Below are 104838 nucleotides of genomic sequence, written 5' to 3'. Positions count from 1 at the left end.
GAAGTCCCCATGAGGAGACAGCGGGGTGCCCCCATCACCCCTTCGCAGGAGACAGCCAGACAATGCCCATGCAGCAGATACCTTTTCAGGTTGGCCAGAAGCCTTTCCGACTAGAACTGTGAAAGCTCGAGAAGTAACAAAAGTACTGTTACAAGAAATAATACCACACCTCGAGGTTCCAGCCACCAAAGGTGATACAACAAATTAGTAAACACTTAGGTATAGATTGGCAACTTCATACTCCCTACCACTCTCAGTCAAGTAGTCAAGTGAAGAAAATAAACCATCTAATCAAACAACAAATCATGAAATTAGGCCAGGAAGCCAGTCTACCCTGACCCCAGGCACTCCCATTTGCCCTATTGTGGATTCGAACTAAATCTAGAAAGTAAGGATTAAGTCCTTTCGAAATTTTATATGGAAGACAATACAGGGTTCAAAAGGGAACATTTCAAGTAGGAGGAGAAATTATGAACACCTATATAATAGAGTTAGGAAAGCAACTCAGAAAAATTGAAAAACATGTGGCTGGGACTCAGAGCAGAGGATTAAATAGTCCAGTGCATAACATACAACCTGGAGATTATGTCTATGTTAAGTCTCTTACAGAAAAAGGGAGCAGTGGCCAGTGCCTGCCCGTGACCCATTCTGTTCCTTGGGTCTTAGGACCTCCAAGGCTAGTGTGAGGGCATCACAGCAGGAAGAGAGGCTGGTGTTAGGAAGAGGGTGGATGGCAACTCCAGTTGGAGCATCCAGTTGCCCAGAGAATTTGTGGATGCCCCATTCCTGGAAGCATTTAAGGCCAGGTTGGATGGGGTTTTGAGCAACCTCCCCTAGAGGAAGGTTGTCCCTGCATGCAGCAAGGGGGTTGAATCTAGATGATCTTTAAGGTCTCTTCCAACCTAAACCATTCTACGATTTTATGATGCTATGATTTTATTTTTATCCAGGTACCAGTGAATTCACTTCAGGGTTGCAGCCAGCTGGTGTGCCAAGACATGCCTCAGCCCGACAAAGGCTCCTGGGGTAATGGCTTTTCTGCTGACTACAAATTCTTCTGCTGGCAGAAGGCCATTATTGCCCCAGTGATCATGTTCCTGCAGGGCGGCCCCAGCCACCTCTCTGCAAGGGACAGCCAGACAATGCCCATGCAGCAGAGACATCTGGGAAACTCAGCAAAACTCTTGCTAGGAGCAGCCTACTTTCTCAGGCTTCTAGCACTTTTCATATCAGTAAATTTTATTGTTCCTGTAGCTCGTGTCACTGCTCTGCCGAGGGGGTTCAGGGAAGCAGCAACATGAAGGGCAGTGGTGCAAGCCAGGCTGCTGCACGCAAGCTTGCGGAATGTGCACTGCGGGACTAGTGGGTGAGCTGGCGTGGGAGAGAACAGGCATCCATGGCTGTGAGATGACACAAAGGCCCTCATAATCCAGGAGGAGAGCCCCGCATCCAGCAGGGTGCCCATGTCCTGCTGAGCTTCCCAGGGGGTGTCCATGTCCCAGTGAGATGCCTGGTGCGTGCCTTTGTCCCAGTGAGGTGGCAGTGGCCACTGCATGCCCAGGATCCTTTGGGTCACTTCCCTCTGGGAATAATGGCACTAATTGAACTCCTCGTTCTCAGTGGTCCAGAGCACCTGAGTGTAGCGGTACTTGCTGGGAAACAGCAAAACTCCTGCTAAGAGCACACTACCCTCTTCATCTTCTAGCACACTCCAGATCAACAAAATGCAGGCATGTGTCATATGAAAAGTGAGACATTTTCCTCTTGACTCACGTACTGCCCATCTCTGGGGAAGGAAAGTGCTGGGCTTTCTTGTATGATTCCTGCCTGGTGGGGCACATGGCCATTTCTGTCTCAGTACCCAGCAGTAATGCAAGGGAGAAAGCAGCAGGACTTTACAGGGTGAAATTTAAGTTGGGTCAGTCATGAAAGAGACATAGTGAAATGCCTGTTGTAAAGCAAGGCTTTTGACGCATCCAGTTCCCACTCTGGAGCAGAAGTGACTGTGGCTGTAGATCTATATGAATCTCTAATGTGGTAGCTGGATGGCAGCCAGTGGAGAAAGCCAGCCTACTAAGGACCCCTGTGGATGCTGGCCTCGGCTTTAATCCCCTGCAGTGGTCAGATCTGAGGAGCATGTCATTATTCCTCCCCAGAGATGAACAACAGAATACCTGTCCCAGGTATAACAGCTATCTCTTTTCTCAAAGAGAGGCAGCAGTAGCTCACAAGGATGCAATAAGACTCTGAGGCTCAGTTGTGGTGGGGTGCTGGTCCTAGCCGCGCTCACAGAGGCCGCAGGCAAGTTCTTCACCAGAGCAGAACTGCAGCACAATCAGGAGAAGAGGGACCCACCAAGGCCTGATATGCCTCTCTTTTGTAGCCATGATGGAAAATGCAGATTTTAAGGAAAGGAACTGCATTCAGCCACGGACACCCATTACTCCAGTTAGCTTGAGCGAAGGCCACAGCAGTCTCTCCTGAAAGCATGCCTGACTGCTGCGGTCTATAATGGTGTAGCAGCTCCCCAGACGCAGGATCCCTAATGTGCCCATTCATCTCCACCATCTCGTGCACAGATACCTCTGCTTGGCACAACAGACCCATATGCTCACATGGTTCTCTCCCTGACCACGGCACTCTGCATTCTGGTTCTGTTCACTGCCAGCCTTGGCCTTTTCTACCACTACCACTGCATCGTAGCCGGGAGAGAAGACTTTGCTAAGAACCTGAAGCAGCTGCTTCTTGTCCCTGAGACCAGGGCTGCTGAATGGAGCAGCAGCATTGGTCTTCGCAGCCCGCACAGCAGGGTCCGCGTTAGAACAGGCGTCATTCCGGAGGGCCTGGATATGACGGCCCCTCACCTGCCCCACTCTCTGGGCCAGCAGGAGAAGATGACCTGGCTGCTTTCTTGCCTCTGGATGACCGTGTGGCTGCTCTCTATAGCTGGGACTGTACTTGGCCTCTGGAGAAATGTGAGGAGACACAAGGGACAGGTAAGTAGTTGAGATCAGTCATACCAAAGGGGACCAAAAAAACGCAACAGCCTTGGCCAGGAAGGCTTGCAATGAACAAACAAAATCCGTATTGGACAAGGAAGCTTCAGTAGGCCCCGAGAGGTCCTCTGCCTCTTCACAAAGGACATGCCAAAGCGCAGGGCCAAAACCCTCCAAGAGACCCCAGCACAACACAGGTCCCACGGAGGTTTCCTCAGCTCAGCGTACTACCCTGGGCAGTCCTGCAAGGCTGGACTTCTTCCAGAGGAAGCCAAGCCCAGCAGGGTACGTTTTAGCTCCACCGGGCCTCACTTGCTTCTTTGTGCCCCAGCCCTGTTGTTTCCAGGGAAGGAGACAGACGGCCTCATCTCTCAGGTGGACAAGCTTCTGGGAAAAGAGAAGCCAGAGAAACTACAGGTTCCTGTGCCGGCTGAAGATCGCCAATGCAGTGATGCTCATGTACCTGCGGCGTATCTCCCACCTATCCCAGAAAGGGATTGAGTACAACTAATATCTGGGAATAAAGGGTTAACATTGTGCCTGCTTAACATTTATCACATTGCTTGCTTAAGCAGTCATTGTGCTTGGCAGTGCTGCAGCAGTTCACCACCTCCATGGAGGAGCAGCAGCTCCCTCAGACAAACCCCTGTCTGTCCACAGACCAGTGGCAGTGGAGACCTGAGCCCACAGTATGCCTGAAGGCAGCCACGCAACCCTGTGTCACCACTGCGCTGCTCCCTCAGCCGCCCAGGCCCCCCGCGGCCGGCCAGCGGGCCCTCACTGGCTGCCCGGCTGCGGACGGACAGTTCCCTCATGTGCCTGCCGGTGGCAGCGGCCGTTAAAGCCGGTTCCAGACCGTTTGGCCGCTCCCTCTGGTGCACGCTCCCTCCCCAGCCCGTGCCCGCTGCCCTTTTGCCACCACGTTGTACAGTTCAAGCCTCGCCTAACGTGAAACTTCGCGGGCAGCTGTGCGGGAAGTCCCCGTGAGGAGGGACAAGGGCACATCTCACAGCCAAGCTCTGGGACACTGGAGAAGGAAGCAAACTGGCACCAACTCGTCTCCCAGCTGAAGCTGGAGCACAGCAGCCCCCCAGTGCCATTTGCTGGGGTCTTCCAGGAGCCTCATCTGGGCACAGGAGGGTCGTGTTTGTGAATAAGGAGGCCGAGAGCAGGGAAAGCCTTTGCACTTCTTTATGCTAAAACCACTTTAAAATTCACAGAATGGCTGAGCTTAGAAGGCTGCTCGGGATGCCAGGTTGTCCAGCGCTCTGTTCAGGCAGAGCTCAGGCTACGGTCAAAGCGTGTGGATTTTTGGCTTTCCTCTTAAACTTGGGCTACTGCTTGGTCCCCATGCGGATTTCGAGCTGAACTGTGTCATGACTGCACCACTGCTGCACGCAGCCTGCATGGAGTGCGAGCACAGCTCCTTCTCACAGCCCTGGGACACGTGGGACAGAGCCCTGCTCTGCTGCTGGGTGCAGTGTCTGCTGACAGGCACAGCAGTGAGAGCAGCAAGCCTCCAACTCCCCCCGCACACGTCCTCCCCAGCTCTGCCTCAGCCGTCATCACCTGCTGGGTGCCCAGGAAAGGGTTTTGTGACATCACAAAGCCTTGGGTGACATCACGGAGCCTCGTCACATCAGCAGCCTTTACAAGTGCAGACTCGTAGGGAGGCCACTCAGTCTTCCTGGTCACTGGCTGACAGGCAGGAGCCAACTCTCTCTTCCCTTGGGAGAAACCAAGATGAAGCTCCACATGGTTCTCTCCCTGACCACGGCACTCTGCATTCTGGTTCTGTTTGCTGCCAGCCTTGGCCTTTTCTACCACTACCACTGCATCGTAGCCGGGAGAGAAGACTTTGCTAAGAACCTGAAGCAGCTGCTTCTTGTCCCTGAGACCAGGGCTGCTGAATGGAGCAGCAGCATTGGTCTTCGCAGCCCGCACAGCAGGGTCCGCGTTAGAACAGGCGTCATTCCGGAGGGCCTGGATATGACGGCCCCTCACCTGCCCCACTCTCTGGGCCAGCAGGAGAAGATGACCTGGCTGCTTTCTTGCCTCTGGATGACCGTGTGGCTGCTCTCTATAGCTGGGACTGTACTTGGCCTCTGGAGAAATGTGAGGAGACACAAGGGACAGGTAAGTAGTTGAGATCAGTCATACCAAAGGGGACCAAAAAAACGCAACAGCCTTGGCCAGGAAGGCTTGCAATGAACAAACAAAATCCGTATCGGACAAGGAAGCTTCAGTAGGCCCCGAGAGGTCCTCTGCCTCTTCACAAAGGACATGCCAAAGCGCAGGGCCAAAACCCTCCAAGAGACCCCAGCACAACATAGGTCCCACGGAGGTTTCCTCAGCTCAGCGTACTACCCTGGGCAGTCCTGCAAGGCTGGACTTCTTCCAGAGGAAGCCAAGCCCAGCAGGGTACGTTTTAGCTCCACCGGGCCTCACTTGCTTCTTTGTGCCCCAGCCCTGTTGTTTCCAGGGAAGGAGACAGACGGCCTCATCTCTCAGGTGGACAAGCTTCTGGGAAAAGAGAAGCCAGAGAAACTACAGGTTCCTGTGCCGGCTGAAGATCGCCAATGCAGTGATGCTCATGTACCTGCGGCGTATCTCCCACCTATCCCAGAAAGGGATTGAGTACAACTAATATCTGGGAATAAAGGGTTAACATTGTGCCTGCTTAACATTTATCACATTGCTTGCTTAAACAGTCATTGTGCTTGGCAGTGCTGCAGCAGTTCACCACCTCCATGGAGGAGCAGCAGCTCCCTCAGACAAACCCCTGTCTGTCCACAGACCAGTGGCAGTGGAGACCTGAGCCCACAGTATGCCTGAAGGCAGCCACGCACCCCTGTGTCACCACTGCGCTGCTCCCTCAGCCGCCCAGGCCCCCCGCGGCCGGCCAGCGGGCCCTCACTGGCTGCCCGGCTGCGGACGGACAGTTCCCTCATGTGCCTGCCGGTGGCAGCGGCCGTTAAAGCCGGTTCCAGACCGTTTGGCCGCTCCCTCTGGTGCACGCTCCCTCCCCAGCCCGTGCCCGCTGCCCTTTTGCCACCACGTTGTACAGTTCAAGCCTCGCCTAACGTGAAACTTCGCGGGCAGCTGTGCGGGAAGTCCCCGTGAGGAGGGACAAGGGCACATCTCACAGCCAAGCTCTGGGACACTGGAGAAGGAAGCAAACTGGCACCAACTCGTCTCCCAGCTGAAGCTGGAGCACAGCAGCCCCCCAGTGCCATTTGCTGGGGTCTTCCAGGAGCCTCATCTGGGCACAGGAGGGTCGTGTTTGTGAATAAGGAGGCCGAGAGCAGGGAAAGCCTTTGCACTTCTTTATGCTAAAACCACTTTAAAATTCACAGAATGGCTGAGCTTAGAAGGCTGCTCGGGATGCCAGGTTGTCCAGCGCTCTGTTCAGGCAGAGCTCAGGCTACGGTCAAAGCGTGTGGATTTTTGGCTTTCCTCTTAAACTTGGGCTACTGCTTGGTCCCCATGCGGATTTCGAGCTGAACTGTGTCATGACTGCACCACTGCTGCACGCAGCCTGCATGGAGTGCGAGCACAGCTCCTTCTCGCAGCCCTGGGACACGTGGGACAGAGCCCTGCTCTGCTGCTGGGTGCAGTGTCTGCTGACAGGCACAGCAGTGAGAGCAGCAAGCCTCCAACTCCCCCCGCACACGTCCTCCCCAGCTCTGCCTCAGCCGTCATCACCTGCTGGGTGCCCAGGAAAGGGTTTTGTGACATCACAAAGCCTTGGGTGACATCACGGAGCCTCATCACATCAGCAGCCTTTACAAGTGCAGACTCGTAGGGAGGCCACTCAGTCTTCCTGGTCACTGGCTGACAGGCAGGAGCCAACTCTCTCTTCCCTTGGGAGAAACCAAGATGAAGCTCCACATGGTTCTCTCCCTGACCACGGCACTCTGCATTCTGGTTCTGTTTGCTGCCAGCCTTGGCCTTTTCTACCACTACCACTGCATCGTAGCCGGGAGAGAAGACTTTGCTAAGAACCTGAAGCAGCTGCTTCTTGTCCCTGAGACCAGGGCTGCTGAATGGAGCAGCAGCATTGGTCTTCGCAGCCCGCACAGCAGGGTCCGCGTTAGAACAGGCGTCATTCCGGAGGGCCTGGATATGACGGCCCCTCACCTGCCCCACTCTCTGGGCCAGCAGGAGAAGATGACCTGGCTGCTTTCTTGCCTCTGGATGACCGTGTGGCTGCTCTCTATAGCTGGGACTGTACTTGGCCTCTGGAGAAATGTGAGGAGACACAAGGGACAGGTAAGTAGTTGAGATCAGTCATACCAAAGGGGACCAAAAAAACGCAACAGCCTTGGCCAGGAAGGCTTGCAATGAACAAACAAAATCCGTATTGGACAAGGAAGCTTCAGTAGGCCCCGAGAGGTCCTCTGCCTCTTCACAAAGGACATGCCAAAGCGCAGGGCCAAAACCCTCCAAGAGACCCCAGCACAACACAGGTCCCACGGAGGTTTCCTCAGCTCAGCGTACTACCCTGGGCAGTCCTGCAAGGCTGGACTTCTTCCAGAGGAAGCCAAGCCCAGCAGGGTACGTTTTAGCTCCACCGGGCCTCACTTGCTTCTTTGTGCCCCAGCCCTGTTGTTTCCAGGGAAGGAGACAGACGGCCTCATCTCTCAGGTGGACAAGCTTCTGGGAAAAGAGAAGCCAGAGAAACTACAGGTTCCTGTGCCGGCTGAAGATCGCCAATGCAGTGATGCTCATGTACCTGCGGCGTATCTCCCACCTATCCCAGAAAGGGATTGAGTACAACTAATATCTGGGAATAAAGGGTTAACATTGTGCCTGCTTAACATTTATCACATTGCTTGCTTAAGCAGTCATTGTGCTTGGCAGTGCTGCAGCAGTTCACCACCTCCATGGAGGAGCAGCAGCTCCCTCAGACAAACCCCTGTCTGTCCACAGACCAGTGGCAGTGGAGACCTGAGCCCACAGTATGCCTGAAGGCAGCCACGCACCCCTGTGTCACCACTGCGCTGCTCCCTCAGCCGCCCAGGCCCCCCGCGGCCGGCCAGCGGGCCCTCACTGGCTGCCCGGCTGCGGACGGACAGTTCCCTCATGTGCCTGCCGGTGGCAGCGGCCGTTAAAGCCGGTTCCAGACCGTTTGGCCGCTCCCTCTGGTGCACGCTCCCTCCCCAGCCCGTGCCCGCTGCCCTTTTGCCACCACGTTGTACAGTTCAAGCCTCGCCTAACGTGAAACTTCGCGGGCAGCTGTGCGGGAAGTCGTTGCACCCCCACAGTTGTGTCCTAGTCAGGATGGCCATCATTTCTGAGGGCCTGAACACCATGGCCTCTTACTTACCCTACCCCTTGGCGAGCAGGGGAAGAAGAGCTGGCTGCTTTTCCATCCCTGGATAACTGTGTGACTGTTCTGTGTGGCTAGGATTCCATTTGACCTCTGGAGAAATTTAGAGAGTCCCAAGAGACAAGTGAGCAGAATAATGGGCTTAGTTGTGGGGAGCAGAAAACTGCCACAACCTTGGCCAGGAAGGCTTGCTATTAACAAACAAAATCCATATTGGACAAGGAAGCTTCAGCAGGCCCCAAGAGGTCCTCTGCCTCTTCACAAAGGACATGCCAAAGCTCAGGGCCAAAACCTTCCAAGAGACCCCAGCACAACATGGGGAATGAAGGTGCTGGGCTTCCTTTTAGGATTCCTGCGTGGTGGCGCACGTCTGTTTGTGTCTCGGTACCCAGCAGTAATGCAAGGGAGAAAGCAGCAGGCCTCTACAGGGTGAAACTTAATTTGGGTCAATCACAGAGAGCATTTTTCCCAGAGGGTGCCCTTGTCCCTTGTGGGTGCACTGACTCCTGGCTACACCGCTAGTTTCTGGTCCTCACTGATCAACACACTCTTTGTGTCAGCCATTCAGCTAGTTCTCATTTTATCTCACTGTCTGCTCAGCCAGCCCATACATCAAGAGCTTCACTTGAGGATCTCATGGGAGTCTTTGTCAATAGCCTGAGAGAAATCAACAGACAATATGCTCTGATCTTCCCTCATCTGCCAAGCCAGTCATTTCTTTATAGAGGGTTATCACTTTATTTAAGCATGCATTTCCCTTTGTGATCCATGCTGACATAAAGTGATTTGCTACACAGTGATCTACCCTTGTGCTAAAAGCAGTCTCACCCTTGCCCAGTGCCCACCCCACTACTGCTAATGCCAACCTGCCTGTAAGCTCTTTTGATGAAATTCATTTGGCTGTCACCTCTTCAAGAGATTTAATGGGAAAGGCTCAACTTCTCTGTCTCTCTGCTATCCTGAGAGCACAGAGTGGTTTCAGAAAAACACCCAAAGCCATATGTGCACAGGTCTTGCTGAGAGCTAGCCTGGCCAGCCAAAAGCCAGAGCCACGGCCTTCAGCACCTCCCTCTTCACCCAAGCAGTCTGTGCCAGGAACTTTGCTCCAGGTCTGGCTTTGACTTGCAGAACTAAGACAACATTGCCAAAGTCTGCTTCCACACTGGGAACACAGCCAGCAACATGCAGTACCAAACAGGAAACAAGAAACACCAGCAACCATTTGTTCTGTCTTTATTTAGAGGGAAGAAGGAGGCCAGCATTTTACCTTGAGAGCTGTCTTGGCTACTTAAGCCCCACGATGCCTCACCAGTTCTGCAGGGCTTTGGTCCCTCTAACCTATATGTGGCAGGTATACCCGCCCTGACAAAAGCCCTGGCAAAGAACTGACAAAAGCCTAGGAAAGCTTCCCACCACAGACAAGAGCCCGATAGAGCTTCCTGCATGCACAGCTCTTGTCCCACCCACATGGTGGTGGTCCGTGAGTGCAGGGGTGAGGAAGTTGGGTCCTGAGCCCATGGGGGCCTATATGACCATGTCTAACCACAGCTCAGACTCGACCAGGGTATAAAAGGAGCCGCACCAGAGGGCACGTAGTTTTGGTCCTCCTCAGAGCAGCAGGTCGGCAGTCAGGGACTCTCCCCTTGGGTCAGGACGCCATTCGGGGGAACTCCTCAAGGATGAGAGCCCTCCCATTTCATGTGAGTGAGTGCGCATTTTGGATCATTGGCCATCAAGTTTAAGATTCAGCAGCATAGTGATGAATTCATGTAACATTCCAAATCTTTAGTTCATGTTGGTGGAGTTTTAATTGAGTTTGAATAAATTTTGTTCAGCTTCAATGTATCGGTTCTGTGACATTATGGCTGTACGTAGAATTACCCCGTGCAGCCCCTGACTATGGCAAAGCTAGCATGCCTTGGGAAGTGTCTGGGATAAGGGGATAAAGGGGATAAAGACAGGAAAGGGGATAAAAGGCTGCCACGTGCCCACATCACAGATCAAGAGGGAATGAGGTTGTCCCAGCAGAGGTCATGGCAGGGAGTGTGTGGGGTGTGTGTTTCCTTTCTTGTTCTCTCGTTAAAAATCAAATTCTATCTCACATGGGGTGGAGAGCAATGGAGCATTTTGCATCTAAGGTCTTAAGCTTTTAACCATGCAGAACAAAAATAATGCTCTGGAAAAGTTGGGAATCACTGGAGAGAGCAAGGCTAATGGCCCCTGCTCCAGGCTTCACGGGATGCCTATGAAAGTTTGTTTTCAATGGGGCACGTCAGACCCAGCAGCATGGGCCAAAGGCTGCCATCCTATGTCCCCTTCCCTGGCTGTCACCAAGCCTCTGGCCCAGCCCTGCTGCCCCTTGGTCTCCAGGCATCCCCTGACGTGCAGTCCAATCCCACCAGACTCTACTGAGACACGGGTGCTGCAGCAGTACCAGGTTAAGGGAGATTCGTTGTCACCCTGTGTGCAAGGGAGGGCACTTCTTGGAAGACCCTGGGGATGACTGCTGGGACACTGTCCTCCACCAGGATGCAATGAAAGGGACACAGACTAGGTTACAACATGCTTTGAAAAAGGGGAACAGAAAATTTCTGGGCATCCAGGTTCATGCTACCCAGCTGGGACCTGCGGGTGTCCCATATGGGGATATAGGGCAGCCCAGGGACACGCTGCTGCCCTGATGAGACAGCCTGCTCAGCAGCCGCTTTTCATCATCTATTGCTCCTTTCATTCAGTATAGGCTGGTTCTCCCTTAACCGTATCTTACAGACCCCAAATCCCCCACCTAGAGCAAAACCGTTCCCAGTGAGGAATGACAGACACACTTCTGACGTTCTGCAAGCCATTCTCCAGGCTTAGGGCTGACCCTAGGGCTGTGCTAGGAGTCCCACCACACACCTGGCCACCAAGTATCAGAGCATGCCGTCTCCACCCAAGCCAAGCACTGAGACTGCTAAAGACACGAGCTGCCATGTTCATATGATCACACACCCAGCATCCTCTACCAGGTCCTTGCTGAAAGTGTGACAGCTGACCCACACTGTGGTGGGAAGGGGTGTCAGACACAGAAAGGGATGCTGTTGAGAGACTGAGACCTGGTAGTGCAGAGACAGTCAGGGGAGGTATTACACAGCATTCTCCCAGCGGTATTGTGCAGTGCTTGCCAGCCAAACCCAGGCTGCTCAGGCCTGAACAGCAACAGCAGGAGGAGGCAACGTCAGCCCAGTTGCAAAATCCATGCCACACCCAAGCCACCACAGGTCTGTCCCTTCCCTGGGATGGAGACCACTGCGATACTAAAGCACCTGTTGCTCTTCCTTCATGCCTTTGAGGTGAAGATCCTGACAGCAACATCTCCTATGACCCTTTTCCCCTGTGCTCTCCCAGCAACACTCAGCCTGGCGAATACCTTATGGCAAGTAATTTTACATTATTCTGCATTTACACAAAAATAGAGCAATTCTATATTTATAGATACTTATAGCCGGTTCCGTGCTAGAGGAGTTGTTGAGCAAGGCCAGGAGCTGTGGACAGTCCAGGCTCCCAAGTAGCTGGCTGATTCTCAGTCAGCATTTCAAACATAAAAAATTAAAGGCATTCATCTCCATCTGGTTTCTTAAATAGATAAGGGGGGAATGAATAAACAGTATGTACAGAGGGGCAGTGTCAGGGCCTAAGCGCCCTCTGCCCCAGCCTCACGCTGCCACTCGGGTCAGTGAGGCCGGCTGCTGGACTCTGAGGGCTGCCGCTGGCGGGGAGGAGTGTAGCCATTCAGGTAGCCGTTGCTCTGGCGTTTGCTGAGTCCTCCATTAAGAATGTCCTGGATGTGCTGCACAATGAGGTTTATGGCCACTGTGAACAAAAAGGAGGAAAAGACACGAGGGAGAGATTGCATTAAGATCACTGCAAATAAACTAGAACCAGCCCAGAGATTATGACCCTGATGTCTCCCTTGCTCCCATCCCCTCCTATTCCACGGTAAGGAGCTGCAAACCTGCCAGGAGGAGCTACCCGCTGGGACTTCATCCCTCTGCTCCAGCTAAGCCCAGCACTCAAGCCAGCAACTGGCTGTCCCAGTTGTACATCTTGCCTTGGGAGAAGCACATTTATTTCCCTTCATGTGGGATAAACCAGGAGTTTGCATAGAGGCACTGCATGTAGATGGGCACCCATGCTTGATCAGAGGAGCACAAACTTCCAGCCAAGAAGGAGCAAAGGGAGAGGCTCATCTCTGGGAGTGCATGTGTGGGAACAGCACTCTCTTGGGTGACAGTAATTTAAGTCACCTTTGTGGAAGGCTTCACTGCAACAGCACAGCCCAAAGCTGGCAGCTAGGACATAACAGCAGGCTCTGGGTCCACTCACCTTCATTATCTGCTCCTCTGGGAATGATCACGTCAGCATACTTCTTGGTCTGGGAGGAAAGAGAGCACTGTGTTATGGCAAAAGTGGAGACCCGCCAGGCTGCAGCATTGTCCCTGCTTCCTGGGGCAGGTCCTTCCCCATCCCTTGCCAAACCCAAACCCCTTGGGAGGTATGTCATTGCTGATAACACATTTTGGATGCTTTTTTTTTTTTGTTTGCTTTTCACTCTGTGTTTCAAGGGCCATGCTTTGTGCCTTGACTCCATTTTCAGGAGCTCATACAGGCTGCAGTAAGAGGCAGTAGGAGTCACCTTAACAAACCTGAAATAAAAAAGCCTCACAATCACAAGACTCCAGCAGTTGATGCTTTTGGGAACAACCTCTCTGCTGAATCCAGCCAGACTTAGTGCAAGAGTTGGCATGCCTGAGCACAGCCATGTGGTCTGCTTGGGATGGGGGAAGAATGTTCTACCAGCATCACTTGCAAAAAAGGTCTGATTCAGGACGCCAGTTCTGACCTATCTTCACCTGTAGGTGCCAGTCTCAGTTTCCTCCCCTATTTGTGTCAGCTTTTACAGCTGACCAGTTCCTGACAACCAAGCTCTACCACCAGTAAAGAAGCCAATTCCATGGATGAAGGGTTCCATCTGATACCTTCATATCAAAAATCATCAGCAGATGCTGGACCATTTCAGTGCTGGACCACCTGGCCCAGGGCTGGGTTAGGAGCCATAAGAGAGCAACAGTGGGGGTTGAGCCTGCTTAACATCCGCATGCAATTGCTCAGCCCCTGAGTGCACCACCAGGTTAGAAGCAGGAAGAGGCCACTGCAAAGCTGGTGCGTAGGGACAAAGCAGTTGTTTTCTACCCTGCTTGTTTCACATCCCATCCTCCTACAGACTCTTCAACAGAAGAGACTGATGCAGCATCCACTGCTTTGCAAAGCTGCAGATTTACCTGGCTGGGGACTTGCAAGGAAGGGAGCCACCTAACTGGACCTGCCTTTCAGGAAAAGCTTTTCTGGGATTACCAGGATTTGGAAGTTGGTCCCCAGAGCCACAATTGAGCAAGACAGAGAAAAGAGTGCTGCTGAGGGGCAAGGAAAAGATCTTGTAACAAGCACAGAGCAAATCAGCCCCTCTTACAGGAAAGGGCGGAGCTGGCCACCTAGACAGGCACAGAGATGCTCCTGAGGCTGACGACCTAGGTTCCATTCTTGCCTGTAGTGCTGGCCAGCAGTTCTCAGGCTGCAGGACCCTGTTCCTTCTTATTCTGCCTCCAGAATAAGACGAAAATCCTCATATAACTACCACATCTGCTTCAAAAGCCTTGAGAACCAAGGCACAGGCTCCTCTGCATGAGAGCCAAGAGAGGTGTGCAATGGCTAGTCCTGCAAATGTGCTGTTTCACCTGCAAGTTCTGCACGAGTGCAGTGGTGTCCCACATGCAAAGTCCCTGTCTGCCAGGGAGCCTTGCCTCAGTTTTCATTTGCCAAGTAGCTTCCTTTCTCCAGGCAGACCTTGCAACGCTAACCCAGAGCAAGGTCTGTGCGTTCTATACCTTGGCCTCTCAACAGCCAGGAAATGCAACCTGCAAGGCCACATCCTGCAGCACAGAGCACAGGAAGAAGTTCCCTTGCTCTCCCAAGCATCCAGCCAGCAAGAAGCCAGAAAGACTCCAGGGTGAAAAGGGCAGGCAGGACAGTCCAAAACAGGAGGCAGACACAGCAGACACTGCCTGTGGCAGGAATCTCCTCTGGCTAGATGCAGCCAAGGATCTTCCCTCCTGACTAGCATCTGCTGGGCTGCCTGGTGTTTGTTTATTGGATCCTGTGCAGGGAGGGGTTTATTTTGCCATACAGGCATCCCCACAGGGAAGTGTGAGCTTACTGGGAAGGCAGCGTCTGTATAAATAGTCCCCATCTTGCTTTGTCTCAGCCAGCACTAGCACCCCTATTTTTGCCAGTGCCTGCAGGGAGGGATGAAAGTGAGACAGGCTGACCTGAGCTCTGGGACACAAAATGCTCCTGTCTGAAGAGCTGGCCGCAGTATAAGGCATTTCTGGCAGACTCCTGTGGGTGTCACTCCCCTTACTTACTGGCAAACAGAACTCTTCAAAGGCAGGCTTGACGAAGGTGATGTACTGAGATAAGATCTGCTCCAGGTCCCTGCCTCTCTCACTGATATCTCGTAGCACTGCAGGGAAGATGTAAGGCATAGTCAGGAGCTGAGACATGAATTACTCCATCCCCCTTTCCTTTGACCAGCCACCCACGTATTCTGCAAGAGGTCTTTGTTCCTGGAAGCCACTGCCCACATGTTCAAGCACACCTCACTCCTGCTATACACTTTCAGGCTTTCCTGGGAGCCAAGAGCTGGCTGACCTAAGGGCTTTTCTTGCCCTCCCTCTCTTCTTAGCTCTGCAAGCACACTTCAGCTGTAACCAGTGCTACCCCAGTCTTGATTATTCCCAGCCTCACAGTCCCTGCAACCCTCCTATCACTCCTTTGACCAAAAGGCATTTAGGGCCATTTCACCAAGGTCAATCTGGTACAGAGGCACCCAAAGAATAAAAAAGCAGTGGAGTTCACCTGTACACATATTAAGGCACAGTTTAACTCAGGTGTGCATAGTAAAACTCACCCACCTACCCAGCTCTGCCAGGCTCCTTGTGCTGCTCCCAGCTGAGTAGGATGGGAAGCCAAAGCAGGCTCCCACAGCAAGAGGCTAGGGGTGATGCTTGGAGGAAGCCAGGAGAGTAAGCCGGCCTCCTGCTTGTTCTGCCATTTGGGACTTACACCCTGCTTGCATAAGGTATTTGGGCCATTTCCATCCCCAGTCTGAAGCCACTTCAATATGAACAAGCAACCCAGTTCAGCAGGAATTCAGTCCATGGGTAAGAGCCAAAACTGCTGTGCTGTGGCAAAGCAGATGGCTCTTGGCTCCCCCCAGGGGGCTGGCTTCTCCCCAGCACGCCTGGCACTGGGTTTGGAGTGAACCTTTTCCACATGCCAAGGCAGAGCCAAGCCACAGCACTACTAGCCTGTGTGGCTTGCTCAGCAGCCATTGCCCATGTGCTTGCAGAGCCAGGACAGTGCTGGTTTGGCACCATTCCTGTGGGTCTGTTTGTCCCCAGCCAGCAGCTTTGCAGTGTGCTCTTTTGCAGCCCCTAGCGGGGGAGGTGACGGAGGAAAGAAAAGACTGGGAGCAGGATGTATGCCAGCTCCAGGAATGGCTCAGCTCAGCCCAGGCTGCTCTAGACAGCTCCTTGCCTTCTCCAGAGAGTGGGAACAAGCCCCAGCTCAAACAATACAGAAAAACAGGCAAATAAACCAGAAAGACTTTTGTTTCCCAGGTCCCACACCCTGTTTGCTGGCTGCTCTGAGGCAGGGAAGGAGCACAGTGAGGGCATATTTACAGCACACCCAGTCTGGCATGGCATGCTTGAGGTCTGTGAAATGCATAAGGGTGAGTGTCCACCTTGCAGGGACTGGTCTTGACAGGCAAAGCTCTCCTGCCTGCTCCCAGGCAGACCACAGCAGGGCAAATCACCCTCACAACACAAACACAAGTCAAGCACCTATTGTCTTGTACCTGACCCAAAGCAACAGGTCCCAGCGACCCAGGCTAAGACCACCCATCCTGTCTGGAAGTATCACCCTCTACTTGCAGGGCAAGCAAATGTCCCAAGGACAGATTGGCACCATGTAGAACCAGCAGGCAGACATCTCTCAAATCAGGTCCAAAACATGTACAATGATTTGTCTTTGTTTTACAGAAGCTGATTGAGGACAGAGCAGTGAAGGGACCTCCGCCAGAATCAGCTTTGAATGGCTCAGCCTGTTTGAGGCACTCGACAGACCTAGCCCCTTATCCTTTGGTAGCAGTGTTTTGCCTGGGAGAGGTGCAGAGATGGGGACAGTGCAAGTTACAGGTACAGAATCACAGCACTACTGATTAACCAAGCTGTCAGCTACATTTGCAGGAACCTCATCTGCTGCTGCCTACTTGAAAAGCCCATTGCTGCAACTCTTCAGGACTTCCAAGACATCAAGATGACTCAGGGCCATGTCACAACACAAGATCCTGACTTTTGCTACAAACTGCCTCCAGTTTGTGAGGGACACAATTATAGCTTCAGCACCTCACAGGCAGGTTCTCCTTTCTCTAAAATGTTAGGGAGATAAATAGATTTACCGCTGCAATGGTCCTACCAACTGCTAACAGCAAGCCAGGTCAATTCCCTACCAGAAGGCCAATGAGTTGCCCTAACTGGGAGATAGCAGCAAGTCAACGAGGCTAGCTGCCGATTTGCAAGGCTTTAGCAATTGGTGGTGGGTGAGAGAAATACCTAATAGCCTGGGCCCAGGCAGACCCTCTCCAACAGCTGCAGCACAACTGGGTTTACCTCTGTATTGTGGTCAACAGCTGGATAGTCTCAGTTCTCAGATCTTAGATGGGATCTCAACCAGTTTTCACGCCCTGAGCTCATCCTTCTGTACCAAGTCCAAAGTGACTGAACCATGCACTCCAGACTGTAGCTGTGATGCACATGGTCATGTTCCACTGCAAATGCACATGCAACACCTTTCCTTTAGACAGCTGATCCAGGTCACTGCCAAAATTGTTGTAACTTGAGATTTGAGTTGTATGTTACAGGAATTGCTATAGCAGGGTGGTCTTGTTGCTAGCCAGGCTGGGAGCAAGGGAAAGAGTTCATTGCAATATTAAACCCTATAACCTGGCCAAAAGGGAGGAGAGGTGAAGATTGTAATGAACAGACCTTTAAATCATTGTAACACATAATTTAAGTTGCATGTTATAGGAATTACTATAGCAGGAGGCACCTGAATCAATGGAGGACAAGCCTTACAAGAAGCAGTGCAAGTGCAGCAGTGACCTGACCTGAGCTGACTTTGGTGCCCAGTAACTCCATGCAACACACCACCTCTCTTGTCCCAAGTGATCACTGTAACAGATGGAGCCCAAAGTCATGGACTAAATGAACTCAATGGACATTTGCAGCTATTTTATAAGGGCGGTCCATAAACAAAGGGAATTATATCTGTGCATTATATTAAAGGATGGGAAGAGGTTGGTGGGCAATCAGAATGCATTGGATAATGTAGGACCTGAGCATGACATAAATGGTATGAAATAAGGGGTGGAGAATGTGCTGGCTTTGGCTGGGATAGAGTTAAGTTTCTTCAGAGTAGCTAGTATGAGGCTATATTTTGGATTTGTGCTGAAAGCAGACTTGATAACACAAGGATATTTTTGTTATTGCTGAGCAGTGCTTACACAGAGTCAAGGCCTTTTCTGCTTCTCACACCACCCCATCAGTGAGTAGGCTGGGGGTGCACAAGAAGCTGGGAGGAGGCACAGCCAAGACATCTGATCCCAACTTACCCAAGGGATACTCCATACCATATGACATCACGTTCACTCAGCATACAAAGCTAGGGAAAAAGGAAGAAGCCAGGGAGGGCGGGGGGGAAAGGATGACAGATGACAGGACGTGGCATTCAGAATTATGGCATTCGTCTTCCCAAGTAACCCAAGTGTGAAGGAGCACTCCTTTCCTGAGGATGGCTGAACACCTGCCTGCCGATGGGAAGTAGTGAGTGAATTCCCTGGTTTGCTTTGCTCGCACACGCAGCTGTTTACTTATCAAATTGTCTTTATCTCAGCCCATGAGTTTTCTCACTGTTACTCTTCCAGTTTTCTTCCCTGTCCTGCTGGGAAGGCAGAGATAGCAAGTGGCTGCATGATGCTTAGTTGCCGGCTGGAGTTAAACCAGAGCATTGTGCTACCCTGTGGCTGCATGTGAACCCAAGTTCTTGTTCTTCTACAGCACAGTCTGCTTAAGGGATAAGGCTCACACTGCAGGATCTTGCAAATGTCTGTCTCCTAACACATCTCCCTGCAATGACTATGCTGTCAGCTCCCTGGACGAGTCATGCAAGAACACTGGGCAGGGTCAAGAAGGATGTGTAAAAAGGACCTTCTAATCAGCACTGATTACATTCAGCAGCAGGCTGTGTATCTGTCTTGCAGACAAGGGCAGGCAGGAGGAGGCAGAGGGAGCAAGAAGGTGGCTGGTCTCTTCTCTCAAGTAGCAAGTGACAGGACAAGAAGAAGCAGCCTCAAGCTGTGCCAGGGGAGGTTTAGACTGGATATTAGGAAAAAAGTCTTCACTGAAAGGGTAGTCAGCCATAGGAACAGGCTGTCCAGGGGGCAATGGTGGAATCACCATCCCTGGAAGTGTTCAAAACGTGTACCTGAGGCCATTAGTGACATGGTTTAGTGGTGGTCTTGCCAGTCCTGGGGTAAAAGTTAGACTTTATGATCTTAAAAGTCTTTTCCAACCTAGTTGATTCTATAATTCTAAGACTAGTTCTGTGGCAGAGTGGAACAGTCCCAAGCACACAAGCAGTTCCAGGCTAACACACTGAGACATGCTCCTCTCATCACAGCATAGAGGTCTGGACCGGACCTCTCCTAAGTCATCTGCATCCCCAGACACCCTATGGAGGCTGTCAGAGCCAGGCAGGGGCAGGGATAGTTCAGAGAAAACCAAATTCTGCCCCAAGAATCCCCAAATGCTTTCTTTGTCATCTAGGGAGACTCAGATGGCTACATCAGTGAGCCCACTCATAACAGCTGCTTTGAAATGAACAGCATCTCAAGGCACACAGATCCTGCAGACCTGGAGTCCCTCCTATGTCGGCTGCAATCCATAGCCAAGCCAAGCTGGACATGGAGTGTCCTAGAGAGGGATATTCTGGTTTCTAGAGCTCTTTGCTCACAAAGCCATCATCCCAGTGCCTCCCACAGAGAGGCTCCATGCTGCACTGGTTGTGCTTGCACAGAGTAAAAAAATGAACAACCAGACTCCCTATTTGCATCATCATCTACAATGGATAACCTCACACCCAAATGCATCTTTGGAGCACATCCATATCCCAGGTCCTGAGCAGATCTATCAGGCACTGCCTTCTGACTGAACTGCTGAGATGCTCTGCCTTGCCCATTGCACTCCTCCCTGCTGGTACGTGCTGACTGTAGCTGCTATTCAGCCAGTGACACAGAGCTGGTGCCACAGGGCCATACAAGGACACAGCATGCTCAGTAGTCACACTGCTACACGCATCAAAGGAGGAATCCCTGGCAAGGCAGCAAAAACCCCACTGAATCCCAAGAGACATGGAGCAAGGTGTTCTCCACTGCCATAAGCTGCCCTATGTGATATTCTGCACTGGGGAGGAAAAGCTCCCTGGCTCCTTGCTAGGAGCAGCACAGCTTTGTGCCAATTCCAGATCTGCTCTGGTCACTGTAAACTGCCTGTACAACCAGCTGCCCAGATCAATTAAGTGACATTTCTGACCCTGCTCCACAAGGCATGTTTGGGCCTCACCTCTGCGGGAGAGCCGGGTGTCTGCATCCGTGTCCACAAAAAGCTTCATGCGGAACAGATCCCGCACCTCCTGGCTGTAGAAGGCGAGGATGCCTTCGAAGAGCACCACATCGGCAGGGTAGACAGTCACCGTCTCCTCTTTCCTAACAGGAGGAGGGAGAGTCAAAATATGCTGGTAGGGGGAAACAAGCCAAGAGAAGTGGGAGAAACAGCAGCGCTCCTAGGCACTGCTCCAACCCTGGGACATCACTGCTGTACCAGGGGGGTGACCAAGGAGAGGGCAGACCTACCCCACTGCAGTGAAGGGAGTCCAAGGCATACATACACTTCCCAGAAGGACAAACAGCAGAGCAGGAAGCAGACCAGCCCTTCTCCCCCTACCTTGGCCAGCTGCTGCTTGCAAGCGCTATGTGCCAAACCATAAAGCCCAGAAAGCCTACACATGGGGCTTGACCCATGGGAACCTGGAAGAGCCAGCTCTGCTCCTCTGGCAGCCAGGCAGCACTCCCCTGACACCACAGCACTTCTGTGTGAAATGGAACAGTCACACTGTCCACAGCCAATACAGGCATGCAAAACCAAGCTGAACACATGCAAGGGAAAAATTACAGGAGCAAATACTGTTGCTCTCCTCCTTTCCTGGCAGTGCCAGGCTGTTTGAGCATGGAATACTTGTTAAAGCTGCAAACACAGTTTGTGGGGAGAGAAACTGTTGGTGGAAGAAGAGGGACTACACCCCCAACTGTGTTGACACCTATATGTTGCTGGATGCCACTGCTTGGCTGCACAGCTTTCCAGACCCTCAGACTGCACCTGTATCTGCCCTGGATCCTCTAACCAAGAGGTCTAGAGAAGTTAGGTTTGAAACTTTGAGTTGGCACATTAGGTGCCTAACAGTGGGTGCAAGCAGAGGGGCAGGTGGTTTGGGCTTGCAGGACTGCGTGCTGTGCCACAGGGTGTTAGCAGCAGCACAGCAAGGCAGGAGCAGCTGTTGGACCTGGAGTGGGAGACAAAGTCATAGACAGGAATCTGGACCGTCTTCCCTTCCGTGATCTCTTTGAGTGTTTTCACAATCAGCTCGTTGTCAAAGGCATCTGAGGAGAGAGGAAACGTTACCTGAGGCAGCTTTGCAACCCCTCCCACCCACCAGACACTGAGCTTAGCCTAGCTAGAGCCATCAGGGCAGACAAACACGCAGACAAGGAAGAAAAGCCCTGCACATCCCCGTGGACATAGCAAGGCTGAGGTCTCCCAGAGACCCTTGGTATCCACTGTCTCTGCTTTGCACTAGCTTGGGATCTGGCCTGCAGAGATCAATACCGCCCTTGTGTGGTGGTGCGGCTGCCCAGGCTCAGGAAGGCATCTCCTCCAGGGCTCCAGCCCTCAGAGAGACTGGAGCAGTGTTTCAGCCTTGAGTCACTGGACAGACAGAGCTCTGTTTGCTCAGCGCTTGCTGTCTCTGGCCATTGTCCTATGGCGATGCAGGGACAGCAGCTCTGGAATTCCCCCACCAAGCCCAGAGATGGTTCAAAGAGCCCCTGTTGTAGTAACAGCGCACAGCCCCCTCAGTGGAGGGGTTTGCAGAGCAGCTGCACAAGACTGTTCCCTCCCTGAAGGAGGGACACAGAGCTCCTGGCTCCAGGGGGCTGTGCCAGACCCGATCTCCCTGGTCCCAACCCAGCTGCATCAGAAAGGTTTTCAAACTGACGGATGTTTTTGCAGGGAGAAGATGAGCATCTCAAGGAGTTTTGAGGGTTCACAACCTGCTCTTTCTCATCCCAAACCCTCCATCCCACAGGCAGTTTCCTTCCTAGGAGAGACAGAGGTTGTACCGTAGGGAACACATGTGGTCCCCAGCCACCTTGCCAGGGGTGAACTCTCCACAACAGCTCAACTAAGTCTCCCACTCATGCCCCATGTGGAGACAGGGTTCCAGTGTCCATGCAAGACTCTTTGCTGGTGAACCAAGGGGTCCCGCTCCAGCCCTCGCCCCCCACTGCATGTCAGAGCCACAGTGCTGTTCTCCATTCATTCACCTGGGTGGTCAAAATTGAACTGGCCTTTGAGTGCTTTGGATTTCTGCTCTGAGGTGAGGACTCGGTAGAAGCTGTCTTGGCTCACGATCACCACCTGCTTCTGGCGGTAGTCCACTTCGTTCTGGCCCAGCAGCTGGACAATCTTGGAGCATACTGAGGACTGGAAAAAGAACAGCAAAGGAGGCAAGTCAGTGGCAAGTGGTGTCTGAGCCATGCAGGGAGGATGTCCCCAGGTAACAGCCATTTCTGGGTGCATGAGACACTGCTTGCTGGACCTCCAGCTGAGTCTGTGTTCCCCTCAAAAGCACAGCCCAAAGCCACTCAGGGAAAGTGCTCCAGAGGCATCAACATGGGGTCCTTCGGTGTCAAAGCAGCACTCGGTTTGCTCCCTGCCTCCCTCTCCTTCATCCCTATGGCCTGCCCACAGTTCTTACTCTGGGCACAGGGGTGTTAACTGCACCACTAACTAGCAGAAGCAAACCAGTCAGCTACTGCTTGGGTTCTGCCACACCCCCAGGGGCCCCATGGCCAGCTTCAGCCTGGCCAGCAGCTCCCCAGGGAGCGGAGCTGCATGTGGTACCAGGGCTGAGCCTCCTCCCCGGGAGGCAGCCTCAGTGTCTTGATTCCTCCAGTGCTGGTCCAGGCCAGAAATCCCACCACAGCATGGGCAAGGAGGGAAAGAGTCCTCAGAGAGGGAAAGCAAGATTGTTTCCAGATGCTGAACAAAGCTCAGGGTGAAAAGACACCAGAAAGACAGCCATGGAACTATATCAGGGATCTCTGCCACAGCTGCCAGGGCTGGGAGGAGCAGTCTCACGCATATCCTGGTGCCTCTTGGCACAAGACGACTAAGGGCACTGCAGAGCCACGTGGCTCTGGCTGCCGGTGCAACGTCCCCAGGAGCACTGCTGGCACAGGGACTGGCACCTCTCGTATCACATGGAGCAGGCTGGGTGCCGGTGAGGTGGCATCAACACTCTGCTGGCACTTGCAGCAGGCACAAGCTGAAGGTCACGCTGGACCCCACCACTGCAAGAGGAATAAGAGCAGAGCTTGTGGGACAAATCCAAAAGCCTGCTTCGTCCCTTCTCCTTAGTCATACAAGTCCTTGGCCACTGTGCAACACGGGGGTGTTGACTGCATCACTAACTGGCAGCCAGCACGCCTGTCCTGGCCAGCGAGGCTTGCCTGCGTGAGCCCTGTGTGTCAGCCCCACTCCTGCCCCACAGTATCCACTGTTTGGGGAGAAGCGGGTGCTCCTGGTGCCAAACTGAACTGCTTCACCTCATGGAATTTTACTTGCTGCAGATGCCCAGTTGAGAAGCTCCTGGTCTCGATCACCACAAACGCTCTCTGCTGAGCCCTCTGATACGCAAAGAGAAGTTTGCTTGCCCCAGCCTGTTAGTGTCTCCTTCCGTGCTCCCACTTCCCTGCTGGCTTAGCACTCTGCTTTGTACCTGGCTGACAACCTCCAGATTGACAACCTTCAGCAGAGCTGAAGACAGCGGTGGTGAGAGGGAACAGGGAGAAGAATGCACGCCTGGCATAGGAGGTCACCCCAGCAAGCAGAGGGCAAGGCTGTTTGCCTGAGAAGCTGGAATATTTAACAGCATTCCTCTCCCTAGAGACTGTCTCTTCCCCTCCAGGCCAAGCTGGCCTGACTTGGCTGTGACCACTGTGCTGTGAGTCAGCCCCAGCCTGGCTGGAGAGCCTCCACACACAGCACTGCTGCAGAGTGAACTGGCTCAGGCTGCCCAGCAGCAGTCCTTGTGGCGCTGGCCACAAATTTAGTCAGGGACGGGGTCTCCTGAGCATCCCACCTTCTTTTCCTGCCTCTCCGGCAACTTGCGGCTGGCAAGTTATGCTTCCTGAGCCACGTCAGGAAGCCCTGCCCTACAGCAAGCTGCTACCACCCAGAACAAAGCACTGCAAGTCAGTGCCAATCACTCGCCCTTCAGCATGCACAGACACAAAGCCAGAGCCCATTCTCCATTTCCTCTGTTTTCTCACTCTCCACATCCTTCTCCAGCCTGCGTTAGCCCTATTGCTTATCCAGCTGTATCCCATAGGTTTTGCAAAAACAGGGAACAGGGAGTGCACAGTGCATCCCCTCCACTTTTCCTTCCTGCTCTGTCCTACATGCACTGCTGCCTTCGGATGCTGCCTGTGCAGCAGGGTGATGCAGTGCAGCAGGGTTCAGCCTTGGCCACAGTCACTGACGCCAAATTTCCCATAGCCATTGTAATAAACCACCTCCCAGCACAAGCACCCAGACAGATCCCCAGCCTGTGTATCAGCAGGCTCCATACGTATCTGTAGCAGAAATCACCTTCCCCAGCCCAGAAGAAGCAAGGCCCCTTTACTTTGGATCAGTGAAAAGCAATACACCAGTTGCACACTCACTCTCCCCTTGGACTTTAGCATAAAGATGGAAAATAAAATCATTGGAGGGCATCAGACAGTTCCTGACAGTCTTTCTTCTGCCTTATGCACACTCATCTCTGGTCTACTGATCTTGGAAAGAGGTGGCAGAGGGAGGGGAAGGAGTTAAGTCCCCATCAGCTCTGAAAAATCACCCTCCTCTTTCTTACCCCACAACTTAACACACCTAGTGATGAGAAAAATGCAAGGAGAAAGTAGCCCCCAGCTGCTGGAGACAGGAGTACATCCTCCCACTGGGGGCCAGGACAAGGACTGGAGCATGTCCTGGCTGCATTTACCATTCAGTGTTCTGTGGTGGCAAGTGACTCCTGCAAAAGCATCCAGGCAGATGCTATGGACCCTTCCCTTTTCTCTGGTGGTCTTTGGCGACCTATCAGAAGCAGTGGAGAAAGATGATCATAAGGACATCCTGCTCTCAGGACTGAGCTCAGGTTCATTGTGCTGTGTTTTCCAGCCAGGCAAGGATGTCACCTCTGGGCTCTGGGAAGAAGCATATGTCACCCTGCTCCCACAGCAGGTGTGGCCCAGGGCACTAAGTGCAGCAGGGCATAGGAACAGCAGGAGACATGGCATGTTCCTCCAACCCAAGGGCTGTGTTCAGCTTGCCTTAGTGGGGCAGCAAACTTCAGCAAGATCTATATGAAGAAGGTAATTTTTCCTTTCCTCACAATCATTTGTGATGGAAACAAGAATGGCTCATGGGGGGCATTCCTTGATGCAAGTCTGGATACCTACCACACCTGGACAGGCATTTTTTCCCCTTGGCTGATAAACGCCCCATGTTAAGGGGGAAATAAAAGCAGAAACATGGAGATTACAAATTCTCCTACACAATGGGAACAAAACTTTCCAGTCTTAGGAAGTGTCCTTCCAAATGAATAATGTGTGTCCCCTGCTTAATCCTTCTCCCAAACCAGTAATGCATACATACATATGCTCAATGTTTATCAGAAGTGTGAAAAATCCACTAATAACTGGAAATGAGCAGTTATGCTCTGGGGAGGCCTTACGATGTCCTGAAAGACCAAGACATGACTGTGAAGTAACGTGCCAGGGTACAACCAGCCTCGCTCAGCTCCTTCCCCAGATCTACACTGTGCACACCTCGCCATGACCCAAAGTGAACACCAGTGGTGATGCAGCTGCAGCGCACTCCCAGCAACAGGATGCTTTCTTAAGCAAAAGCCTTCCCCTCCTCCAGGGCTTGTTTAAATCTAAATATAGACAGAACACAAGAACCCCAAAGCCTCCATGTTTGCCAAGTGGACCTTCCCCATGTTAGCCACATAAAACCAGTGCAGGACTTCCCAAGCATGCAGGCAGGCAGCCCTGGCCACTCTGCCATCATTCATTACTTTCCACACGCTGCACTGAGGAGAAACTCAGCTCCAGGTTTAAGCCAACTGGCTGCAACCCACTGAGCTGCACTTCCCCAGGCTGCACTTGAGCTGCTCCCTGGGAAAACTGCAAACCAACCCACACCACACACAGACGGTTGATAGGGAGGTATCTACACAGCGCAAGAAGCAAGTTCAGAGATGTTATTCCTGAGCAGAAGCAGCTCCAGCTCCTCTTGTAAGACTCTCTGAACCCAGCACACAAATAACTAGTGTTGAAGGAAGAAGTACAGCTTTATTCTGCTTGGAAGACACAGAGGGCGCCTGGGGAAGAACTCCAGCATACTTTCCCAGAAGGAGAGAAGTGGTGCACAGGGGAAGAAACTCTACAGATGGTTATTTGGAGCCCTACCCCTGACATTTACTTCAAATATATTAATTACATTACATATTTAATTCACATTTACTCAGAGCCTATAGCTGGCTGCTCAGATATTCTTCAGGAGTTGACTAATTTCCCATGCAGACTATCCCACAGTCCCTCTTGGGTAGCTGTTATCAACCACAGAGTTAGGACTTCAGATGGGTATTAGAGAGAAAGCTGATGGACAATGCTATAGGCAACCACCACAGGAAGGTTCCAGGCAGGACACAGCTGATGCTTGCAGCCCCATGTTTGCTGCAGCAGATAGGGCAGTATTGGTATTTCTGCCCCTGCTGGTAAGGCCTGTCCTGGGCTAGGAGGCATCTGTATGCCTCATGCATGTGAATACACTAAAACCTACTTGTTCAAAGCAGTCCATCTATCCCCAGGGAGCCTGGCACTGCAGAGGGATGTCTGCACCTAGTTGCTTGCTAGGGTCCCAGTACAGCAGCAGGGAGGACCCCCTATCCTCCCTATGCCATATAAAGTGATTCCAGCCCTAAAGGAATACTGAAGCTACCAGTGCCCCCAGAAGCAGGTAAAGGGAGAAGAGCTGTGCCAGAAGAAAGACCTACCAGGAGAGGCATGTGCTGTGCTCCAGTGTGGAAGGAAGAGAGGCATTGCTGCAAGCTGCTCACCTTGAGCCAAGATGCTGCTCACCACAAGGACAGTCCTCTCCAACAGGGCAATGCCCTTGGCCCACAGTAAATGCTACAGCCAAGAGCAAGGATAGACTGCAGCAGTTACATCCCACCTGTCATCAGGGAGAGAAGCTCCGAGGTTGTCTCAAGGGACGCTACTGCTGTAACCCGCTTTCCTTTAGGATGTGCATGTCAGCAGGCTTGGCAGGGGCTATCATCGTCTTTGTACTCACGTAGAATCACAGAATAGTTAGGGTTGGAAAGGACTTCAAGATCATCTAGTTCCAACCCCCCTGCCATGGGCAGGGACACCTCACACTAAACCATCCCACCCAAGGCTCTGTCCAACCTGGCCTTGAACACTGCCAGGGATGGAGCATTCACAACTTCCCTGGGCAACCCATTCCAGTGCCTCACCACCCTTACAGTAAAGAATTTCTTCCTTATACCCAATCTAAACTTCCCCTGTTTAAGTTTGAACCCATTACCCCTTGTCCTATTATTACAGTCCCTAATGAAGAGTCCCTCCACAGCATACTTATAGCCCTCCTTCAGGTACTGGAAGGTTGCTATGAGGTCTCCATACAGCCTTCTCTTCTCCCAGTTGAGATGCCCTCATCACATGCTTGTGGCTAAGAGTCTCCAGTTTGGGGATCTGACAGGATTTTCCCTAAGATCACAAGAGGGGCCACTGGGATTACTTGTTACATTTCTCTGAGGTCCCCTATAGTACAGTTCCCTTTCCAGGCATCCCAGGGGACTTTCACTCAATTGGGTCCCTGAAATCAGGAGCCATGGTAGTGCTGCCCTTCTCTCCAGTTCATCTCTTGCAGCACAGTAGTTATGGATTTTGGTCTCTTCTTGTAAGGTTATGTTAATTATAGACTATTAGGAGGTGCTTGGTGGACTGGGGTGATACAAAAAGTAGATACCAAATTGGGAAGGGTCACAGAGCATCTATTAAATGTCTCCTTGCAACTGTAGAGAGCTGGTTCATGACCCACACAATCCTTTCGAGTCCTAATGGAGCACATCCGCATGGCAGCAGTGGGACTGGAAACTTGCTATTCTTGTACCAAAAGCCTGGGCCTCCACCCAGAGCTTTCCCAGGCAGGTTCACCAATCTTGCCTTTCCCTTTGTGAGCCACAGGCCAGCCAGTCTAGGACTGGGATAGCCAGGTTTCTGTTCACTCACCCTGGGATACTGGGCATGTGATCAGCACTCCTGGGCTGGGGCATAAACAGGCATAACAGGCATACAAACACTGAGGATCTGAACACAGATTATGCACAGGGAAATAAAACAAAACACCCTAATACAACCCCTCCCAATCCACTGGGTTTAGGTACAGGTATTTTTCTAGAGCCTCCACTGCAAACTCCAAAGCCTTGAGCAGGCCAAGTCCACGGGACTATGGTAAGCAGTTGCTCCATAACAAACTTACACATACTCATTCGGTAACAGGAAAGGGCTGACCCATCAAATGTCCCGTGTATAAATCTGATCAAGGGCTGGCACAAAATAATGTTCTACTAGAAAGTTTGACGAGTCTCTAGCACACATTGACACCAGTGTTTAACAAGTCAGACCTTGTGATGCGGGGCTCCTGCCAGCCACAAAACAAACGTCACCAGGAAATGGTGCTGAACTGACACAGGACTGCTGCAATCCCAGCTAGTCCCCCTCCCATGGGTCCCCCTGGGTCACTGCAGGGTCTCCCTTAGGCTTCTTTGCCTGGCATCCAGGTGGTGACAATGCGGCACGGGACCCCAGGCTTCTGTGGGGGACTTCAGCCCTTGCTAGTAAAAGGGAGCGAGCTCTGTCATGCAAGAAGCCCCATGTGGAGAGGGAACTGCCTCATGCTGTATGTAGCACAGCTGGAGCTACTGCTTCCCTTGGGACCAACACTCTGGCTGTTCCACCCTGGCTGGGTGATATCAGCCTTCTAACTCACTCATCTAGGCAGCCAGCTCAGACTCAGACAGCATTTTAGGTGTTTCAAGCAAAATCACCTAACAGCTTAACAGTGAAGAATACACCTGGCTGAACACATGCTGCAATTCTGATGTTCTGCAGTCTGAAAACTTTCAGGCTGCATGTTCCAACAGGCATTTCCAACTTCATGCTCTAACGCAAGATCCAAATGATGCAGCCACTGGGCCACAGTGGCACCAATATTCAGCCCTCACTAGTTTGAGGGCTGGGTAGCCAACAAAAGCATTTGCAAATCTGTCTTTTTTTACAGACTCCTGTTGGAAAGTAGCAATTGGCACCCTGCTTTGCAGCACGTGGGGACAAGCCATTAATGCGTTAGCCCAAGTTTGAAGAGCTCTCCCCACCTCTGCAACCACTCCATCACTATATGTTTCCACTGCCACTCCAGCACTGCCAGCACAGCTGCAAGGTCCCAGGAGCCAAGCTGAAGTGAGGACACGTGAAGAACCTAAGAAGGTATCCCAACTCTTTGCAGCACATCTCAGTTTGCTGTCTTCTCCTCCAGCCCACAGCGTGGCTGCCTGCCTTGCATGCTGCAGTCTTTGGTAGTCAGGAATCTCTTGTGGGAGGAAGGGAAGAAGGTGTTAGCACAAAGACCACGGGTATAAAAAGGAAACAAGAACTTTAGCAGAGCACTTGAAAGCATGCAGGATGAAAGAAAATGCTACAATCAACCTTGGGAATCCCTCTAAGGAAATGAGGCAGTTGCAGTTCTCTCCAACTTTGGCACAGGAGGGGGTCTTAATGCTATGTCATCTCCTCCACATCAGGAGACTGCAGCAAGCTTTGCCTGAGCTGCACAGTGCTTGTATTTCAGGGGACAGTGGGAGAAATGCTGCCTCCCAGAAGGTCTTGTGAAGAGCCTGTTCCAGCTGAGCAGACACAAAACAGCCACCATGCAGCTGAGACTCCCCTCACAGAGGCTGCAGCACCACAGCCTTCCCAGGACCTCCGTGGCTCCCCAGTTTTGCTCCCAATACAGTCCAGCTTCCTTCTAAGGGCCAAAAAAACCAGGACAGCACTTAGGCTTCTACCTCCTATTTGAGTACCAAAAGTTGCTCAAGCCTCTTTTGCTCACCCGGGAACAGCAGTCAGCCTTTGGATTTGAGTTCTCACCAATTTGCCTTTAAGAAATACCAGCCAAACACTTCCCCCAGCTTTTCAGTGAATGCTGGCCACTTTGGATGCCAGCTTCCCCAGAGCACCACACGACACAAGTTGTGGCAAGATACAAACAGGATCCCTTCCTTCCACAGCCTGACTGTGCTGGTACATTGAGAGGGATGGGGGAGGACTATGGAGCCTCTTCCCCACCTTAGATTCAAAAGCAGCAGTGGGAGGTGCTGGGGGGACCATGGAAGGCAAATGCCCTCTGTTATGCTCTGTCTGGTGTGCTGCCAAAGGGGTGTGTTATGATAACAACCCTCAGTTGGTGTGAAGGTGAGTCGGATGGCGTTGCCACTTTTCTAGTGGAAAGGTGCCTGCTTTCCTTCCCTCTAGGAGCATTTTGTTCGCACGCAGAGCCAGCATACTGGCATGGCAGCCCTGGGCTAGATTTTAGCTGCAGAGAAGCCCTTAGCTGAGCAAATCACACCAGCCCCACCATTGCTTTCCCAGAGTGTGCTGTGCACCCGGCATCACTCAGCACATGGCACTGTCACTAGCCAGTGGTGGAACAACCCCAGTGCACCCTTGCCTTGCAGCTGCATCAAGTGTGAATTTGAGGGTCTCTGTGCACAAGCCCCATGTTCTTTTTTCCTTTTCAATTTTTTTCTTCCCAGCTATTTCTTTCTGTCTTTTTTCCCCACAAATTTTGTACTGATCTGCTGGATCCCCTTCAACTGGCAGCACTGCACAGAGATTTTAGCAGGCATCAGTCCCTGGAGGGGGGGACGCAACTCTAGGCTGAGAGACAGGAAAAGCCAGTTACTACATCACCCTTACTAGAAAGAACCATTTGCCTATTTATTTTTTTTTTTAACTAAGGCAGCCTGCTGCTACTAAGTATTTGCACTTTGAAGTTGAAAATAACTGTGACACATTGTACTGTAATCACTGCTTTTACCTTGTGGGCCAGAGACACAGCGCTCAGAGACATAACAGTTCAGCAGCGCCAGACACGATGTTATTGGGACAGCTACAGAGAGGCAGACCCACGCATCAGAGAACAGACAAACCCAGCATGTTTGAAATCACCAGGAGCTGTAGCGCAGAAACAATCCAGCTTTGGTTCCCGGTGGAGGAGATTGCATCCTCTCACCATCCCTCCCCTGTTATATCTGGATTTTTCTCCCTTGCAGTAGAGCAACAGCAGTCCAAGAATCAACTGGGTACTGAGAGATGGATCCCTAAAACACTGTTATTATGGACTGAGGTACAGTTGTTGGGTTATGCCATCCTTCAAGAGAAAAAGGGCCCCCCCTCCAAATACAACTCAACCCACAGATATAAAGGCTGTCTTCCTCCTGTGACAGCTCACATTCAGTTTCCTTAGCAAGAAACATTGCAAAGGTATTGCTGCTTCCAAATTTATTCATGCTCTCTGAAATACCTCTTAAAAACGCAGGTAGAATGTCTGTGCTGCCCTGCACAGGGGCTCATTAGCTGTGGGTCTGGTTTTACTGCTCTCTAAATAAGGCGGGGGAAATCCTATCAGGACAGAAAGCAACCTACCTCAAGTTAAACAAATAAAGAAAATGCGCTGTGTGAAATAACAGAAAAAAGAAATTAAAAAAAATAACAACCAAAAAGGAAATAAAAGCCGTGACGCTGCCGGAGGTGCCCAGCGCTGCAGTTTGGGTGCAGCAACCCTCCAGAGAAAGTCCGCATCAGCTCGGCCGAAGCGGCTCGCCCCGGCCCCACCGCCCCGCTCCCACCTGCCACGGCCAAGGACCATCCCCTCCCGGGCGCAGCCCGGAGGTCGTTCTGCCGCTGTGAGTCAGCATTTACTGCGGATTTCCCACTCCTGCTACCCCGAAATTAGCTAGAAAACGGCACCCCCATGCTCCACCGACACCACTGAAAAATAGATTGACTGCATGGCATCCAACGGGCCCTGCGGGTCAGCCGCGGGGCGAGTGGCCCTCGGGCACGCTTCGAGTGAAGGGGTGACAGAGGGGCGCTGGTTAAAGCCACAGACGGGGGGATTCTGCTGGCGAGGGGGGCACCTCCATCCCGGCCGGGCCGGGGCCGCGCACTTCCCGTGCAGCCCCCAGCCCTGCCCGCCGAACTCCGGCAGCCCCCGGGAGCAGGGTCCCCGGCCGGGAGGGGTGGGGGGGGGGGGGGGCGGTCAAGGTTTGTATCAACACCACCACCCCCAACCTCCCCTCCACGTGTAGCCGGGACTACCGCACTGCCACCCGGCCAGAGGCCTCGGCGGCCCTGTTCTCTCCGCCGGCTCGTCCTTCCCCAGGCCGCACCGTGCACCGCCGGAGCGGCGAGCCCTCCCGGTCCTGCCGCATCCCCCGGCACGGCACGGCCCGGCCCGGCCCGGCAGGTCCCGAGACAGCGCACGTGGCGGAGCGGCCGCTCGGACCCGCCGCGCTGCCATGTGGCCGCCGCGCCCGGCGGAGGGAGGCTGCCCGGCGGGGATCCCTCTCCTTCCCCCCGGGGCTCCCCGGAGCCCGCCGCGAAGCCCCGCACCTTGCCGCTGGCTGTGCCACCGCTGACCCCAATGAGAAAGGGCTCGCCGCCGCTGGGCTGCCCGTGCTCCTCCAGCCTCTGCTCGCTGTCCCCCGCCATCCTCCCCTGCTAGTAGCAGCAGCGCCACCACCTCCTCCACCTTCGCTCCCCGTGCGGGGCTGGATTTATCTGATGAGTCAAGGGCCTTCCTCCCCGCCTGGTTCACATCCCTGCGCTGCGGCGCCCTGCCAGGTGCCTGCCGCAGCTGCACATGCTCCGGCCCAGCCTGCTGGCGGTCGGTACGACACGACACAATACAGCACAGTTCGGTGGCCACATGGCCCCACACCTCGCCGCCGCCCTCCTCCGCTCGGGGACAAAGGCGGTGCGGTCGCCTGATGCGCTGGCTCTCGTTCCCTCTCCCTGCTGGCTTGGTTTGCCCCTCCACCCGATGAGTCTTGCTGCCCACTCACCATCAGCCTCCAGTGAGCACTGGGACCACACCAAAGTGGTCCGTAGCAGCATGCCCATTGTATGTCCCCCCTCTGGCTTCTCCCACCCCCCGTGGGCCCTGGTCCTGTGAACTCTTAGGAATGCTTATTAACGACTCAAACCAAGAATAAAAATTATGCTTATGTTCTGGCAAATGGGATCCATCTGGGAGGAGCTGCCAGTGCTCTGGAGGGCAGGATTCAAAGTCAAATGCTCTCGGTGAAATGGAAAAAGGCTCAGCAAAACAAAGGGTGCAAGTCCATATGGGCAAGTGTGATGTACTGTACTTAGGTAGGAGTAATCATCTTGAGAATACAAGATGGAAACCTGCTGGCTGGCCAGCCCTTTTACAGATAAAGATCTGGGAGTACAGCAGATCAAAGAGCCAATGCTGTGCTGTTGTGAAAATGGCAAACATCCCACGGGAACATATAAATGTAGGCAGGGAACATGTTTTGAGAAAGGTGAGGCCTTATGGACAGACTCCAGCAGGGTCTTGGGAACAGCTTGGGGTCTGGCTTTGCAGAAGGACCACAGGAACTCTGCATGTGCAGTCTGCAGAAGAGATGGCTGTAGTTACAGGGCATCTGTTTCCAAATACATGAAAAGCTGCCACATACAGGAAGGGAACACATTTGTTACCCATGGAGATTTGAACAAAATGTTGCCAGCTCAAACTGCAACAAGGGCAATTCTGGATAGACATGCAGGGACATTTTATAAGTGTGAGAATGGTTGAGTCCTAGAATATGTTTTTGAGGAAGAGTGAGGACTCCACTGAGAGGCACCAGGAACCTTTCTGATTAGAAAGTTTTTAGTAGAGTTGATCCTGCGTTGGGGCAGGAGGTGGTCTAAGCAATACCCTAAGGTTCCACCCTTCATAGGATCATCAGTTTCAGTGAGGTTTTTAACTTCCCACTTCAATACAGTGAACCAGGTGTGGAAATGTTTGTCAGAGAGTACCACATCCTAGCCCTCATCACGCAGGATGTGAGAGAGCATCTCTAGGGAAGACGTGACCCCTCTCTGACCACTACTCCCAATTCCCCTCCAGCTGCACCCCTAAGAACTGCAGCTTGTGGCATAGGAGCATGACACTGCATGTGGCTGGTGCCAGCGGAGGAAGTGCCTTATGTGGACAAGAACTTCCTCTAGAGATGAATTCCAGTGGATTCCCACAACTCCATGACAGTTTCCAAGTACTGACCGTGGCCACAGCTCCCGTGCACACCACTGCATACAGAAGCTATTCACAGCTCTTCTTTCTTACTGCCACAGCAACAAACCCATGTTTGAATGGCAAAAACCCCTCAGCGCATGGTGACCTCCAGGTTACTTGGTTTTCCTCATGCCTGTGCTCGCTGCTGCCAACCTCTCTGTTGCCCTGCTTGGAGACAAGATCAAAACCTCTGCTGTGCTGAGCTGTTTCAGACTGTGCTGTCCATCCAGTCTCAGAGTTGAGCATCTTTGTAGGATGGACACTGTGGCATTTTATTTCCAGTTCCCCTTCTAAACCAGACACTTGACACCTGGCAGGAGCGGACACACTTGTATAGGGAAGGATAAGTAATGCCTCTTGACGGGCCCTGAAGGGGTATAGTCAAGGCTTATTTATACAGAACACAAGGAGAACTTGCAAAGATCACATCAGCGGCTCTTTCAAAACCAGGCCAGGGCTGTAAACTGGAAGGGAATCAAATCCAAGTCCCAGATAGTTTTAGATGGCCTCTTTCCTCAAAACTTATCTGAGAATTTTACACTCTTCTTCCTAGCTGCTGGTCACTAGTATACTGTGAAAAGCAACCCAATCTTTTGTTAGTTATAGGCTGGAGACTTCAGTACATGAAATCTGTTTGGATATGACTCTTTCTAGTATGGTTTTGAGGTTACCTCAATACATTCTACCTCTTCTGTATCTAGAATGTCTGTAGACTGCCCTGGCCCCTAACTCATACCTCAAGAGCTATGTGTTGTGCACATGCTTTCCTTTTTCTCAATCCCAGGCTTGTTAAATTGAATCAAACCGCACCCAACTCTTCATCTGTCTTTCACACATTGATCAAAGCACAGAACGCTGTTTTAAAAGGAAATGCCATTGAGAGCACTATGCCTTCTGTTGTCAAAAAAAAAAAAAAAAAAGAAAAAAAAGCTGAAAAGGAACCTGGTGTGATTCAAAATGACAGGATGAAGTCACAAAGAGCCCATGTCACCTCTACCTCCAGTTCAAAGCACACACACTAGAGAGGAAAGAGGTACATGCCACTGACCGTCTCCTCCTAGCCTGGTTTCTGCCACGCAAGTGTTCTGTGAAAGACCATGTTCAGTGTCGATAACTATTGTGTGAATCATTTGCCATAGCGATATAAGAGAAAACATTTCCAAAGTCTTCTTGGGGGACATAGTCTAGTATTCTATGAAATATTGCCTTCCTTTATATGGATAGATCTCACAGACAGGAAAGCCAGCAAGCTCTAAAGAAAGGGAGAGGGGGCAGAAAATGACATATAGCACAGCCAAGTGCATGAGGTGGTACACCGCAACATACAAAATATTATCATGGGTGCTGCCACATCATCAGTTGTTAATATCTTCCTGCTGCCTGCACTAAACTGAAATAGAAACTGAAAAGGGGGAATGTCTTTAAGCTGAAAGGGTAGATTTAGACTAGATACTAGGAAAAAATTCTTCACTATGAGGGTGGTGAGACACTGGCACAGGTTTCCCAGAGAAGCTGTGGATGCCGCATTCCTGGAAGTGCTCAAGGACAGGTTGGACAGAGCCTAGAGCAACCTGGTCTTGTGGAAGGTGTCCCTGCCCATGGCAGGGGGGTTTTAACTAGATGATCTTAAGGTCCCTTCCAACCCAAACCATTCTATGATGATTCTATGATAAATATCCTTAATTTTGTCCCTGTCTCCCTGATGTCTCCCACACTCGCTGGACTCCTGTTGTGTATGACCAGGTTTGGCTCTCAGTTCTCCTCCAATGCTGCAGGAAACCCCCAGGGCCTGGAGGCAGTGCCAGGATTTTCTTGTGGAACAGAGGGTGGCTAGCCACCACTTTCAGTGGTGGCCTGACTCATTGCACAACCACCTGCACACATGGCTTTTGTGTTTCCTTGTATGCAAATCTCACCAGGGTTTGTTTGCTGTCTCATCTCACGTTCTCACTTATTACTTGCTGCTGCCTTCTCTGAACTATGTTTTGTCACCCTCTTTCTGAATGGAGTGTTTAATTTAAAGGCAATGGCAGGGCTTTTTACCTTCCTTATTTTCCACCCAGCTTTGCATATCTGCATCACTCTTCATTGACAGCAAACTTCTCTGTTATACAAGGACAGGCACAGACCCACTCTTCCCTGTCTGCACTGTTTCCTTTTCTGTATTCTTGCTTTCTAGGTCTCCTTGCTCCATTACAACTTGTGGATTTGGTCTAGTTCTGTTGCTCCAGGTGCAACCGCCAGAACCATGACAAAAGTCAATTAGTCTCTTTGCTAAATCCGTGCCATTCTTTCATTGTCCTTGTTACTGTTCTTCTTAGTCTCATCCCACCTGTGAATATTTTACACATGCACAGCAACGTAAGATTTACTTCCCTGATTCCAGCCCTTTGAATCACTAACACAGTACTCTGCTGCTGACTGTTGGAGCGCAGGAGCCAGCACCAAATCCTGGAAAAGGGTGGCAACCCTATTTGTAAATACCTGATCCCGGAAAACACCTCCTGCTGCTGTGTGCTAACGGGATATTCATGCCATTGCCAAATGAACCCAGGGTGCAACTTCGGAAACTAGGAAAGGCTGCTCTAAGCCAACCCCTTTGTGACTGTGAGGAGTATGTTCATGAAAAATAGGTGCCTCGCACATCTTACCCTGGAAACAGCCTTGGAGCAGCTCAGGAGGACCTGTATGGGGCACCGCTGCCCGGCAAGACACGGGGAGGGCTGTGCTGGCAGCAGGAACCCCACTGCAGGCCCAGCGCACCTAGACCGAGAGGGTGCTGGGACAGGAGACCGGCTACCCCGGCTGCGATGACAGCGCCTGCTCCCGGCGCCGCTCTCCACGAAGCGCGGGGACACCCCCCGAACCCCTGACACCACGAGGCCGCCCCCATGGAGGCGAGCGGGGGCACGGGCCCCGCCGCCCCCGTTAAAAGCCGCCTGTCCCGGTCAGAGCAGCGCCCGCTGGTGCTTCCCCCGCCCTCGCTCTTCCTGCGCCGCCCGCCCAGAGCAGCGCCCATCACCCGGCGGCGGCTCCCGGAAGCGCCAACACCAGCTTCCGGCCGTTGCTGGGCGACACGTCCCAGTAGCTTCCGGGTGGCGGGGTCTGTTTCCGGGAGCGCGGCGGCGTTACTGGGGTAGGGGGTGGTGGTCCCATCATGAGCACCATGTTTGCCGACACCCTCCTCATCGTGTTCATCTCCGTGTGCACCGCCCTGCTGGCCGAGGGTGAGTGCTGGGCCGCCTCGCTTCCTCAGCACGCCGATGGGGCCTGTCCGGGCGGGGGACCCTGTCGGCGGGAGGCCCGAGCGCCTTGGGGCGGCCGGGAGGGGGCGGGGAGGAGGCTGCTGCTCCTCGCCTGAGTCGCTCCGTTTCTGAGCGCTGGGAGTGAGTGGCTTAGAGGCCGGAACGGAACAGAAGGGAAGGGAGAGAGTGTGTCGGGAAAGGAGCAGGGCCGTGAGAGCGTGCAGGAGGTTCGGTTAGTCAGGAGCACCAGACGCTTGGTGGTTGGAGGGCGGCACAGGCACTCCAGGAGATGGCAGCGAATAACTTCAACAAGGCCGACCTGTGATGCAGAGCAGGGAGAATTGGGTTTGTTCCCTCTAGGAGGAGGAAGGCGAGGAGAGGATGAATTAACAGTACTTAGTGTGCCTGAAAGAGGACAGTGGTGATTTTCTGTAGCTGTCGTGGGAAGGTTGTGAAGAAATTGCCTGAACTTGCAATGATGGTGATTTAGTCTGCTTGAAAAGGCTTTTTAAATGGTAGGATATTGAAATAGGTACAGCTTTTTAAGGATGTGTTGCATAGGTACTTTTTTGGAGTAATCAAAGTCAGAGGCTGCTCTCTCTTTCAGGCACTGAGCTATATCACCATATCTCCTTCATCCCAGAGCTGCAAGACACTATCTTTAGGCACTCAAGGGCAGGGAGAGTCCCAGGTGAAATATGATACTTGCTTTTCTAGGAACTCTGCTGCACTGCATTTAGGTTAGATGGTGTACACATCCTTTGCTTTTCACAGCATAAAGATGTGTCCACCTCAAGTGTCCCAGAAGCTTCTCTGCAGCTGGTGATCCCTGGGACTCAGCAGCACAGCCCTGTTGGCTTTTTTTTTTTTTACCACTGCTTCTGCACCTGTGGTACAATTTCTTTTGGTCATGTTTGAGTGCAAGGATTTTGACTGGAGAATCTCTTAAGGTCTGTTTAGCCTAATATCCATTTGCCTTTTCGAAAGGTAATACTGCTAACAAGCAGGTCCTGGTAGGAGTGGGAATTAATCCTTAGGCCTTAAATAGGTGCTATGAAAGTGCAGAACAGAAAGATGTTTATTGCCTTAATCAACTCCTGATTTTAAGGTGAGTAACAGCTGGTAAATATGAGCATAAAGAAACTGAATGAGTCCCAAGGAGCAACAGTGCTCAGCAAGATAGCTGTTAACATCTAAGGACATTTATTTTACGGGCACCATTGCTACATGGAACTTGAGAAGGGGATTTGAAAGAAGGTGATGATACAGCTTGCTGGTGCTTTGTGCTACCTTTGCTGTATTATAATGTAGTTTTGTAGATGTCATGTAGACATGACATTTTTTGCATATATATTTGCCAACTTGTATTCTTATTATTGCAAGAGGTCTTCATTTAGTAACTTGTGGACTATTTGTTTCAGGTATAACTTGGGTGCTGGTGTACCGCACAGACAAATACAAGAGATTAAAGGCTGAAGTGGAAAAACAGAGCAAGAAATGTAAGTACTCTTCAGACACTAGAGAATGTCTTGTTGCTCCTGTTACATTTTGCTTTAGAAGATATAAAGTTGAATAGAGTATGTGCTCTGAGAAATACCTGTTGCTTTTTCTGCTGAGTGACATAACTTTCTTCAGCTTGGTTTTCATAGCAGCCTGTTTCTACAAGTTACACAAACTGTACTGAGGGGACTTATTTCTGTACTTTCTGTCTTTTGCTGGAGGGAAGGTTAGTATAAAGACCTGTGGTATTGTCTGAATTGCCCCTCTTAATGGAGGACAGGAAGGGAGTCAGAGAGCAATACTGGCATCTTCTTTTCTGAGCAAGTAGCCAGTATTTGTGTATGTAGCTTCCTTTAGAAGCTTGAAATCAGTTCAAAGATGCCGTTTCTGCTGTTCAAGGGCAGTCGAGAATTTGAGATCTGAGGTAAGAAAGAACCAGGGTTGAATAATGAATACCATGAGAGGAAAGCATTGTATGTAAAGATTGAAAGTGATGATTAATGGTGGAGAATGAGTAAAGACAAAGCCACGATAGACAGGTTTGGGCTGATAGAAAAATAAATTATTCTAGTGTAAACTGGAAACAGAATTGAATAGGAAGAAAGTCTCAGGCTGCTTCCATGGAGATGAGAGCTGAGAGGCCTGGGAGGGGTTGAACAAAGAAGGCAGGAAGGGGCAGAGGGAATTGAGGATGAGCAATCAGAAGATATGCCTCGGATATTGAGAGTAATGGTAAACAGGAGGGTCTGAGTGTGGAGTGTTTAAATCGACCTGCTTGTATCAGAAGCCAAGGAACAGAGAAGAAATTCAGCTGACCTTTCAAACTCAACTGCACACACCCTACACAAGTTGCAGCACACAACTGGGGCCAAACGTGGGCTGGGGTTACCTTAAAAATATTTCACCATGGTGTTGGTGTGCTTAGTGCAGGAGAGAACCATATCATCAAAGCATGCTTTTCCCAGTCTAGCTTATCCAGCCTTCCCCTGAGCAAAATAAACCAAAGAATTGAAGTATAGTTATGCTTGTATCACAGCTGCTAAATTAGGCCCTTTTGTCATCACAGCAGTCTCAATGGGGATTGCATCTCTGTCTCACTTTATTCCCAGTTGGCTGACAAAAATGTGTAGGTTAGAATTGGACCCAGAAGAGCAAGTTAGAGAAGTAACTGAAACCCAGCTGAAAACTTTGAGTTAATGTCCTTGTGTGTTTGTGCTGTGGAACTCTGAAAGCTGTTAGCAGGGCTTGCTCTCTAGGGCTTAATGGTTGCTGTAAGAGTTTAATGCTTTGTTTTTATAGCTCTCCTGGTATCTTAAGCTATGAAGGGAAAGATGTGAGATTCATGCATCTCAGTTAGTTTCTAACATCCTTCTTTGATTTTTCCCACCCCCAATAAAAAAAAAAAAGGCAAAGCTGTATAAGGAGTCACTAAAAATGCATTGTTTTGGATTTTTTTTTCCTTCCCCTCCTATGCTAAGGACAGCTGGCTGACCTGATAGCTTACAAAGTGCAAAGTATACTACTTGAGCCACACCTTTCAACTGTTATCTAACACATCTGAAACAGGAAAAAACACATTTGAGATCTTTAAGCTCTCCCATGAGAGTCCCAGCAGTCCCTAGGATTGCAAAAACAAATGGGCCAAGTAGTGTGCTTGAGCAGAGGTTATTAATCATGGTTCTTAGTTTCATGTCGTCTTGTCCCCTCACTTCTGTTGGGAGTCACAGCATTGTCTGAAACTGCTGCAGAGATCATAGTAAGCATTCTGGGGTAAATTTGCAAGGCTGAAGGCTACCTCTAGAATTGCTGCTGTGTTGTGTATGTTCCCAGGGACAGGTTTGTGAGACTGCCTGACAGTTACTTGTTCTGCTCAAACCATAAGGGAATTAGGGCTGTAGAATTCCTTGGGGTTGTCCGAAGCGAAGCTGTGGTCTAGAGGAGCCCTTTCATTAGGTCTGAGAGTAGATAGGCATGAAAAGAGTCAGTGTTCTCCAGCTGTGTTTAGAGTTGGAGGCCATGGGTTTATGTGGACTAGGGGTGGGACAGACTGATCACGATTCCCCAGTAGGATCTGAAAAAAACAAGGTTATGGAGAGAACACTGTGAGCACTGGCTGTGTTGTGTCATCTGGCACCTCTCTCTGGCATTCTCTCTGAGCAGACTTGCCTGGTTTTTCCACTTGTGCTAGTCTGTCCATCAGAGATATGCTTGTTCTTTGGAAAGACCAATTGTGTCTTACTACATTACTGCAGAAGAGGTGATTTTAGGTATCTTGTCTGGGCTACTGTGGTTTTCTTAGCAGTTGTGACTGACTCAGACATTTCTGAAGGCAGTGCTACAAATCCTTGTGTGACTTGGAAGGCTGTCTTATTTTACCTGTGCTTAGAAATAAAGTCTAGCAGATCTGTGCTGAGCTAGTATTCCATATGGGAGAAGAGTCCTAATGCTGAGGTTTCTAAGCTGATTCTGTGAGCTAACAAGGAGCCAGGTCTATTTGGTAGAGTAGATATGGTACATATACACAGAATAAAAAAGGGCTGTTATCTATTGCTAGACCATAGTAATGCTTTATCATCGTCACATCTTGTAGTACTCTTGCAATAGCTCTTAAATGACAATGTCTCTTATTTCCTGGAAAAGCTCTTGCTGTCAGCAGAGCATTTGCAGGTGAGGAGCCCATTTACTGTATTACACATCCACTATGCTGGCTTTATGTTAGGCTTTTTTGCTGTATTGGTAGTCATTCACTGATGCTTTGTGTCTGATTCAGGGTGTTAGTAACTTTGAGCTTAAGCTTCTGCTTTAAAATATCGGAAATGCTTCAGTACTAATTAATTGAAGAATGGCGAGACTGAGTCTGACTACTTGGACAGCATTTCCGCTGAGAATGCCTGCTTGTGAAGAAGGGATGTATGAGAACACAGTCTTTCCTGTATTCTGCTTCCCACTGCAGATAACTGGGAGCAGAGCTTGCCACAAAGCTCTTTTCATTAGACTTGCTGAATCAAAAGTACTGTCTAGTATTAATGACAAATCAGCAAGGGTCATTTGAGCCAAAATTGTCTCCAGACTGCTCAGTTAACAATGTAGTGGGCTCTTGACAGAGTTTATAATTATCCCTTTAAATATTCTGGTATCTCATCCAGCACTTTGAAATGTTGTTATGAAGTGTTTGGTGGGCTCAGCCTTGAAGGTTTATAAATTGCTGATAATGAATATGTTCTTAGTCTTGCCCACCTTTGTTTTGTGCCCCTGTTCTCTAAAGGAATAAAATACTTTGGTGTGTGGAAAAAGAGGGGTGATATCCTTACACAGAAATGACAGTGTATCTTTCTTTTCCCATGGCAGTGGAAAAGAAGAAGGAAACAATAACTGAATCAGCAGGCCGACAACAGAAGAAGAAAATAGGTAAGTCTGGGAGAGGAGTGCGGTGCCCAAAGAGTAGGGGAAAGTTGAGAAACTTCATGGAAGCGATTATCCCTTCCTTCCGTTCAAAACTGTTTATTTAAAGTGATACTAAAGCTAGTTTGTGGCCTGATGACTGGAATATGAACACTTTTGCCTTACCCTTTCAAGACAGGAGACATCTAGCCTCCTGATGGTGTTAATCAAATGCAGAGAAGGGCAACATCACTGAGAGGAGCAGCATTTCTTGCTCAACTGGTTGCCTTTCTCTCCAATTTGAGTCCTTATATCCATGATTATTACTGGCTTCTGTTGTCAGAGCTCTGCTGCAGTGCACTGTCAGCTTGCAACAGCTACATGACTGTGTGAGTGTGACTTTTGAATCTTTAATTTTTTTTTCTCATTTGAGCACTTAACATCTGAAGGTGTTTGCATAATGCCTGCAACTGCACTAGATTTATTGCAAGTTTAATAATTTCGCTCAATTTTAGATAGTGATGTATTTTTCTTTTTTGTTGTTGTTTGTTGTTTTGTGGGGTTTTTTTTCCATTGTAAATAAATCTAAGTCTTTTTGGGTTAAGGTAACTCTTAAGTACTGAACTACACAAGAATAACATGGTAGATGTTTAATGGGTGTGAGTGTCAGAAAGTTCTATTATCTACAGGTCTCTAAAGTAGAACGTGCAGCAAAGCTCGATTAAGTTATTACAGAGGTTGTGGTAGGAACACTTCTGAGAGCTCCTGCGAGTTGGTTTCCTCATTCTTCTGTAGCACCAGGTAGCTGGATTAGCCATTTGATCTGTACAAAGCTTGGGAATAATTATAAACATATCTTCAAACAGTTCTTCCTAGGTATAAAACCTGTTATCATTAGACTCCTTAAGGGACAGGAGCCAAAATTCTTCCTCTTGTGCATTTTCAGTTCTTAATCTTGAATAATCCCTGCATGAGATGAGTACCACTTGGTGGATACGCACCTTTATAATGTTATGAGCTGTTCTTAGGTATGGTCACTTTTGAATGTGTGGCAATGACTTTTTTTGCAGGGCACCATCCAAGCTCTGTTCCTAGCAGAGAATATTTTACTTGTGCTTGGACTAAACTAATAAACAGAATCTGAGGAATTCAGATACTCCACCATTATTTTTTTTCTACACTGAAATAATCTTGTTTTGCAAATGAAAAACAAAGCACAAAGGGACTAACAACAGAACTTAGGAAATGACCACTGATTCTGCTTGCTGTGATGCTGCTGGCCAAGCCTGAGATACTGAGGCTGATTTTTTTTGCAAGTGCTATATAACTTCAGTGTCTCATTTGTTTTCAGGCAAAGCTGAATTTGTAGTGTTTCTGAAAAATAAGGCACTAAATGTCAAGCTGGACATTCAGGAAATGACTCTTACAGGAGTTAAATGGTTTGGAAATACCTGATCCCAGTAATTTACTGGATGTCAAATCATCCTGTAAGATGTAGCATTGTTGTAACAGCAGATTTACTTGTGCTGGAGTTCCTTTAAATTCTACCATTCTAGGTAAAAAATGTAAAAAAGAGCTGAGGCTTTACAGCTAAGTCACAGCCATGTACAGACCTGCCTCACTTGCCATCTGTTCTGTGCACAGAATATGGCAGGAGGTGTGTGTATGACCTTACTTGGTTACGTAAGGGATGAATCATGCATATGGACAAGGAGGTAGAATGAAAGTTGCATGGGAAGGCTTAATTTGGTGTTCCCTACTTATCAAACTTCTTATTTTTAAGTGTGAAATGAACCAACTTTCAGTCATGTTGTGTCTAAATCACCTTTCACACTGCTGGAACAAGACACCTTTAACATCATGGTGCAGCCTTCTGTCATTTCAGCTGAAGGAGTGTGTTTATTTGCTTAAACTTTGCTACTCTTTTCTGCATCCATGTGCCCCTAGAAGAAAGGAGAGTGTTATTCCCAGGAGTCCAGGAGTGCTGGGTAGACAGCAAAACAAAAACTAAGTAACAAAATCCACCACCACCACCACCCCACCCACCCCCAAAAAAAACCCAACGAAAGCCCCAAGCTGGCAAATAAGGTTATTGCTGAATCCCTTTTTCCTGGTTGGTTGTGTTCCAATGAGCAGAATAAGGCGGCTTTGGACTCCAGGGTGCTGCTTGTTGACCCACTCTTCTTTCTCTGTGCCTCTACCGAGCTCTATAGCAAAGTACTTAAAGGCTGCTTATGTGTGACTTGGGGAGGAAGGTGGTAGGACACCCAGAGCCTGTTTGTTTAGAACTTGTAGAAATGGGTGAGAAACGTATCAAGTATATTGGGAGACTGTGGCTGTTTTCTTTATCCATGTGTAACCTTTAACCCATGTAAACAGATGGTTAGTTATGTAGTGGGGCATGGGGAGAACAAGTATTGTTGCCAAATGTGATGCCTAAAGAGCTGGCCTGCAATTGCTGAAATGTCCCAGAACAAAACTCTCCACCTGGATCAGGAAGCAGGTGTCTGGAAAGTTCCTGCCAGAGTGGGTGGTATGTAGTTAGGAGCAATTGAAAATAGCAGTGAGGATTCTAAGAAATTGAGTAGGGGTGTTGCTGTTTTTTTTTTTTTTTGGTAATGCTTACTAGGCATCCATGTATTTATTTAGCAGGGGCTTGAAAGATAACTGAAATGGGCTGTGGGCCTCTTGTCCTGTGGATCCCTACTGAAGTTGCAGTACAACTTGCATGCTGGATAGCCCTTGACAGTCCTGCATTCCCACTCTCTTTGCTCACACTGTTCTTCATTGTCCACATGCCTACTTCAGCTAGGTATTGCTTCCAAGCTCTGGCTGTCCCTCTGGATCCTCAGTTTGAGAGGAGCACAGGGAATAAGGGGTCATAGAATCATAGAATAGTTAGGGTTGGAAAGAACCTGGAGATCATTTAGTTCCAGCCCCCCTGCCATAGGCAGGGACGCTTCACACTAAACCATGTTACCCAAGGCTCTGTCCAACCTGGCCTTGAACACTGCTAGGGATGGAGCACTCACAACCTCCCTAGGCAACCCATTCCAGTGCCTCACCACCCTTACAGTAAAGAATTTCTTCCTTATATCCAATCTAAACTTCTGTTTAAGTTTTAACCCATTACCCCTTGTCCTATCACTACAGTCCCTAATGAAGAGTCCCTCCCCAGCATCCCTATAGCCCCCCCCTTCAGATACTGGAAGGCTGCTATGAGGTCTCCACGCAGCCTTCTCTTCTCCAGGCTGAACAGCCCCATCTTCCTCAGCCTGTCTTCATACGGGAGGTGCTCCAGTCCCCTGATCATCCTCGTGGCCCTCCTCTGGACTTGTTCCAACAGTTCCATGTCCTTTTTATGTTGAGGACACCAGAACTGCACACAATGCTCCAGGTGAGGTCTCACAAGAGCAGAGTAGAGGGGCAGGATCACCCCCTTTGACCTGCTGGTCACGCTCCTTTTGATGCAGCCCTTGGTTGGCTTTCTGGGCTGCAAGCGCACACTGCAGCCGGCTCATGTTCATTTTCTCATTGACAGCACCCCCAAGTCCTTCTCCACAGGGCTGCTCTGAACCTCTTCTCTGCCCAACCTGTAGCTGTGCCTGGAATTGCTCCAACCCAGGTGTAGGACCTTGCACTTGGATGATGGGAACATGGGACAAGAAGGGTGATAGATGGTAGATAATGTGCAAAGCCAGAGCAGTCCTCCACCGAGGCACATGGAGAATAACCTCTCAGAAAACTGGGCATCTGGTAACTTAAGGACAGACTAAACTTCCAAAGTAGTGTTTCAGAGTATTCTCTGCAAAACACAGTTATACACACATTACTGAAATTCACGTAGAAAATATCTCTTTTGATAATCTTCTAGGTGACCAGGGTTTGAAAAGTCATTACTAAGTCCAGGAGGATGTTAGTGTTGCTGAGGTGTGGCTTCCAGCTCTGTGTATGTTTTCCAAGATGAAGTACTTTATATAATGTATTTATAATGGTGAGTCTACTGTGCAGCGAATTGAGACTGATCTTTTTCAGAAATGTTATATAGAAGCACTGTCTGTGTTTTCTGGCAACACTGTTCATGTTGCTGTGTTGGTTGAGTTAGCAAATTTGACCTGCGGTGCATTTCTTTCAGAAGTGCTGAATGTATGATTCTAGCCACCGCCTTCTGTTTTGTGGCTGCTTTGCTTGCATGTGTCTGTGGTGGAGAAGCAGTTGGCCGTGTACAGTTCTTCAGTTCTACTGTCTGACATAGAAAGCTGGAGTTGGTTTTGGAAGTGTTGTTTGTTTGGAGAGCCAGAAAGGTTAAGTCTTCCTGGAAATGAAAACACTCTGTTTTCTAAGTTGGTAAAATTGATTATAAGTGTTTGTTGGTTTTCTTTTTCCAGAGAGACAAGAAGAAAAACTGAAGAATAACAACAGGGACTTGTCAATGGTAAGACAATTAAAGCAAGTTCTCAACTGCTGAAGATTTCAGTGAGCTTTCCAACAGAAAGACTTTATTCAGTTGGCAGACACAGCAGCTTGTCCTCCTGAAAAGTTCTGGATTGCTTTCTAATAGCTGCAGGTTTTTGTATGAGCCACTGAGTTCTCCACCAGTTACTCCTTCATCTCATGCCCAACCTTAGCTATGTTCACCTTTAAAAGTCTCCATGATGCTTTCGGAGTAGAATTAATTTCCTCTTTGAAGTTTTGTCTTCATAATAATCCCCTGCTGATTGGCTGTATAGAGTTAAGTTAAAAAAAAACCTGTGGAAGATTATAGGACAATTCTTGAGCACTTTTTTTCTCCTGAAGCAGCTCTTCACATCACTGGTCCACTGTGTCTGCCTTTGTACCCAGCTGTTGACCAGACTTCTCTTGGAAGTTCTCCAGTCACTTCTACAATCACTCTAGCCTTCTGGGTCATATGTTTTCTTTCTATATTCCAGTGGGGCTGTACAAAGCCTATTCTTAAGGGTATGAGCTCATAATCCCTCAATGTAGGCCTGTTTTGATTATTTCTGACCTTTCTGCTTGCAGGTTCGGATGAAATCCATGTTTGCCATTGGCTTCTGCTTCACTGCCTTGATGGGAATGTTTAATTCCATGTAAGTATCAGCTGTCTGGATTTTTCTTCAGTTTTCATACTGAATATGTTCTCTACCTTCCCTCAGTCACCTGAAGTGTTACACTGATGGAGTCCATCCAAGAACCATAACTAAACTGTATAAAATGGATCAGTATTTCATAAGAAGATGCAGTTCTTTTGTCGCCCACACAGACATTCTGCTCAACAGGGAACACTGCATGCTGGATGCAGTCAAATTGAACAAATTGCATTAGATCTAGACAAAACTCTAATGTCCTTTCTGTGTGGGAACGTCTTGTTTAGGGCAACTTTGGTAAGTGTGAGGTAAGCAGCTACAGGCGTCAGCTTTTTTGGCTTTGCTGTAATAGTGTAAGTGAAGAATGCTCTTGCAAGCAAAACTAGGTCAGCTCCCTTGCACTCAGAAATGAGCTGTAATTGTAGAATTCATTGTTGTCGTACTTAAGATAGTAACATGTTCAGGCATGGGCTCTAATCTTCCTTTGCTTTAAAAATGATCTGGGGTGGGTCTAGTATAAAAACAAAAACCAAAAAACACACAACAACAACAAAAAAAACCACCGACCCCCCCAAAAAAAGAAAACGCCCAAAAAAACAGCCCCCCCCCCCAAAAAAACCAAAACAACTAAACAAAGACAAAAATGCCCAAACTGCTGTGCATAGGTATAGACAGCTTTGTTTCAGATATGCAAAACTGAGAGACTGCTTGACTTTCAAAACTTGATTTGGTCTTAAAATGCAGGCTTCCCATTGTCTGATGAATCTGAAGGTGACATGAATATAATAATTATAATCTTTGGAAAGCTGTTCTGTATCTGGGCAGTATACTTATCCTGCCAAAAGGAATTTAAGTTCTTGGGCACCAAAATCTTTGGCCTCTGTGCTGGCAGTCCACAGGATACAGTCAATTGTTATTTTACTGCAGATCAGCAGGTGGTAAATTGCAAACAGGGGGTAACATAATAACAAAAGTGGACTCTATTCAGTTGTGTGGGCTCTATTTGGCTTAGTCAGACTTCAGCATCTAGCATTCTCTGGAATGTTGTGAAACTGAGCAGAGAACACAGCACTAAAGGACTTCAACATTTGGGTACAGTCTTGAGTCATTGATGTCTAATTCCACTGCACCCATAAGCAGGGATGGAGGTGCATTGTGAGTCATATGCCCAGCAACATAGCATGTGGGGGGGGGCAGGGATTTATAATGCGGCACCTGAGATCTGCAAGTGCTTCCCTAGCTATTTGAGTGCAATACAAACACCAGCATTGCTTCTGCCCCTGAAACAAACTTTAAAAAACCCCTAGAAAAACCTTCACCCTACTCTGCACACTTCCCTGGAGCAGAAAGAGGCAGTTCAGAGTATGCTATGACTGACAAGTGTGACAGGGTTGTAAGTTCATTAAGAGGAGTAGTTAATTTACAAAGTAATTGAATTTGGTTAAATCCTATGTGGCACCTCCTTCTGTAGATACTAACCTAAAAATCAGTTTATTGGTTTCTTTTCCTTTAGGTCCACAAAGTTTACTTGTCTTGTTCTTCTTTTTGTCGATTCCTACCTACAGAGACCATGAGTGTAGACACAGAATTGATGAAGCTTGTGGATGTATTTTTCCTTTAACTGTTTAGGGGGAACCCAAACATGAACAGCAGGAGTATTCAGAGAGAGCAGTGATTGTTCAGGTTGAAATAGCTTTCTTGCTAACAGCTGAGGCTATTGAATTAAAATCTAAATATGTTGTTTTCTGGCGTTTGAGGCTAGATAGTTAGACTTCTGCTCGTGGTCTCAGTACAAGGTAGTGTATTTGTATCTGAATGGCAGCTCTGGTGGGTTGTGCCTGCACTGTCCGAAGCTGATAGAATGGTTTCATGGAGCTGGTTCTCGCATACTATCATTCTCTTAACATAGCATAAAGAGCAGCTGCTTGTCCCAGGAGGAGAGTCATTATGAATTCAGTAGGCTCTTAGCTTCCCTCTAGGAAGCTGCTACTGCCAGGTCATCCATGGAGGTGCTGTGGGTGTGGTATGAAAAAGAGGAAAAGGGTGGCTGACACCTGCAGTGGCTGTACCCTCATTTGCTTGCCTCTCCTGTTCTTGAATGAGTTCATTTCTCTGGGGGACAAAAGGGGTTGGAATCGCATGGAAGTACCATGGTGTGCTGCCCTTTGGACACGTACTATGCAGACGCTGCTACTCTGTGGCTAGGCACCTCACCTTTGCCAAGTGCCAGCTTAGCCAAAATGGAAATTACTGTGATGACTGCCTCTCTTTCTTAGAGTGCCAATAGTAATAGGGCAGCAGAGTGGACTGTGCTGGAAGGATATGTAAATGTCAAGAAGGCTGATCTGAACCTGAAGTGCAGCATGCTGAAAATGAGCAGCTGAATAATTGTTGTGGCTTAAAAGGTGTATTAGGGCAGTGAGAGCTGTAGTGGTGGAGGCCTCCAAACAAGTGCGTTTTCTTCTGGGAAATAAACTAGCTTCTGTGTGTTTCAGTTTTTTCTTGTCAGAAACTTCTTAATGCAATCAATTCTCTGTCTTACTCTAGGAGTTGTGCATTTCATAACCGTGGAAACCTGCTGGAATTGAAAGCAGGTACCTCGGGTGCTGCTGCTGAAATACTTGTCATTCTCACAGCAGGAATAACGCAGAATTTTAAGCCACTGGGGGGATGTTACAGGGAGATAAACATCCGTTCCTGGCTCTTCTGCCAAACTGCCTGTGAGATGTAAACAAAGTTGGTGTGTGTTTGAGCTGTAGCTGTGTGACTGCATCTCCACAGGAAAGAAGGCTCATTTAGGATATCTTGAAACAAGAAACACCTGTTAGAAAGTCAGCACATGCAGAGGAAATAACATCCAAATATGCACATGCTGATGGGTCATCATACACATTTACTTCAAAAGATTGGGTCTGGATTGGGAGAAATCTTTGGAACTGGCCAGAATTCATACTCTGTCTGATGTCCTGGAATGTGGACCTGGAGGAGTTCCAGGAACAGGACAGGCCACTTGGAATATGCGGTATCATCCTGCCTCTGCACTGTCTTTATCTTCAGAGCTAATGCAGAGAAAACTATTGGTGTTAAAAATCATTCTGTTGATGGCTCTCTTAAGCATCTTTCTTGTGCTAAGAAGCATAGTTGCTCTAGGAAAGGAAAAGGTGTCTTTCTTGCAGTCTGCTTATAAAAAGTGCTCTTGCTTAAAGCAAAGAATCTGTTGCCTTGCAGTGAGTGCAATACAGCAGGGTGATAGTCATCCGTCTTTTATTCAAGTTCTGGGAAGTGATCTGGACTGGTAATAAAATGTACCAGTAAACTGCAGAACACCCAGTAAGAGTTTACAAACCATCTTGTCCAGCTGATCACTTAAATCACTTTGAAACACTGGCTCTGGCAAAACTGTTACTGAGTGAAGCCTGCTTAGCCTGTGGATGAATGGATGTGGGGGGGCTTTGTGAGAGAGGGTTTTTTAACTTATTTATACACTTATATATGGTGTATATAAAGGAGGCCTGCAGAAGGCAGCATGGCTTTTTAGCGTTCCGTGTGGAACCACCTGCTCTGGTGGCCTGTTGAAGAAGCTCACTCACTCTTTCTATAGCCAAAGGCTCTTCTACTGTCCCCAGTTTTGATCCAGTGCTCTTTTTTTTTTCCAGATTTGATGGCCGAGTGGTGGCCAAGCTTCCATTTATTCCCCTCTCGTACATCCAAGGTCTCTCCCACCGCAACCTTCTGGGCGAAGATTACACTGACTGTTCCTTCATCTTCCTGTACATTCTTTGTACAATGTCAATCAGACAGGTGAGTACATTGCTGTGTCTATTGCATGCAGGGAAAGCACATCTCAGACCATAAAGAGGAGTCTATTACTACTGTTCAGTTTTGCATGTATAACTTTTGATCTGTTTTGGATTTCTGTGTTTGTTTATTCTTATGCTTCATATCCAAAGCAATTTTGGGTTGGAATCAAAACCAGCCACTATCCTGGACTGTTGTGGAAGACTTACACCAGGGCGCTAGGACAGAGTTGGCAGAAATGGGTTCCTTCCTTGCGTGTATTTGTAAGATAACTTTGCAGATTGCCATACCAAGAGATTGTCTCCATGAGCAGACAATCTAAGAACTGCTTCTTAGTAATGATGACTTTTACAGTAATATGGGAAAAGAGAAGTGTAGCATCTTTAGGGGAAACTTCCTTTGTGGCTTGAGGCTTTGTAAAGGTTAAATCAATCCACGAAGTTGCTGGGAAAGTGAGTAGAGTTAAACCTGTTGTTTTGGGTTTGTCCTTCCTGTTTCTGCTGATTGCCTGATTATTATTTTTTTTTTCTTCCCCCAGAGTCTTAAGAACTTTACCTTTGGTGTCAAATCTTTCCCAGTGCTAGGGATGTGATACAAAAGGGGAGTCTGTTATGTTAAGCCAAGAGTAGGCTATACATAGGACTAACTAGCTTTGCTGGAGAGCTATCTTTTCAAAAGAGCAGCATCAGTGAGATAAGGGAGGTGCCTGCTCAGGAAGGTTCCTGAGCAGCTTAAGTGGCATAATGGCCAGTGAGGACAAGTGGATCTTCTCACTGCAACCGGATGTTTACTTTGTTTTCCAAACTTCCCCAGAGTGCTGGGGATAAGCTACTAGGCTCTGGGGACTGGAGAATGCTGGTGAAACCAGCTGAAAATGATCTGGTTTTCTGTATTTATATTTCCTTTTTCTTTGATTTACTTCCTGAATTCTTGCTGCTTTTCTCCTTGACCGACTTGTTGCTTTTCCTCAGAGGGTGCCAAGGGACTTCAAAAAGCCTGAAGGAGATACGTAGGGGGAAGTGGCATGCCAGCTGCTAAGAGAAGTTTGGATGAGCATGATGGAGTAGCTCGATAGTAGAAAGTTCCTTTAGTCACAAAGTGTGTACTCGTGAACGCTGGTATGGGGTGGTTGTTTTGAAATTAATCTCTGCCTGGTCCTATGCAAATCAGATAACAAATTATAGAATAGTTGATATTGGAAGGGTTACCTAGAGGTCATCTGGCTCACCCCCTCACTCCAAGCAAGGACCAGCTTCAGAGTACTAAAGGCCAGGAGGTTCCTCATCTGATTGCTGCAAGACAAATATTGTTTCACTTCTCAGTGGGAGTGAAGGGAGCAGTGTTTGCTGCTTTGAAAGTAATCACACCTTTTTAGCTCATGGGATCGTCTTCCCGAATTCCTGGGATGCTGTGGCCTGATGCTGTTCCTTCAGGCAATCTAGTCTGATGCTGCTCTGTGTTACCTGTTAATGGGAAGACCCTTCTTTGCAATGTTGCAGATTACTATATGAAACTAGCTCTGTCAGCAAGACTTTTCTGCACCCACTGGGTTGGTCGGGGAACTCCCTTGCTGAAATCCCCCATGGATTTTTTTTTTTTGTCCAAAAATATAATTTCTGAGGTTAGTTCTAGTCCTGGGTATTTCCTGATATTTCCTATTGTGAAATCTGTAGGTGGCATGAACTGAGTGGTGATCCAGTCTGGCTCTGGGCAGAAATGCCAAGCTGTTTGCAGTGGGTTGGGCTTTCAAGAGAAATTCCAGGAAAAAATTGGTCTTGTGCTTTAGAGTTCACGTGCCTGGTCCTGCAGAGGATAGAAGTTACTTTATTGCTTTGGAGAAGGGTGGTTTTGCTCTGAAGCGTTGGATTGCAGGCTTAGTAGTGCTGCCTTATCTATGTGATCATGGCTAACAAACCTACCGTTCTCCAGCTGCTAGGGCAACTGGGTTTCTTCCTGCTATATGGAGGAAGGGCAGAGACCAGCCACAGTTTGCGCAAAAGGGAAGAACTAAAGCTGTGATAGCTGGCATCTGCTCTTGTCTTAATTACTATTTGAAAGAACTTTGAAATAACAGCATTGGGAAGAGGGCTTTAAAGGGGTGTGAGAGGCCAGGGGAGAGGGGAAGAAAATAATCAAGGGCTTAAAATGGTTCCAAAGACTTGCTTTTGATGTTTTTGATGACCTTAAGGCTGAAAGCTTTGTGACCCTTTGTGTTTCACTGTGTGGAAAAGGAGAAATCACAAGTGCTGAGCTTTGAAACGGCTGTTAGCCCAATGGAAGAGAACTGATGTGGGAGCTAGTGTCTGGCTTGATGCTGCTGACACAAGAGGAGGAATGGACATGTACCGGAAGTCAGCGAACAGGTTGTGAACAAGCTAAGGAGACCATATATTCTTCGGGCTTTTTTTAATTCTTGGAGCTGCCTGTGAAAGGATTAAGGGCAGAGAAGGGAGATGTACCTTTGGAGCTCAGAAGTAGAGGAACTCTTGTGTGGGGAAAAAATGTGACCTGGAGGAAAATTCAGGGGAGTACATGAGGGTAGGGAGGTTAACTGGATGGTGATTAAAATTACATTAGTGGGATGGGCAGTAACAGCATCAGGCAGTCTCTTCATGCAGTCCTCAGGCATGTGGGGGTGATAAACTCTTCAAACACTGACTGGGAAGCTTGCTGCCTGTGACCTGGCCAGCATCTCCTGAAATAGTCAACTTGCAGTGAGTAACTTCCTTTGCGCTGTTCCCAGCTCTCCTTGGCACGTAAATCCTGTCCCCTAGTTCCTCCTGCCTTCCTGTTTGGAGAGAGGAGGGTTGCTGGGAGAGGTCCTCCAAGGGTCCTTGAGCTATTCGTTTTCAGCTGGGAAAGGCTGTGGCTTGGCTGGGTGAGAGGCATAATGTCAGGGTTATATCCTCTGTCCCTCCTCCTGTTTCTGAGCTCCCAGCTTTCACCTGTGGTGTTTGTGAAGAGGGATATGTTGCTGTTCCTTAGGCATTTGCTGTTCTTCATTTCCTCTTCACACATGCCTGAACTGTAGATTCGGCTGCTTTTCTCTGAATGTGTTTCCAGTGGGAAGGGGAGCCAGCAATTATTCCTACTGCCAGGAGTGCACTTGCCCACATGGTCCAATCTTGGGGCAGGGAGACAGTTGCTACCTTGCTTTTGAGGCCCTTCTGGGTTTCGAGACAAAATCAGAAGCAGCTCCTGTCCTTGCAGTCATTTGAGGAAAGATCAGAAGAACTTATATGAGGAATTTGGATCCTTATGTCTTGCAGTCTTCCCTCGCTACTCCTGAAGATGATGGCCTTGTTTGTGTTGAGAGCAGAATCTACAGACTGCCTTGTGCAACATGGCCTGCAGATTTCTGCTGGACCTTGCCTCAGCCCTGGTGTTTCCAGCTGTGTAGACTTCAGGACTGCTGACTTGTAAAACTTCCTTTGCAACTGGTGCAGGAGCCTAGCTGTCTTCCACAGCAAGGAGGAAGACAACTATGGAAGAGTAATGCTGCAGACTGTGGTCTTGAATCTTGTGGACAGACAAGCTGTCATTTCTCTTCCTCATGGAACTGTTCAAGTAGATGTATTAAATTTTTTAGCACTACAGTTCTCCTCTCTCTTGATACTTAAAGGAACAGGGAGAAGGCAGTGCACACTTCCTTTCTTCCATGGATGCTTCTAGGATCTCTAGTGTTCGCCCCAAGTGAGGCAATACAAACCTGGTAGGATCCTGGTCCTGCCTGCTGCTGACTCTGCAGCACCCTCTGGTGTTGCTGACTCTGTCCATCAGCTGCTTTTGGTTTCTCCTTTCTGTCCGTCTCTTAAGTTAGCTCCGAGTAGAGGAATCACACGAAGGAGTCTCCCGCAGCTAAATGCTGTAATATGTATTCAGTTGCTGAATATCAACCAGTGGCTGATTGATGTATGCCACGGACTAGACCTGATGTAATTCTTTTGTAAGTGTTCCCCTCCCCTCCTTTACTTTCATGCTTGTGTGTGGACTGAAACCTTCCTTTCCGTAGTCTCTACCTGGAACAATTCCTGGTTTTGATTAGTTAGTTGGTTTATTTAGTTTGTTCTCCTTCCATGACCGAAAAGTTCAAGATTCTATGACCCTGCTATCTGACTTATCCTGACAGGTATTTTTGAGATGACACTAGCCAGGACTTAGCTAGACATGAGGAGGGCATGGTTGTTTTCTTCTTTCTCTTGCATGAGATGTCGCCATCTTGCCAGCAGTGCATGAGCAGCATCATGAGCTGTAGTTATTTACATGAAGGATGATACTGAAAAAACTTCTAGCTCTTTATATTTTGCAACAGTGGAACTACAAAAGGAATTTCACAAAAAGGGAGAAAAACATCAAATTTAAATCTCTTGTGAATTTTTAGTTGATGCCTACTGCTTAGTTCTTTCCTTGTTGTTTTCCACTGAAACACCCTGTTCAGATGCAGATGAGGTCATCTTAATAGTCAGGTTTTGGGTTTTGCTACATATGCCCTGTTATGCTGCATGTCTCCACTGAACTATTGTTCAGTTTGCATCACTAGCATTCATGTTAATTCTGTGCCTAAGCTCCTGACTTAAACTTGGCACATGCTCTGGTTGCCATGTTGCTGACCCACATTCTGGCTGCATTAGGAGAGAGCCTTCCTCACCAGCTTGCAGACCCTCAGGCTCTGATGGCTGCTATCAACAGTGTTTTCTGGAACTTGTGAAAACTGAGGGCTGGTTTGGTTCTGTCTGTGAGCAGATGTTGGGAGCCTGTTCCTGTGTGTACACTGCAGTTAAGTTGCAAAGATAACTGTTGTAGATTCATTTTAAACCAACCCATATGCAAAGACATTAACAAGGTATCTGCCAACTGACTATGGTGCGTAGCTGGAGGTAGAAAAGAACAGTCATCCAAAATACGGATTTAATGATCAGAAGGCACTTCTTGAGGTGGGGGAGAGTGGCCCAGCTCTAACTGTAGCTGTTGTGGATGGTGGCTCTCTGACTCTGTGCTCAGCTTTTTTTGCATACATAGGAATAGAGGTCCAACATATATTAGCCACATTGGTAAGGCTGCGTGGGTGAGAACCTGAATCTCTTGAAACTAGCGGCAAGCTGTATTGTGAGAGTTGGGATTTCTGCTTTGTCTCCTTTGTCACGGTCTGACACCATCCTGTTCTTCTGCTCTTGTTTTTGCAGAACATCCAGAAGATGCTCGGTCTTGCTCCTTCCCGGGCTGCCACCAAGCAAGCAGGGGGCTTCCTTGGCCCACCGCCTCAGGCAGGAAAGTTCTCCTAAAGCACAGTTAACAGCCTTCATAGAAGGTCTGACCAGTGCACAAGACTGCCTTTGGGAGGTAACAAGATGGGATCATGCGCCAGGCTTCACAGGTCCAAAACCAGCCTGTACAGTATTGGCCACAGTCTTGGAAACATCTTCCATTTGGAGTATTCTACCAGCAGTTGTTTGCTTATCAAACCAAGAAAGTTCTCAGAAGATGACTTGACCTTTTGTTTCTGGTGTTTCTGAGAAATAAATGGCATGGGCATGTTTATTTAGGTGTCTCTTAATTGTGTGGTAGGACAAGTAGAAATACATTGATTTAGTGCAGTTGATCTAGTTTACAGCATGGAAGTCAGCTTGGTTGGCAAGAGTGACTTGGTTGCAAAGTAGACAGTTTGGAAAATTTGGAATGATCATGCCATGAAGTGACTCTCTTGTCTTAGCCATACTGGCTATAGTCCTGTGTAGCAGGGGGATGGATAAGTAGGTGTGCCCTTCACAAAGCTTCCATCGTGGAGGGTAAGAGTTTTTTGTTGGCTCAGGTGACTGCAGGCAGCATGACCTGCCCTGGTGCCAGCTGCTCTTGGAGGTTGCAGGTGTTTCTGGATGTACTGTCAGCATGTGTCTTCCTGGCAGAGTACAGCCCCACAGCATTTCTTGTAGTGTTTGGTGGCTTCTGTAAAAGTTGCTTACTTAGGTAGAATCTGCTCAATTACAGAAACAAACCTGACCTGCAGACTTGAGCAAACTGTTAAATAATGTCAGTACCATCCACTGCTACTCAACTCTTTATTGCCTAAGTGGTTATCACAGCAGTGTTTTTGCTCATGCTCCTTAACTTTGCTGCTAAACAGACTGATGATCAGTGCATCTCTTAAAAAGCTTCACTCTTGGGCCAGGAAGCTCTCCACACTGTCTCCTGCTTCACCAAATAACTGTCTGGATCAATCTTGTTGGCTGGAACCTGCTCACCTTGTTTAAAAAGGCTGAATAAATCAGTGCGACTCAAGTTAGATTGTAACCTGAGGGGCTATTGATTTTCTTGCTTCGATGACCAGAGGTTTATCATAGGGTGCTTCTTACTGGGAAGTTTTTTACTAGACGCATAACAAGGGGATAAATCTGAAACACCTTACACAGCGTGCAGCAGGTGCAATACCATGTTAAATAGTGAACATTGAGTTAATCCTCGCTGTTTTATAGAGTACGCACACGTCGCATCACACCACACGCGGCCTCTTGGGGAGGGGAACTAGTTGCACACTGTACTCCGTAATACCTCCGCGCCGCCAGAGGGAGCCTGAGCGCTGGCCAAGGTCTCGGGCTCCGCCACACCTCGGGGCGCAAGCAGGCGTGCGGGCAGGGGTGTTGTGAAACCCGCGGCCCAGGAGGAAAGCGTGGCGGCGGCGGCAGTGGAAGGGGTGTCCTGGGGGCCGTCGGTTCTTCTCCCGTGGGCTTCCCCAACCCACCGCATTCACCCCACGGCCCAGCCGATGCTGGCGCGGACCCGGTTGTCGGCCTTCATTCCTTCTCTCTCCGTGGTCCGATCCAGACTCGCTATGAGCAGCGCTACCGGCACCGTCACCGTCCACCAGCCCCTCAACTACCGGGCTGGCGCCCGCGTTCATCCGGCCGACGGCGGGCAGGCTGAGGAGGTGTATGAGCCTGCCACAGGTACAGCCCCGCTCTGGCTGCTCGGGTGGGGGGGTTGGCCCTGCGCTCAGACGCGGGGTCGGAGCCCGCAGTTGCCTCTTTGTATTTGCCTGCAAGGGTCGGACGCTTCCGACTTCTCTCGCCGTCAGATGCAGCCTGTGGAAGCGTCCTTAACGCCGTGGTGGTCTGATGGCTGCGGTTTGCCTCCTGCAGTGCAGGTCCATTGTCAGACTTGTCAGCATAAATCAGCTCTGACTTGCTGTCAAGCAATCGAGTGGTGCCTGATCTTGTCAGATATCACGATTTAAACGTTTCTAAAATTTATTATTTTTTTTTAACTGGACGTATATAGGCTTCAGCAGAATCATTTCAAGAAAGATAGCGTTTAACTGTGCAGAACAATATGTAACAGAGCCCTGAGGCTGGTGGTACAAGTACAACAAGCTCCAGTGGGGAACAGAGGAATTTTGTAATGAATTGAGCTAATCAGTAACCAGAACAAGACTGTGGAGAATTACAGATCTTTAAATCAGAGCAGCTGAATTGCAGTGCCTCTTCTATAGCCAGTTAAAAATCAGTGGAATCACAGCATGAAGTTGTGTAGCCTGGTAGAAATGACTGGACTGAAGTCTTTGTGTTCTGATGCAAGATAAACAACATTCTTCAGTGCCCTTTTTCTGAGACTTCTGTCTTATTTATTTCATGTTTAAAATGTTCCCAGGTCGTGTGATATGCAAGGTGCTCTGCTCTGGGGAGAAGGAAGTTGATCTGGCTGTGCAGAGTGCAAAGGCTGCCTTTAAAATATGGAGTCAGATGTCTGGCATGGAGAGAAGCAGGGTGCTGCTGGAGGCTGCCAGAATTATTCGGGTATGTTGTGGGAGCTCACCTCCTCTTTTGGAGAGGTTCTGTCTCTGAGCTTTCTTGTGGGTTAATGTGGCTGCTGGGGGCTTTCAGCAGGACTTCCTGAGCTCCAGAAGGAACACGAGAGTTAAAACCCACCTGTGACCAGAAGACAGTAGGCTGTCTTTGGCAGGGCTTTAGTGTGTCACTGTATTCAAGACCAGTGTGTACCTTCTCTGCTTTATTCTGTTAAAAGACACAAAACTAAATCCATCTGGTTGACGTCTTTCAGGGCTCTTACTTTGTTTCATAGCTTCAAAGATAAAGCTTCACTGCATGCAGTTTCAGAGTTGAAATTGCATAACAGTTACATTCTTGAACTTTTCAGCTTGTCAAGACGCTGCTGTCACGTGGCTGGAGTAGGCCTTGTTTTAGTACTAAAAGATGTTGGAATGCTGACTTTTAGATAGCAGATAACACACATGGGAGAGAATACAAGTAAGCTAGCTTCATCACAAACTCCTTTGTGAGGTAACGTGTTCTTAGATGTTAACATTAAAGCACAGATTTGTAAGAAACCAGACTTTCTTTCCCTGGTATGTGTGTGTGATGAGAGAACTTTTTTTTTTGTTGCCAAACTTCTGTTTTTGCCAGACTTCCACAGCAGGATGCTGTTTCTGCTGGGATATGGTCTGTCAAAGGAGAAGTCACAGCTATGTTGCTTCATTTGTCCTTCACTAAATCTTCTGGTTCCATTTTGATCTTGCTGTTTGCTCCTCTTCCCAGTCCATTGTTTGCCAGCTGGCCTCTAAGTTCAGGTTTGCTCATCTTTTAGATAAACAGGGGTGTTAAGCAAGACTGGACAAGCAGGGAACCTCAGTGTTTGTGTGACATTCCGCTGTGGTAAATTGGCCCAGGGAAATTAATAAATAGCAGTTGGGAATGTACATTTTAGAGATGACAGTTTCTCACAGCAGAGCCTGGCTTACCTGATTGCAGTCTTGTTTGGGACTTACGTGCTTGGGAAGCAGCTATCTCATTGTGGAGCTCTGCTATAGCCCTCTCTAACATGTCACTGCTCTGTGCCTCTCACAGGAGCAGAGAGAAGAAATTGCCACCATGGAAACCATCAACAATGGGAAATCCATCTTTGAAGCCAGAGTGGACATCGACATATCCTGGCAGTGCCTGGAGTATTATGCAGGACTCGCAGGGTCTCTAGCTGGTGAGAACGTTAGCAGAGTTTGCTCTTTACTCTCTGTCCTGCCACTCACATTCCCTGGTAACTTCATGGCACAAGACCATCTTTGCTGCTGATTTCTCTAAGAGATGGACTATTGCTTTTTTTCTGAAGATCTTGGAGGGATTTTCAGAGATCTCTACCTAATGCTGCTGTGTTCTCTTGCAACTTACACACCTTCTGTGAACTTGCTGGGGTAAAAGCCGCGTGTCTGTTCCAAATTAAAGTGAGTTCTGGCCCCTGAAGCTCTGATGAGACAGGTAGGGGCTTTATTTTTCTTCTGGCTGTTTCTTTTCTTTGCAGGTGAACACATCCAACTTCCAGGGGGATCCTTTGGGTACACTCGGAGAGAGCCCCTCGGGGTGTGTGTTGGGATTGGAGCCTGGAATTACCCTTTCCAGATTGCCTGCTGGAAGTCTGCCCCGGCCTTGGCTTGTGGTAATGGAGACTCTACCTACACAAGCTTCTCCTTGAAACCAAATCATCCTGTGGGAGAGAGTGATCTGGGGGATGAAGTCTAGGATTACCTTGAAGGAGGTGTTAAAGGATTAGCAGAACCTTCAAGCTGCTACTCTGGCAGGAAGAGAAAAGAAATGGAAGTGAAAACATGGCAGATGCCAAGAGGGTGGGAGTGCATAAGGAGAAAGGCTGATTGCGTGGCTTTGTATCATATAAGGAAGGTCTCTGAAAGTGTCTGCAGTGCAGAATCAGCAGCCACATCTTCCCCGGACTTTCCCATCAGGAAAGTGCAGTTACTCTCTTTTGCTGGTTGCAGTGTTCATCTGAAACTGTTTCCCATTCTCTTGGGGGGGATCTTTTGGGATATGTTGAGACAAACTCATTGTGTGGGGTGAGGTTTTTTGTTCGTTTGAGTGTTTTTTTCCTCCTTTTAAAGCAGTTCAGGTGTTAACCCCACCGTGCCTCTGTCTGCATTCCCCTAGGCAATGCGATGGTCTTCAAGCCTTCTCCCTTCACCCCCGTTTCAGTGGTGAAGTTGGCAGAGATCTTCACAGAGGCTGGTGTGCCCAAGGGGCTCTTCAACGTGGTGCAGGGTGGGGCAGCCACAGGCCAGTTCCTCTGTCATCACCCAGATGTGGCCAAAATCTCTTTTACTGGCAGTGTGCCAACTGGCATGAAGGTAAGGGCACTTTTGCAGTCAGGGATGCAAGAGGTCTGTAGTGCTGGTCTTTGTAGTGTGTTGTGGATGCCAGTGCCTTCTTGAGCTTTTGTGCATGAGGCTTATAAAATTGGGCTGAGAGTCAGTGTATTTCAGTCTGAGCAAGGAGCTTGCACATACAAATGACGCAAAGTTATTCTGGGGCTCCCATTAGCCCACTGGGCACTGACTTGGGCGCTCAGTCTTTTGAGAGGAACCCCATGGTCATCTTCCCTTGTGTAGACACCAATTGCAGTGAAGTCTCTGAGCTGCTACAGTGGCTATCTATGTGGGGAAGAGGGTATGTAAAACAGCAGTGCTAGGAAATTATATGAATGTTTCTGGCAGTAATAGTTCACTTTAGCTGCTTAGAGTCTACTGGTTTTAAGCAAGAGGTTAGTTTCTGTGAATTTCTTAAGCTCAATTTATTCTTCAAAAATTAAAAATCTCTAAAAAGACTTGTAGAAATAAATTCTGAATTGAATGAGGGGAACCTCATGAAGATTAACTAGGTCAAGTGCAAGGTCCTGCTTATGGGTTGGGGCAATCCTAAACACAGCTACAGGATGGGCAGAGACTGGATTGAGAGCAGCCCTGAGAAGGACTTGGGGGTGCTGGTCGATAAGAAGCTCAACATGAGCCAGCAGTGTGCGCTTGCAGCCCAGAAAGCCAGCCGTATCCTGAGCCGCATCAAAAGGAGCGTGACCAGCAGGTTGAGAGAGGGGATTCTCCCCCTCTACTCTCATGAGACCCCATCTGGAGTACTGCTCTGGGCTCCCTAACATAAGAATGATGTGGACCTGTTGGAATGAGCCCAAAGGAGGACCACAGTGATGGTCAGAGAGCTGGAGCACCTCTGCTGTGGAGAGATGCTGAGAGAGTTGAGTTTGTTCAGCCTGAAGAAGGCTCCAAGGAGACCTTAGACCAGCTTCTACTGCCTAAAGGGGGCTTACAAAAAAATCTCGAGAGGGGTTTTTTACAAGAGCATATAGTGACAGGACTATAATGTGCACAAGTCCATTTAATGTGCACAAGTCCATGGGACCTGATGAAATCCATCCGCGAGTTCTGAAGGAGCTGGCGAATGAAGTTGCTAAGCCACTGGCCATCATATTTGAAAAATCATGGCAGTCAGGTGAAGTTCCCGATGACTGGAAAAAGGGAAATATAACCCCCATTTTCAAGAAGGGGAAAATGGAAGACCCAGGGAATTACAGACCAGTCAGTCTCACCCCTGTGCCTGGCAAGACCTTGGAGCAGATTCTCCTGGAAGGCATGCTAAGGCACATGAAAAACAACAAGGTGCTTGGTGACAGCCAGCATGGCTTCACTAAGGGGAAATCCTGCCTGACCAATTTGGTGGCCTTCTATGATGGGGCTACAGAACTGATGGATAAGGGTAAAGCAGTTGACGTCATCTACCCAGACTTGTGCAAAGCGTTTGACACTGTCCCACACAACATCCTTCTCTCTAAATTGGAGACATATCAATTTGATGGATGCACCACTCAGTGGATAAAGAACTGGCTGGATGGCTGCACACAAAGAGTTGTGGTCAATGGCTCAATGTCCGGCTGGAGACCAGTAACGAGAGGTGTCCCTCAGGGATCGGTGTTAGGACTGGTCTTGTTTAACGTCTTCATCGCTGACATGGACAGTGGGATTGAGTGCGCCCTCAGCAAGTTTGCCGATGACACCAAGCTGTGTGGTCCAGTTGATACGCTGGAGGGAAGGGATGCCATCCAGAGGGACCTTGAGACGCTTGTGACATGGGCTGATGCCAACCTTATGAAGTTCAACCATGACAAGTGCAAGGTCCTACACCTGGGTCGGAGCAATCCTGGGCACAGCTACAGGCTGGGCAAAGAAGAGCTTCAGAGCGGCCCTGCGGAGAAGACTTGGGGGTGCTGGTCGATGAGAAAATGAACATGAGCCGGCTGCAGTGTGCGCTCGCAGCCCAGAAAGCCAACCGTATCCTGGGCTGCATCAAAAGGAGCGTGACCTGCAGGTCGAAGAAGGTGATCCTGCCCCTCTACTCTGCTCTTGTGAGACCTCACCTGGAGTATTGTGTGCAGTTCTGGTGTCCTCAACATAAAAAGGACATGGAACTGCTGGAACAAGTCCAGAGGAGGGCCACGAGGATGATCAGGGGACTGGAGCACCTCCTGTATGAAGCCAGGCTGAGGAAGTTGGGGCTGTTCAGCCTGGAGAAGAGAAGGCTGCATGGAGACCTCATAGCAGCCTTCTAGTACCTGAAGGGGGCCTATAAGGATACTGGGGGGGGACTCTTCATCAGAGACTGTAGTGACAGGACAAGGGGTAACGGGTTAAAACTTAAACAGGGGAAGTTTAGATTGGATATAAGGAAGAAATTCTTTACTGTAAGGGTGGTGAGGCACTGGAATGGGTTGCCCAGGGAGGTTGTGAGTGCTCCATCCCTGGCAGTGTTCAAGGCCAGGCTGGATGAAGCCTTGTGTTGGATGGTTTAGTGTGAGGTGTCCCTGCCCATGGCAGGGGGGTTGGAACTAGATGATCTTGAGGTCCTTTCCAACCCTAACTATTCTATGATTCTATGACAAGGGGAAATGGCGTTAAGCTGAAAGAGGGTAGAATTAGATGAGATACTAGAAAGAAATTCTTTACTGTGAGGCCGGTGAGGCAGTGACACAGGTTGTCCAGAGAAGCTGTGGCTGCCCCATCCCTGGCAGTGTTCAAGGCCAGGTTGGACAGTGCTTGGAGCAACCTGGTCTAGTGGAAGGTATCCCTGCCCATGGCAGGGGGTTGGAACTGAATGACCTTTAAGGTCCTTTCCAACCCAAATGATTCTGTGAAGTGTTGCCCTTGAACACACTACACGTGTGTATCTGTGGGGTGCAGTGACACAGATGCAGTTACAGCTGTCCTCAGCTTAGACTGAGCATGAGACTTCCTGTAAATGACTCCTCGTGTTTTGTTGGTTTTATCTTCAGAAAATAACAAGAATCAAAGCCTCTGAAACCATCCCCAGTTTGAACTACACACATCTAGGAAACCCAGCTTGCCCTTTGTGCTGCTTCTGTTGTTGGTGAAGGGCCCTGCAGGAGCTCACCTTTTGGGTCTCTCTTCCCTCCCTCCACCAGCCTTCCCTTTGCCTGTGGGTCACTTGTCTCTTCCGTCCTTGTTTCCCTCAGATTATGGAGATGGCAGCTAAAGGCATCAAGCCAGTCACCTTGGAGCTGGGGGGCAAATCCCCCCTTATCATCTTTTCAGACTGTGCCCTGGAGAATGCTGTGAATGGAGCCCTCATGGCCAACTTCCTTACACAGGGTGAGGTGTGTGTCCATGCGGCAGGAACGATCCTTCCCAGTGAGGTGGAGGGTTTGAGAATGAGGCAGCAGAGCCAGGCTGTGGCCTTTTGTAGTGAGGGATGCCCTGAAGACCCTATCTTGCCATGCATTTCCCTGTGCAGTGTCACAAAGGATCGGAAGGGATGTCCTTGCAGAAGGTAGTATATATTGTCCCAGCAGAGTGTGTCTTACCTGATGCCCTCTCCTTCCCTGAAGTGGAACTTCTCTAACAGCCAGTACCCAGTTTAGAGCAGCTGTTCCTGTGCTGGTGTCCTCTGGAGGGGCAGCAGTTTCTAGTCTCGTGTGCTAAGCCATGGCCCTACAGGACTCTATCTGTCCCAAATTTGGGATCTCCACATGTGCTGCAGGCTTTTTTGAAATCCTGCAGGCAAATGGGTTTACCAGGTTCATCTCTGGGAACTGACAAGTCAGCTGAAGTTCTCTGCTGCTTGTGACTTGATGCAGTTTTGCCACCTGGTGGCGTCAGTACTGTTACGTCCGTCGTGGACTGTTCAGTGCAGTCATGAGCAGCAGGGTAATGCAGTCTTCTTTGTTGCCAGGGACAAGTTACCTCGTTTAGTAGCTGTGGAGGTGATTTCCTGAGAACCTTTGTAGCAGGAGCCAAACAGGGAAGGATTGTGGAGTGCTTGTTGTGTGTCATGTGCTGAACCACCTGTCCTGTATCTCAGGTGTGCTGCAATGGCACGCGGGTGTTTGTGGAGAGGAAGATACTGGATGCCTTTACAAAGGAGGTGGTGAAACGCACACAGAAAATCAAAATTGGAGACCCGCTTCTGGAAGACACACGGATGGGAGCCCTCATCAACCGACCCCACCTGGATCGTGTCCAGGGCTTTATCAAGCAGGCGAAGGAACAGGTGAGATTGTGATGCTGCCTTGTGACTGCCCTGAAATATCACTTTCTTGTTAGACAAACAGTCCAGACCTGCTTTCCTGCCCCATGCCTTCCAGTTCAGCTGGTTTTATTTCTCTGTTGTGGTTGAATTACTCGGTAAGTGTCTTGGGCCACTAGATACGTAAGACTGTGGGACCTGACGAGATGCATCGCAGCATCCTCAGGTAACTGGGCTGATGTAGTTGCCAAACCACTCTCCATGATACCTGAAAAGTCATGGCAGTCAAGTGACTGGAAAAAGGGAAACATTGCACCCATTTTTAAGAAGGTTATAAAGGAGAGGACCCTGGGGAATACTGATCTGTCAGCCTCACCTCTGTGCCTGGGAAGATCATGCAACAGATCCTCCTAGAAGCTATGTGAAGGCATATGGAGGGTAGAGCAATGATTCAAGACAGCTGGTATGGCTTCACCAAGGTCAGGCAAGTCCTGCCTGACCAACCTCGTGACCTTCAATGATGGAGTGACTACATTAATAGACAAAGGAAGAGGTATGGATTTTGCCTATCTGGACTTCTCTAAGGCCTTTGACACAGTCCCCCACAACATCCTTCTTCCTAAATTGGAGAGAGATGGATTTGATGGGTGGACTGTTTTGTGGATGGGGAATTGGACAGTTGCATCAGAGGGTAGTAGTTAATGGCTCAGTGACCAAATGCAGATTGGTAATAGGAGTGTCCCTCAGGGGTCTGTAATGGGACCAGTACTGTTTATTATCTTCATCAGTGATACAGGCAGTGGGATTGAGTGCACCCTTGGCAAGTTTGCTGATGACACCAAGCTGAGTAGTGTAGTTTACATACCTGAGAGATGGGATGTTATCCAGAGGGACTTGGACAAGCTTGAGAAGTGGGCCCATGTGAACTTCAGGAGGCTCAACAAGGCCAAGTGCAAGGTGCTGCATATGGGTTGGGGCACACCCTGGTATCAATACAGTCTGGGAGATGAAGGGGTTGAGAGCAGCCTTGAAGAGAAGGACTTGGGGGTACTGGTGGATGAAGAGTTGGATGTGAACCCACAGTGTGCACTCGCAGCCCAGAAAGCTGACCGTATCCTGGGCTGCATCGAAGTGTGACCAGCAGGCTGAGGGAAGGGGATTCTGGCCTCTATTCCACTCTCTTGAGACCCTGCCTGCAGTATTGTGTTCAGTTCTGGGCTCCCCAACCTAAGAAGGATGTGGACCTTTGGAGCGAGCTTGGAGGAAGGCCACAAAGATGGTCAGAGGGCTGGAGTACCTCTGCTGTGGAGACAGGCTGAGAGAGTTGGGCTTCATCAGCCTGGAGAAGAAAAGACTCCAGAGAGACCTTATTACAGTCTTCCAGTACCTAAAGGGGGCTATAAGAAAAATGGGGGCAAACTTTTTAGCAGGGCCTGTTGCAACAGAACAAGGGATAATGGTTTTAAAGCAAAAGAGGGCAGATTCAGACTACATAGATGGAAGGAATTACTCACTGTGAGGGTGGTGAATGGGTTGCCCAGAGAGGTGGTAGATAACCCTGTCCTTGGAAACATTCAAGATCAGCTTGGTTGGAGCTCTGAGCTATGCCAGCTGTGCAGGATGCTCCTCTGCTTGGCTTTCTTTCAGGGGGCAGAGGTTCTGTGTGGTGGGGACCTATATGTGCCAGATGACCCGAAGCTGAAGAATGGCTACTACATGCGACCCTGTGTGTTAGGTATGATCCTTCCTATTCATGGTAGTGCAGTCTTCTACATGGATGTTGTTGCTGAGTTTCCTCTAGAGAAAGCTGTGTTCATGGTAACCCGTCTCTGTGTATGTCCACAGTGTGGGCAGACACTCATATGGGTATTCAGAGAAATCTCTGCTGTTGAAGGATCTGGCAGGAATCGTGCGGTTTGTGCCCTTGCTGCCTTGAGATGCAGGATGGGGCTTGCTCCTTTGCTAGCCAAGCCGAGGGGGAGGTGGGGCTGTGCAGCGTTGAGTGCTAGCTTGAAGGCTGTGTGGGTTGCTGAATGCACAGGCTGTGCAACCTAGATATTCCTCTTAAAGCACATGCGCTCTGCCATGCTTCCAGGGAATTGTACAGATGACATGACATGTGTGAAGGAAGAGATCTTTGGGCCTGTCATGTCCATTCTGCCATTTGACACGGAGGAGGAGGCTGTGGAAAGAGCTAATGCCACCAAATTTGGCCTGGCAGGTGGAGTCTTCACCAGGTATGACTGGAAAGTGTGGCTGGTGTGGAAGCAGTCTGGGGAGGGGAGAAGAAGGGAAGTACTGTGACAACTTGATGTTTGTCTTGCAGTGCCTGGCATACACATGGATATCCTCTTCCAGAAAAGCTGGAGCAAGGGATTGCCAAGAGGGAACTTTATAAATGACTATGCATCTCCCATTTTTTTCTGAAGGGCTAAGTTGGCCCAGCTGTCCTTTAGACTCCTTCCAGCCTGTGCTTGGCCTGCTGCCTGCCTTCCTGCATCTCCAGGTGACATGCAGCAGGAGCCTGCTATGTTGCTGAAAGCATGCAAAGACAGCTGTTGGCTGTTTGCCATAGTCTGCTTTGCTGGTGCCCTTGTCCTGCCTTTTCAAATCAGTTTTTTGAATTACTTGGGAATAGGTGATGTGTCCTTTGAGCTGGCAAAGACAGAGTGGGGCAGGTCAGACTCTGAAAACCACTGTGACCTGCTGACCTTTCTCTAGTGGTGTGTTAGCTGGCAGGGAAGGAGGGGAGGAATGGGAAGGGGTACAGCTAAACTGCCCTTTTCCTGCAGGGATATCCAGAAGGCTCACAGGGTAGTGGCTGCTCTCAAGGCTGGGATGTGCTTCATTAATAACTACAACCTCAGCCCCGTGGAACTGCCTTTTGGAGGATACAAGGCATCAGGTGAGCTCTGACCTTCCCTGGTATGACTACATGTCAGTTAGACGGGGGTATGAGTGGTACCTGGTACTGCATGGAGCTGTGTTCTCACTTCTGGCTTGTCCCTGCAGGATTTGGCAGAGAGAACGGGCGGGCAGCCATTGAGTACTACTCGCAGCTGAAGACTGTCTGTGTGGAGATGGGTGATGTGGAATCAGTGTTTTAGTGCCTTTGGGGTTGGCTCAAGGGAGCATCAACCAGTTCTTGCTTGGTAGAGAGAGATACGGATCATGTACACAGCAATAAAGTGCTCTAAAATTGTAAGTAAGTGAAGTGCCTGGGAGGGAAGACAGTGCTGGAGCAGCATTTATCCACCCTTCCCCTGCAGTATAAGGGCCTGCGTGGTGCAGGATGGGAACCTCTGAGTAGGAGGTAGCAGTGTGGCTTTCAGCGGCAGCTCATGCAGCTAAGTAAATGTTACCAGAGGTTTATCAGTAGCAGAGGTCTTGCACTGGTTCTTTCTAGTGCAGCATGCACCTCCCACTATCGGTCGACTTTTTAAAAGGTATGTCCCTACTCAATGCACATATAAGCTGTTGGACATTGATACCCTGTAGCTACAGGCTCCATCTAATCCCTGACTACATAAAAGTCTTAAAGGTAGGATTGTTCATTTCCTCTAGCTCCCATAACACAAGTTTTGCTTTTTCTGTCTGTGCCTCACTTCCAAGGTGGAACAAGCTATTGTGGGGATGTTTAGCTAATGCCACCTGGGACAGGCATGGCCTTGAGAATCATCTCCACAGAGCAGGGAGCACAACCAGGGTCCTGCTGCTCTTAAACAAATGCTATTTGACTTCCTTCCTATAGGCCTACTCTTCTTTATAAAGATGATCAAGCAACAACTTTAAATGCTTGCCAACAGCCTTTTTTTTTTTAATTTCCGTTTTGTAGCAATCAAATAAACACTAACTCTGTTTGGAACATGTTCTTGTACTGTGACATGAATTGAGAGGTCCAGAAACAGGGTTGTTGCTGTATGGGTTAAACAAGTTGCAAGATGGCTTTTCAGTCACTGAAATCATAAAAGCTAGAACATCTCTGTGTGACGGGCAGATTTCTGTGCGTCTACAAAACCAGAGTTGTTCTGGCATTCTGCAGACTTCTTAAGAAAACCCTCTGTATCTTTAGAATGAAAATACAGAATTGACAACTTCATTTTATTGAATGAGGAAAGGCAAAAAGAACCCCAACAAAAACTAGGAAATGTTCTACAAGAAAACAAACTGAAAATCCCTTTAATTTCCCAGGTAGCCATTATGATGTCAGCTAGTTCTTGCTGATCCAGCCGAGGTGCTGGAAGGCTGAATACACGCCTGTGCCCACCATCCCAATGAGTGCAAGTGAACCAATGGCCCCTCTGCTTCTGTTTTTCGGTTCTGAAAATAGAAGACGACATGTTTGGTCAGTTCAGCAGCCCGTCACTGGAGGAACAGCCCATACTGAAAATTAAAGAGGAAGCAGGAACTCAAGACAGCAGGCACCAGCTCAAGCCATGTACCTACCATCAGTCTGCACTATTATTAGACTAGTACTCTTCCCATCAGTAGGAAGAGCATACTTCAGCATTAGCAGCCTGTGGACCTGCACCTTGTTCTCCATACCCTGACAGGAAGCTTTATGCTGCCTCTTTGATGTGAGCTGGAGTAAAAAGCTCTGAGGCCACTGCAGGAGCCTTGAGTTTCGAAGCACCTGCTGTGTGCTGCAGACTAAAGACCTACCTCCTGTGTAGTAACCATAGGCATAAAGGAGTCTTCCAACGATCCAGGTGAGGCCAAGCCCTGTGGCAATCCGCTAGAGAGAAAGGAGAAGCATTAAGGTTTTGGAGACACGCTGCTTGCTTGTGCTTAGGTGTTCTAGCAGCCCTGCTTCAAAGAAGTAACCAGCAATTGCAGCAAAGATCCTGACCTTGCTAGGACAGCTGGGAGTCAGCAAGGGGGAGGTGGGTGACTGATGCAGTGCGATAGATTGAGTTTTGTATAGGAGGAGGCACTTTCATGACTCCTTTGGGGAGAGAGCATGCAATGTGCTGCTGAGCCTTGCTCTTGCAGCACAGCTCCTCCCAAGCAAGACATGGCTAAGTTGTACAGGCAGCAGCACTGTCCAGTTAATGAGCAAGTGCCAGGATCTTGGAGGCAGCTGTTGTCCCAAGCCCCACTTCAGTGCCTACAGGAGATGCACACATTTTTCTGTTTTGGGTGTTACAAGTTTCCACTTGGAGCTTGCTGCAATGTGACTCTGGTTTGTCAGATTTGCCTATGCTACTTCTTTCCCTCTCTGAAAAGAAATATTCAAGAAGGACCTGATTTGTCTCTTGGTGGCAAAGAAAGAGCTACTGATTTTGGTCTCTCCCACATGCCTGCCTCTTCCTGAGTTGTCTACATCTTTCAGTGAAAAATAATCCAGGCTTTTTTTGATCCTTCACACACCTCTTTTGGTGGTGGCAGTGAGTGGGAAGATCAGTGTTCCCCATCTATTCTTATCAGATAAAACTCATGAAAGTGTGTTTAGATGGGGGAAAAGGCATTCTTGTCACCCACACAACCAGGTGCTGAGTAGCACTAATGTAAGCCCAGCAGGACCCTGCAGGCCTTGGTAAAAACAATCCCTGGCCTTGAACACTGCCAGGGATGGAGCACTCACAACCTCCCTGGGCAGCCCATTCCAGTGCCTCACCACCCTTACAGTGAAGAACTTCTTATATCCAATCTAAACTTCCCCTGTTTAAGTTTTAACATCACCTGCAACAGTCGAGTTGCCAACATCAAATTTGTACAACAAGGCAGCCTTAGGTGTAGGAAAGAGTAGCAGGAACAAGTTTATTAAATACTTGTGATTTCTCTGCACAAGACCTCTACAACTACATTTTCAAAAGGGGCACAGCTGTGAAGAATGATGTGGCCAGCGAAGCTGCCTGCTGCCTCACACCCTTCCCAAGTCACAGAACAAGAGCAAAGTTCAGTCATGCAGACCTGCACTGCAGTGTCACTTACTGGGTGAAAGACTCCATCGGTGGCTAAAAAGAACAGGAAGACAGGGTAAACTTCCAACCTGAAAATAAAAGCAAGGAGGTTATGTTTGTGCTCAAGTTGCTTACAAAGAGCAAACTCCAGAAATGCACAAGCTGTGAGCATCACCTGCCAAGGTCTCTGTTGGGCCTGACTGTTACAAGACTCCATGCTTGATGCTGCGGCCACAGATGGAGGAAAGAAGAAATCTGGGCATGCACAGATTTTCTGTGCCCTAAGCCCCTGCTAAATACTACTTACCATCAGCTAACCTAGGAGTTGTTACTTCCTGGTCTAGCATAGCTGGGTGGACAACTTAGGCCTATCCCCAGGGAGACCTGGACAGCACAACAGATCAGCAGCCCCCAGACAGACTCTCCAGAAACAAGATTTTTAGTGTCTAGATCCCCCCATGGCAAAAAGCCAGACACTGGGAAGAGGAGGCTGCTTCACAGCCCCGTCTCATGGTTTAAGACATGGTAAAGAGCCAGCATGGCCTTACTGCTAAGTGTTACACAGCAGTGTGTCTTCCTCAAGCACTGAGGATGAACCTAAGCATTTGGCAGCAGCGAGTCTCTAGCTGTAGGGCCTGCTCCACAATATGGGCTATTTCCAAGGCCTGCATGCATACATGTTACTTACGTGTTCTGGTGCGCTCGCTGGATGCAGTTGAACATACGCCCATGTTCAGGGTCTGTGCTGTACATGATTGGATACTGCCAAAAAGAATAAAGTAGCAGCAAAATATGAGCAAGTGCAGTCTGGGCTCAGGAGCCTGTTCTCTAGCAATGGAGCAAGCCCTGCCGCACCTCTCCCTGGAAAGCCCAGTGCTCCCTGACTGCTTGCAGGACTGACCTGCACTGGCAGGTTAGAGCCTGTCTCCTGCCCTGCATCCCGCAAATGCTTTGTTGAAATTGCTTGCCCCAGGCTGCTTCTTGAGCTCCCTGAGCAACATAACTGTCCCCTGCTTTGCACAGAAGATAGCCAGGCATTGTGTGACCTCCCTGTTTAAATCCCATCTCTGGAGAGGAGAACAAAGCACCCTTACCAAAGACGTGCCCCCGCATCTCCCCTGAGGAGCTGGCAACAGCCCATCACTGAGGCACAGCCCTGGGAGGACACATTTGCTGTAACCCTGACTTCATGCAGTAGGAGAGGTGTCACCCCAACAGGCACCATGGCCTGCAGCACATGCCCAGGGCTGACCTTGTGCCCACCCCTGCTTGTGACTCCCCATAAAGGAGCATTTGTGCTGGAGCCAAGTGGCACAGAAGCCTCCGCATGCCATCATCCTGACTCATGGACAGGACTGCCTGCCCCCACCTATCCCACAGCCCTGCCAAGCTCAAAGGCTCCTCAATGGATGCTGAGGGAAGGTCACTTTGGAAGACTTCTTATGATAGGGCTCACATGACCCCGAGTTTGAGAAACCTTCCAGTCACTTTTTTTCCACTATTATCCCTTTGCCCAAATGCTGCATCAGCCTTCTTTGCAGAGGAAAAGGGGATGTGCAGTTTCTTGTTCATCAGTGATTCCAAGCTCAAAGCCTTGTGCTTCCAGCTATATTGGCTTGGTGGCAATCACCTCATGTCCCAAACCCCAAGCTCTGTCGTGCCATCTGCTCTAGTCTGGAAAGACAGAATGGTGGCTCCCCTTCTATATCCATGTGGTGGGGCAGGAGATGCTGGCAAATCACCCAAAACAAGCAAGGTGTCACCTAGCTTGTCTGCAACATCCCCTGCAGACTGGCTCCAACCTTCCTGTTCCCTCAGCCTGAGCACTCACCTCCACATTGTACTTCTTGCGAGCCTTGGCCACTTTCACCGCAAGGTGCATGACCAAGAAGAAGCTGGCAGCCCCTGTCAGGATGACGTAGCCATACTCCTTGGAGAGAACAGCCATGCTGGTGCTGTCAGAGAAGAGAGCTTGTTACTATTTCAGGGTGTGACTGGAGAAGTGTCAGCTCAATACATGCAGGTATGTGTGTGGATGACTTGCTGAATACGGACCCAAGACCTCCCAGCACGGAGACTGGCTGAAGGAAAACAGAAACAGTGACTTGAGGAATTTTTTCTTGGTGCCTGCTGGCTATTAAGCAGCACAAACCAAGGGCTCTCTGAACAATTCCTGTCAAGTAACCCTTAAAATGGCGTAAGTGTTGGTGGGAGGTGGTGTATGGAGCACCTGAGTTCTGTCTCTGGCTCAAAGCATGACTACAGCCAACAGTAGGTTCCATCAGCTCTGGCTGTGGCTGGCTAAGTCCTATCAACTCACTGACACTGCCTGTGCTGTGCCCGCCCAGACGCTCTGGAGAGGTGGATGGGAACTGATTGTTCACAATCACTTCAACACCAGGGCTAGGGGCTACCATATGAAGTCAGGAAATAGACCTAAAAAAACCCAAAAGAGGTGCTGTTTCATGCAGTGAAAAGCAGACCTGTGGAACTCCCTGCTGAGGGATGCTGCCAATGCAGGCAGTTTTCATAAACTCAAGGAAAAAACAGGCAAGCTCTGGGAATAAGAGGTAAGTTGGGAATTGTAATACAAACAAACACACACTGGCTCAGAAATCCCCTGAGCTGAAAGGAGCTGGGCTACATGAATAGTTTGTACCGCTAAGGTCAACAGTAACACAATAATAAACCCCACCACAATAGCAATATCCACCAAACCTTTCTGGTAAAGAGGCACTGGCCAGATGAATGATGCTCAGCCCCATGGCTTCAAGGGACCCTCTCAAGGTCACAAGTCAGTGAACAGCCTGCAACAACGTGCAGCTGCTGGCATTTACCAACATCTGCACAAGCAAGTCTGCCAGCCAAGAGATGCCAGGGCCCATGTGGTTTTCATTTAATGGTTCTGCACTTCCTTGTGCAGGCCTTAGACAGAAGCGTGGAGCACAAGGTGCATCCAGCAGCCTCTGCCACGCTGCCCTGCAGCAAGGCTTTGTTACATGCTTCTCCCTCCTTCCTGCTGCCCATTCTGCTGGTCCAGCCTGCGCTGCTGGGAGCTGCTCAACACCAAGCGCCCTGGACACTCCCTGGCTGAAAGTGAGCACAAGGGTCCTTCTCCATAACCATCTGCCATGGGTCCTCTTGCACAATCCCAAACCTCAGATCTTGTCTGTCTGTGTGACCCAAGACAGTGCTGCATGATGAACACAGCAGAAAACAGCAGAGACCTCTCTCCAGCATGGAGATGATTCCCTCTCCCAGCCAAACCCAGCTGATGCCTATTTTCATCTAGTGCCTCCATGGTATAAGGAGCTTTTGGTGTCTCCTGCGCTATCCCAACAGCACAAACTGTCAGTGCGGGGAAAAATGGGCCGCCTCATGGAACCGGTGCAAACAGCCTTCCTACTGCAGCAGCGCTGGCCCCCCTCCCCTCCAAGGGATCTTAGGAATCAGAGGGTTTTATTTCTCATTTGCAAAGGGATTATTACCAATAGAGCAAGATGAAGACAACAGCTAGCTTTGTCCACATGAAGTCTGATACACAATTATCAATAAGAACATTGAAATCCTAAAGTAACGAAGAAAAGTCAAATGAACCCACATGTAATAGAGGTCAGCACCTGACAGATGACACACTGGAAACAGAACACATTCCTACTCAATACAGTAAGTTGACGGTCACATTTCTCCTTCCAAATTACAAGGCTGGTGGAGAACACCTGCCCGCCAGCAAGAACCAAGCACTTTATCTTCACAGTGCTAAATTATAGTACGAAGTTTTGTCTTTGCAGCAAAGGCCATAGCAAGCATTAAGCCAGGTGTATTATAAAGTTGCTACTCTTACCCTGTTGGTATAAAGCTGCACCTGAAACCTTTGCTCTAGTAATTTGGAGCTGCATTAAGAACTCTAAAGTCAACAGGACTTTAACCCTCTCTCTGACTGCATGCCTAGTGCATGTTTCTGGATTCTGGTCCCTCGAGCATTTCAGCAGCCTTTGTCTGCAGTTGCAAGTACTCTGCTGACAAGCACTGGCATGGCACATAAGACTGAATTTGTATCTTCCATGCAGGGATGCTTCAGGCCAGAGCCACACGACCAAGAGATTCTGGAGCATGACACAGCACTGTCCAGGAGCTGTAGCTGAATTGCTCCTGGGGATGCTTTTACTCCAGATCAAGGAGATCAAGTTCGCCATAACACTACAGTTACTATGAATCAGCAAACCTCAGCAAGTCGGACCCTGCAGCCGAGCGCTTGGGTTCTGCCTGGACTACCCGACAAAAGCTCAGGCTTTCTCTCAACCCAGGAGAGCCTTTCGACCCCTCTATCAGCAGGCGAGCGCGCAGGCTTAGCCCCATAGGCAGTCTGCAAGCCCCGCGGCTAGGGTCAGGCTCTAAGCAAGCTGAGCACGCCGGGGTGCAGACAAGGCCCCGCCGCATCCCGCTCACCCTGCGGGCGCTTCCCCCCGAAGGCAGTTCCCGGGGGCAGGGAGGAGGGTCGCGGCGCCCGCTGTACGTTTCTTGCCATCTATCAGGACAGTCCCATAACAAGCATGCATTCGGAGCACTCCCTCCGCCGGAGCCCGCTCCCCGCTGCTGGAGGGGCGAGCTGGGGGCCGGGGGCCCGCACTCACCCTGGGGCGCCGCGCGGAGGAACCCAGCGAAGCACGCTCGGAGGCGGAAACGGAGTGGCGGCCGGGGCCGGGTCTGCCCGCGGCACCGCCTGCAGGCGGGACCCCGCAGAGCCCGACCCCCTGCTGCAGGCGGCGCGGGGCGGCGCTCACCGGCTCCGTGGGGCTCTCGGTTGTGGTGTGCGAGGTGACTTTAACGCGGGTTCACGTGGCGCTGCGGAGGGTTTTGCCGTGCAAGAAGCCACCATGAAGTTTGCTGAGGGGTACCTGTTCTACCCGGCAGTTCCGCGTATGCGTCCCCAGCACACAGATTCCTTCATGGAATGCACTGCTGTGTCCGCTCCTAATCATTCTTGACACACCGATTATACCTAAGACAAAGATTGCAGCTTTGATTCGCAGTCTAACGTCCCTAAGAGAGTATACCATGCTTCCTGAAACCTTCAGCTTTTCCTTTCTATTTCACCAGATCCTGCTAGTACTGGATGAAGAAGTAGTATTTCACATGTCAAGTCGACTTACTTGGTCATGTAAATAGATGCTTTCCTTGGCAATTGCCAGCATTAAGAGATACGAAGGATCTTATTTGCTTCTCCATTTTTTCTTGTCTGTGTATGAGACTTTGGCAGCGAAACACAAGCCATTTCCAAGAATACTTGGAGTGTGTGTAAGTCATGTTTTTTACATTAGTTTTTGAGATATGTGATACAAAACTGAAGCTGAACTTTACACTCCTGTCAATGTTCATAACATAACATAACTGGTGGAGCTACAAGGGCTGTGGCTGCAGGAGGACAGATGATGTCTTTCGCTGTCACCAGTGTAATGGGGAAGCAAGCAAGACCCAGTGGGATCCTGGGCCCCTAAAAGTCCTGGATTTAACCTCTTTGCTCACATACTTGCCTTTCCACAGCAGAAAGTTCTTGGATTCCCTGGGGCTCCAGTAAGCTATCTAGGCCGGTCCCAGTAATCTCTGCTGGGCTTTCCAGCCAGGGAGGGCTTGGTGAACCCTGTGGCTAGAGCACAGTGCTGGGGCCTTTCCCATGTTTCAGATCATACCTCTTCAAGCAGGTCCCTATGGCCCTGCTTTTCTGTGGCCTCATGTTAAAGCAGAAGTGTAAATGCCTGGCACTGTCCACACCTCTCAAGCACTCCACCCAAATGAACATTTTGCCAGTGTCCTGGGTCTGAGTGGAAGAAGACAAGTAGAGGTAGCACAGTGAGTGGAACTGAGGCAGACTTTCTTCTCTTGCAGTTTTATTTCACCTCAGGAAAAAAACCAAAACCAAAACCACAAAACAACTGAAGTGGGACATTATGTGAGAAATGAGGCAGGAAGGGCCTGCCTTCAGTTCCCATGAGTTCAGAAGGATTTGTAGGGTGATCCTAAGTGACTGTGTCTTCTTCCTCCTCCTCCTCCCCCTTTGAAATGTGGACTTCATAGATGACAGCACAGACGCCAGCCAGCCAGGCTGCCACGGTGCCGGCAAAGAATATGCAGAAGCCAGCGAGACACAGAAAGATGTAGTCTTGCTTGTACAGCTGGGTCAGACAGTTGAAATGGAGCTGTGCTTCCACTGCAGGCATTTTCAGGGCACGCAAGCTTTCTGGGGTATAGCAGGTGACATTGTCAGCATCTGCAGAGGGAGAAGCAGAAGCAAGACTCTTGCCTGTGTCTTAAGTGTTAGTGAACAGGAGTCCTGCCAGAAAAATGATGGAGGAGAGTGAAAAGTGTTTACAGATTTCACACCCCTCTCTCTCCATGGTTGAGGTAAAACCAGACAGGCAGATCCTTACCAAACCTTTGCCCAACCACAACTGCCGGATTGCCTGAATGATTTTTGTGGTGTTGCCTCCATACATAGGAAAATACTGCCTGTTGGATTATGCCACTGTGGCAGACTGCTGTCCCTGCACTGCTCATCTCTGCTGGTTAAGCACTTTTATTTTAATATAAGAGAACTTGTGTGGGTTTTTTTAATCTCAAACACCTTCTGAAGGGATACAGTCTAAATTATGCTGGAATAATGAGGCTTGTGTGCGTTTGACAATTAGAGTGGTTTGCAGTTAGGCATGAGAAACTAGTGGTTAGTGGTTTGCATGAGAAACTTAACATGAGCCAGCAGTGTGCACTTGCAGCCCAGAAAGCTAGCTGTACCCTGGGCTGCATCAAAAGGAGACTGACCAGCAGATCAAAGGAGGTGACACTGCCCCTCTACTCTGCTCTTGTGAGACCTCACCTGGAGTATTGTGTGCAGTTCTGGTGTCCTCAGCATAAAAAGGACATGGGACTGCTGGAACAAGTCCAGAGGAGGGCCACGAGGATGATCAGGGGACTGGAGCACCTCCCGTATGAAGACAGGCTGAGAAAGTTGGGGCTGTTCAGCCTGGAAAAGAGAAGGCTGCATGGAGACCTCATAGCAGCCTTCCAGTATCTGAAGGGGGGCTATAGGAATGCTGAGGAGGGACTATTCATTAGGGACTGTAGTGATAGGACAAGGGGTAATGGGTTAAAATTTAAACAGAGGAAGTTTAGATTGGATATAAGGAAGAAGTTCTTTACTGTAAGGGTGATGAGGCGCTGGAATGGGTTGCCCAAGAAAGTTGCAAATGTTCCATCCCTGGCAGTGTTCAAGGCCCGTTTGGACAAAGCCAACATGGTGTCCTTACCCATGGCAGGGGCGTTGGAACTAGATGATCTTAAGTTCCTTTCCAACCCTAACTATTCAATGATTCTAAGGCTGAGCATGGTAAAACCACCATCTCCTTCTGGTGGCTGTGGAAGTACAGGGTGCTCTTGGCTGTAGCTCTCCCCTTGCCAGGCAGGTTTTGCATTCCCCAGAGCAGACACAGGCTGGTCACTGCTTGATGCATGGGGTAGATGGGCCTGAGGGAAAGGGAGCAGTGGAGAGGAGCAGGGTTCAGTGTGTTATCTCTGATCTTACTGCTAATATCAGTAACAGTACTTTATACTGTTCCATAACTGCCTGTAACTTGCATGTGGAAAATAAAAAACTTTACTGTCTATAGGGAACTTACTACATCTAATAAGACACAGAGAAGTCCTTAACTTGGTTCTGTCCTAACATCAGCTTCCATTTGCCCTTCCCTTTTTTCTCCTTAGGCTCTTTTGTGGCCCTTTCTTTCTTGATGGACAGACTTTCTCAAACAATTTCTCTTTTGCTGCTCTATCTCTATTGTGTCCTGCATTACTGAAAGCCAAGCTTTCTTCATCAGTATGTGCTCTGCTGTGTTCCTTGGCAGTTTGGAGGAATTGAGTTCATGTGCTGCAGCTGCAGAACAAGGCTTTGCCCTTGGGACCAGTGTTTTCCTGGGAAAAGGAACTGGCAATTATCTTGCCTCATAAACAGTCATGTCTATGGCCCAGTTGCAGAATCTCTCAGTATGATGGGAAACAGCTGATTTTGGAATCCCAGGTGATGCGAAGAAGTCTTAGAGACTCTTTTCAAGAAATGGCTTTTATTCAGCAGCAAGCTGCACTGTGCTGCTGCAGCTCATGGGACTCAATGCTCATCTGCATTATGCATACATTTCTTATTTTGGAAAAGATAAAAGAGTGCAAATTTCCTTTGAGGTGCTGGAGGAATAGTGGGAACCATATGGAGCCTCCCAGCCATAAGGATACAGACGTATTTCTGAGTACAATTTGTGTTCTGTTTCACTCTGACCATGAAATGTCAGCTGGGGCCCAAACCAGAGCTCCCATGGGAACAGCAAAATGTCCTTCTCTGACTTCTGAGCATTGGGTCACATTTGGTACAGAGAATCAGTCAAATGTACCTGCCCTGAGGGCTGAGGAGCACATTCACAGCTGGAGGTTGCAGTATTTGTAATTTTTTATCTTAGCATAACAGCTGCTATGCTATTAAGGCAAAGTTCATGGTCTACACTCTTCATGTATGGTAAAGGGCCATCAGGGATCAGGGTGTGATCATGTGATCACAGCACCATAAGAAGTCAGCAGGAAAATTCTCACTGGCTGCCCACTACCCAAACTTTTCCCAGAGACTATGTCAGTGAAAGATGACAGCAGAATAGTTGACTGGCTTTCAGCCTGGCTTTGTTTTCCGCATTGAGTGGAATTGCTGCTTGTAGAGGTTGTGTGGATGAGGTCTGCCTGCCAGGGACATTGTGTGGGAAGAGGCTAGCAGAAGGTGTTTGAGGTGTAAGGAGCACTGGTGGATGATGAGAGCTCAGGGCTGGAGAGGCTGCCCTGAGCAGGTCAGAACAGAGGCAGCATTTCCGCAGAGGGGGCTTAACTGATAGTTATACACACACAGATACTGTGGCAGCACTAAGCCAACAGAGCAGGAGATGAGGCAGAAAATTCAGTAACAGTTTTCCCAGTGTTTATTCCCCAGAGCAGTGTTGGGTTTCTCGTTCTTGGCACTGCAATCACAAGGTGCTGTAACTTGCAGGCACCTTCTGAGGCTGAAACTAGCCATTTTAGAGCAACAACAGTGTCCTAGCTAAAGGGTCCACTTTACTGACTGTCCTGAGGGTGTGAGCAAGTGTGACTCTGGGGGTGGAGCACATGTAACCCAGCTGCTCTTATTTTTGTGCAACACCACAGGATGGGACAGGCAGTGGCACACACCTGAGCTGAAGTTTTGAGAAAGAGAACAGAGGGCCCTCTCCATTCCACACAGATCTGCAGTAGGGAGAAGAGAGGTCCTGTTCACAGAGCCCTCACCTGGAAAATGAATGTTGCTCTCTGTCATCCAAGTGACGAAGTCCAGAAAGGAACAGTTGCAGTGCCACAGGTTGTTACTGAGCCCCAGAAACCTCAGGTTGGGCAGGTCTTGGACAGTGCTGGTATCTAGGAATGTTAAGCCTGTCCGGCTCACATCCAGGTGCCTCAGCCAGGTGTTGTTGGCAAAAGCATCCTTCTCAATGGCCACAAGGCTGGGATTGTCTGAGATCTTCAGTACCACCAGGCTGAGGAGGTGTGAGAAGGTGCTGAAAGTGACCTGGGTGAGACTGTTGAAGCTGAGGTCCAGATAGACAAGTTTGGCCACACCAATGAAAGTGAAATCCAGGTCATGCCCCAAGAGGTTCTTCTTGCAGTCCAGGTAGACCAAATCAGCCAGGAAGCTCAATTCCACTGCGGGCAGGTATGAGACGTTGTTTGCTGCCAGAATCAGCTGCCTGGTATCCAGCGGGATGGCCTCAGGGAACTCCTGCAACTGCTGCCCTGTGCAATTCACTTCCAGGTACTGACAGCTACAACTTCTCGGGCAGTTGGTCCTCTCTGATGCCATCCCCATCCCTAAAAGAAACATGAGGCTCAGGGGCCGTGGTCTACCTGAAGGAGACATGGTCTAAATCCTTGCAGACTGCTTAGCCTTTTGGGGACTGTGAGGAGCCCTGCAGAAGCTGCCTTACTGTCACAGCCACGCCAAGGAGGTGGTCTAGCTGCAAGGCTGTCAGGAAGCACTTTGTGTCTGGGACTCACCTGACTCTTTGGCAGAGCGCCCAGCTAGAAACTGAGCCGGGTTTCTGGTGCAGAACAGTGGCTGGAGCTTCTCCATATCACACTTGATGCCAGATGACACCTCTGTATCAATGGCTTGCAAAAGCTGCCTAGCTTCAGGAGCAGTGCTGTGACCTTGCTGTCTGCGCAGGTGCTGCTTTCAGCTGGAGGTGCAGAGGACACATGCATTGGACGAGAGCATCAAAACTGCCCAAAACAAGCGTGAACAGTGCAAATTTTGTCACAAATGGTGCCAAACTGCAAGAGGTGATGACTGGTACTAATTAAGTGAGAGCCCTGTGCAGTGCTGCACTGGTTCCCCTCAGGAGTCGGGAGAAGGTAGCTAAGGAGGTTTTTCAGCAGCATTTTTACCAAGGACAGGTTTTCCACAGGTGCCCCAGTTCCCTCTGGCTGGCCACGCTGCTCCACTGCCTGCCTGCCCACCCCTGGGAGAGGGCCTCCGGAGGCAGGTGTCCTTGCAGAGGTTAGCACCACAAGCCGGCTGCTGGCAGCCTTCCCAGCCCCGCAGCGAGAGAGGTGCGAGGCCACGGCCGCTCCCTCGGCTGCCACAGCCATGACAGCGCCCCTGAGGCTGCAGGGACCCGGCGCCATGCCTCCCGCCAACCACCTCCGGCGGCCCCACCCCAAGCCGCCAACGGCCGCCGCGCGCCGGGGCCTCACTAAGGCCCGCCCCCTCCCGCTGGCGCGGTCGCGGATTGGCCATCGGCGTGTTGCGCGTGACGCGGCGCGGTGGCGGGGGAGTTGCCCGCCGGATTCAAGCCGAGGGGCCGTTGGCGGTGTGGTGGCTGTCCTGCTCGGGATGGAGGTGCTCACTTTCCCTCAGTACAGCCCCGACGATATCATCACTTACCTCCGCGGCCTCATCCTAACCGGGGCCGAGGCTCGGAACCTGGTCAAGAGCGATGTGTTCGGCAGCCCCAAGGTGCGTGAGAGTGTTTGGACGAGGCTGCGGCCCGCGGTGGTGGGGCGGGAGTGGCAGGGGGAGCCCATCCCTGGCAGTGTTCAGGGTCAGGCTGGACGGGGCTTTGGAGCAACCTGGTCTAGTGGAAGGTGTTCCTGCCTCTGGCAGGGGGTTGGAACTGGGTGAGCTTTAGGGTCCTTTCCTGTGATTTTAAATAAGCTTTCTAACCAGCGTGATAGGCTAGAAAGCTGATATTACTTTGTTATGGTACCAGGTGCATGGGGGTTTGCTCTGCCTGTCATGCACACCAAGAAGAGACAGATTACATTTTGTGTAGCTGTATTACGCATGTATTAATCATAATTCCATGGAATGCCATCTGGTTCTTGTTACTCATTGTGTATGGTAATTCGGGTAGATAAGGCCATGGTGCAGGTGCTGTGAATTTGAGGAGTGGTCTCTGAGGATTGTGGTAGCCGACTGGGGAGAAATATCCCCACTCATTTTACCTTTATTATGGAGATATGTTAGTGAAGAACATTGGAATGCTTGTTTAGTTTTGCTAGTTAACTACATGTTCTTGTTTGGGTGTATTTACCGCTCTGAGAGGCTCCGTTAGCTGTTTTCTTGTGCAGCTTTTTATCTATTTCTCAGGCCTTATCAAAAGGAGAAAGACCCACACTGATTCGGAAGAAGACATCTGGTCCTCTTGTTTCATGCCCTCCTTATTTTGAGAGTCCTTACAGCCTTGCCCATATGTCTCCATACACAATGAAATACTTGTTCAATTTGGTTTTAGGTGTTTCCCCAGCTTGCATGATCTTTGATGTGCAGCAGTGCTCCTAAGTGAGGTGATTTGTTTTTCTGATGCGGCAGGTTAGTCTTGTAGGTTTTACAGGGTTAAACCTACAGCTTCTCTCTTCAGCTTGAGAGAAGCTTGCTCAAGTCTCAGCAGGAAGGGGGTGAGGGTTTGAACATGGACATACATGGAAGTAAACAGCCTGTCTTTCTTGGTTCTGTGGGAACTAGGTTAAAATAGCCACTGTTTAGTACAGTGTCATAGTTTCAACAGCTTAGTTGATCACCTAATGCTTTTAAATCAATGCTGTAAAAAAACCCCCCAAAACCTCCCAAAAAACCCAGCCCCTCCCTGCTCCACCTTTTTTTTTTTTCTTGTATCTGTCTGACTGTGTTAGAACAGACTTGTAGTGTCCTCGACAAAAGCGAAGTGACTTTAAAGTTGCATTGATGCACTGTGTGATTCCTTGTGCTGTTAGGTAAGTGCTTATGCCTGCTGGAGGAGGAGGAGGCTGGCCCTGCTTGGTTAGGGAATGGTGGGATGATTGTTTTTAAGAAGTGTGATTGATTTGAATTGATCATGGTTCAGTGCTGTAAATGAGTAACTGGCTTGTAGGTATTTTCTGCCACTCCATTTTAATAACGTGATGAAGGGTGCCCTTGCCATGGGGTTTATATGTGCTGTGACCTTTTTCAGATTTTGGTGTCACCTGTTCTGAAAACTGCTCAGTGGGCAGCAATGTAATGAAAAACAATGCACAGCTATGGTAGGTAGGGCTGTAGTTATCCAGGCTGCTTGCTGTTTCTTATAACTGTATTATGAGATAGTAATGCTTGAATTGCAAACTATTGGAAGGTAAAACTTGTTAGTTTTGCTGGCTCTTGTCATGAAGGCTTGTCAGTCTTTATGGCCTGGTCTGGAAGCCCTGGATAATCAATCATATGGAATAAACAGAGTGTTTATTCATTAGGGACTGTAGTGATAGGACAAGGGGTAACAGGTTAAAACTTAAACAGGGGAAGTTTAGATTGGATATAAGGAAGAAATTCTTTACTGTTAGGGTGGTGAGGCACTGGAATGGGTTGCCCAAGGAAGCTGTGAATGCTCTATCCCTGGCAGTGTTCAAGGCCAGGTTGGGCAGAGCCTTGGGTGGCATGGTTTAGTGTGAGGTGTCCCTGCCCATGGCAGGGGGGTTGGAACTAGATAATCTTAAGATCCCTTCCACCCGTAACTATTCTATGATTCTAATACTGATTCATGTCTTCCTGCAGCTTGAAGTTTTACATATGATTTACATGAGAGTCCTGCAGAAAATATGTGGAATCCGCCTGGAGCATTTTTACATGGTATGTCTGTAGTGGCAGGTGTAATGAAATGTGAAAGAAATAATTGCGCATAATAAATTAAATGTTAGTTTCATCTTCTCACTATCAAATTGGAAGTAGTTTACTGTTCTGTATATTGTCATTGCATGAGTGGGATCTTGGCATAGGTTGTTTACCAGAGGTAAACAAACCTGGGAGCATCATTTGTGGGCTGTTGCTAGGGCCTTGCTGATCATGTCTGAGAAGTTGCTTTGATCATTGTTCCTGCTGTAGAAGTTGGCTTCAGGTCAACATACTTGTAGAAATAGTGGTTTTGTGGGTGTGCTGCCTCTGGGTTGTTTTGTTTACGTATTCATGGAAAGGAGACTGCCTTTCTGGGGAGGGTCGGGGGGGGTGAGTGGACGACCTGTGTGGATTGGTTTAAACCACGACACCACTAGAGTGGGCATGAAAAGGAGCTCACTTACACTGTAGGCTGTAAGGACAGGCTTTGTGGAGACCACTCCTTCTGCAGTTAAGCTGTGAAGTGGGTGCTGGAAATGTCTGTAATGTCCAGGAGGGATTGGACAAGCTTATGAAGGAACACCATCTCTGTCCTTGAAAACATGTACTTGCTCCTTAGGCATCTGCCTTTGGTTCTGGCTGGAGGAAGACCTTTGCTTTGCTTAGGTGTTAGACAGGTATGCAAGGAAAGTAAATATTGCTTTTAAAGTTTTATCATCTCCACATTTCCATTAACTGAGAAGAAAGTAAGGAGAAGAGCAGCTGCACGTTAACTGTTACCTTGTTGATTAACAATTTATCTTCTGTCTGTGTTAAACAAGAACTGATTCCTAAGTGAGGGTAAATAGTAATGTCTTATGCCATTTTTGAATAAACTGAAAAGGAAGATAATATATGCACAAGATGTCATTGCCTCTGAAGAATCAAGTTATTAACTGGGATACTAATACAGTTTGAGGCTTAAAATATCAGAAATGGGTGGCAGTGTACTGCTCCTGCTGCCTTCTGATTTCAGCACCAGTTGAGTGTCCGAATTTCAGTATGTTTTAGGGAAGAGCTTTTTGGTGTTAGGTGTGTAATGCCGAGATTTTTCCTTCTGCACCAGTTTTGAACAAAATAAAATGGAAGGTTTTGATTGAATTCCAAAGTTTGTAATGTTGCTTCTTTAGTTACTATTGTCATCTTACAATTTGACCAGCCAAAATTGGCACTTAAAATAGTCTGCTGATAAACTTGATGGCATTCTTCAGCCTCTAACATGTGTTCCATAGGGAGATGGGGAGACCATCCTTGGTGTTTAACCTCTTTGAATTATCTTACGTTTTGGAAACAGACCTGTGTAGTTTTTGTTTAAATATTCTATACTTATGCATTGACTCTTTGTTTTGGTTTTTTTTTTAGATGCCACTCAACACGGGTGTAATGTATCCACAGATATTTGAAGGCTTTCTACCCGTTTGTAACTTGTATATTCACATGTAAGTAGAAGATGTTGCATCTGTTCAGTTGCAATTCCTTGTAAAGGTCCAATTTACCAAAAGTAGTGGGGCTTTATGCCTTTTCGCTGATGCTGATTCCAGTGTTGGTTCTGAGCAATGTGAAATTTGCAGATGAACAGGGGACAGCAGTATTTAATAGCTGCCTGCTGAGAATTTTAGTCTATCTTGTCAAAATGAGTGTGTTAACTAAATAATCCAGCCTTGCCAAAATGGGTATACTTTGGCTAGAGGGTCATTACGCCTAGAAAAGGGATCTTAAGTACCTGTTGTTTAAACTTGTCTGAATCCTGTGTAGATTCTTGTCAGAATGAGGTGAATATTAGACTTTAAGCTTAGTTTCAGTTGTAAAGGGAGAATAGAGTAACAGTTAAGTGTAGGAATTCCTGATTAGCGTAAAAACTTGTTCTAGAGGCAAGTATTTTGTCTATAGAAAACTTTGTGAGATGATATACAAACTTTTAATGCTGATCATTGTGTGGAGTCCTGCTGTGTCATTCTTCTGCGACTTAATGTGGTCTGTGCTTCCTGTATGTATGCTCTGGGGTTAGAGGGACAAGATCCATTTTGTAGTAAATGAGTATAGCACAAAAGCAGAATAATGATTATTGCAGATAAAGTTGTATTTTGTTTTCCTTGCAGGGAGCGGTTGCTTCCAGTGTGCCAGATTAATGATTTTCAAATTGCTGATGTGTTAAACCCAAGTAAGCAAGAGCACTGTAATCCTTGTGTTTCCTGGGGTGTTAGGTGTTGCTTTGATATCCAAGTGCTTTATCTCATATGGCATAGCCAGATGGGCATCTAGTATGGGGAACTGTTCATGGCTTCCGTCTTCTGATGGTTGCTGTGGCCCTTAGACAAGCTGGTTCTAATGAGCAGTTCTCCTCCTTATGTATGCTAATCCAGTTAAGTAATTGAGGGGAGTTTTGAATTCTAGAAGTCTGTTGAACTGCTGGCCTAGAGAGTGGACTGTGACATACCTGAAATGCTATAAGAATAGATGATAATTAAAATTACCCTTGCAGCTATGGAATGCCATAGGATTTATTATGCTGATGCTTGTGTAGGAGGCGACTGAGTTTTTGTTTCGCCCTTTTCAATATCCAGCTGTGGTAATTCAGGTACAACACAAACAAAATAGAAAAGGCTATCCTGAGGAACTTTTGGCTGTCTTGTCTAAGACATCCTAGGCCGTTGTAATCATATTCCCCAAAGTTTGCTTGGAATAGAGCCAAAGAGCTCCTGCAGTTCAAACTACTGTCTTCAGTTAGCCTGAGAGTTACAGTGACGTTCTGTCTTCAGAGCTGTAGTTGAAGATTGGCACTCTTTCTCCCTGACTTTTGTTTTAGTGGGAGGCTGTATGTTAATAGGTAATTTCTAAGATGCCATTTCTATTTGTTAAATAGCATAGAATTGCTAGGACACTGTAAGTTCATAGTTTGGTGCTAGGTTTTGTGTAGTCTGTGAAACCTTTGCAAGGTGAGCAGGAGAAGAACTAATTGGGATTTTATTGTTCTGTAATTTTTGCCTCTTTGAATTAAGTTTTTCCAACTTTTCCTAAGCAGTTGCAGTGCATGTGAAAACCAGCATAGTGATGGCTTGCAATTCCTATTTCAGAAACAAAGAGGACAGTTCGCTTCTTGAGTGGTATTCTCAACTTCATGCATTTCAGAGAATCCCGACGTGAGGTCTACTTGGAGTTACAACAGAACTATGTAAGATTGGGTGCCATTTTGCTCTAGATACCTACTTAAAGATAATTAATGTTAACCTAGAACTGGGAGTGTAAAGGCTGTGCTTTTTAACTGCATGTTTATGTAACACATTGGAATCTTAAATATAGCCAAGTAATACAGGAAGGTACCAGTTTAATACTGCATGAAATTTATACAACTATATTTCATGTTATAAGCATACACAGCTATTGTAAATGGTTAAAGAAGAGCCTTTGCAGAGCTCCTAAGGAAACTTGTCAGTTTAGAAGAGTGGATGAGCTTGTCAATGTTGTAAAGGTTTCTTTATGACCATGGCTAAGTTATTTCTTGAGCTATTACCTGATTATTTTTTTTTTCCCAGTAACTTATTTGATTGTTTAGCCTGATAAGCAAAGGTCTCACACCCTGCATTATTTTGAGAAAAGATAGATGTAGAGTCAGTGGACTGAGTTGCCGGTATCTCCTCTTCTGAATATCTCAGAAGTTCATAGATAGTGCATTTTGTGTGAAATAATGATGAACAGGGCTCTAATAGAAGCCCAGAGAGAAACTATATTCCTCTAAAATAAAAAAAAAAAATCTCTATTTAATTTGCAGAAAGCAGCTATGGAGAAACACCAACAAATGGAGACTGCAAATAGGGAGGCAGCAGCAAAGCTGGAGAAACTGAAGTGAGTAGGAGGAGTAAGCACCGTGAGAGGCACTATGTGACTTTCTTGTTCAGTTCACACAATCTGGACATGCTGGATAGGTGGGCTCAGGCCAGTTGTATGAGGTTCAATAAGGCTAAATGCTGATCCTTGCACTTGGGTCCTAACAACCCCATGCAATGCTATAGGCTTGCGGAAGAGTGGCTGGTGGAAAAGGACATGGGGGTGCTGGTCAACAGCTGGCAGTGTGTTCTGCTGGCCAAGAAGGCCAATAGCATCTCTACTTGTATCAGAAACAGTGTGGCCAACAGGACTAGGGAAGTGATTGTCCCCCTGTACTTGGCAGTGGTGAGGGTGCACCCTGAATACTGTGTTCAGTTTTGGGCCCCTCAAGTACAAGACAGACATTGAGGTGCTGTCTTGTACAGGAGTGGGTCCAGAGAAGGGCAACAAAGCTGATGAAATATCTAGAGAACAAGTCTTATGAGGAGCAGCTGAGCGAACTAGGTTTGTTTAGCCTGGAGAAAAGGAGGCTCAGGGGAGACTGTATTGCTCTCCTCAACTACCTGGAAGAAGGCTATAGCAAGGTGTGGGAAATGGCCTTGAGTTGCGCCAGGGGAGGTTTAGATTAGGTGTTAGGAAAAAATTCTTCCCCGAAAGGGTTGTCAAGCATTGGAACAGGCTTCCCTAGGAAGTGGTGGAGTTTTTAAAAGATATGTAGATGTGGGGCTTAGGGATGTGGCTTTGTGGTGGACTTGGCAGTGCTAGGTTAACGGTTGGATTCTATCTCTTCCAACCTAAATGATTCTATATGGGGTGCCTAAAAAGCAACTGGGTAGTTAAGCTGTGTGATTTGACAGAATTGATTGATACTACTGGAGGGATGTTTACTTTCAGAAAACTTGACTTCCCTGTTGGCCGTTATCTGACTGTGGTGGTGGTTAGCCTGCCTGGGAAATAAGCTAGAAAATACTGAGGTGTTGCTGTTGGATTAGTTTAGGGTTAATGGAAGTAGCTCTACTGGCGTTAGGGTAGATGAGTTGCTGGCAGAGAATAAACATATGACTTTGGGAGTACATGGTTTCTTTGGGAGGATACTGTTTTTTTGGGACTATGGTGAAGCCTTTTGCTGTTATGGTTAGTTTTTGGCGAGATGTCTTTATCTGCAATAGCTGTAGGAAGCCCATCTCTAATAGATGCATGAAGTTGTCTTCCTTAGTTATTTGACATGTTTGCCCCATTTTTCATTTCAGGCTATTTAGTTCTTCTGCCTGTGTATTTGCATTAAGGTTTTTTTTTTTTTGCTTGTGGGTAATATGATGAAGAGATAACTTACAAAACAATGAGTTTTTTCTCTTATAGCTGTTCTTGGTATGTGCTAGCCAGGAGGTTCTCTAGCTAGCTGTAGGTCTACTCTAATACAAGCTGTTTCAATGGCAAGTAATATGCAAATTTTATAAATGAAAATCATAACAAAATTGGTCAAAGTGTTGTTCTCTTGTACTTTGCTGAACATGATCTTTAGTTTTCTGTTACGCTTTGTCGTGGTTTAAGCCCAGCTGGTAACTCAGAACCATGCAGCTGCTCATTCACTCCCCACTTTCTTCCACCCGGCTCCCAGGGTGATGGGGAGAAGAACTGAAAGAATGTAAATCCCACTGGTTGAGATAAGAACAGTCCAGTAACTAAGGTATAATACAAAACTACTACTACTACCACCAATAATAATAAGGGAAATAACAAGGGGAGAGAATAAAACTAAAAGGAGAAAAGGAAAAGAAAACAATCACAAGTGATGTACAATACAGTTGCTTGCCACCTGCTGACTGATACCCAGCCTGACATGAGCAGTGATCTGGCCCTTCTGGATAATTCCCCTCAGTTTATATACTAGACGTGACATGCTGTGGTATGGAATGCCCCTTTGGCTAGTTTGGGTCAGGTGTCCTGTCTCTGCTTCCTCACAGCTGTCTGCACCCCTCCTCACTGGCAGAGCATGAGACTGAAAATGTCCTTGATTAGAGTAAACATTTCTTAGCAACAACTAAAAACATCGGTGTTATCAGCTGTTCCCAGACTAAAGTTGAAAATACAGCACTGCACCAGCTACTAAGAAAGAGAAAAATAACTGCTACTGCTGAACTCAGGACAGTATGTACCACTTCTTGCCAAAATAGCTCTTTAGATCGTGCTTCAACTACAGAATCTTACAAGTAAAGGAGAATAAAATGTTACTTGGAGACTGTCTTGACCTGTTTACTAAAGTCACTGGTTGTAAACTATTTGGAGAGAGTGATTTATCTACTGTGCTCTGTTGACCTGACTATAATTATGCTGAAACTGTGCAATACCTTACTTTTTTGCTTAGCACTGTTCCAGTTGAACATCAAGCAGAGGTCAAGCAACTGACAGATAACATTCGAGAACTGGAACAACTACTAAGGCAAGACTATCGTCGAAAACAGGTATGATCTTGTGATATATATATTACTCTCAAGTGCTGCTAACAGCTTCTGATCATGGATGTTCCTTATTTCTGTTGTTCTTTTTTTTTCTTGTTTCCTGCCCTTTATTTTTACAAAGAATAAAGGGGACTTCTCTGATTTAAAACCAATGTCATTGCAACTCAATGTCTTGTCTAACACCTAGCACCAACCCTTCATTTCATTTTAAGGAATGTGAAACACTGGAAATTGGAGTTAGAGATGAATATATACTTGTTGTACTCCCTTTCTTTTTGAAATGCATAATTGCAGTGACTTCGGAGATACACTTCACACTTCTGAACAATAACATGAGTACATTTCCCTTTGTTTTGCCTATGAATTCAAAGAATTGGAACTGGAGGTGAGCCATGGCAGGAAATGAGGCCTAAGAAGGGTCACCAAAGGGAATGCCTAGCAAAAAGAGCATGGTTGATTGCAGGTGTAGCTTTCCAGCAATGACACCTTGCCTCAAAGGTCTAATAAGTAACTTTTTCATCTGCGTCAGAGAAAATAAAAAAAGCCCACAAAACAAAAATAACACTAATCACAGATTTGTTTGTTTGTTTGTTTTTGTGGGTGGGTGTGTTTTTTGGGTTTTTTTTTTGGGGGTTTTTTTGTGTTTTTTTTTTTTTTTTTTAAATTTTAAGGCACGTCTCTACTATTAATATTATTAAGTATTTGACCTCTATATTATTTGGGACCTTATATTAACTTAGATTTTTCTCAGGAACAGTGACTCTGGTGAAGAAGGTTCTGTGTGTACAATGCTGTCAGGGTTGGCATAGAATAGAACGAAGTAGTACTCTTTCTCTTATCCCTGTTCCTAGTTACCTACTGCTGGCTGTGTCCTTAGTGCTCCCACTGGCTTTTGTGACAATGTTCTTTGTCCCTGTCTTTTAAACCTTATAGGCTGCAATTTTGTTTGCCTAGTTAAAGCACGCCAAAGAAACCATAAATGGGATTTTACGTGTAGACAGTTCTGTGATAGAAAGCTAAAGGAGGCAGCGGTTGTAGAGATGTTTATTTAAAGCTTGTTGAATGCTCAGATTTTTTTTTTTTTTTTAGACAGCTTTGCAAGAAGTGATTGCACAGAAGAAGTCGGCTATTGCAGAGAGTACCCGGAAACTGGTAAGTACACCTCTGTGTGGGGGTAGGCTGTAGCTTGCATCTCAGATCAACTAATAGATCATCTTTCTTTCTAGGATAAAATTATTCTTGGAGCTAGGTAATGTTTAGGTGGTGACTATTATTATTATTATTATTATTATTATTTTCTATTTTTTCAACTGATTTGGTATCATAACTCCCTGCTCTGAAGTTTTACTGCAGTAGTTTGTTTTATTGGTAACTTTAAATGCACATCTCTTTGATGTAAAGCTCTGTCTGTGTTCAGGAAGCTGACCTGTCAAAGGGCAAGAAATCTGGGTTTCTGAGATGCTATGGGCTTACTTTCAGTGCATAGTATGGCTAATGAGGCAGCCACTGACCTGGTGGAGATAAACCAGCAGGTTTTTGAGAGATTGCACAGGAAGCTTGTAGCTCTTCTACCAGATTGATACAGCTGTCTCTGAAACCATGCATAGACTACCCTGATTGCCCTAGGTGAGGGGTTCTGAAAGGAGTACTGTTGGTAATATGTATTAGCTGGCAGGCCTTTTGTGGAATATTAGTTAGGCACTGTTCTTGTAACTTAGTTTTGCACCTGAATAAGCACGTTCAGGGAGCAAAATGGACTGTTAACTGCTTTGATTGGGAATATTCATGCTGTTAAGGGGAAAATAAAATATATATATATATTTTTTTTATTTTTTTTTTTTTTTTAGAAATTTCTGGAACTAGATGACCTTAAGGTCCTTTCCAACCCTAACTATTCTGTGATTCTAATAGAGAACAACTTAGAGAAAAGTTTTTGTCTCGTTGCAAGACCCTGGCAAACCATACGTCACAATTCCTCTTTGTTCACCTAGTTGCTAATATTGAAAATATGTTTCTTGTTAACTAGAATGAACTTAAAGTGACAATGGCTACTTTGAAAGAAGAACAAGAGCAGCTAAAATCAAAAATTGTGGAGAGTCCAGAGGAACTGAAAAATTACAAAGAAATGATGAAAGAGACTGTTAAGAAACTCAAGAGATCCAAGGTGAGGTTTTTCTCTGCCTACACAAGGAGGTATTCTGTTAGAAAAAGCATGTTTTACTGAACTGTCATAATCTAAAACTGCTGCTTGAATGACTTATACTTTTAGTGACAAATCAACAGTGGTTAGTCTGAAATTAAATCAGCTTCAGAGAAAACTGAAAGTTGGTTGTGTGTGTGGCTTTTTTGTGTTGGTGGTTTGTGTGGGTTTTTTTTTTGTTTTTTTGATATTTTATATTTTATTTTATTTTTTTAGATTGCAGTCACTGCTGCTTTGTCCTCAATGAGTAACTATTTATTTATGAAACCAGGTGTAGAACTCTCAAATTTATATTATATCTGTCTGGCTGTTTGCTCTCTAGAGTTGACAATATTTTGACAGCTTACAAACATCCATATAATCTGGATTGTATTCTTCATAGTATTTCTGTTGTTCATTGTTTCTAGAATTCATGTCTGTCTCCACTAGTATGCCGAACACTGAGTTATCTTCCTAGTTGGTTTTGGTTTTTTGGGTTTAATTTTTTTTTTGTGTTTTTTTTTTTTTTGTAGTAGTGTCCAGTTTTGAAATGCTTGAAGTTCATGATCACTCATACATTAGTGAAGGTTGCACCACTTTGTCTCTTAGCTAATTTTGTTCCAGAGGTGGAAGTCTTACTGCTTTAATTCCAGACATTTGTTTTTATGATGCTGTATGTAACTCTGGTTTTACCAGTATAGAATTTCTTTACTGTACAGTGTGGTTGTGCTTTTTTTTTTTCCTTTTTTCCTGTTGTGAAAGCTCTTCTAACAAGCTTGTTAGTTCAGTGTAAAACACTTGTGTGTCACTTTGTGCTTTACAAATAAATGCTTCTTTTTACAAACTGAAGAACTTATTTCAGGAACTATTAAATACTACTTCTAATGTATATAAAACAATGAGGGAATGGATATGAAAGTTAATATGCATTAATACTATACAAAATAATAGCCGAGCTGTAAAGCTATTTATTAATAGTCTTTTCTCTTTAAAGCAAGAAGTTATTGAGAAATATGAAAGTTATAGAGACCTAGTTGAGGTTCTGCCATCATGCCAACTGGAGGTACAGTTATATCAAAAGAAGATGGAAAGACAGGGAGCAAATGTGGAAAGACTGACCAGTGTATTATCAGAGGTTAGTATTATGCAAATTTATGTCAGGGTAGGGAGAAATTAATGACTGAGCAAGATAGGTGATTGTCAGTAAATGTCTGTTTTGAAAGTCCCCATCTCTCCTCTTCCCCAAATACGAAGAATTCGGATAACTTCAAAAATCTCATTCTTAAAAATGTCAGTAAAACATAGCTGTACTCATGTACTATTGACCACTTTTAATAGTCAAAGCTTTTGTTGCCATAGAAACCTGACCTAAAATAGTTTGAACTGTCTTGGCATTGTTGGTAGGAAGTGATGGAATAAGAGAACTGAGGTCCAGTTTCTTCTGCCTAGAAACTAACAGCAAAAAATTATTACTTCAGAAATTGTTATGGTTTAAGCACTTTTAACTTTATTACTAAGCCAGCCTTTCCCTGATGAAAAGTTTGTCGCTATACAGTACCTTGCTATTTGCTACTCGATTTTGAGAGAATAAAATTGTTAGGAGTATTTGAAAAATGGTGTGTAGTCTTTTTGGGTATTTGTATAGCATATGTTCAAATTCCCCTTAGCTAAGAGCTATAGCAGAACTCGTAATTTCTGAAAATCATTCTAAGTGATGGAATCTTGTCCATTTGGATGCATTTAAAATCAGATAAATACTAGGAAACTGGGATTTCACTGAGATAATTTGTTAGCATCAGATATTCCAAAAGTAAGGAGTTAGTTCTAATCTTAGTAAACCAATAGAGTTTGCTATTTTGATTTCCTCTTCCCTTCCTCCCTACTCAATTTATTATGTTTCTGTACTCTAGGTCAGAGATCTGGAGGACCAGCTTGAGAGTGCTCAGATGGAGCTGAAAAAGGGGAAGACAGATGAAACTTCCTTAAAGAGACTGGTCACTGCAAAACATGAGAAGCTGTCTACAGCAGAAATAAAGATAAAAAAGAAGCGTGAAGATGTTGAGCAATATAAGCACACTGTATTTGAGTATGGATGAGTTGACATTTCTGTATGATGCTACTTTATGTCTTTGTTACGTGCTACTGAAGTTCATGTCTGATACAAACATGTAGTTTAGCAGTGAGAAGAAAATGAGTGATGTGGGATAGCTTTGCATGAAGACCAGTAATGCTGCAGGCAGGGACTTGGGGTCTCAAATCAATAATTGCAATGTGACTTGACAGCAGTTCTTTTATTGGAGCACTAATTTAATTTATAATGCTTATTCTTGATTCTTTTATCTTCTTAAAGAGAATGTCACATTGGGATAATTTTCCAACTTATCAGACTTCAACAAAGCCCCATTTGCCTTTCATGAATTTTTCATAATTTCCCTTGCCACTTTTGCTCATTATCAACGATGTTCAAGACCCATGGGGAAATGGGGCTCATATCTCAGAGGAGTATTATCCTGACATGATGTGTCTCAAACAAAAGGGGAAGTGTCATTTGATCAAAGTCTCTTAGCCCATCTACCTTCCTACCATATGCTAAAGGCAAGCGGCAAGGCAGTGTTTACAGCATAGCAGTTACTTTCTGCAGCAGCAAACTGTAATGTGGCTTCACTGCAAGATTAGAGGTGCTGAACTGTTATAGAGAAAGCTTATTATATAACTCTTTTTGTGTGTAGATAGCAAAGGGAATATGGAAAACTATTAGCTAGGTAGATTAACTGTAATGGAACAGAGCTTTTTCCACAGAGCTAAGAGAGTCAACTAAGATTTAGTCATGCTAATAAAACTTGTATGGTGTGTAGAATGGCAGCAAGGTTCCCAAGCTTTCTTTGCTCCACATCTAGTGTATTGCACCAGCTAGATAAGGTTGATTAAAAGCTGCTTTTCCTTCAAAATGAAGAATGAAAATAACATAATCTAATGCTCTCTTATGTTAAAAGTTGCTGCAAATTCATCTCTTTGTAATGTGTTAGATATTTCTCTTCAGTGATAAAATTGAATGTTTTGATAAGCAAGAGGGGAAGGGAGGTAACCGTGGTTTGAAAACACGGGATTTTACTGGTGAATGAGAATATGTCCTGACTGTTCCCTTGATTTAAGAAGGTATAAGTAGGCTATTCCTATATATGAGTTATTTGAGCCATTCTTTAGCAAAAACAGCTGCTGGAGTTTCAACTGTAATTATTGTGCAAATGCTTAGTATAAACTGGTAGGTCTTTCTTGCATTTGAAAAATAGCTCTCCTGTTTTCACACTAACAGCTTTGCTGATTATATAGCAGCTCACAGCTGGAGCTATCTGAATTTACCTACAAGATGAGGAAATATTATTTAGTCTTTGTTTGGAATGCAATGAAATGATGGACATATGTAGATGCGTGGGCTTAGAGCTCTAATTTGGTGTGAGGTGATCTGGGACTAAGGAAAATGTGTGACTTTCAATTATTCTGAAATATCAAGTTTAGTTATTGCTTCTAATGTGGTCCAGTGAGTTAGGCAGGGCTTTTCATTGACACCTGGACTGTATTGACCTGTACTGCATTAAGCTGAGGCAGGAAGATGCAGTGTCCAGCTCTCTGTTAGGTTGTTTCCACTGGAGTCACTTGAGTTGCCTTGACTGGCAACATCTGAAGTTCTTAAATATGCTCCTTTAACTCCCCTTTGTTACACTTGCACTTCTTGTGCCTCAGTTCTTATAGTTTTAAGAACTGGACAAATTTCCAAGCAAGTAAATGATATATAACTTTGCTCCTGGAAGCTGCTAGTTTCACGCTCATAAAATTTAAGCTTTGTGGTGGGATTAAGTTTAATCTGGAATTAGTCAAATAGCTCAGTACTAACTTTATTTTTCCCCCCTTTAGATATTGTGACAGAGTTCAGGAGAAGAGGGATGTTGTATATGATAAAGTGGTGGCTATTCAAAAAGAAATCCACCAGACAAGGTTCAAAATCCAGCAACTGAATGATAATGCTGAAAAACAAGAAAGGAAAGCTAAGGTGAGTTGTGGGGTTTTTGTTTGTTTTTTTTTTTTTTTTTTTCCTAAAGGAATCCTACTTGGTATTATCAAAACTGATTTTTAACTTGGGCTGTATAGATAAAGGATCACTTACTGGGCCTAAAAATGAGTAGGCTGTGCAGGTGGCAGTTTGGATGGATAGTGGGAGGAAGAGTTCTTCTTGCTTGTGGTCTCACTGGGTTGCAAGGGCTTGTTCTTGTCTCTGCAGGCTACACAGGTGGCACACAGAATTGGGTTTTGCAGACCAGAGAGAAAAGGCTCTGGAATATTTTGATTGCCCAGTATTTTGGGAGGTGAATTTTAAACTTGTCTTCCCACCAGTGCCTATAGCAGATATTATGCTAGTTGCATGATGCCAGTTTTTGTATCATGGTACTTGATTTATTATTATTTTTTTAATATGTATTTTTTTTTAACCTTGTTTGGCCCCTGGGACCTGCCCTGTGAGACTTTACATTTGTGTTGTAGTGATGGGCAGTACAAGAATCCTCTCAACAGTCTCACTCAAATACTGGACCACTTGTAATGTCACAAACACTTTCTTCCTAGGCTTTCAGGAAGATGACTGTCCAGCTCAGCTTTCAAAAGAGACTGAAATCCTAATGAGTTTGGAGTTAGGGGATCATAGTCTGCCTGTAGCATCTCATCCTATCTGTTCATTACTGAAGTACTGTCCATGCTGGGAGGACAATGGTGTCAGTCATAGTAGCAAAGAACTTGGTGGCACAGGTTAATGCAGAACGGAGTGGTAGTAGTGTGAATGCTGGGCTGGTGCTAGTTGCTTGACTGTGTTAGTATTTTGACTACTTGAATTACAACAGAATCGTGATATCGGGATTTTGCTTGTGGCTGCTTTTATTCTTCTGGGGTTTTGTAACTTTCCTGTACTCTGTTAATGTTGCTCCTTAAGTAAGGGATGAAGTATGTTTGAAGTCACTTGAGACCAACAGGCTGCTCTCACTTGAATCCTTATAAAGCATAAATATTAACTTTGCTTCTGGATATTCCATCCACCTTTATCTCCTCTTTCTAGGAAATATGCCTACATCTGAAGGCTTGTTTGGAGAAGCATCATGACTCTCTCATTAAGACAGCAAAGAGTTACACAGCCTCACAGGAAGATAAAGTTGCTGAACTGGAGAAAGGGCTGCTCAGAGTTCAGACTTCTGGAAGCAGTTTGTAGATTTGTCTTCACTTGTATTCCACTTTCATTATGTTTATCCTTGTATCTGAACTGAAGAGCTTGTGCTTTGTGGCATGGATAATTAATGACTTGCTTTTTTTTTCCCAGTGTTTATAATTATTTTAAAAAATAAAATGTTAATTTTTGAAATAGTTGATACAAGGATATTTAAACCTCTCTCTCATGTCTTTTCCCCCTCTTCACTCTCTCCCAAATGACTTTGCATAATGTTCCAATTTAAAAATTTTGGTTTGGACATTTGTAGGAGTGTGTACTACTAGAAGGTGGTTTTTTTGTTTTTTTTTTAATAATGAAGGGTGGATGATTCAAACCTGTATAGAGAATATCTTTCTGGTTTTGTTTAATTGTTCAACTTCTCTTATTAGCTAGAGGTGCTAGCAAGTCAGTTAGGGCCAGCAGGTGATGATTGCTTCTAAAGCTTTTACTGGGGCATCAAAAACTTCTAAGGTCTTGCTTTGAAGATTTTTCTTATATTGAAGCATGTGAAACATTTCAGTGAAAGTCTGTGTTAATTTACAAGTCTTAATCCAAGTACAAAGATTTTCATACAGTTTCCCCATTTCCACTAAGTATAGTTTGTGTGATGGTGGGGTGTGTGTGTCATAACTTCACGTTTTTCAGTGAGTTCTGTTATCCCAACAGTCTTGCAGTGTTGTGTAGCAGCATCTAGTGTAGAGATCAGTCAAAGTCTATCTGCCTATAGTAGGTGATTTTTCCAAGAGCTAAAGATGTTAAGCACATGAAGGCACAGAAGAGTTCTTTATGGATTCCATACTCTAAACCACACATAGAATAACTTCTGGTGTTGGTTGGGTTTCTTGGTTTTTGTTGTTGTTGTTGTTTTTTTTTTTTTTTTATGAATGTCTCCTTTTGTGCTGTGTGTTAAAGCATTATGTTCTTCATGTGCAGTATACTTCATTCCCTTTGCCATAGCATGGATTCTAGCATGATACAGATACTATCTATGGGAAGATGTTGCTTCTCATTGGCAGTACTTACTAATGAACTTGATGTCTGTTCAGAATGGTGTGATAATTTTTAGGTATTTCCAGACTTGCAATGCTATAGAATTCCTCAATACAGATGGCAAGGGTTGTGAAGAGTTTTCCCTGAGCTTTCTTGAGATATCCCTGCTTCTAATGTCAGCCTAGCCTATATCCCGGCTTGGCAAGATACTTTCTTTTAATTTCTCTGAGAATTTTGGGATTGTGACTTTTTTTGGTGATGCCATAAAGATTTAAAGTAAAATCATGTGACTTGGTATTCTATAAATATAGTCGTAGTATCTGCTTTCTCATAAAGACTTGTTGGAGGCTGTGTTCCACAGCCTGGTCATTACAGCAGCTTTTGGGAAAGGGATTTCCAGAAACTTCAAGTAGTTACTGCAAGGGATTACTCCAACCATCAGACGACTTCGACAGGATAAACTTTTTTGCTTCAGGAAAATGCATGTACAGATTCTTAGGCCTGTGAGATCAGTGATTAGGAACTTGCAGAATAAAGAAAATGCTGGATTCTGGTTCCTGCTCTCATTTTTTGCAACACAGGCTGTTGGGTAAAATAAAAAGCCACAATTCATGAAGAAATGAAACTTCTGATTTCTGGGGACAGGTTTATGTGTTTCCAATAGATTCTGTGCCTTCAGAGTGGCCTATTGGTTTGTACCTAAAATATCTATAAATAAAAGCTAACAAAACCTAAATTTTATCTAGTGATAATTGATTTCCCAGATGTGAATCTACTGCTGCTTTTCAAGAACTTCTCATCTTGAACCGTATGTCAAGGCAGTGGGGGAGTGCTAGTGTGACCTGAATAGGAGTGAAGGGACGATGGTTTTGCTAAGGTGACACAGCTCAATTTCTCTCAAGAGGGCAGTGCCGTTCAAAATCTTGTTTGGGTTTTTTGGTAGTACTTCTGTACCAGAGCTCTCGGCAAAGGCCCAAATCAAACAAAACTGTAGAAATCAAACAAAACCCTTTACTTTGAGACATACTTGTGAAATAAGTGAATTACAGGTGGACATTTATCATGAAGCTGATAGAGGAGAATAGCCAGCCTAGACTTTGAGGAATGAAGCCATCACACCCTTCCCTGTAGTCTATCTGTGAGAATGACTGAATGGCAGTAGCTGCCATACAGCTTGGTATAACACTGTTTAAATATGTGGTTTGATTTTTTGTTTAGTTTTGCTTTCATTTTTGCATGTACTTCAGTGTATTTAATATACTACATAAAGTTTGTAGCAAATCTGCATTGTATTGCTTGGGCTGGTTTCATCTGTTTAGTTACTAACAATATTCTGTCAAAAATGATGAATCTGTGTCAAATGATACTTTTGAGGAGTTTCAAACAAACCTGAAACTCAAGGAGCCTACGGCTGCCAACCAACTACCGCACAGCTGCTCCCTCACCTGTCTGGTGGAATGGGGAGGAGAATTGGAAAAAGGTAAAACCCCATGGGCTGAGATGAGAACAGTCCTCACCTGCAGAGCACAAGAAACTGAGAAGCCCTTGATGAGGGTACACACTACTTAGCGACAACTAAAACATCAGTGTGCTATCAACATTGTTGTCTGACTAAATCCAAAACTCAGCATTGTGCCAACTACTAGGAAGAAAACTCAATCTGGCTGAAACAAGGATAACAGTGGTGTTCATAACTAAACCTTACAAGCCAGCACATGGATTAATTCAAGGTGAAATCTTTAGCAGTACAGAAATACAGACTGTATTTGCAGGTAGATATTATGTTTAAAGAGTAATATGAAAAATATTTTTAGCTCCCAATCATGTAAGCAAACCTCTACTGAGGGGAGAGTGCTCAATATAAATGTATTGGTCTAGTTACATATGTAAAGTGTCTCCCCTTTTCTGAGTGCATATGGCATCAAGTTAATTTTGGTTGGCCACCAGGGTAAGAATAATTTGTTGTAGCAGTTTCAGTGAAGTTCTTAACTGTCTTATTGTATTGATGCTGCTTATTTGGTTTTAATCTTGCTACTCTCCCCACTTTTTCTAGCAGAACTCAGGTGAGGAAAAGATACCTAGTTCTCTGTTGGCCATAAAAGCCTGTTGCTCCCTACAAACTTCTTGGGGTGAGGAACAACAATATCATGCCCCCTCCCCCCCAGTATTGAAAGCAATGTATGTGTTAGGGAATGTGCTATTTTGCATATTGCTGAACTGAAAAATGTTTAATTATTCTGATAGTTGTCTGCTAGGTTTTGGGGTTGGTTTTTTTTGTTTGCTTGGGTTTTTTTGTGGTCTTTCTTTGGGGGTTTGGTTTTGGGTTTGGTTTTGGTGTTTTTCTTTTTCCTAGCTAAAAGCTCCAAGGGAAGCAGGAATCTTTGCAGTGGTTTCATGAGTTGATCTTGGTTATTCACTCAGTCTGGCAAACCTTTGTATCAGCCTTCCGCTTACCACTAACTGTACTTCCACTTTTGGCCTTTCATCTTGCTGTAGTGCTAGTGTCTGTTCTTGGGTAGATTAACAGAGTATTTGGATGATGTGATGCAGCATCAGTAACACACCACGTTCAGTGATTCGTGTGTAAGCATGTGGCTTTCTACTGTATCTGTATTCTAAGCATCCAGTGCATACAGGAAGAGTCCTGGTTCTGAATTTCTGTAGCTAGTATCAGCAAGATCTTTTCTTTGTTTAGTTGTCATGTAGATCCAGTTACAAATGCTTGTCTCAGGGTCAGCCTGAAGATGCCAGGCCTTTTCAGAAGAAACTTAGCTCCATTATAGTCATATGTAGATGATATGCTGCCTATTTCTTCTGTATAGCAAAAGAATTACTGTAGCTATATAATCCAGACTGTCTTTTTAAGCAGTACCACTTTCCCTCTGCTAATAATTGCCAGATATTTTACTCTAAGATGGGGTTGTTTAGTATATGTCTTGTTTATAACCCTTTTGTTGGGCCATGTGTGTGTCTTCCATGGGTAGAAGGCCATATGTGTATTGCTTCTGGTGATCTTTGGGAAACCAGGGCAGGATGTAGCAATGATAGCAACATGCTAACCTGTGTGAGAGATTAAATACCTATACCATCTTTATATAAATACCCTGTAAACTTGGCTCTACACCTCTGCTTCTATGCTAGAGTAACCTAGTAACTGATGCCAGTTCAGGTTAATTCAGAGCAGAGCCCAGGTACTTTCTTTGTGCTCGGATTTATCAAGGTCTGGGTCTTACTAGAGCTTTTCTTTAGGGAACCTGCATAGATCAAGCAGTAGCTTAGATCACCCAGAAGTTCAGTGTGAATATAGGGTACCACTCAGAAGGTCACTTTCCAGGAGTAGGAAGTAGAAGATGGGGTTTGTCGATCAGGTTGTCCATAGCCTATCCCCAAAACTCCATTTTTTTTTTTAATTTTTTTTTTTTTTTGGTAAACAGTTTTAGCTGAGAATTGTAAAAAATGTGGGTGCAGGGGAAGTGGTTGGAGTAGAGGAGGGGCATGGAGTTTATCAGAAGGGCTGTGCAGCTGCTGTACTGCTGAGAATGTACATTGACACTGAGATTAAAGTACCTCCACTTACAAGCTAAGAGATATGAACACCCAGAATATATGTATAGACAGCACAGCTTGAACTTCCAATTGTTTGAGTATCCACTACAAGCTAAGAGATATGAACACCCAGAATATATGTATAGACAGCACAGCTTGAACTTCCAATTGTTTGAGTATCCTTTCTTTGCACAAACTCTATGCCAAAAACTATTGAAAGGAAAGGTAGGTGTCACCTGCCCATGGGAATAAGTTGTCCCAAGAGGGAGGACAGGGCTTTGTTCCAATATTTTTAAGAATTTAAACCAACTTTGTTATTTTTGCAAGTAGAAAAGGTAGTAGTGTGTAAGATGAGAAATGGGTGGGCAACTTAGATTATGGCTTAGCACAGTATGTGAACATGAGCAAGATTTTTAAGAGATTTTGTGACACCTCTTTCCCTGCTTCTACACCTTCTTGCTTCTTTCCTTGTGAAGGAAAGAAGCCTCTTTTTCACTTCCTTGTTTTGCCTTTAGTCCACAGTCTTGCTGGAAAGAAGACCTTCAAAACTCTGTCTCGGAAGCTGTCTTTCTTTTAGGCTTTTAGGGCTAAGTTAGATGAGTAAATTTTGTATTTTTTAACAGAGCCTTGTGAGATGTTTCTGCTTTAGTCGCAAGATGTGGAAGAGAAGCTCTAGCTGTGTTTGCCCACTTGGTGGGGCTGTTTGTACGGATAGTGGTGCTGAACGTGCTTTTTCTTTCTGCCACAGCTTTGCTGAGGAAGCCACAGGAAACTTGCTGAATCTGCAGCCCCAGAATAACAGCTTTGCAGCTTGACATTCATATATTCTAGGACTAGACAGGACCAGGTAAAAGAAAAGGTGGTGGTTGTTCTTTTTTGGTTTTTTCCCCCTTTTTTTTTTTTAATATAAAGTTTTTGGGCAACTGCTGATCAGTTTTGAGGGAAGACCATCCAAACAACTGCAAAAGCCTCTGTGTCCTTCTTGGTATCATCTTCCAACTGAAGGATATGAAGAGGATTTTGAGGTTGCCGGTACCTATGAAATCATGTCACATAATACAGAGTGGGACTTGGTTTTGAAGTGCCGTTTTTTACCTTTAAAAAAGCTTGCTTAGGCACTGAAGCCACCTTAACTGATGGTGAGTCTCCAGAGCTTACTGACAGATGTTCCCATCAAAGGATACAACCATTTATGCTACTGAAGTAAGAGCTAGTCCAGAGAAAGGAGATAATAAAGCCCACACTTGGTAGTCACTTTTGTGTGGTTTGTGGAGGTGATTACTCTAGGTGAGGCGAAATATGAATGTGAAAGGCTTGTACACATGGGGTTGTGTTTTGATGTTAAGGTGATGTGTGTGTGTGTGTGTGTGTGTGTGTGTGTGTAAATTATGAGGTTGTGAGGTGCAGGACATACAGAAACTGGCAGATAAATGCTTCTGTGCATCAAAGTCTTCTATCCAGAGGGACGTTTTCCTTTTGGAAAGATTCTCTTGATGTTTCCATAAAACTCATTAAGGCTAATCCTTCTTGTTGTTATAAGAGTAAAATGAATGGCCAGAGATGCCTGGAAATAAACGTAAGGAAAACTTGAGCAGAATATCCATATTCTTTTTGCCTGAAAAATGCTTCCTTTTCCCAATGCTAAAAAGTGAACACTGTTTCTTGAGACCTTCTAAAGTGGCGATAACAAGTGACATGGTGAAACTATAGTATTTCACACTTAGCTGATCTCTCTTCTGTGGCATTCAATGGACCCTCTTAATTTGTGGTACTTACAGTGGTAATGTTTCCATGAAAATGTTTGCAGAATAT

The 104838-nt window shown here is 47.3% G+C and overlaps 6 protein-coding genes across 7 annotated transcripts; 3 read left to right on the top strand and 3 right to left on the bottom strand.

Annotated features, from left to right (window-relative positions):
• Window positions 1–9544: 9544 nt before the first annotated feature.
• On the bottom strand, window positions 9545–32886 carry UCK2 (uridine-cytidine kinase 2). The gene is made up of 7 exons (XM_065674009.1): window positions 32627–32886; window positions 22145–22304; window positions 21106–21202; window positions 20109–20251; window positions 14790–14887; window positions 12694–12742; window positions 9545–12180 (listed from the first exon to the last, which is right to left on the bottom strand). Exons 1-7 carry the CDS (start codon window positions 32723–32725, stop codon window positions 12041–12043), a joined length of 786 nt encoding a protein of 261 aa, XP_065530081.1. The 5' UTR covers window positions 32726–32886; the 3' UTR covers window positions 9545–12040.
• Window positions 32887–37349: 4463 nt separating this feature from the next.
• TMCO1 (transmembrane and coiled-coil domains 1) lies at window positions 37350–56865 on the top strand. Its single transcript, XM_065674006.1, has 7 exons — window positions 37350–37543; window positions 38983–39060; window positions 42410–42469; window positions 46831–46877; window positions 47465–47532; window positions 51186–51330; window positions 56511–56865. The coding sequence occupies exons 1-7, from the start codon at window positions 37474–37476 to the stop codon at window positions 56607–56609; spliced, it is 567 nt and encodes a 188-aa protein (XP_065530078.1). The 5' UTR covers window positions 37350–37473; the 3' UTR covers window positions 56610–56865.
• Window positions 56866–57915: 1050 nt separating this feature from the next.
• On the top strand, window positions 57916–69530 carry ALDH9A1 (aldehyde dehydrogenase 9 family member A1). Its single transcript, XM_065674005.1, has 11 exons — window positions 57916–58268; window positions 58969–59114; window positions 60183–60312; window positions 60631–60765; window positions 61269–61465; window positions 64654–64794; window positions 65499–65687; window positions 67311–67398; window positions 67759–67900; window positions 68456–68568; window positions 68676–69530. Exons 1-11 carry the CDS (start codon window positions 58088–58090, stop codon window positions 68768–68770), a joined length of 1557 nt encoding a protein of 518 aa, XP_065530077.1. The 5' UTR covers window positions 57916–58087; the 3' UTR covers window positions 68771–69530.
• Window positions 69531–69743: 213 nt separating this feature from the next.
• On the bottom strand, window positions 69744–76308 carry MGST3 (microsomal glutathione S-transferase 3). The gene is made up of 6 exons (XM_065674007.1): window positions 76201–76308; window positions 73398–73521; window positions 72255–72328; window positions 71598–71655; window positions 70326–70398; window positions 69744–69983 (listed from the first exon to the last, which is right to left on the bottom strand). The coding sequence occupies exons 2-6, from the start codon at window positions 73512–73514 to the stop codon at window positions 69874–69876; spliced, it is 432 nt and encodes a 143-aa protein (XP_065530079.1). The 5' UTR covers window positions 73515–73521; window positions 76201–76308; the 3' UTR covers window positions 69744–69873.
• A 1241-nt stretch (window positions 76309–77549) lies between these two features.
• Window positions 77550–82242, bottom strand: LRRC52 (leucine rich repeat containing 52). 2 transcript variants are annotated; one of them, XM_065672605.1, is made up of 3 exons: window positions 81674–82242; window positions 80912–81487; window positions 77550–77834 (listed from the first exon to the last, which is right to left on the bottom strand). In XM_065672605.1, the coding sequence occupies exons 1-3, from the start codon at window positions 81747–81749 to the stop codon at window positions 77584–77586; spliced, it is 903 nt and encodes a 300-aa protein (XP_065528677.1). In that variant the 5' UTR covers window positions 81750–82242; the 3' UTR covers window positions 77550–77583. The 2 variants fall into 2 exon arrangements, with proteins under 2 accessions (XP_065528677.1, XP_065528678.1); XM_065672606.1 differs by having other exon boundaries at window positions 80912–81735.
• A 205-nt stretch (window positions 82243–82447) lies between these two features.
• Window positions 82448–100216, top strand: NUF2 (NUF2 component of NDC80 kinetochore complex). The gene is made up of 13 exons (XM_065674004.1): window positions 82448–82634; window positions 84684–84758; window positions 86142–86218; window positions 86879–86940; window positions 87854–87951; window positions 88549–88622; window positions 90970–91066; window positions 92153–92215; window positions 93090–93227; window positions 94237–94377; window positions 95153–95328; window positions 97155–97290; window positions 98344–100216. The coding sequence occupies exons 1-13, from the start codon at window positions 82512–82514 to the stop codon at window positions 98491–98493; spliced, it is 1410 nt and encodes a 469-aa protein (XP_065530076.1). The 5' UTR covers window positions 82448–82511; the 3' UTR covers window positions 98494–100216.
• Window positions 100217–104838: the final 4622 nt, after the last annotated feature.

The sequence above is a fragment of the Lathamus discolor genome, chromosome 3 (genome assembly GCF_037157495.1).
Source record: "Lathamus discolor isolate bLatDis1 chromosome 3, bLatDis1.hap1, whole genome shotgun sequence".
Taxonomy (NCBI): domain Eukaryota; kingdom Metazoa; phylum Chordata; class Aves; order Psittaciformes; family Psittacidae; genus Lathamus; species Lathamus discolor.
The sequence above is the reverse complement of the archived record's forward strand: the minus strand, read 5'-3'. Positions and strand labels throughout refer to the sequence as shown.

Bases quoted from the DNA above. Each gene is read 5' to 3' on its own strand.
- UCK2 (XM_065674009.1), bottom strand. From the start codon at position 32,725: ATGGCGGGGGACAGCGAGCAGAGGCTGGAGGAGCACGGGCAGCCCAGC. The intron at 22,305-32,626 runs GTGCGGGGCTTC...TTCTTTTTCCAG, and splicing joins GTGGCACAGCCAGCGGCAAG to TCCTCAGTATGCTCCAAGAT. The intron at 20,252-21,105 runs GTCCAACAGCTG...TCCTCCTGTTAG, and splicing joins GACTTTGTCTCCCACTCCAG to GAAAGAGGAGACGGTGACTG.
- TMCO1 (XM_065674006.1), top strand. From the start codon at position 37,474: ATGAGCACCATGTTTGCCGACACCCTCCTCATCGTGTTCATCTCCGTG. The intron at 42,470-46,830 runs GTAAGTCTGGGA...TTCTTTTTCCAG, and splicing joins ACAACAGAAGAAGAAAATAG to AGAGACAAGAAGAAAAACTG. The intron at 47,533-51,185 runs GTAAGTATCAGC...TTTTTTTTCCAG, and splicing joins ATGGGAATGTTTAATTCCAT to ATTTGATGGCCGAGTGGTGG.
- ALDH9A1 (XM_065674005.1), top strand. From the start codon at position 58,088: ATGCTGGCGCGGACCCGGTTGTCGGCCTTCATTCCTTCTCTCTCCGTG. The intron at 59,115-60,182 runs GTATGTTGTGGG...TGCCTCTCACAG, and splicing joins AGGCTGCCAGAATTATTCGG to GAGCAGAGAGAAGAAATTGC. The intron at 67,399-67,758 runs GTATGATCCTTC...CCATGCTTCCAG, and splicing joins CATGCGACCCTGTGTGTTAG to GGAATTGTACAGATGACATG.
- MGST3 (XM_065674007.1), bottom strand. From the start codon at position 73,514: ATGGCTGTTCTCTCCAAGGAGTATGGCTACGTCATCCTGACAGGGGCT. The intron at 71,656-72,254 runs GTAAGTAACATG...TTTTATTTTCAG, and splicing joins CAGCGAGCGCACCAGAACAC to GTTGGAAGTTTACCCTGTCT. The intron at 70,399-71,597 runs GTAAGTGACACT...CTTTCTCTCTAG, and splicing joins CCGATGGAGTCTTTCACCCA to CGGATTGCCACAGGGCTTGG.
- LRRC52 (XM_065672605.1), bottom strand. From the start codon at position 81,749: ATGGAGAAGCTCCAGCCACTGTTCTGCACCAGAAACCCGGCTCAGTTT. The intron at 81,488-81,673 runs GTGAGTCCCAGA...TGTTTCTTTTAG, and splicing joins GCGCTCTGCCAAAGAGTCAG to GGATGGGGATGGCATCAGAG. The intron at 77,835-80,911 runs GTGAGGGCTCTG...CTCCCTCTGCAG, and splicing joins GAGCAACATTCATTTTCCAG to ATGCTGACAATGTCACCTGC.
- NUF2 (XM_065674004.1), top strand. From the start codon at position 82,512: ATGGAGGTGCTCACTTTCCCTCAGTACAGCCCCGACGATATCATCACT. The intron at 86,219-86,878 runs GTAAGTAGAAGA...TTTTCCTTGCAG, and splicing joins TGTAACTTGTATATTCACAT to GGAGCGGTTGCTTCCAGTGT. The intron at 88,623-90,969 runs GTGAGTAGGAGG...TTTTTTGCTTAG, and splicing joins GCAAAGCTGGAGAAACTGAA to CACTGTTCCAGTTGAACATC.